Source organism: Equus quagga, chromosome 4 (assembly GCF_021613505.1).
Source record: "Equus quagga isolate Etosha38 chromosome 4, UCLA_HA_Equagga_1.0, whole genome shotgun sequence".
NCBI lineage: Eukaryota > Metazoa > Chordata > Mammalia > Perissodactyla > Equidae > Equus > Equus quagga.
Genome location: NC_060270.1, coordinates 102,956,476 through 103,100,654, shown reverse-complemented (window position 1 = coordinate 103,100,654; position 144,179 = coordinate 102,956,476). Strand labels below are relative to the sequence as shown.

General features: G+C 36.3%; 3 protein-coding genes across 7 annotated transcripts in view; 2 read left to right on the top strand and 1 right to left on the bottom strand.

Annotated features, from left to right (window-relative positions):
• Positions 1–36,788, top strand: part of KCNH7 (potassium voltage-gated channel subfamily H member 7) — a 465,565-nt gene extending 428,777 nt beyond the window's left edge. The window contains exons 10-16 of the mRNA XM_046659484.1: positions 7,755–8,007; positions 11,128–11,333; positions 13,175–13,274; positions 21,722–21,973; positions 26,757–26,925; positions 35,004–35,196; positions 36,522–36,788. Coding sequence (XP_046515440.1) covers positions 7,755–8,007; positions 11,128–11,333; positions 13,175–13,274; positions 21,722–21,973; positions 26,757–26,925; positions 35,004–35,196; positions 36,522–36,788 — 1,440 coding nt within the window. The remainder of the gene's footprint in view (positions 1–7,754; positions 8,008–11,127; positions 11,334–13,174; positions 13,275–21,721; positions 21,974–26,756; positions 26,926–35,003; positions 35,197–36,521) is intronic.
• An 11,297-nt stretch (positions 36,789–48,085) lies between these two features.
• On the bottom strand, positions 48,086–80,889 carry GCA (grancalcin). Of its 4 annotated transcripts, XM_046658992.1 has the most exons (10): positions 80,776–80,889; positions 80,372–80,453; positions 79,728–80,255; positions 57,370–57,543; positions 54,633–54,702; positions 53,710–53,753; positions 53,272–53,419; positions 50,607–50,720; positions 50,205–50,263; positions 48,086–49,323 (listed from the first exon to the last, which is right to left on the bottom strand). In XM_046658992.1, exons 4-10 carry the CDS (start codon positions 57,520–57,522, stop codon positions 49,297–49,299), a joined length of 615 nt encoding a protein of 204 aa, XP_046514948.1. In that variant the 5' UTR covers positions 57,523–57,543; positions 79,728–80,255; positions 80,372–80,453; positions 80,776–80,889; the 3' UTR covers positions 48,086–49,296. The 4 variants fall into 4 exon arrangements, with proteins under 4 accessions (XP_046514948.1, XP_046514947.1, XP_046514945.1 ...); XM_046658991.1 differs by having other exon boundaries at positions 79,728–80,453; XM_046658989.1 differs by lacking the exons at positions 79,728–80,255; positions 80,372–80,453; positions 80,776–80,889 and adding an exon at positions 62,101–62,249.
• Positions 80,845–132,914, top strand: IFIH1 (interferon induced with helicase C domain 1). 2 transcript variants are annotated; one of them, XM_046658987.1, is made up of 16 exons: positions 80,845–81,297; positions 87,721–87,889; positions 92,497–92,643; positions 104,910–105,014; positions 110,179–110,399; positions 117,941–118,151; positions 119,023–119,240; positions 120,399–120,515; positions 122,519–122,642; positions 123,180–123,446; positions 123,827–124,086; positions 126,459–126,608; positions 128,089–128,250; positions 131,437–131,627; positions 132,214–132,278; positions 132,409–132,914. In XM_046658987.1, exons 1-16 carry the CDS (start codon positions 80,845–80,847, stop codon positions 132,489–132,491), a joined length of 2,943 nt encoding a protein of 980 aa, XP_046514943.1. In that variant the 3' UTR covers positions 132,492–132,914. The 2 variants fall into 2 exon arrangements, with proteins under 2 accessions (XP_046514943.1, XP_046514942.1); XM_046658986.1 differs by having other exon boundaries at positions 132,214–132,307.
• Positions 132,915–144,179: the final 11,265 nt, after the last annotated feature.

The following is a 144,179-nucleotide window of genomic DNA, read 5'->3' as shown; positions in this document are numbered from 1 at the left end:
TCTCTTTCTTTACACATATTTTATTCTTTTATACGCAACATAATTGAATTATATAATTCCACTAACAAGTACAGCTGGTACAAATAGGTTTCAGAACATACACAACTGGTGTGTAACTCAACAGGTAGAAGTAGAAATGTGCGGGGATACAACAGTGTCTGGAATATTCAGAGTGTTGGAATAACAAGAATCAATACATATTACAGAGGGGAATCTGATAGGTTGAGAAAGAGAACTTCAACTATTTTGAGAGCTTCTGCTATTTTGCAAAAGGTTATGTAATTGCTGATACACCCATTGCTTTCTCTAGAAAACAACTGAATTGTTGTCTAGCAATAATCTTTCTGAGGAACATATACCCTAACTGGTACAAAATGAAAATGACATTTATGCTACATCTCCATTCTTTGTTACTTATTGATAAAATCCAATAAATAACAATTGGGAAGCATTTTGTATCTCACCATCTAAAATGCTATACATGAGAACTGTTTCTGAAACAAAACTAAATTCAAGTTCAAGATGATATATCAAGTGCAAGGTGGTACTTAAATCATTCTTTTCAACATCTGGTAGATTGCACGTTCCTTTTCCTTACTTTATGAGCAAGCTCGGGCCATCTACAATCAATCCACTTGGGAAGAAAAATTTGCAAAGTAACCAATAGAGTTCACTATAGTTGTATTCTGTTTATGTCGTCCCTCACTCTCTCTCTCTCAAGTAATAGGGATGTTGAGGGAAGGGTCCTGAAATTGCTTCTCAGGATGCAGATCCCTCCTGTTACCTTTAGAAATGCTAGTGTGTTCCAAGGTTTCCCCTTGAGACCTCATTTCAGAAACTCTAACTCACCTTCTTAAGTTAGGCTTTTGCTCAATTAGCAGAAGGACTCCAGAGTCAGGGTAACAAAGACGTGTATGTGAAAGCAGTAAATCCCCTGTGCCTACACATCATCTCCCACACTCCGACTCACCCTTGGCTCAGACTTAGTTTGGTTCAGGTTAACGTTGAAGTGTTCTTCTGAAAGCAAAGGAGCCCCTCACAGTTATGCTGTTAACCAGGGTCAGGAGCTGCCGGAGAGGGAAGGAGACGATGCAGGAGAGAGGACTATTTCATTTTTCAAGGAACCTTTACTTGTACCAAAACTGGTTCAGGATTTATGATGTTGTTTGCCATGTCTATGTGTGGCAAGTTTTTGTTCTGCTCATATATTTTTCTTAAATAGTGTAACCATATGATAAATGTTGAAAAGTTACATGCAGAAAATTAATTTTCCCAAGACTTATAAAACCCCTAGTCATGGATTCTACAATACTCTGTTTTGCTAACAATCTGGCCAGATATTACAGCCTTATGCAATAAAACAATTTCTTATTCTCATCAGCCACATGAAGGTAAAATAAAATAGATGACAAAGTAATTTAAGATTCAGACTATGGCTATATATATTTGTATGTTTAAAACTATTAAAAGAAACCAGCCGTCATGATCAGTGATTTAACAAGAAGTATTAAATGTATAATCACCAAGAAAACATGAAAAATATGTTTCCTATTCCTTAATGATAAATCATAACCATTGAAATAATATGATCTGAAATGACCTCAAGTTATAGAATCCACTAACGAAGGACATTAGCTTCTAGAGACAACAAATAGCAAGGTTCAGTATTTAAGATATCAAACGTAAGATACCAAATGCTGAATGCCCACATGGCAATGATTCTATCAGAATCAGAAAATGCTATAAAATATTCAGACTGTACTCTAGGGCAGAGACTTAAGATTTAATATATTACTTGCATAATCTATTTGATAATCATGCTTGAGTTTTAGTGTTTCATAGGGAGTGTTAATTTGTGTTTTGATTAATTCTAATTTGTCAAGATTTAAGTGTATTTAATGGCCCAGAGAATATCCCCAGAAAATTTCTTAATGTCAGTTATCACAGTTACCAAAGTTGTTCATATGATTAATTTACTATTTAGGAGAACCATTTGCCGCCCTCAGACTGTCTTTCTCAATGTGCCTTTCTCAGCCTGCCTCTAGGAATGTCTCCCTCTGCAGCTACACTGCATGAAACAAATCAGAAACCATACATTACAACATAGATCAGCTTTCCAGTACTATCTGGATAGGGGGTACCTAGTAGAGAATACATTTTGATTCTTTTCTAAAGCAAACACAAGGGTTTAAAACACTATGGAAGGAGTCTGGAGAGAGTCTTGGTAAAAACTCAGTTGTTGATGTTCTCCCAACAGAACCTGGAAAGTGTACCTACATAAGAGAGTGTTTTTCAATCCAGGCTAAGAAACAGCAAAATTGAATCCCGTGTCTTAAATTTGAAGAAGGAATAATAGAGTTTATTGTCAATATATTGTGAATATTTAACCTCATTTGGAAATCCTTATCTATCAGCAGCCAGGTAAAAGTTGAATAAGGAAATAACTTTCTCTCCTACAACCCTTGCCTTTCTTTAATCACTCAGAGATGGGGCCAGGAACATGGAGACCATCTCACAGGAACAAAGGAAGCCTTAAATTGCTGGTCGGAGAAGGGAATCATGGGTTTGGGACTGTAAGCCAACTGTCTTACTCACAAGACATATAGCTATTGTGAAAGGATAAAATTATACAGAAATTTGACCATAAAAAAACTATTCCCAGAGTAAAATTCAATATAAAGCTGGCCTTACCTTGAAGGATGACATAATAGTGTCACATCAAAACAGAGAAAAATCTTCGTTAGTTAAGATATTCCTCCGTTCAGACTCCACTGACGGAAGCCCAGGACACATTTCTCTAATTGTAATCTATCATTCACCTGGGCCAAACTTCTTTTTCATTTATGTCCCAATATATAAAATAGATGGTATAACTGTTTTATTAGCATAAGTATATAGGTTTAAATTTAAGGATTTACTTATTAAAAAGTTAATGAGACTAACGTCATTTTGATGAGCACACGTACATCAAATCACAAGTTGCAGGCCTACACTAACTCAGGTTCCATTCATTTCCAAAATTTATATTGATTGCTCAGTATAGAGAAAATCTGAATTCACATACTACCTAATTGCAAATATTAACAATATTGTAATATTTATTCCATTATGTGTGTGTAAGTTTGTATATTTGAGGGAAGTTTAACATAAAGTTGAATACTTCTGAATTAATGTCTGATCATGTTTGACAGATGCTTGTCATGGAATAGTTATTTCTATTTTTGTTCTCTCTTTGTGTGATTTCTTCGAAGAGTTTTACTTTGATTTAATAATGCTATCTTGTTTTGTAGTTGTTGGATTGATCTTGTTTGAATGTCCTTAAACTTTGGGTCCTCTAGCACTAAGCTATGGGGTTGATTTCTTTTAACATTCACAGAAAGCACTTCAGGCTCACTTAAAAGAACAAACGTCTCATTTGTCTGACATAATTTGACAGTCCCAGAGAGTTTTATCTACATAAATTCAAGTAAAAAGAAGTTAATACTACATTTATAAAATATTCAAGTGGTCTTACACCGTAATGAAGACACGGGATTTTTACCAGCCCTGAAAAACTTTTCTGGAACTTCAGGAAGTTTTAAAACTCTGTCCCATAACAGTCAATATTAGAAAAGTGAAATTAGAGCTATTTACTCACCTTAAATTAATTGTTACCTTGAGGGTTCATTTGAACAACCATTAGTCTTATAAACGTACATTGTAAATGTCCAATCTGGCATGGAAAGCAAAGTGTAGGATGTTCTGTTTAAACTATTTAAAAAGTTTTTTTTAATCTGGGCATTTAGAAAGGTTTTAGGGCCAGGTATTTTTTCAGAGCATGTTTATTCGTTGTTATGCTCCCATGCATAGCATAGCGCCTGATATATAGTAGATACTAAATAAAGATTTGCTAAAAGAATGACATTTTCCAAGCTACAGGCCATGAAACTGATTCTGGGTGATGCTCATTGGTCTTTGAAATCAGACTAACTCAATAAAACAATGGCTCCACATGCACAGTGAAAGGTGCTGTGTACCCTCAGAGCTTCAGAACTTGACAGACAAGAAGGTTGTGTAGAGTGCAGTGGAAATGATTATAACAATCATTAAACCAGCTTGTGTACTTGACATAGCTACTATTTGTAGCCAGGTCTGCTTGGTCCAGTAAAAAGCCAATATTTGAGTGCTAAATGAGGAAGCTCCCAGTCAGGTAGTTTACCAGAGGAACCAAACCTGATAAAAAAAAAAAAAAAGTGCCATGAGCAAGAAGCAAGAATGGCAACCCAGCTGGGACCATTTGAAAGTGATGCCTTGGATACATATCTACTTAAACCTACCCCTTTCTTCCCACTCTTTTCAATATTCTTCTACCTCTATTCCACTACAGCTCCTTCTCATTTAACTCCCCTCTTAAAGTCCCTTTACTTAGGCATAACCCAGATTCCAAAGATGCTAACTTATTTAGGACATCCAAACCTCTGGGCTAGTAAGAGATTCAATTACTGAATATTAACTTCTATTGAGTTTTACTTAGTCATCTATGTAACTGACTTAAGAAAATTAAGAAAGTCAATTAAGGACTAGCATCACAGGAGAATTCCTTAATCTAAACAAGTTCTTCATGCCAAGGTCTGTATATCTTCCTCATGTACAAACAAAAGCCTCTTCATGGAACTCTATGGTACCTCCAACTTGAGGTCATTCTTTCTAGTCATTGTCACTTCTATAACAGGATGAATGTCAGGAGGTGATAACACTTAACAAGAACACTTGAGAAGAGAAAGATGTTGAAAAACTTTCCCAAATGTCCTTTAAGGTTTTGTGAGTGGTTCTAAGAATACTGGAATTCCAAGAACATATTTGTAAATTGATTTAGTAACTGCCTACTTTCCCAAAGATTTTAAGATAACTCACAGTGAAAATCGAAGTGCAAGTAAGCCAAAACATTTAACACAAGTCAGAAACAGGAAATAAAAGTTAGAGAGAAAAGAGGGAAAAAAAATTTTTAAACTCTTTTGAGGCAATAGAACACAAAACTTAGCGGTGAATTTCCTATTCACCAAAGAGACCAAAGAGAAAAACGCAATGGGTATTTGTATCTCTCAATTTCTAGTTAAAGAGGACTTGATAGTTTTTCAGGAACAATAAATATGTATGACAAAAAAAAACAGAAAAAGTCAGAAGTAAACTATCTATTGAAATCTACAATGCATGGGATGATTTACATACATTATCACAATTAATTGTGGGAAGACCCTGTGAGGTAGATCTTATTTTTACAATAGAAGAAACTGAATCTCAAGAAAAGTTCATTGCCTTAACCAAAGTCACAACAAGTAAGTGATGGAACTGGGACTTCAGCTCATGCCTGTCCGATTCCATAGTTCTTATAACACACTCAGAGAAATGAATAGCCCCTGCCTCTATCTCATTTGCATCTTCCAACTTAAAGCACGCATACACATCCATGTGCACACACACACACACAAATGCACAATTTTTCCTTCTATAACCCAGGTATACTCAGAAAGTATAACTGATAAACTTAGGGAAATACCAGAAATAACAGCTACAAGCTCAATATTCTCATTCAAACTACCATAATGGTAGCAATATCTCCTCAATTTACGTAAATATAAACTGCCTTTTTGTACCTTATTACAGCCAAATCTTAAGAGAAAAATAGGTATATCTAATTTGTTGCTTGGTGTAATGCTCTTCACCTTTTTATCTGTACCAGGACATCTGAGAGTTATGCTGAGACTGCAACAGTGGGCTTCAGGGAGAAAAAGTAAACCATATGCAAAGAGGCCAGTAAACTGGGTTTTTTTCCTACTATAGCACCCCCACGTAAACTGGTCCCATTTCAGAAAACTGTCCAAACCTAGCTTACCTCCAGTCTAGCATCACCCGCCAAAGATTCCAAGGAGGTAGTTTAGACAAGTAGAAGGGACCGGCAACCTAGTGGGTTGGTTCCATGAGAGGAGCAGGGTTGTTGAGGATCCCAACAAAGAGTGGGAAAAGAGCCTCCAGCCCCCAAAGGCAAAATTGTGCAAAGACTAGGCAAGCTACCAATTTGGAGAGGGCTTTTTAGTCCAAGTAGGAAATCTGGCAGGAGTCCGGTCATGTAGACGAAGTGTGTGAGTTACCGTCAAGGGAAGAGGTTTCAGATGAGTGCCCAGGAACTCAAACAGAGGAAGGCTCATTTCTTTGAGGTCTGAGCCAGGTAGCACAGAAACTTCAGGATAAAAGTCTGAGTTCCTACAGCTGTGTAGAGTTGGGTGAGCAGTGTCTGACAAATGGCACACTGTTTATTGGTAACCTAGGACAAATTTCAACATTGTAAATGCTCTTCTCCGGCAAAGAAACACAGGTGGATAAAGTGACTTGCACAAGTGTCAGTCTGTGGCAAATTCATGACCAGAACTCATATTCTGTGAGTTTTCTTCTAAAACACCCTTGACCCGTTTCTGTGGGTGACTGTGCAATGAAGGAAATAAGATCAGAATTACGTATTTCAGTTCTCTCTTTGATCCTTCTGTATTATATCACAGTCAGTCTGACCAATTGCATCACACAGTGATCCTACAGAAACAGGATTCCTGTGGCTGCTTTAATACTTAAAATAGTAATAAATTGCAAGTTAATTCAAATATGATCTAACTTGAAGTTCTCTACCAACCACATACGTTTGGATTATCTACAAAAATAATTCATGATTACTTTTAGCTATATTAGACAGCAATAACAAGGTTGACCCAAAAAGGTAGGGAATCCTAAAATTACATTATTAGGCACTCTATAATGCCTCTTCCCTCAACCCCACAGCATATTTAAATGGATCTATTTTTACTGACAGAGGAAAATCAACATGAGAATTAAAATCTATATATGACACCCAAAATAGCTAAGACACGTACAGAGAAGCAAGAATTGAGTGTCTGATCCACTGTATACTGGGACTTTTATAAAATAACGTAATATTTTATTCAGTATAAATTGAGTAGCACTTGTCAGAAACTATTGTTTAATCTTTTTGCAAGTTTAAAATTAGTCACTGAATAAGTTGTCAAAACAATAGCGTTGGTAGAAGAATTATGTATGCATTGTAACTTCTGGCACCATTTCCATTTCTGAAAACTGAGCTACACTTTTAAAGTATGTTTGCTGTTTTCCTTCCCTTTCTCTATTTTCAGTACTTATAAAAATATTTAGTATTAATAATGTGCATATTAAACACAAGTATTCCAAGTAGCATTAACTAAGAGCACTCTCTGGTATATGACATTTACAAATACCATAGCTCTTTCAGGATCATTATTTTTACACAATTATAACTAAGATATATACCAGAGATAGCAATCCAAACTGACTTGAGATTCCTTAAAAAGGTTGTCTTTCTAGTTGTACTGCCTTTCATTAGTTATGTCTTATTAATTGTCACATTGCATTATATCTGTGCACAGTAGGATGCTACATAACATAATGCAGGGAATGAGAAGCAGTGTGAGACATTGTAGGCATTACATTTTAATGAAACAGCATTTGTGTTGAGTCTGAATGCCTGCAGTTAATTCAGAGAAAAGTATTTGAGTTAAAATTCTGACATGTTTAAGAAACCAAGTATTCATTGAGGTAGGCGAGGTAGAAGCATTGTAAGAACTCCTGTGTGACAATTACTACACCTGCGGTTCTGTGAGCAAGAAATAGACTTTATTTCCGGTGGAGGTACCCTGTGCCCTGCTAGTATGAAACTCTTTATGTTTTTTCTTCAGGTCCTAAAGGGTTTCCCAGAATGTTTACAAGCTGATATTTGTCTACATCTCAACCAGACTTTGCTGCAAAACTGCAAAGCTTTTCGGGGGGCAAGTAAAGGTTGCCTTCGAGCTTTGGCAATGAAGTTCAAGACCACCCACGCACCTCCAGGAGACACCCTGGTTCACTGTGGGGATGTCCTCACTGCACTTTATTTCTTATCCAGAGGCTCCATCGAAATCCTCAAAGACGACATTGTGGTAGCTATTCTGGGTGAGTGTTTTAGAATTGGATGGTGACATATTCAGTTACTAGCTGGTGCAATGCATAGTTTAAAATGATAGAAAAAAGGACTGACATATTTATTTATGGGTGCTATTTAATGCTGATAGGTAATTTTAACGCTTTATTTAAAATTCAATTCAAATCAAATTAACCTTGTAGAAAATATGTTTTCATAACTGTCTCACTTTTTCTCTGATGTGTAAATGCTTCCATGCCTCTCTTCAGTTCTTGGCTGCTACTTAAGCCTTTGAGACCAAATATATGAAAATAGTCAGCATTTTCTATTTCATGATAGAGTATCTTGGATTCATGCTTGATCCCTTAACACCTTAAATAAAATGTACACGTTGTAAGCTTACTTGCTAGCATGTGCCAGTGCCCTATCATGAACTGGGTTTATGTTTGATGAACTTCATCTATATGCCTGCCCTTTTTCTGTGTCCCATCAAACAGAATTATGTGTCCTACCTAGGTAATATAGAGCTATGAACTTAACATCCAGGGATAAAGCCCATGAGGGGATTAAAATTAATAGTAAATTAAACTTCTTTGGGTGCAAAAAAAGTCCATCTGTCCAAGCTATCTTGTTAAAAATAAATTTAGTTGGGCCACCCAGTGGTGTAGCAGTTAAGTTCGCAGGCGCCATTTCAGCAGCCAGGGGTTCACTGGTTCAGATCACAGGTGCAGACATACGCACCGCTTATCAAGCCATGCTGTGGCAGGCGTCCCACATATAAAGTAGAGGAAAATGGGAACGGATGTTAGCTCAGGGCCAGGCTTCCTCAGTGAAAAGAGGAGGATTGGCAGATGTTAGCTCAGGGCTAATCTTCCTCAAAATAAAAATAAATAAATTTAGTCAGTGTGAATTTGTAGGATTTCTTGGGGATATTAGGACAGTGGGGAGCAACAAGGGAGCAGAGAGACACGAGATCAGTTCTTCTCCTTTCCTACCACCTAGCCAGTAGGTTTAAGCCTCTGGCTCCTCATGGGAACACCCAGCCCCAATGTGTGTGAACATTGGCACTTCTTTTTTTTTCCTGTAGATTAAATCCAGGTCCATTTAAACAATGAGCATGTAATTCAATGCTTTCCTTTCACTCAACTCTTGATGTTAACATTCAAAAGGACAAGGACGTTGTCTGTTTTCTTGGCTGCTGTGTAGAGCCAGAGTATGGCATAGCACAGGACTCTATGTGAATGAAGATGTTTGAATGATTCCTATATATTTTGATGATTTTATTATAATCACAGTTTTAAAAAAAATTTCTAAAATTGATACTATGCACAATTTGGTTTACAATCCAATAAGCAGGCAGAGAATTGAAACATACTCTAAATCACTTAGCGACTACACAATAAAGTCGGATTTTCACCAGGTTTGGCTTGACAGTTTGCTCTGGTATGTTGCCAGGGAAGGAGCATGCTTCCTTGCATTCCCGATCTTCAAATCAGCCAGTCCTAGCTTCTACAGGAAGGTAACAAGCCTTCTTGATTTATGAAATAGTAATTTTAGAGTGTAGTTAAGCTGTACACACTGACTGGTTTACTCTTTGCTCATTTACAGTCATGCAAGCTAATTGAAATACAAAGTCCATGCTGAATTTAGTTCAGAGCTTTTCTTTGATAATATCTGTATGGAAGTATCAAAACGGTAAAGAATTATAAGAGATTCTCCTTTTCTGTTCTCATTTCCTTGTAAATCTGCACCTAAAATCCTCACAGATTATGATTATTCAATTTCTGAAAACTAAGTATTTATTTAAACCAAAGTAAATGCATTCTCCCCAATATCAGTTTTTCTTGGAAAGATATGGTATCTGATTTCTCTGCATTATTCACATTTAAAATAAGAACATTACAGCTTTTTTTTTTTTTTGACTAGTTAGAACTTTATTGTTGAAAAGTCTTTGATAGTTTCCATGGTCGGGTGCAAATGAACTTGTCACCAAAAACTAAATTAACAGATCCAGAGGGTTTTTTCTAAATCTGAAAAAACGCTTCAGGATATATGTAAGAAAGTACCATTTTATACTACCATTGACAATTTTTAAAAATTACATAATCAATAATCTATCAGTAGTTATTAAGCATATATTCCAAACATACTATTTTTAAGACTCTTGACATTCAGAGACAGAAAAATCTAACTGGTCATGACATGCAGGGAAAATATTGGGAGGAGATTAAATACATCAGATGTGTAAAGATTTTGACTGGAGTCAGAATGCATGGCATTTAATCATGGCTACACTTTGCCTCCTTTCACTTCACTCAACTAAGAAGGTGACCTTGACCTAATCAGTTTACCATTTTAATCCTCTTTCCATATTCATAAAATTTGGATAATAATTAGTAATTTCTTCATGAGATTACTTTAGGGATTAAATGAGTTAATGCACCTAAGCATTTGACCCAGTGCCTGGCACCTGCTTTGTCCTCAATAAGCATTTGTTATTGTTGCTGTCATGATCATCCTCATTGTTGAACAAGGCCTGGAAAAGCAGGTGGCCTGTGGCTAGGCAGAGGGCATGAGAAGGGCCCATCAGAGGGGAGACACTGAAATAACCCCAGATTTGGCAAAAAAGCAAGAAGGACACATTTTTATAATAAAGGTCATATTGTTAAAAAGCGTTACTATATATGTTGAGCAAATTGTAAGTGTTGAAAGTGCTCCACCATAACTCCATGCTGGGCGTCACCTCCAGAGACCATCCTGAGATAGAAAGTTCGTGAATCTGGCTCACTGCAGCTTGTCTCATATTCCTGGACTGACAAAATCAGACTATACCTACCATATGGCAAAACCCTTTTCTAGCAATGTGGGGCATAGTAGACTAAAGCCGTGTTTGTTGCATTCTAGATGCTTAGCCAAAGAATCAAAACAAGGAAATAATAAGGATTATACCAGGGCCAGTGAGCCAAGAGGCAAAATTCCACTCAGCAAATAAACGTGAGAATGTTTCTGCCCAGTGTCTATTGGCTGTGGAGTCTTACATTTGAAATCTTTGGGTTCAGGGATTGGTCACTTGTCCCCTTCTGCTTTTAAAAAGAACACATTAAGTTCAGATTCCTTTTACTTCCTTTTTTCTTTTTTCCTTTTTTTTTTAGGAAAAAATGATATATTTGGAGAAATGGTTCATCTTTATGCCAAACCTGGAAAGTCTAATGCAGATGTAAGAGCTCTCACATACTGTGACTTGCATAAGATCCAGAGAGAAGACTTGTTAGAGGTTTTGGATATGTATCCTGAGTTCTCCGATCACTTTCTCACAAACCTAGAGCTGACTTTCAACCTCAGGCATGAGAGTGCAAAGGTATATGTTAACTGATTGTTTATTTTTGTACTTCTGATATTTTGTTGTATTCTGGGATTACCCAAATACTTCTGAAAGATCAAGTGAAATATTGTAGAAAAACTTTACCAATTCTGAATATATGGAAGGAAGAGTTAATTTAATATTGGAATTTCTAAATTATAGGGAAGAAATTCAGTCTAATTACTTTCAAATATATTGAATAACTTTAAGTAGGTGAATTAAATTTGACCTTTTAGGAACTCTAACGTGACATACTTGATATAAAATAGCCTTGGTTTATATTGAGTGAGCCAATTATTTGTAAGAAATGGGTGATTCTAGACTATTGAAAATCCCCAAAAAGAGTTTATCTTATACAGAGGTTAAAACCTTCTCTCAGCTATTATTTACATCATACATTGGTTAGCAATGTCTTTTCAATAATAATAAAAAAGTTAAACTCATTCGTGTTTAGGTCCATATTTAACACAATTTCCAACTCACAGAAGGCTTATACCCGAGTCAAAATTAATTTTGCAGAATGAAAAACATATGTTCTAATAGAGATAATATTTTAAGTGATTCTACATACAATTTAACCTGGAATGAGTTTTGAGAGTGCAGCTCTTATATCTCCCATTCTCTTCTAGTATGAAAACGTGTCCCTATGACCTACCACTGTTTTAAGAACATAGAATATATGTTGCAGCCCACAATTTATCACTAGGTTATTCCTCCACCCCCTTCGCTTCGAGCCCTGTAACTCCAACTCAAATTCTAAAGACTCCTTTGTCAGAAATCAAATGTTGGACTTTTGACACTTGCCAGTGTATTTTAATGCTAGCTAATATACTCTCTGGAAAAAAGATCCTCAAGTCAATAGTTAGGTCAAAGGTGGTAAATTTAATTCTCCCTGGAGTTATAGTCATTCCCAGGTACTGAGAGACTTAAAGAGAAAGAGAAACTTTTAAGATGACCAGTGTACCATTTAATAACCTGAAGCACCAGCTCCAATAATAGCTTCTTTTCAAAACACTGAAATATTGAAAAATATTTAGGTGGTAAGAGGTTCAAGTTATCAAGAGCTTATGTTTTTCGTATAATGATTTAATTCAGTACTTTATCAAACCGCAGTTTAATGTCATAAGCTCCTTCTGATTTTGGCTGGAAAAACAACAGACATCTACCTCACATAACTTCTTCACATAAAAACTTTAGGCAGTAACCAAATAAACAGAACAAGAACTTCCACTTGTTTTATTTATTTGGGAGCTTCCATTTTTATTTGCAAGACTGATAATATTTTACAGAATGAAACAGAGGGGGAGGAAAGAGGAACTTGGAACAGAAATAATAAAGGGTTCAAAGCATAGTGTTTATTGAATTCAACCTTATACTTATCGTTGTGAAATTTAACCTTGCAACCATTGCCATGTAATTTAAACATCATGGCTAATTATAATTAGTTTACACCTTTTTCTGTAGTAATACAGATTCTGCAAAGTTCTTTAAATTATTATTATTTTTATTTTAACTTTACCGTGTTACACAAAATGCATTCTACATGTAGAAATATGTTGTCTCTAAATATTGACAACATCATCCCCAAGCAATTCTGATAAGCAACTTCTACAACTATGATTTCCCCATCAGACAGTGATTCTACTAGAATTATTTTATCAGTCTATTTTATAATTTAGAGACAACCATTAAACAAAGTATTGTAGCTATTTGCCTGAAATCTAATAATTAACTCTGAAAGTGTTTGAAACGATATGAAATAGTGGAGCGTTTACTGATAATATGTTATGTTCAAGTTGAATCTACTTCCATTCTATCTTCACGTTCCATTAACAAAGGCTGATCTCTTACTACGATCGCAGTCCATGAATGATTATGAAGGAGACAACTGTAAACTGCGAAGAAGGAAATTGTCATTTGACAGTGAAGGAGAAAAAGGTAAATCCATTCTATTTCTAAAGTTTAAATGTGGAACATGTGGCTATTTGCTGTTCCTACTTAAATGCTCATTATGCTTCTGATTTCAAGGGCAAACTTCATTCAGGTTTTATGAAGGCAAATCCTTTGTTTTTTTTCAGTAGCTAAGGTGGTTTTTGATTGATAGCTCTCAACAATGTCATTTAACAAAGCCGTTTGATATCTGCAAGGACATCACAGAGAGAGAAATAGAGTAAGTGGGTTTAAAAAAAAAAAAAAGGAAGCCAATTAATAACAGTTGAATAACTGCGCCTCAGAGTTCTGAGCAGAGTGTCCTGGAGGGAGGACCTTGTTACAGGCCGAGTGCTCAATCCTCTCACACGCATGTATGACAGGGTGGAAGGTGGTATTTGTTAGTCTTTTTCATGCTCAAACTCTCTGAGTTACTTGCCACTCCTTGTCCTCTCTAGGTTTTTTGTCCCCTCTGACTATTCTTTATGGTTTACTCATATGTTCAACAAATATTTATTTAACATTTCACATTTTTAGAGAGCTACTCAATTTCTGAGAACCAAACTGTGTAAAACAGCCCTTGCCCTCCCTAGGAAGGGAGATGTCACACCCTCTATCAGTTCGAATACAAATGGTGCTGTAACAAGAACAAGCACACCTCAGTGAGAACCCAAATGGGGGTGCATTTATTCGTGCCTGGGTAGATGGGAGAAGGCTCTCCTGAAGAAGCTCTGCCATTACCCCATGTTGATCCAGCAAACATTTTGGTCTTCACTTTATTTGGCCTCTCAGCAGAATCTGACACTGTGAACCAACTCCCCTCTTTTTCCTGAATATTCTTCTCTTGGCGTGTATGACACTGTAGTTTTCCTCTGTGCCTCCTACTCTCACCAATTCCCTGAAGATAATGTCAGGATCATTATCTTCTAAACCAGTTATTAGCTGTTGGAGTTTCTCAAGGTGAGGTCCTAGGTCCTCTTCTCTTCTTATTCTATTTCATACTCTTTCCCTGGGTGATCTCATTTATACCTATAGTTTAATTATATTCTCACATGGGAGATATATGTATTTACATCTTAATCCCAGACCATCAATGTCATGTATCCAACTGCCAATAAAACCATCTACTTGAAAGCTCAAAGGCAGCTCAAACTCAACATTTCCTAAATTGAACTCATGATGTTCCTCTGGAAGCCTGTCTTTCTGTCAGTTACCATGTCTCTAAATGGCACCACAATCCAATCAGTTGCACAAACCAGATATCCATCTAGGCGTCAACCTTCTCTTAACCTCTCCGTCAATTCTGGCAACAAGTCTTGTTATTGCTACCCCAATACATCTCCATTTAGTTTTCAAACTAGGTCCCTTTTGGTTCACTTCTTTTCGTCTTTATTGGCACAACTCTAGGCCAAACTACCATAATCTGTCACCTGGTATCCTGAAACAGCGTCCCAACTCCCCTTTCCACATCCAGCTTGCCCTCTCTCATCTATTCTCCACACTGGACTACTGGTGACTTTTTCTTGTAAATACAGTTGTGTTTATGTCATCCACATATTTAAAGCCCTCTAAAGACTTCCCATTCCCTAAATCCTTAACAGGGTGGGTCTATGCCTACCTCTTCAGTCTTGTCTCATACCACCCTTCCCTTAACCACCCAGCCTGGCCTTCCTCCATCAGCTCCTCTCTTTTGCAGCATTTATTTAAATTGTACCTCTATGTTTATTTGCAACATTATTTAATCAATGTTTTCTGCCTGTAAACCATAAGCTCCATGGAGGTGGGAAATATTTTGTCACCTGTAGCTTCACTGTTTGTTACATAGCAGGTATTCAACAAATATTTGTTGAAAGAATGAATGAATTCATTAAATAGAATTTGAGCATCTTCCTTTTGATGCTCTTCCTCCTTTTGCCTTCCTAACTCAAATTCTTTTCTTGGCCCTTTTCTCTTCTCCCTGAATTCTCTCCCTAAGGGAGATCATCTACTAGGTTCAACTTGCTCTACAGCTCAAGTGAACTAACCTGCCTTCTCTTCCATATAAATTGTTTCTCTGTTTTTGCTCATATCGTTCCCTTAAATGGAATTTACCTCCCTCTCGTGAAACACATACACATGCAACCACACCATACTGGTGACTTTTTCTAAAATTGGAACCATTACCGTCAAGCTATTCTTCCACAGACTTAATCTAAATCTCTTATCCTGAAGTTAATCTTTTCTTTCAATATTGCTGGAAATGAAGAACAGCTTGAGAATGTTGTCTATATAATAATGTTTCCCTTACAGTTGAAGATTTATTAAATCTCTTTTCAATCTTATTTAGTTTCCTCATTCTGAAGCTAAATAATCTTTTTTATCTTCTGATAAGTCTCTGAGAGAATGTCACAATTTATATTATGCTCATGCAACTAGACATTTCTATTGATTCTGAAAATTTTTCCTTTAATCACAGACTTAGTCTATGAGATCCATTTTATATAAAGTATAGATGGTAGGATTTGCCTGCTTGAAGCTTTTTGAAGTTTCCTGGTGTGACAGTGAGTAAGCATGATTTGGTCAATATAAAAACACAATTAACTCCAGTTATTCAGAGCCTGAGAGCCTATTGCAGTATTCAGGACTCCAAGGTGCTACATGTGAGTGTAAAATTTGCTGAAAGCGATTTAATCCCCGTCACTCCAATCTAATGCTCTCAAGGTGGCCATTCATTATATCCTTCTTGATATAGAATCAATATCTAAGAGAAAAACACACATATAAGTAAGTATAAAGAACAGAGAACTTTTGGGAGATAATTAATGCTAAATGATATGGGGACACATAAACTAAAAGCTGCCCATAAAATGCATTGATTATTTTAGAGTTAGTTTACTGCTCATGTGAAACAATACCTTGAAGGCGGACATCCAGGAGAACTAATGACTGTGAATTAATCACACAGGCATCAAGAACCAGAGGGAACAACATGTGGTTGGGCGTTGAAGACAGACAGGGGTGGAGTCCTGCATTGCCACTCACTCCCTACTCAGTGAGGCACTGGAACTCTCCAGGCTTCAGTCCTCAACTCCCCACCCCTCACCCCAACCTTCCAATCATGCCTGCCACATGGTGCTAAGGAGCTTACATTCAAAAAGACATATTAAAACAGAAAGTATATATATAGAACCTCTGGCAAGTTGACTTGAACAAAATAGAAGCTTAACATATTGGATCACTTCTCTCTTAAAATGAATTTGTTGATGCAAGAGCTTCACATTTCTTCTGAGGAAATAAACTCGCTTCCCAACAAGAGAAAGTTGTCAGTTCAGGTCCGAATTTGAGGACACCTTGTATTTTTTGAAGGTATCGTCAAATAGTTCTCTTTTCTTCCTAAAATTCTGGCATGGAGGTGCCCAGGTCCTTCTCAACTCACTAGGGTCATTGTAGGAGGAAATGCTACAGTTTCAGAGACAGAAGTAAAATGTTATTGTTACAGAAAGTGAAGAATAAAAATGAATCTTCAATGACCTATTTAGTGGCCACGAGGATTGATCAGATGATTGGACAGAATAGAAGGAAATGAGGCACAGTCATTTGGAACATGCTGAAAAAGTCTCTAAGTAGTCTTGAGAGTTGGATTGTTCTTACTTCAGAGTGTGCCATTATGATCCATTGGGTTATGGGAATAATACATTTTTTTAAATTTTATGTTGTGTGGATTTTATAATATACATATTAACGCAATAGCATGTATAATGGCACATGAGAGACACACACACACACGTATGTATTTTTTACTGATAGTGCTTCTGTGACCACATATTTGGAATATTCTGCTGAACCCTTTCTATGGACAGAAAATGCAGTATCAAAGTAACTACCAGTGGCTGATTTAAGGAGCCAATGACCTTTTGGCAGAGAATAAGCTAATGAGAACAGCAATATAAGAGGTCCCAAAAACAGGAAAAAAATTAAAATAGTGGTAAAGATGTGCCTGTGCCAACCAAAGGCATGGAAATCAAAGCAAAAAGATCTTCAGTATCCTCTTTCCACTGGACTTAGATTGTGCCATGAGTGTCATGAAAAATAGAAGCCCATTTTGATAGATATATCATACATCCCCAGAGTAGGGAAAGAAAGATTGAAATTTTCTCATTTCCCTACCCATATAATTTTTACTAAAATGGGCACTTCTATATTTTTTAGCTGGAAAAATCTAATATTCCAGAAAATAAGGGTGGAGGTGTCTTGAATTCATCACACCTTGCATTTCAAAGGATAACAATAAACTTTATTTCTTTGTAATATTAGTTCAGTGATTTCATGTTGTCATCCAAAAGTCAGTAAGTTTTGGGGCTGGCCCCGTGGCTGAGTGGTTAAGTTCGCGCGCTCCGCTGCAGGCGGCCCAGTGTTTCGTTGGTTCGAATCCTGGGCGCGGACATGGCACTGCTCATCAGACCACGCTGAGGCAGCGTCCCACATGCCACAACTAGAAGAACCCACAACGAAGAATACACAACTATGTACCGGGGGGCTTTGGGGAGAAAAAGGAAAAAATAAAATCTTTAAAAAAAAAAAAAAAAAAAGTCAGTAAGTTTTTAATGTGTTTCTTCAAAACAAAATAACTTCTATAAAAGTTATTGAAGTAAGGAACAAATATATACATTTTTAAACTTATTTTTATAGAAGAGGAGTGGACTAATTCTAATGTCATTAAATCAAGCTTTTAAATATATTTGTATTATACTTTGGCATCTCTTTGGACTATCTTCTCCAATAACGAATAATGGCTGATTCTTGTTATTCATTTTAGTCATCTATAAATGTATCTTTATTTTAATTTTTAAAATAGTTTACAACTTTTTATCTTGCATTTGTATGGAAAATAACACTAGTCGCCTTTCAACATTCTTTGAAGCTGGAGAGGAGCTAAGGTACTTGAAATCAAATGAAGAAATTTATTTTAAACCCCATTTTCTCATGAAAGGAATTGTTTTAATACATCTGGCTGGCAAATGCTCAGCTTATCTCAAAATTGTTATCAGTGGAAATCTAAAACTCAAATACTGAGAGAGTACATTAAATGCCTTTTTTTGACCAAAAGTTAGGTCTAGCTGTTGGGTCTGGCAAATAAAAATAGTAGTTAATCTGAGAGAAAGACTCCATGAAAGACGGAGGTAGCACAAGGGTGTGTTCCCAGATTGTTTGAAATGGAAGAATTTTATCGGATCATTCTTAAGATGGATGGGGTCAACCACTCCATCAGGACACTCTTATTCTGTGCGCTTCAGTTCATTCTGAACCCAGAGAGACACCCACAAGACAAATCACAAATGCTTTAGAATTGCGTCCTTTGAGAAAAGGGGAAGAGAAGAACTGTCAGCTTGCAGAAACAAAGGATGAAAAAAAATAAAGATTTTCAGTAATCTAAATCAGAAAACAAATTTGAGCCTTCAACAGGCAGAAGCTTTTCTTCGTAAAATGCTGGTAATGGGAGTGATTATACACTCTCACTTCTAGCAAAGGGGAAAATGTAAAACTCCCTCAGAATGCTATTTCTACATGGAATAAGAATAGCATTAAGGAAAAATAGTAACTAACACTATTTAATGTCTGTCCAATAATCCAGTTTAACTAGAAAAAGGAAGAAATGGAACAGGCCATCAAAATCTAGAGGTACCTGGAGGCTAGTTATTATGTATTTCTGCTTAGTTTCATGTATTCCGTCAGCCAACCTCCAGCTTAAGCCTGAGCAGTTTCCATTTTTAATCCACAAATAGACTGTCATTTCAACTTTCATTTTAAATGATAACGTATTCAGCTTTGATTTATCTAGTAAGGAACAGAGAAATGTTGTTGCAGTTGGACTGCACCAAAGAAATTGTTCACATGGTCTGGGATCCAGGAAGCAGCTGGCTGATCATCCAATGGCAATGAACACAGAAATAAATATGGAATAATTCCCCTTAAGAACTGGAAAACGTAGGGCTGGCCCAGTGGCACAGCTGTCAAGTTGGCACGTTCTGCTTCTCAGCGGCCCGGGGTTCACCAGTTCGGATCCTAGGTGTGGACATGGCACCACGTGGCAAAAGCCATGCTGTGGTAGGCGTCCCATGTATAAAGTAAAGGAAGATGGGCATAGATGTTAGTTCAGGGGCAGTCTTCCTCAGCAAAAAGACGAGGATTGGCAGTAGTTAGCTCAGGGCTAATCTTCCTCAAAAAAAAAGAAAAAAAAAAGAATTGGAAAATGCAAGCATATCGAACTTTTTCTTCTTCTTTCATGATCCTGCTTTTACCTGGACATTTTCCTAAATGATTTAGATACCACATATATGAAGTAATTTGCTCCATTTTACTAAAGAACTAAAAAATAATCCCTCTTTCACAACATTTTGTGAATACTTATCCTGAGTTGAAATCAGCAAGTTATCATTCAATTTAACAATATATGCTAATTGATTAATTTGTGCCTAAACATTCAAAATAAAGCCATAAGTTAGAAAACTAAGACCTAGGCCCAAGTAATAGGTGGGATGGAACATTTTACTGTGTGTAAGTATTTAAAAATATACAGAAAACTCCCAAGACCTCTCAAGCCAAAGACACAGCATGGCTGAATAATTTGTGATGTACATTCATTACAAATATACGTGTTAGCCTTATCCATAATTAGACTGGAGGCATATGAACTGTTTGTTAATTCCTTTTACATTTGCTTCTGCTGGAAAAGATTCCATGAAGGCATTTAAAAGGAAAGCATTTTCGGGAAGATGAGAAGCCTGAGCTGATTCACATCCCACTGGTGCTTGAACTGCCTAAAGGGTTACTTAGGAGCAGCAGACTGATGCAATTCACTAAGCAGCTATGAGGATAACTAAGAAAAGTGAAGCTTTCCTTCTTTTTAACATTTACTAGCATAAAATTGGAAACTATTATTTTTTGAGGAATGAAATGATATGTTCATAAAGTGGGGAATGTTGAATTTTCAGGACAGAAGTTAAAATCAAAGAAAATGGAGGAAGAGATGACAAGAATGAAGTTTAGAGACTTAAGGAGGGCTGTGTCAATGACACTGGAGAGAAAAGCTTTGTGTCGGAAGAGCTGATCTGAATATTTTCAGCCAATGAGATTAGTGGTTGAGTGGAGAAGAATACGTGATACTGAATAATCAAGGATGTCTACAATGCTTGAGGCTGGAAAGGTCTATGGTCTTCTCAGCAATGATGAGATCAATGAGCAAGTGTGAAATCTTAAAGAAAATAAATTAAGCAATCTGCTTTTGCTATGTTTAACTTTAATTGAGAGAACACAAACTAACTCCTTAATAACAATTTCACATGAAACTGATTCTTAAACTCTATCCATTTCTACCTTGGGCTACATTCTGGCTTCTCATATTTTAAATTATAATAGTTTAAAAAAATGAAGGAAAAAAATCTCTGTTTAATTTCCCTGCCATATGGGAATTTAAAAAAACAGTTGGAAGTTTCTCTGGAGTGGCCTTAAATCAGTTTATTTGGTCTTCTATAAATAACAAAGTAAGCACAACCAGGCAGAGAGTAGATGGGGACACTGTCTTAACCATTTCTCTAGAAAATGATATACCTTCTGGAGTATATTGGTTAGTTATTCACAGTAACCAGATGGAGAATTATACCGTCTCCCCAGGACACTAATGGAAGCAAGTTCTGAGATTTGTCTCTGAGTTTTTCCCACTGAAATATGTTCTAACATAACCTGCAGTGCTGAAATTATCCTGACATTTCAGTATAAGACAGCCAATATGCACTATTGGCTTTAATGTAATTAGGTAAACCTACCTTAATTACTGTATTTAGCTTTATATTCTTCGCAATATGCTGCACAACCAAACTGCTTAGAATCTCAAAGCCATTACATTCATTGAACTAAGGTTGAAATTCAGCCCGCCAGCCTTTACCACAAGGAGGCTTCCAGTTTCGACCTTCGCAATGTATGAATGGCTGCCGAAGATAAGAGGGCATGAGGTTAAAAACAAACAAGGTACAAAGGGTTGATATTTTAGAATTGGGACGCATTTTCCCTCCCTTTTCCATTTCCTTAAAGAGATAGTGCACTAGATTTTAAGAATACAAATGACTGTTGAGCATGTAGAAGGTTGTAAGTTATCCACAGTTTTTTCTTCTGAGATATAAAGATTATTACTATCACAGATAATCTTTTAATTTTGAAATGAATAATGTGTTTAATTAAAGATAATCTAATGTCCCTTGAATTAAGAAAAAAAGTCTCCTTAAGTAGCTACATTTTCAATAGGAAAAAAGAGAAAGAACAACTTTCCTGGTGGTTTTATAGAAAATTCCATGTTAAAGTTATTCAAAGAACATTACTATTAAGAAGATAGTTTATATCTTTTTAGGTAGGATAATATGCATAGAGTCTCACATTTGATTATTTTCTATAAAATAACTTTTCTTTAATAGATTTTGGCAAAGCAAATGGGGCAAATGATCTTGAAGACTCTGTAGATACCATAAGAAATTATCAGAGTTCCAGGAAACACTTGGAAGAGAAAAAAAGCAGATCTTCATCTTTCATCTCCTCCATTGATGACGAACAAAAGCCTCTCTTCTCAGGAATAGTAGATTCTCCTCCAGGAATAGGGAAAGCAGCGGGACTTGATTTTGAAGAAACAGTGCCCACCTCAGGAAGAATTCACATAGATAAAAGAAGTCACTCTTGTAAAGGTAATCAAGTTTCTCAGGAATCTGTTTGTCTCTCTTCAGTGCTAATCAAAAATGGTGACTTTTCACAAATAAGAGCTGTACTGACACATATTAATCTAATCTGTTGATACTTCATGAAATATTTGCAAAGAGTTGAAATCTCAGATCATCTACAATGTTTGTACAATTCTGGAATAGTGGTAATTATACCCAAACAATGATAGCAGAAGAGGGTTTTTGTGACCAGACTTAGTGTAATGCCACGTAGAGCATTGTGGGAATGTCTATTGTAGTGATTCCAACAGAGAGAGGGAATCAATGAGCATTTTAAGAGGGCTAACCGGTTGATTCTTATATGTATCTTCTGTACCCATTCCTCACCCCCAACACTGTTGTTTCGTAGCATGAAAGGCCAATACAATAATTGCCAAAAAGAATTTCATTTTACTGGGAATTGTCAGAAAATAAAGAGAAATGCCCCTAATAAAGTATGCTCTTGATCCAACTCATTTGAACACATTTGTTTAACATCTCTACCAAAAGGAATACCCAAATATGTGGGTTTTTTGCAGAAAATATTCATGAGATGGGTAATAATGCTTGATTAACGCATGCAGATTTGATGCTAAAGGATGAGAAACTCAAGAAAACTTGAGAACAATCACATAGAAGAACAGTTAACTTAGCATAACAGGAGCTAGATTTACAGCTCTAGTTAGAGTTACCTATTAAGTGGGTGCAAGAATAGGTGTGGGTCAGACTGCTTGGGTTCCAACCCCAAATCTGTCACTTGCTCCCTTTATGACTTTGGATAAGTGACTCCCCACGCCACCCCCAGATAAGACTCAGTGCACATCTTTAAAACAGGAATAATATTTTCTAACCAACTTGTCAATTGTGATTATTAAACAAGATAACATGCAGAAATTACTTTCTCTGAAATAAAATCCCAACTCAGTTTAGTATTTTCTCACAGGTTTTATTTGCCAACCCTTTAATCATCAACTATATCCCTGGAGATATAAAAATGTAGAGATAAAGAAGGTGTAGCAAAAAATCAAAAGAATGTAACAGAAAAGAAGGAAAAATAGGATGTTCTTGGCTTGGCAGGAGAGCAAAATTTTGGCATGCAGTAAATATTACCTATCATCATCACCATTATTCAAAGTGACTATATTTGACAACAAAAGTTTTATTGAATCTAGGATGCTTGGACTTTACATTTTTTTCAGAGTTTCTTTCTTTATCTTATCAAATCAGCTTTGGCCATGACCCCATGTTGAAGTAAGCTAAGAATATATGCAAATGTTCTCTGGACAATCTAAAATCTTGATGAAGTGAATGAAAATAGGACCTCATTTATCACAATGGAAGAATGGAATATTAGATGTGATTACCAAATGTCCCGTTTTAGTTATTTATGAAAACGGATTCTGGGAAGTGCTAAAAATAGAAAAAGGTTGTATCATGGAATTTCTGAAGAGCTTGCTGAACCATCTCTACTGTCTCCAAAAGTCAGCTGAGAGTAGGCCTGATTTTTTAAAAAGTACTTCTTGTTGTTTTCCTCTTGAGTTTTATGGTCGCAAGTGACAAGGCATTAAACATATATTTGGGGGATTTTATTCAACTTCATAATGACTCTTGCTGACAGTGAATTCTCATGCCCTGCATCTTATATTTTTCTTTGCCACTTTTTCCAATTATTTTTAACTAGCTATTCCAAATGCACAATTAAAAAATAGTATTTTAACAAATAATTTTAATATCTACAAATTTTAATTTTCCAAGATTTACAATGCAAACTCTATTTAAATATAGACAATTAACCAGAAAATGCATAGTTAAATATGCATGATTGAATAAACATAATCAATGTCATATAAAGTCAATCAGTGTGACACACGGTTAATCAATTTACTAATAGGACCAACCAATGGAGAATTCTAAAACTTCATTCACTGCAAATTTCATTCCCTAATGGTTTTTTAAGGTGAAGTACTGTGGAATGTTTGAGAATTTGAATAATATGTAGAGTGTAGCTGTAACTGGTGCAGTTTGAATTACTAAATCTTCACAAAATTTAGTTTTATCGTCAATAGGAAATTTCACTTACATTCCTGGCATTTGTCATGCCGACTCCAACAGAGGAGCACCTTTAGACAAAACTAAAAAGAAAAAAACAAATTGAATGGACTCTGATCCTACTTAAATTGAGGTCAAAAGTTGACTCTAGGAAAATTGTGTACCCAGAGCAAAGTGAAAGTTTCCTTTCTGTTCATCCATTTCCAGAAATGTGTCTTGCAACTATAGCAACATTTTCCAAGGCAACCAAGTGCAGATTCTTTCTGAGCTATATTTAGAAAGTGTCTACAAGGATGTTCATTTTGATTAAGACCACTAACCGTGATTTTCCCTTTGAACTCCTTTTTTTCATATTGCTGTTAACACAAGCTAATCACACATACCCAGATTTTAATAAAAGAGTAAATTATAATCAAGGAAGTCTTTATCTAATAGTTTACATTTTATTCATTTTTGCTAGGAGAAGATAACGTGCACTGAAGAAAAAGTATAATCCTACATAATTTATTACATGTGATTCACCATTGTTATTTAAAAATCAATTTATTATATATGATTTGAGAATGAGAGAGCTGCTAAGCATCGGCAGAAACTGTGTAAGCTTTCTTGGTACAAAACTTCTGAACATAATATGTAACTTCCCTCCTGTCAGTTCTTATTGTCTTCTTTAAAGATTCCTACCTTAATCAGCTAGCAGGAGCCTACAGGGGCAAGCGTTGGCCTCACCAAACCATTGATCTGTGCGTCTGAATGTTTGGTTGCCATTGCTGCTCCCAAATTGGAAACCTAGTGCAGTAAAACATTATATTATTGTTTTGCATTTTAAATAGAGTCACATATCTGTGAATAGTAAATCATACTTTTCAGTGAAAATCTGCTGATATATTACTTGAAACTCCAGCAATATCATTTTTCTATGTTTATTTTCATGTTGTTGTGTTTGGTAATACATCAAAAGAGATTATATACTGTCACTTAAAAAAAAAAAACAAAAAACAAAGCACTAGGATCCTATAGGCTAAGGAAGCACAAAGAACCCTTTGGAATTCATAGCAAGTTCTCTGAGACCTGTGAGCTATTTCCACAGAACAGGGAACCCTGACCTTGCATTTTTCTAATGCTCTCTTTGGATATGCTAATTTCTTTGTTACAACTTCACCCAATGGAGGCATAAATTGTAGGCACCTTATTAGAGAAATCTCAGTGTATTCAATGATAAAAGGATAGTGACAGAAAAACCATGAAGAAAGGATACAGAAATTTTGTCTGCTACTTGGAGAAAGAGGATGCTTTTAAGCTATCTGTACTTTAGGAGAAATCGTAGGAAAATGTAGGGACTTCAAGAAGTCCTACGAAGCTTGTTCCCTGCTTCTAGAATCATAGCTAATCCTCCTCAAATCGGTTACTTCCTATCCAACTTTTAAAAATAGCCCAGAATATAAATTCCTTGAGTTTACGTAACTTTTGTCAGTGTTTAATCATAGCTACGTGTCCAAAAAAAAAGCTTTTCTATCAAACCAAAATCACTTTCTGTAATTCAAATCTATTTCCATGTGAAAATGAAGACCAGTTTTAGGTAGTCTTTTCCTCCTCCTAGCCTTGCAGTGAGAAAAATATCTTGCTCCTTCTTTATCCCTGAAATAAACTCCAAACTTCACTAGTACTTTTTCATGGGTTTTGTTTTCCAACCTTCTATTCATTTCAAGCCCTTCTGTAGATACATAAAATGTAGAAGGTAAGAAAGCATAGTGAAAGCCATCAAAAGTATAGGACAAAAATGAGAGGAAAAGTAAGATATTATATTTTCCCTCAAATATTGATAACTAGCATATACAGATTGTAGGAGAAACAGTAAATTAAAAGAAGCTCAGAAAATGAATCTCTGGATAAAAAATTATTGAAACCTTGGTAGACTGAATTCCTCAGGTTGCAGGGCCTGTATCTTCTTGGTCTTTAATTCCTCCACATTTAGCAGAGTGCCTGGCACATAATGGACACTCAGAGCATTTGAAAAGTGGACTTGAACAGATAAGCAATATGTTTTAAAGTATAGAACTTAAAAATATTTTAAATAAAAGAGCCACAAGAAAAATATTGGAAATTAATGTGACTATATTAAAGGACAGTGCGAAGGGAGCTACCAGGAAATGAAGAACATGGAAGGGTGTCATGGGACTAGAGGACTTTTAGGGCCCTTCCCACTTTTAATGGCTCATAGTTCCTTGCCTCTACTTTGAGTTGGGTTGGCCTAAGGGAATGTACCTGAAGATCAGGACTTCTCCATGGCTCTCCTGGGGCGCACTTTGAATCATGAAGTATGCAAATTATCCTGGGGGAAAGAGCCCTAAAATCTTACATCAGAGGGGAAGCAGTACAAATGGTGCTGTTTCTTCCCAAATATAAAAGCATGAAATCACTGTTCTTTAATCAGAGTTTTGGGTTGACCATCCATGTCTCCTCTTAGCACGAACAGAAAGAAGGCAAAGTTGTATTCAAGACTCATAACCAGCGATATGTTTTTATTCACATGGAGATGAAGGGTCAGGGTGGGTGGGACTCAGCTTTCAATTGGTTGTGGCTCTTAGACAGGTCTGAGTCACTCTGGTTCTGTCTTCAGGTTGTACTTCCAAGATCCCTTCCTGCTTGTGTTGTGGATTTCTCTCTGTTACTCATGCAAATGGGAACCCAAGGAAGTTGACATCCATCTTGTTACTTCCCACAGATATCGCTGACATGGGAGGCTGGGAACGAGAAAACACCCAGACTCAGGCTGATGAGTCTAGTCCCTCAGCACTTCAGCGAGCTGCCTGGGGGATCTCTGAAACTGAAAGTGACCTCACCTATGGAGAAGTGGAGCAAAGACTAGATTTGCTTCAAGAACAACTTAACAGGTATAAGCAATGACGAGGCAAAAAGAGAACATAATCCAAGCCCTCAGTTGGGTCTAGCTTTACTCCTTGTAAGCAGCAAATTCTTCTTGCAATAGATCTCATAGTTTCCTCATACACTTAATTAAAATAAAACTAGAAGTTGACAGAATTATTAATCTGTGTTGCAAGGAGCATTTATTTAGAACACTTTATACTTCTGGCAGCATAAATCCCATATTTTTCTTTATTTGCCATAAAATTAGTATATTAATCACACCAGCTGCCTAGGAAAATTCCTTTTTTTTCCTCAAAATAATTCATGTTTAGCTTGTTGACTCCTCTTTTAATCCTTCTTTTGTACTTTTTCATTGTTCCTGGTAACCTAGCTACGTGTTAGGCATTTCTCTTTTAGGTATGGACAAAATTATTTAAACCTTTAGTTATTCAGTCAACTTGTCAAAAAAGTAATTTAACTGAAAACCCCACAGAGTTGAAGTCCAGGTTGTCTCCATTTTCCCTCCATCTTTGATCTATATCCTTTTGAGATGAGGAGTAAATTTTGTTTTTAGGGAGGATGGAACTCCTTAACCCAAATCTGCATGAATTCCTTAAAATTAAACTGGTCAATAAGACTCTGAAAAAAAACACGTGAATAGCTGCCTTAGTTATGTTTCCTGGGGGCGTTTACCTTGATTCAAAGGTAACTTCCAGGTATACCACCAGGCAAAGTACTCCACTGGTCACAGACGGAAAGCTATATGCATTGAACTAAAATGCTCAAATCACAGGATTTAAATCAATTTAAAACACACAATGAGAGATGAGGAGAGCTAAATGGGACAATTAACACATTTCTAATAAGTGTAAGCATGGGAAAGGAAGCACGCTACCTGAATCCTGATTTATCCAATGTTCATATAGGCTGCATCAGCCTTCTCTGCTAATGGTGTTGTTACCAGGACCAGAGTTGAGGTTTGCACAAAGGGGTCCCCAGACAGAAAATCCCCTGTGCCAATGACACACCCTTGCTCTACCACAAAGATGTAAGGCACCTGGCCACAGCTATGGCTCTGTAATTAGCCTGCTGAACAGCCATGTGTTTCATCGGCCTTTTTTAGGTAAAGCATACGGGGAGCCAGAATGAGTCTATACTGTATGTCACCAGTGGGTGACCAAATTTGGGGGTGACAATTGTCTGCCCAGAGGTGACATGAGAATAATTGGTTCTTTCCATTTCTTCCTACGTATAAGCTACCGTCTAATTTGTTACATCATATTTCTATTCTATCTTGGGTATGTCTTACAAGTTAGTAGCATGCTGTCTGTATTTAATACATCTTATGAATTCTGCCTGTGTCTAACAAGCTACTTGCTAACTGCTTATCTATACTTAACACATTCTATGAGTTTTGCCTATATCACGCAAGCCACTGGTTTACTTACTATCCGTTTAATATCTCTTATGTGTTTTATCCATGCTGTTTGTTATTTTTAATGTTTTTTTAAATATTTATGCCAGAATTGAACAGTTTCAAACAATACAATAAACACATTAAAATCTGTGTGCACACACATATACATAACCATGAAATTTAATTGAATTTAAAATGGCCTGGTGTTGAGATCCATATCTCATTCCAAGTGCCAAATTCAAGTCTTGTAAAATTGAAACATGCCCGAGAAATTTTAAACAGACCATCATTTACTTAGTGTCACTAATTCTTAATTAAATTATAGGAATGGGCTATGATTATTATTATTGGTCAGAGAAACATATTTAGTTACTAAATTAATACATTTGCTTTTTTTCTCTCCTTGCTATGTATACCAAGCCACATTGATCTTTTAGTCATAACATATATAAAGATGTATACTGTGCGACACATAAGAATTGATATGTGTGGTCTTTGAACTTGAATTTCTTCAATTCCTGTGACTGAGAGAAAATAAGTGCTCATTTCTTTACTGCCAGGACATAGAGTATGTGAGAGAATGAATGGATGAGTGACAGGGACAGTCGTGATTCCTTTAGCACAATTCTTGCACAGTACTCGCAATTGGTTAGCCTAGATTAAAATCATAACTCTACTACTTAACCATTTACAGGATGACTGGGTCAAGCCATTTAGATTCCAGGCTCAGTTTCTTTCTTTGACTCATACCTGCCTGCAGTGCTGTTGTAGAAACTAAGATAATATATGTGGAGGCTATATATGCTATACAAACAGAAAATGTTGTACTTGCAGTTAGGGAAAATTTGATTAACAATGAACCGCACTTCTATTATTGGTGTTTCTCTGAGTGTGCTGTAGTCCCCCCTTAGCCACGGGGCATACATTCCAGGACCCCCACTGGATGCCTGAAACAGCGGATAGTGCTGAACCCTGTATATATTATGTTTTTTCCTATACATACAAACCTAAGATAAAGGGTGATTTATAAATTAGGCACAGTAAGAGATTGATAACAATAACTAATAATAAAGTAGAACAATTATAACAATATATTGTAATTGAAGTTACCGTAGATCTTAGCAACCTCAGCATATGATTTCTTTCTACCCTTATTAAGTCAAGAATTTTCACCTTTTCACTTAAAGGAAGCACTTTATGGCTCCTCTTTGACATATCCAAATTGCCACATCGCCACTCTTGTGCTTTGGGGACATTATCAGGTAAAACAAGGGTTACTTGAATGGAAGCACTGCGATACCGCGACAGTCAATCTGATGACCGAGATGGCTACTAAGCGACTAATGGCGGGTAGCACATACAGTGTTGATACACCACACAAAGGGATGATTCACGTCCCAGGTGCGAGAAAAAAGGACAGTGGAAGATTTCATCGTGCTGCTTAGAACAGTGTGCAATTTAAAACTTATGAATTGTTTATTTCTGGAATTTTCCATTTAATATTTTCAGACCATGGTTAACCACAGGTAACTGAAACTGCGGAAAGCAAAACCGCAGATAATGGACGACTGCTGTATTTTCCTCTTCACGTGTATTTTTACATTTCCTGATTCGGACCTTTTTTTCAGGACTAAAATTGAGATGTGTAGGGTTCCCTCGTTGCCTTGTCATTGCTAGGAATCATTGCTGCTAGCATAAGTCAAAGATTATTGAAAACATTTGTTTTCAATATTTCCCAGGGCTGAAAGCATAAACTTTTAAGGGCATGTATATCTAGGACTCATTTGGTTTGCAACTGCCAATTAGTAACAATAATGATTATTTTATTATATTAGTTTTTTTAAAATTATTACTTTATGAAACTCTTTCACAGCCAAATTGCAATTAAATCTCTTTTGGCAAGTTCCTAGCACCTGCATGTCCTTTGACACACTTTTTTTCTTTTAACTAACTTCTTTCTATTTGTCTCTGATTATTTTCACAAACATTTTATTGCCTAACTCAGCTTAGCCTCTTTTGGATTTAAAATCCAAAATATTACATCTTTGCCATACTGCCGTCTCCAACAACCTCTCCCCTCCGCTTTACTCTAGAAGCAAAAGTATAGAAAACAAGTTTGGAGAGGGCGGCTCAGTTCAGACTTCGACTTCGCGGAATGAGAATCCTGGGACACTTTCTACAATCGAGTCTACCCTGTTTAGCTTCAGTATTCTGTTCTAGTATAGAACTGTGAATTTCTACCCCATCTGTCTCATCCAAATACACATATTAAACCCACAATGCAATAAAAACAAATATAAATGGTGGATCTGGAGTCATCCTTGCTGTTGCTGCTTTTCTGCTTTAATGGCCAATAAAACTATATGTAGGGTTAAAGGTTTACCTAAGAAATGTTCTTATATGTTTATATATTATGCCTACAGATATACATGTTTAGGGAAATAGTTAACTCTTGATCCTAAAGCAGTGCTTCTCAAACTTTAATGTGCATTCGTATCACCTGGGGATCTTGTTAAAATGTAGATTTTAAGTCGGTAGGTCTGGAGTCTGGCAGAGATTCCATATTCTAACAAGCTCCCAGCTTTGACCACTCTTTGAGTAGGGAGGCCCTAGAGAAGCTAAAAGCTTTTTGAAATGATTCCATCCCTTGCGGAACAATTATTCTGTGTGTCTTCACTATGGCACTGCGCACTTGCTTTGCCTCAGTGTTACAGCAATGTATGCACTTCCTTCATTTTTCCTTCCTAGGTGGTCTGCTCCTGTTAGCATCTGAGACCAGAGTCCATATTTATTCATCACCATGTTCTCTCCTCACTTTCCTACCTAACACAGTGCCTGGTACATTGTGGGTCTTTGAATAGGTAAATGAAAACATTCATTTTACACAGTTGTATAGCTGTGCTGATGTAAGAGAAGAAAAATAATTTTCCTTCTACCCTTCTGAGTTCTCGGCTGAGACGCCTGTCATAAAGGACAGATTAACAAGAGAAAAACAAACAGAAGTTTGTTAACATCTATGCATCATGTATATATGGGAGATATATAGGGAAAAATGAGTAACTCCCAAGGCGGCTTAGAATTCAGGATTAAATACCATCTTAATAGGGAAAGGGGAGGGGGATGGAGGCCTCTCAGAGGAGAATTAATGATTTTTAGGAAAGATGAATGGACCTTTAGAAGACTAGATAGGAAATATGATAATTTGTGACAAAGTTTGCCTGAGTGTGGAGTCAACTTCTAGCCTCCTCTCCTGTGACAAGAGTCAATCCTCCCTGCTTGACGAAGCTCTCGGGGAGAGGATTTATGACAAGTGAGTTCCTTTTGGAGGATCTGCCTTTAGGCAGATAAGGGGTGTTCACAGAAAGCCTCTCCCTGCATTTGCTGTTTTTCAAGCACCTACAGCTCAAAATTATCAATGTGGTGAAGTGGCATATTTTGGGGTGGCATATTCTGGTAACTTTCACTGACAAAAAAAAGTTATAAAACTGGGTTATTTATTCTTTTCTGTTTTAAAGACCACATTGGACTTTAAAACAATTATCTGTAATTCCTCTTGAGTAAAGTAGATTATTTAGTCTCAGTAGAAGAGTCCATTCCAGTTAAGCCAATAGACCGTAGTCATAAAACATGAAAATATAATCTATGCATAGTAAAAATAGTCTTCACTGGAGCTTCCATTTGTCGAATGTCTTAGTATGTTCAGGCTGCTATAACAAAAATACCATAGACTGGGTGGCTTATAAACAACAGATATTTCTTTCTCAGAGTCCTGGAGGCTGGAAAGTCCAAGACCAAGGCACCAGCAGATTTGGTATCTAGTGAGAGCCCACTTCCTGGTTCATAGGTGGCTGTCTCACTGTGTCCCCACATGGTGGAAGAAGGAAGGAAGCTCTCTGGAGTCTCTTTTATAAGGCCACTAATCCCATTCATGAAGGCTGTACCCTTATGACCTAATCCCCTCCAAAATGCTCCACTTCTTAATCCCATCACATTGGGAGTTAGGGCTTCAATATATGAATTTAGGGGAGGGGGACGTAAACATTTAATCCATTGCATTGAACTACCCAAGATATCAGATAACCAGTTAATAAAACAAAACTAAGTATTCAAAATCACTGCAGGAAGGGAGACTGCAATCTTAAGATACCAAGTGGTATCTAAGGAGGGGGAGTAAGAAGTAGGATATTTATAGCATTTTGAAGTCTGGGCCTTTCAAGGTAGGAAGGTGATTGGAATTTGGCAAAGCTCATGATACAATAGTTCAAGATTGATGGACATAATGAGGTGAGAATCTTGAAACAAGTCCGCATAAATAAAATTTGTTCGATAAGCAAGTTATTTGTTCAGATGAGTAGACAGCTGTCTCCAATGAGTTCATCTGTAGAAATTTCCTGAAGGAGTAAAGTTATTTAGACTTATTTTTCTCTGGCAAAGTTTTCCTGGAACAAACAACTAAGCCACGTTGACAGAGGTAGTCTACAGTCTTATCTAAGCCATGTTGACACAAACAGTCTCACTTCTCGCCCTGCACCTGTTACTTCATCAGCACATTTGAAGGTGAAGTGAGTTCCACTCATGGCAGCATGTTACAATCGCTGAAGCCCCACCTTCCAATAGACTTTTTTCTCATAGACACTATTCAAATAGATAGAATCCGTGATATAGAGATCCTGTTCGCTGGAGATCACTGCTGTTTGACAAAGGTTTTATAGGACTCAAACATTATCATGATTTTTGACTCTATTGAGTCTTGAATCCCAATTGTTGATGAAGTTTTTATTCCACTCCCCAACCCCAAATCCTTTTATTTTTATTTAGTCATTTATTTATTTCCTGAGGAAGATTAGCCCTGAGCTAACATCTGCTGCCAATCTTCCTCTATTTTGCTGAGGAAGATTGGCCCTGAGCTAACATCTGTGCCCATTTTCCTCTATTTTATATGTGGGACACCTGCCACAGCATGACTTGATAAGCAGTGCATAGGTCTATGCCCAGGATCTGAACTGGCGAGCCCTGGGCTGCCGAAGTGGAGTGTGTGAACTTAACCACTGTGCCATTGGATGGGCCCCCAAATCCTTTTACATTCAATGTAATAAACAAGTGTAAGCCACTCACTAAATATTAAATGCTGTTAATGATAGGACATGTTTGTACAGAAATACTTATGATGAAGTCTGAACATAGAATTTTCTTTCGGGGCTCAGAGGAGAGAAAAATTAATTTTGAATGGGTCAAATAAGGGAAGATTTTTGGGTACAAATAAAATTTGAGCTAGACCTTGAAGAATGAAAGGAAAAATTGATGCACAACCATAAAATAACAAATCTGCTCAGTTTAGTTGGCACCATAAAAAATGAGATCAGACCTACAGGCAACAAGTAGATAAATAAACTAGTTGATAACTCAATTCTTCTCTTTTCAGTGTGTGGTTCTGACGTTTGCAAGGAACAATCATGTGTAATTTATAGCTATTGGTTTAGAAGACACTAAGCTATATGTCTATATATATCAAATATAGAAAACCTCTAAGAAGAATGTGTCATGATTCTCAGAAGGGAGATTTGTAGTATCAATATTAAGAACTAAACATTAAAAAATGATCTTTTTCCATGTTTTTCATGTTTATTTTTGTTCTCCCTCAAATCAAAGGTTAAATTCTCTCCACTTTGAATTCCATAAATATAGCACGTATGTAACTGGGCAAAATTAGTTCTATGATTTTAATATTTTTGGTAAGATTTACCTTGCTTTGCATTTTTCATTCAGAGACAAAATAGTGCAAATAAATAAAGAGTTAAAAGGAGAGTTTTCTAAAGAGGCATATGGTCCAAATTTTTTTGTTCTTATGCCCACAAAATTTTCTGTTTTTTAATGATGTTAACACATGCAAGGGAGGGGAGTCAGACCTATTGTATTTTGCTATTTTCCCTTGAATTTTAATTTAAAATGAGAATGAAATTAACAGGCCAGTTGGCTACTTGTGAGCTTTGGGGAAAAAATAATCCGACTGGTATTTTGCAGGCTAGATGGGTCACAGAAGCAAGCGAACTTTAACGTTTGGTCTGTTTCCTAAATACCAAAGGCCCTGAACAGGAGATGGGAACAAAATTTAACATTTAACAGTACTTAACATTAAAGAATACAATGATTACTATACACTACTTGATGTGAATAGGAGACAGGCAAGGCAAAATGAAGGTAATATGAACTAGAAACATATAAGAAATTATCCAGTTGTTGCAACTATGAAAGAAATGTGCTACCAAATCTATTTTTTAAAGAGTAAATAAAATGTTTACAAGAAACTGAGCAAAGCCTGATTAAAAAGCAAAGACAATTATTGATTAAAAGTAGATTCTCAGTGCGTTTTACATTTTGAAATCAATAAAGCTTAACTGCAAAAATTTAATACAATGTGCATTGTAAAAACATAGAGTAATCCATTCAGCTGTTTCTCTGTCAAGATCTTATTGAATGAGCAGGAGAGCAATGGTCTTTGTCAGAACATTAATGAGACATCGAAAATGAGCAACAGCCAGGGGAGAATCTCCATGCTCCCTCTCCTGTCCTTCTTGTTTAAAGCAGGGCCGTGATTCTGTTTGTGGGTGGTGCTGAAATTTTCTCATGTGCTTTGCAATCCTGGAATATACTTAGGACTGTCTCCCCCCATTTCTCTCTGTCCTGCAGACTTGAATCCCAAATGACTGCTGACATCCAGACCATCTTACAGTTGCTGCAGAAACAAACCACTGTGGTCCCCCCAGCCTACAGTATGGTAACTGCAGGAGCAGAGTATCAGAGACCCATCATCCACCTGATGAAAACCAGTCATCCGTTAGCATCCATCAAGACTGACCGGAGTTTCAGTCCTTCTTCACAAGTGAGTATAGATAGTGTACAACCAAGAGGGTTTCTCAAAGTGTGGTTCCAGGGACCACCTGAATCAGAACCACCAGGTGTGCTGGGGAAAGTACAGATTCTCATCCCCATCTCTGTTTCTACTCAATTAGAATTTCTGGGAATAGGCCCAGTAATCTGCATTTTAAACAAACCCCCTGATTCTTATGCTCATTTAATGTTTGAGAACAATGGACCTGGAAGAATGACCTTAAAACACTAGCATTTTTTTTTTAAGAAAAAGTTTTTTTCAAGAATCAATCTACTTAAGTTTATATATAGTAGAGCTTTGAATGCTAAGAGCCCTGGGTCCAGAAAGTGCTTCAGAGAAAGGTCTGTAATTTGCTCAAGCGATAAGAGGCTGGGCAGGGTCAGAAAGGAAGGGGAGGAGAAATAGTAGCTGGCCAGAGAAGACCTGAGATTCAAGTGCAGTCAGGCTAGTAATCTCATCTGTGCCCCACCCATCACCAGAGATCTATAAACTTTCCTCACCTTGAGGTTGGTAAGAGGAGGAATGTTGAGGTGTCCTTTATCCTGCCTCTGAAGCCCTCTAAGAGGGCCCTTCTGAATTACGTTAATACTAAAAGTCTAGTTCCTTTGGAATCCCACTTTGGAAATCAATCTTAATTACTTAAACACTATGGCCAAATTGGCCCTACGAATGATGATTTAAATTAGGATTTACAGAACAATCTTGTAAAACTTTTTTAGAAGTTTGGAAATTTAGTGCAAAATGTTCTGGGAAATGAAACTACATCAATAACAGGAGGTAATGTGCAGAAGGAAAATAATGTGATCTTTCCAAAATACGAAAGTAGAAATTTATTTATCTCTAACTAGTTTTGAATGGCTGGGAAATATGCAAAACCATGTACTTTGTTCTGTTTTCAGTGGATTTAGATAACATTTTCTGACCAGGGATGGGTGATTTTCCTTCCTTTTTTGTTTTCTCTCCTCCTTATACTCCTTATTTACTAAAAGACCCACGTTTCGGATCCCAGTTTTGTCTTGAATTGAACTAAAATTCATCTGGAAAACTCAATGTGAAAAAAATGTGTAAAAAAAGAAGAATCTGATCTGGCTTCAGAGTAAAATTAAAGTTCTTAGAATGGTTGTTAAGGATTATCTAAACTGATACCTGACCTCTGAAGTCTTGACTCATCTTTGGGAGGGAAAGTTTGGTTAATACCACCCATCAAATTCGAATTTATGGGGAAAGAAAACACATTTAGGCTTCCTGAGTGTAATTTTAGAACTGTGTCCAAATGAATTACAAAAATGAGTTTTCTTTTCTTTTCTTTCTATCAGTGTCCTGAATTTCTAGACCTTGAAAAATCTAAACTTAAACCCAAAGAATCCCTCTCGAGTGGGGTGCATCTGAACACAGCTTCGGAAGACAACTTGACTTCACTTGTAAAACAAGACAGTGATCTCTCTTTAGAGCGTCACCCAAGGCAAAGAAAAACTTACCTTCCTCCAATTAGGCATCCTTCTTTGACAGATTCATCCCTAAGCACTGTAGGAGTCTTGGGTCTTCATAGGCATGTTTCTGATCCTGGTCTTCCAGGGAAATAATCATTTTGTACTATTTACTCCACATACAATGTAAGTGCTTTTAATGGCTGTTTTCCTTTTTGTATTTAAATCCTCTCTACTTGACTCAGGGGCTCACAAGGTACCATTATATGCAAAAGTACTGTATATTTTCCTAAATTGAAGCTTGTAAGGTAAAATTGAGCAGTTAGGATGTAAATATACAGATGAACTCTTTTGTTCCAAATGTTAAAACTGCCAGCATCTCAAGGCACCTTATTTTTTATTTTTATTTTTTAAATCATGTGCATGTTAGGAAACTCCAATTTCTCTTGCATGGAGACTCCTATTTACGGCTTTTACTAAACCAGTACTTTGTTATGAAAATGCCTTCCAAGCAAATAAGAAACCAAGGGATAAAATTGTTCATGGATGCAACTCAGACGATCCTCAACTCATGGAAATTCAAGGGGGAGAAAGAGAACTTAGTCACTTTTGAGAACAGATACCCTTCTGTATGGAGATGTTTATAGTTAATTACACTCATTCCACGTCACTGGAAAAAAAAAGTTTTAGAGTTATAAATCTCTGACAGTATAGGAAGTCATCTCCAAATACATGAATGTAGGCCAGCAGTAATGAGGACAAAAAGGCCTTTCTATTTAAAATTCTGTCTCTAACTGCATTCGCAAACTACCTAAAATATTTTCCACTGGCACATTTCCTTGAATGCTTAGAAACAAGTTTCTCTAACTTTTCTTTTTTGAGGGGGCAGGAGGGAGTCTCCTTGAGAGCTGTTACAGTGTGAGTGATAAATTGACAACCACAGCTTTCTGATTCATATTTTAGGGCAATCCTGAATTTGATCAAAAGAGTGGACGCACATAGTTTTCTTTTCAAAAAATGTACAATTTTAATGGATATGCATGGCAAAACTGGCTTCCATTAAGTATATGCTGTTCTATGGCTTTCTGATTCCAGCTGTGGAAAAACGATGTGCATTTACCTGCCTATAAAGGAAATGCACACATTCCAGTAAAATTTCAGTTTTGTTTGGTTATCAAACATGTTTGCTAATTGAAGATTAAATGGAAATCTTTTATATATGGATTGGGCTGAATATATATTGACCCCAAAATATTGGAACATATAATATCTTCAACTGTTAGATTGAGGGGGGCGGTGTATGTGCCTCATAAAATCAGGGTGTTGAAAAAATTGCAAGTTAATTTAAGATTCTGATTAGTCAATTTCTAGCTAAGTTTTATTTTTCATTTGAGTAGTTTTAAGCTTATTACAGACTGATCCATTATATCCTTTCCTTCTGAAAAAAATTTTGAAAATTTTTGAAAGTTTCTTCGTCCTTTACTAATTCTTACACTCACACATATTTTTAAAGAAACATTATATCTGTGCATAATATTAAATGGATTAATTTCTCTCTCTCCAGGACAGAAATATAATCTATTGACTTACCTTTACCCTTGACATTAATATATTAGTTTCAAATACAAGCAATTTATAAAAACTCCTGCACTATTTAAAATATGATTAAAGTGACCTTAAGTTGCTCCTTAAATATTTTTAAATGGTCACATAAATTGATAAAGTGTGGGAGGCAAGCTGTAGGCATAAGCATGTTCTTATCCCTGCTTAATTTTTGAAAAACCAAAACATAAGCGACCAAGTACATATGGCAAAAGACCAGTAATTCAGTAAAAGTATAATCATTTTAACCAGTGTCCCAAACCATTTGGTTTTATGCAGATACAAATTTAGGGACTAACTGAGGCTTTCTGTTCCTCATTTATGGGTGCCTAGCAGGGGAGAGAGAAATGGCTAACCTTGATTCAGAGGACGATTTAGAGATTTTATATACATATTTTAAGCACATTTTTGCAGCTGCAAAAAATTTCCTAAGGATTGCCAACCTAAGTTTCAGGGAAATTCAGGATGAATTCACCAGAGTCTGTTCATCTGTAGGGAGAGAGGATTTTGCAGGTGAGAACTTTAGATCTGATTGATTAGTGAAGGCTTCAGCTGCAACATTTGGTATGAAATGTATAAAATTCAGCCTTCTACAAAAGCTTCAATACTTTTTGATAAAAATTGAGCATGAAGGAATGGGAAGATGGGGAATGGTGGGCAAGCACCCAGCTTGTTTAAATTCTAGTTTAACACAAATCTTTTTTCTTCTTAATTCCTTGACATAAAATAATTGCTTGATATCAAGTTCAGAGAGCTGGACAGGGTTAGGAGGGTCTCTTCCTGAGGATGTTAGCTTATAAACAGCCTGAGCAGGGGCTGACCCTGTGGCCGAGTGGTTAAGTTTGTGAGCTCCGCTGCAGGCGGCCCAGTGTTTCGTTGGTTTGAATCCTGGCCGCAGACATGGCACTGCTCATCAAACCACGCTGAGGCAGCATCCCACATGCCACAACTAGAAGGACCCACAAGGAAGAATATACAACTATGTACTGGGGGGCTTTGGGGAGAAAAAGGAAAAAAATAAACTCAAAAAAAAAACAGCCTGAGCAATATTAAGATGCAGTTAGGCATAAACGTCAGAAGACTCAATGGTTAAAATGACTTAAAGATGACCAAAGCAATTATCTTAATTTACAAAATTTATCTCTTATCCCAGCCAAAGATCTAATACCTAAAATCACTGTCACTTTCCCCATGGGCTGTAGCAAAAACAGTCTGTCCCTTCCATCGAAGAGCCTGCTGAGAGCCAGGTTTAACTGCGGCAGCCAGTAACAGCAGTATAGCAGCTGTCTCCTAGGTAATTAGAAGCACTAACATAACACCTTTTGCCTCTCACCTAAAAATAATGTTACCTGGTCCCCAGGCCTAAATAAAATGCCACCTAAAGTCTACAGTTTATTTGGATTAGATGTTTTCCTGCTGTTATTAACTGCTGGGCAGAGAGCTGAAAGTTAAGACTTATCATTTTACCCTAGAGGGGAGTTTCATACTCTAATTAGTTGATGAAAAAACCAGGAATAAAAAACGTTGAAGCAGGTGCCGGCCTGGTGGTGCAGCAGTTAAGTTCCCACGTTCTGCTTTGGTAGCCTGGGGTTCAGACCCCAGCTGCAGACATGGCACCGCTTGGCACACCACACTGTGGTAGGCGTCCCACGTATAAAGTAGAGGAAGATGGGCACGGATGTTAGCTCAGGGCCAGTCTTCCTCACCAAAAAGACGAGGATTGGCAGTTAGCTCAGGGCTAATCTTCCTCCAAAAAAAAAGAAAATGTTGAAGCAATGTTCTTGCGGGGTCTTTAAATTAATAGTCACTCATTCAACAAACATGAGAAGGCCAGAGAAAATTTGGGACAGCATAGTTTCTTAAGTCCATTATAATGGGTTGGTCATCAGAGTCGAACTTTCCAACGCTTCTAGTCAGGAGATACGGAAACAAAGTCAGCACATGAGCGGCATTTGATGTCAGGTTTAACATGTATGTCTAAGGGTTGCTTACAAAGTCCTCTTGGAGGTTGATCTTTAGCAATGGCTCCAAAAGGCCTAAAAGAGCAATGACCTTATCCAAATGTTATTTAAAATCCCATTGTATACTATCAAAGGATAAAATGTATCACCTGATCGGCATATCTAAAATAATAATTAACAACAGTCTCTTTCTTCCGAATGCTTTTCATGGTTAAAAAAAGGAATTCGGTAGATCTAATTATTAAAAGTGAACTGCACCACTCACAATTTATAAAATAGTGGAGTCTTTAAATTGCTTATCCATAGGTAAAACCAAAACTAGATCAATATATTTAAGTAGTTTTCTTACTGTAAATGAAATTTTTTATAATTACAAAAAAATTCAAATGTTATTGGGTTTCTAACCATATTTTTGCCGTAAAACAAACCTGTCTATCATGTGAGTTCAGAAGCCCTTGGAAGACAAGAAGATGATGTCCTCAAGTGTAATCCTAGAATTAGCAGCTCTAACACCACCTGGGAGCTTGTTAGAAATGCACAATCTTGGGCCTAACCCAGACCTAATGAATCAGAAACTCTAGGTGGGGGTGCCCAGCAACCATCTTTTAACAAGCCCGCCACCAGAAGATCCTGTTGCACACAAAAACTCTGAGAATAACCAACGTAGATCATGGGCACTGCAGTCAGACCAACCTGGGTCTCAGGATGAGTTCTCTCATTAAGAGCTGTGTGACCCTGAACAAGTTAATTAACCTCCCTGAATCTATAAAAATGGGAAAGCGGTACCTGCCTCGAAGCTTGTAAGGGAATGAGATAACATATAGCAAAGTGCCTGGCACATAGTAGGTGCTCAAAAAATGCTAGATTCTTTGGTTCTCATCCAGGAACATGACATTAAAAACAAGCAGGACAACAACTTTCTACAATTTAGCTTTTGCATAATGTGCTTTGTCTCCAACTAAACAGCTGTTACCAAGACTAAAGTTTTTGATTCAGAAAAATGCGAGTGTAGCTATTGTTTTCTCTCTATTTTGCACTATTAGGTTTATAGCTTTAAAGTGATACTATTTACAATAATCTTAGTGAGAGTCTGAATCTCATTGTTACAAACATATCTTCTCTGAATCGACTTAAATGCCAAGTATGCAAAGCTGATCTGTCGAATTCAGTACTACTAGAATGTATACCGTAAAGGCTGGCTCACCGTGGAGGCCCCTCTCTACATCCATGATGTAGTTCCCAAACACGATATAGTTTCAAACATATTTGAAAATACATTTTCAAAATACAATTTTGAAATAAAATAGACTTTCTACTACTTCAGCAAATAGAATTTTACAGTTGTAGTGGTTCTTTCCAGGCACTGAGGCTCACTCCCTCACGCAGAGATACCTTAAACAGATCTTAAGCTAAGAGCTAAACTGCCTAAGCTCTGGTGTGGAACGGTGGAAATGGCAAGAGACTCAATGTGGTAAACCCGAATTCAAATCCTACCTTCTCCACTTACTCTCAAGGCAAACTCTCAGTGAGCTCCATTATCCAAAACTATAAAAAATGAAGGTAACATCTTAAATATCTTGAAAGAGTGTTGAGAAGCCTCTGAAATATCTATGTGGAAGTACTTTGTAAACCATAAAGCACCAGAAAACTGTAAGATCATCATGTGACTTGTGCATCCTCACCAGAGGTGGGAGTATTACGGTGGAAGTGCGGAAGCCCTACCTACGTCTTCGAAAAACCTTCTGTTCTTCTTTTCCCTACCCAACACTGACCCCATTTACACTCTGTGACAAAAATCTGTGAAGTGATTCTCACACAACTCTCAAAGATCCATTTGCTTAGAGTAGAAGGCCAGTGTTAGGGAAGCTTCTTCTGCTATAGCATTCCAATATTTGTCAAATATTGTCTTTGTCCAACATCCATAAAATTACACATCTGCATCGCAATTGTTTTCTAGGTATGTAACACCTTCTCCCAGCCCCCTCACTTCTCAAGGTTCTCAAAGCTGTTTTCTTGTGGTTCTACTTAGCATGAAGTGATGTTAACCTTTGAAAAACTAAAAGGGTCATGTTTTAAAATGCTTTATAAAGTATATTGTGATGGATCAGTGACCAAGCTTAGAATAATTCATTACATGCTCTTGTGGTATAAATATACTTTGCTTTAAGAATATGCGATACAGAAAAAATTCACAGGAAGACATGAATTATTAATAGCTGACAGCATGAAAAGACATTATCACAAGGCTTATTTATATAAACTATTAAGTGGAGGTTGAAAGAGATGATAACAAGAAGTTATTTAAAATTAACGTTATTACTATGAACAGAAGAATAAAACATCTATAGAAATGCAATGCTAAGAACTCAGAACCATATAATCAATTGACCAATTTCATTGTTCTACCAATCATAATCAAACTTTTAAATGAGAATAGCAAAAAAATATTACAGAAATGCTCCCAATATTTTTACAAGAAGTGGCAATACTAACACGGTTATTTTTGAAAAGCTTAGATGAATTCCTAAACTGCAATCATGACATCTGTGACTTCCATTAGTTAATTTGTTTTTTTGAGAGACACAAAATAAGTTAGTACACTTGTGGTTTTAAAGCACTATACATTTAACCTATATTCTTTATACTTCCTCTGTGTGTATTTTATTGTTTTTAACTTGAAAATAATCACAACTATTAGCATTTAAACTGTATTTTTTGCATACCGACATCATAGTGTTTGAGCATATAAGAATATTCCACACCATTCCATCATCCTTATTTAGGAGTAAAATTCAAGGATCATTAATCTTATAATTAACTCCTCCACATAGTCTCATCAAAATGCCCCTATAATTACAATAGCATTGAAATTATATGGCACCCTTTTTCCAAATATTAGAGAAATATAGAAATATTGAGAAATCCCTAGTTTTTATCTCCTAGTCACTTACTGATTTTAACTAAAGAACATTACCTCTTTTTAGCTGGAATCTGCATTCTGTAATTTTGATTGGAAAATGTATATGAATGTTTGCCAGTTAAAGAATAATACATTTCGAAAAATAATGTGTGTAACTACTTGAAAATGTTAGTCATCTGATATAAAGAAGCTCACTCACACTGGTTAAGTAGTAAGTACCTTGGAATGCTTTAAAAGTAATGAAACAATCTACCAAAACACATACTTTTTCCTAGTCTTTAGGCACATAATGTAGCATGAAATCATGATGCTTTTAAAATACTCTGTGCAGAGATATTTATTTTTTAGCAAATATTTTCTTCAAAAATTGGTATGCGGTATTGACAGTGTAATCTACTTGCACAACTAGTTTTGCAATAACCTACGAATAACTGTAAATAAGGAAAATGTAAATTTCATGTAAAAATGGTTGCAAATTTTTGGTAGCTACAAGTGTACAAGTTGTATTGAAAATATAGTATATATACATAATTTAAGAATGAAGCATATAATTTCTGATCTATTTATACATGAAAATTCAAGAATTTGTAAAAGAAATTATTTTGGGGAAAAAGAAAGTAAATCTCATTAGCTAGTTAGGATACTTTTATTAGAGAAGCTAATTATTTCCAACATTTTACTAGGTACAGAACTAGATACAGGCATGGTGGTGCTGATGTATTTCATGAAATCACACAATTGTCACAGTGCTACTGCAGTTTTACTCAGTTCCATTGGGACGATAGCAAGCTGGACTGAGTGGGAAAAAGCATTAAATCTAAAATTAAAGAAACATAAAAACATTTCACTTTTTATTATTGCCTGTCAAGAACACAATAGTAATTAATTAAAATATTTATTGTTTGATTACTTAAAATTTCTGATGGCTAAACAGGTTTTAACTTACACATCAAACAAATTTTTTATAATGTATGCTTGATTCATTTTTTCCCATCAAGAATGAAAATATCTGGATAACATTATTTTCATTTCACTAAGTTTCATACATTCTTAATTTCTCCCCTAGAATCACTCATTTATTATTTAAGAAAAAAAAATCAAACTATCTTCAAAGACAACTTTTAAATAAAAATTTGTTGGTTGTAATGTGGCACGTTCTAAGGTAGGGACCGCTTAGTCTGTTTGGTGGTTTAGATTCTCCAGCATTCATTTTTAACGGTTTAAAGGTTTAAAAAACCAAGAGAATATTTCCCTTTTGATAAATGAAAAATCAAATCAAATACAAATTAGCAGAAAGCACTGTATTGATAGCTGTAAGTGAGGCAATGAGAAAATGAGAATCAAAGTGTGAAAAAGGTAAATATTTAAAAACTTAAAAGTCTCTTGCCCTAAGACAAATTTGGGGGTAATGCATTTAGATAGCTTTGGAAAATTAAATATGCATCCAAATGTTCAGTTAATCCTAAAATCATTTCAAATGGCCTAGAATTTTCAAAAGACTATGGATCTTTAGTATTTTTCTAGAGCATTCAAACTGGCGCGGTTCAGGTTATCCTTTGAAATTTCAGTGATCATAGCAAGAAAAAATGTGATTAAATACAGTGAACCAAACTGCAAATGACTGTATGCATGTAACTTGAAAGGACATATTTATATTTTATGCTGAGGGGAAAGGGCCGGGGCCCTCCTCCACCACCTCCCCCCATACACACATATCAGAAGAATGTACTAATTCCTGGCATACTTGCCTCTGAATATAGTTATTAAATGAAGACCTAGCCCAATTCTTCTCAATCTCTGTAAGCTTCCCAAATTGCCACCATCTCTGATGCTGCAGAAGGGGCATACCTGAAAACATAAGTAACACACAGGCAAGGACCCTACTCATTTCCCGACTGTACAGCACAGCACAGTAACATAGAAGTGCTGCCAGAGGCCACTCGCTATATATTCAGACGTACAGAAGCACACTTGAGTTTTGAATGCTCGCAAAATAAAACACAAAGCTGCATATTACCAAGCTGCTTGGGTAAAAGGAATGTTAAATAATATAAGGATCTTTTCTTTATATGCCAGTAAAATATGTTTTTTAAAACAAGTAGAAAAAGACATGGCAAGAAACAATTAAAAGCACAAATTTCCCAGCATTCAAATGAGCTGACAGTGAGTCAGACAGAAATTTTTCATAAGTTTCCCCGTGTTTTGCTAGGAAGTAGTTTTGTGTTCAGTATTCTAAAGCATAGGAAATTTTTAATTTAATAAATGGACATATGTAATGTTATGACCTTATTCTAGACTACAAACTATCTGAACAGTATTCACTTAAATTCCTGTCAGCATTCATCACGTTAAAAACAGAAGTTCTAAATTTTTATTTTTTCTTGGTATCATCTAATATTACTATGAAGTCTAGCTATGCTCTTAGATGATACCTTAGCATTGTCTATTTATGTCAAAATGCTTAAGATTCACTACATAAATTTCATTGAATTAAGACCAAAAAAGTTGTGATCTTTTGATATTCAAAGTAATAGAAGACTCATGGTTGCATTTTAAAATGTAAGAGAAAAGAAAAAGATGCTAACCTGAAAGAAGTCTTGGATTTTACTCACTAGATTTACCATATTTTTGCAAATTTATTCCTATTAATTTCCCAGAAAACTGCTATAAAGAAATAGAAAACATATCATCTATAAGTTTGTCAAACATAAAGGACAAAGAAAAGCATATTTTTGACAAATAGTATTTATTTTGTTTGTCCAGTTTAGTAATGCCATAAAATTACAAGCGAACTTGATTTGTATATTTAACTTAAATAATTACAAATTATTTTTTTTAATTCAACAGCCTTTAAATTACATTAATAAATTCTACTTTCTTCCAGGTAAATGTCTTTTCTGGAAATAAACATATCACTTGACCTTTTTTATTATTTTTTGTTTCTGCATGCATGCTTAAATAGATAAAATGAGCACAGTCCTTGAAATTACATTTAAAGTGGACCAAATTAAGATTCTAATAGTATTGATTTCCCCTTAATGTAATTTACAATGTGTAAACTGCCACTCGAAATGGAGCTGCAATAGCTGGCATTTAATCATTTGGCAGTGTTTTAGGCAGAGATGAATTATTGCACTGTTATTTGAACTGAAGCATCTCATAATATATATGTAACAGATTTTGTATGATACAAAACTTCACAGCAAGCTATTTGAATGTTTATTAAAAAAATCTCAAAATGACATGGAAACGTTTACTGTATAAATAAAAGCACTTAGACATTGAAGTGTACATTATTCAATAATTTACATCATCATAAGAAAACTGGGTGTGAGTTAACCAGTACAAGCTACCATACTCCGTTCATATTCCAGTCATGTCCATCATAAAACGATTTAATTTGTACTTTAGTAATGGATGCTTGTTACATCAATTATCTTAAAAGCATCAAAAAAGTGAATTGCATTTCAGTACAAAAATCCCAGTAAAATATTGCGTATGCCTAAGGTGTTTATAAGATTATTTATTTAATGTAAAGTGCAAAAGAATCGTCTGACAATTAAGTTGGATTGGCACAGAACATTAGTTTTGCTAGGGAAAGGGGTTCTGTAGTCAAAAAAGTTCATAAAAAACTCGGTCAAGTAAAATTAAATAGGATTTTATGTACCTTAGGCTTTATCCAGCTCCCTGAGGAGCATGGGAATTTCCCAGATATGTTTGGACATGCAAACTCCTTTTTCACAGATCTCCTATGACCAAAAGTCACAGGAACATCTTTGGAAAAGGATGAGTTAGAGAATTGTGCAAAGAGTTCTAATACAAAGTGTTATTTGGCAGAAACTTATACGAATAATACCATATGCCATTTTTCAAGTTTTACCTCAACCACAAGTCTCTTAGTAAGAAAAATTATAACTGACCTCAGAATAATACAGTAGCTGGACTGGCTTTAAGCTGGAGGTTGACTCCAGGCTGCTGTGTCACATTATCACCATTATTCAACGTAAACGATACACAGTGTGTTTACATTAGCTTTTGCCTACCCAGTGCTTTTCCAGCACTTCTAATCAGAATTCTGTATTTTTTATGGCTCAGTTAACATCCTCTCACATTATCAAATATATGTTCCTGAAAAGAAATTAACAGCCAGAGGACAAAATTATATGAATTATTTATTCACATATTTTTATAAAAGTGACCAAATGAATTTGACGGCTAATTATATAAAATCATCAATGTCAAAATGACTATACATTACTTCCTTTCCAGGATTTTTTAAAGTGAAGCTTGATTTAAAATTCCATAAGTTTATAAAAAGTTTTCTTCAAGATACTGCTGTTGGGGCCCAGGACAGGAGGCCTCAAAATACTCCACAATGGCGTATTATTTTGAATTCAAGTCGCTCGAGAAGCAACCAGTACAGGAAGAGCACTGGGACCCTCCCTTGTCTCTCTGAAAGCAGGAAATCAATCTCCCAGGTGAAAGGCACTCTCCCTACATCCTTATCGCCAGAGCTGGGGGATACAGGGCTCAGAGGCCTGCAGAAACAAACCTTGTTAATTCACTGTCTGCAGCCTAAACTCTGTTTAACTTCCTCACTAATCACATACCTCAAACCTAAGTTTCTTTATCCTGTCAATTCCTCACAAATTTATTGGTTTTTGTGTAAAAGATATACACACTGCCTGCTTCGTTCACTCGCCGAGCATCATTTTCATAACTCTCCCGTGCGCACGTAATTAAACGGGGTTTTTCTCCTGTTAATCTGGTCCTGTGTAAATTTTACTATGAGTCTAGCCGTAAGAACACAAGAAGGGTAGAAGGGGGAACTTCCCTTTCCAGGACAGTGCCATTCATTCTTTAAGAAATGCAGAGTTTTATAAAAATTATAGATTAATTTGGTCATCAGCCATACTAAAATTATGTCAATTTGTATTCACCTTTAAGCTAGAAGATATTCAGTTACAGTATAAGAAAAATATGTGGTTTATTAAATCATCATTAAGAAAAACTTAGGGTGTCTCCCAAGAAAGGGGCTGGATTAATTATAACAGCTTATAACTAGGGATTTTAAATGCTAAGGATCTGGTGACTCCACTTTGCAATTTCCATAGCAATATCACTCAGAAATGTCACCATGGTGCCTACCGTGTGCAGTACCCCACATTACACAGATGTGCTCAAAAGAATTTTAAAAGACTTACTGGTTTACTAATGCCAAAACCACCAGCTAATGTCAAGAAAGTCACATTTGTAATTTCTGAAAATTTAAACAGAGTGGTAGATTATCTACTTTTTTTTAACTTTGTAAACAGTTGGCATTATGTATACACAACAATGCAGCTTAACAGAACAAATTTAAATGTTGACTTTTCATTAAAAATTTGTCATTTCCAGAAAAATCTAGATTTAGAGAAAGATGCCATTTCAGGTTTTCTATGTCTTCACTAACAAAATAAAGTGCAGAGAGAAAAGTTGTTTATTAAGAACCTTTTTTCCATAGGAGACAACAAAACATATTGAAGAAAAATATAAAATGCAAAAAAGAAAAGATATTGCCTCCTATAGTCTTATTTCATTATTGATTATTTTATGGTCCACCTAAGGCAATTTAAAATAAAATTTTAGGAACTACAATTTTCTTCAACACAAAGACCCATGAAGATTCTGTTATCTGATTATGTGATCAAAGAACAAACCCTATTATGAATATGGCACAAAATCCAGGATTCTCCTTCTAGTTCACCCTGAAACACCAACAACTACAAACAAAATTTCAATGTATAATTTGTAACTTTCAGATAAGTATAAATTAGTTTTATCTAGGCTTTGATCATTTGGCTTCTTATATAATCTATCTCGTAAGTACATTCCTCTAGGTGTATATTATCAAAAATTAAGGCTAAGAGATATTTATATAAATTAATCATACCAATATTTTATGACATTATGCAGATAGCTGTAGAGTGATAACTTTTCCAAAAGCAATAATATCCCAAATACAAAAACATCTCTTTTATTGCTCTGAACTGTGTGCTAAAGCAAAAACACATAGAAAGGGAAAAGATTTAACAAGTAGGAATATGGAAAAGCTCCAAAAGTGTTAATTCAAAGTGATCCAGTTTGTCTCTTCCAAGCAGAAAAATTCACAGTATTTCTTCACCTTTCAAATTCTAAATATTCAAATTGCCATAGTGCCCTGCAAAAACTAATACATAAGCAAAATCATCAGCTTGTAACAATAAAATGTTAATTTTTTTTAAAAAAAAGATTGGCCCTGAGCTAACAACTGTTGCCAATCTTTTTTTTTTTCTCCTCCCCAAAGCCCCTCAGTACATAGTTGTATATTCTAGTTGTGAGCACCTCTGGGTGTGCTATGTGGGGCACCGCCTCAGCATGGCCTGACGAGTGGTGCCCCAGGCCACAGAAGCAGAGCGTGCAAACTTAACCACTCGGCCACGGGGCTGGCCCCTGGTTTTTGTTTTTGATTAATTCTATTCCATAAAAGCATTTTCACAAGAGAAAATACTTTGAGTTTCCAAGGCTTATAATTCAAACCACTATATACTAGTAATGTTGACCCTATAACTTACACATAAGAAAAACATAACCAAACCAAACAAAAACCCTGAAACATTGAAGCACATGTGAAATATAAGTTTCCTATAGCTTCAGTTAAAAAAAACCCAACTGGAATCACGTTAAAACAACCTTTGAAATGAGAAATGAACAGCTTCATAATCTATCACAGAAAAATTTCCTATCTCTATTAGAAAAAAGATCACCACGAGTAAACTACTCCTGATAAAAATAATGGTAGCTTTGCCTTTAAAAATTATTTGGAAGATAAACTGCCAAAAGCCTGTTATAAAATTTAAAAGCATTTTTATGTTTAATATAAACTCACATTGGTACTTGTACCAATATTGATTCTTATATTTACATTCAGTTGAAAAATACAGAAAAAGAACATGGTCTATAAAATATATTATTCCCAGTATTGATACCAGGGATCACTTAAATTTCTGATAACTATGAACACATCTAGAACACGGCATAAATATCTAAAGTGTTATTCAGGATACTTACATCATCATATATGAAATTCACAACCCCTTGTTGCAAGTGGTCTCTTCTCCTAAAGAAATCTTTAAACAAAAAAATTACTTTTTTATTATAATTTAAAATCTATAGTTTCAAATACTTGGTGTCCCCAGGAACTAAAAGGATGAATAATTTCATACTCAATTCAATTTTAAGTGATTTTATATCCAAGGCAACTGAAACATGAAGAAAACTTTCCAAAACAGAGCTACAACAATTTTTCAGTATTTATATTCCTAAATTTTTAAAGCCTTAAAACTCTGACTAGATTTAATAGTGAATAAAGGAGAGAAACACATGATATCATAAACTTACTGGAGAAAACGACAGATACTACTCAAGAAAAACAGCTACTTAATACTGTACCCATTTTTAAATGGTCAATACCTGTCAATGCTCGAAGCTTCACACAGCAAGCAATATAATCATCAAAGAAGATTCTGCCATTCTTGCTATAACGTCTAACAATAGCAGTTAATGTTTGAGGACTCAATCTATAACCTAAAAAAAGGGATTGATAAAATTAAAATTTCTAAAACCAAATGCCGTAAGACCACCAGAACAAACATTGCATGCTTCTTAATAGTCATAAAATAACTTTCAAGATACATTCCATAAAAATATATATTAGAAACAAAACGTTCATAATGAAATGGATCAGACAGAGGCTTCATTACTAACAGTTAAGTGGTAAATAAATATCACAATTCTATCTTTGTGATAAAGTCGAAGCTAAGGAAAAGAAAATAATTATCTTTCTGTGTCTTTAAAATATATTTTGATTTTGAAATAATGTCTAGGGTATTTCATAGTTTTAAGTGCTTCAATATTTCAATTCTGAAAGTTTATTTATTTTTTACTCTTCAGGTGCTTTATTTATTTTTAGTTTTTTATTGAGGTATAATTGACATCTAACATTATGAGTTTCACAGCATAATGATTAGAAAATTTATATTGATCCAAATGATCCACTGGCAAAATGATCACTGTCAAATGATCACCATAATAAGTCAACACCCATCACCATACAGTTACAAAAATATTTTTTCTTGTGATGGGAACTTTTAAAATCTACTCTCTTAGCAACTTAGAAATATGCAATACAGTATTATTAACTATAATCACCATGCCGTATGTTATATCCCCATGACTTACTTATTTTATATGGGAAATTTGTATCTTTTGAACACCTGTACGCAATAATTCTGTAATTTTACAGTTCTTTAAAGAATATCAAAACAAAGATTACCAGTGATCTTTGCTATCATTCAAATACTATAATTCCCACTGAATATATTACTTATATGTATCTTTTGTGGCCAAAGAAAATCTGAGGATCAACATGGTTATTCAGAAGGAGAAGAAATATGAAAATGTTATTCCTTTCTGTCCCACAACCCCTATTCTGTTTCTTCACAGACTTTCATCTTAACCACAGACTTTTCACTATCTTTTCGGTTCTTTGTTGTTTAGACCTGTGACTCCAAAAGTTTTTGACTACATACTCTTATCAGTAAAATGTTTTGGATCATTCACTCCCATTACAGGCATATTAATTTAATTTTAAATTCTATACATGCATTGCTGTCTGATTATTTACATTTTAAAAATATATAAAACTGAAATTTAAAAAATAAAAATAATTAGAAATATAAATTAATATATTCTACTTTCTGCACCGCTATAGATGGTCCTGTGAATTTAATGACACATGTACACTTTACTGTGAAGAATGCTGGCCCAGAAGTATTGTCTGCATATATTACCAGATTAGTAGATCTACACAAAAGACACTAATTCATTCAAAGGGGAAAGCAATAAAAATAAACACAATAGGAAAATTCTATGTGTAGCTATAATAAAATGTAATCCAGGAAACTAGGTGAAAGGAAAGGCATAAATTAATAGAAGTAAAACATGCAAACTAATATAATTATATACAATGCATTTTGAACTTCCCATTAGAGGGGTATGATCTGGATGTGGTACTGATAAAATTCTTAAGATTTCCCATAGCATTCTAAGCAAAATAATATGAATAATTTTAAACATATCTGAAGATCTTAAATTTGAATAATCCAGAATACCTCTTTGTTACCCTCGACTGCCTATGTGAACTCTTTGGTGGCTTTCCATTTTGCAAAAGGTTATATTAATTTTCCAACGTTATGCTCAATTAAAGACCAAGTTTAAACCACTGGGTATTAAGGCTCTTTATACGGCCAGGATTGTCCCTAAAATCACCATCTGTTAAATTAAAATATCTACTTATAAAACAAATCACTGGTTGTCACTTCTTTAAATTAGAATTTGAGATAATTTGCATTGGGTTCAGATTTTAACTTCAAAAAGTTAATTTTCTTACAAATGTATTTTGTTTAGAAATGAGTATAAATTAAAATGACAAGGGTAAACACAATTAAAAGGACTACTTACAACTGCATTAACTCTAAGCAAATTAAATACCACTGCATATTAGCACTTTTTGAAAGAAAGTAGACTGAGAATCTTAGCTTACCAGAGATTTGATTAAAAAGTTACATTCTTTTAACATATTCTAAAATGCAGACTTCCCATTTTGGGATATTTTTATCTCTACTGTGTGTTCTATACTACACAAGAAAAAGAAGAAAAACAAAAAACATGGTTTTTACTGCTGAAAAGCTAGACTACAATATGGAGACCTGTAATTGACTGAGATAAGCCTTTGTTGTCAAATTAAAGATCTTACCAAGTCAGCAAAGAACACAATGTAAATGCTAAGTGAGTACTAACAATTAGAGGAATAAATTTAATATACTCAACAGAGAAAATTCAGAAATTATTTTATCAACCAGAATGCATGAATGACCATCTTTTGAAAAAGTCATAGATAAATGGTTTTGTTAAAGGTCTAAAGTCAAAATTTATCTACAACCCTGAAATCAAACTAGGTAACTGCGGATCAAATAATCTCTCTCTTTATTACCTAGCAAATTGCAACAATTAAGATTCATCTGATCTAAGAACAAAGACGACCTGGACAGATTCTAAAGAATGTTAATATTCTTACCCATGGCAGCAATAGCTTGATTCAATTCATGATGCTCTACTGTGCCACTCTGATCTTGATCAATAGTTATGAAGTTTTGCTTCCAGGCATTAAGAGCTGCCCAAAGTTCTTTGAATTCATTAAATCCCATCTTTCCTGTGTAATCTCTCTGATAGTTTTATTAAGAAAAATAAATTCTGATACCAAAGAGAATTCATCTGACCCCAAACTCCAACGTACTGACTAAAAAATTGTTAGGATGCTTTCGTAAGAGTTAGTCAAATTTAGCATATGAATAGATTTCTGTGTAAAAAAAGGAAAAGCATGAATTTAAACAGGATCTTACAAAGTATTTTTAAACTCTCTGGCTTACTATGGTCATTTATAACCAACAATTGCCTTAATATTCAGAAGCAATTATTCTATATTCTAGTATTTTCTATTTTTATTCAAGGATACATCCAACATGGCAATCATAATTCTGCAGGTTTCCAAACTGAAGGCTATAAAACATATTTATTATTCCAATTGGTGTCTTGCCCAATTTTATTTATGTAAAATTATGATAATTTCTATTTTCGAAATATTTAAAAATTGCCAAAAACACACAATTACTCCATCAACAAACTTTGATGAAATGTTAGGCATCCATAGTAAAAAAGAAAAAGCTAAAGTAAAAATTACTACCCTCAAACTATTCACATCTAGCACGGGGATTTAGGTAATTAAATAAGCAATTATAAAATAAGTGAAAATTATTGTCATGGGGAAAACAGCTCTGGTCTTCCTAACATAAATGACAAGTTGGGTTTAAGTAGAAGTTTGGCATATACTGTGATTACAAAACTTGAAAGAGTTAGAGATTTAGTTCAAGCTTGGGATTTATGTGAAGCAGTGGCATAGGATGACATCAGAAAGGCAGATGAAGACCAGATCATGAAAGTCTTGAATGCCACCCTAACTGAAGTCACTGAAGGATTTTCAGGAGCAGAGGGGCAATTCTAAAATGTCCATTTCAGAGCATTAGTTTACAACGAACAAACTATAGAAGGATGAGACTGGATATAGATAAATCATCTGGTAGTGTATGGCAATCGACCAAGCAAGAAAAAAATGAGCTTCTGGACAGAAGCAACTGTTTTTCCTTGGGGGAAGGGAAAAGAAAGGAAGAAGAAATAAATATGAGTGGTTAACATTGGAGAGATAGAAATGGACAATGAATAGTTATTTTCATTACAAGCTTTGGAGAATTATGTGACTTTTTCAACTACGCGTATATATATTTGTGATAAAAATTTTTTTTTAAATATTTTAAGTACAGGGACAAAAAAGTCTGAAAATTAATTCCTATTCCAATTTTAATGGGGTGGGGGAGATCTCACGAGAATAAGTTCCACTGATTCCAGACTGTGTCAAACATTTCTGGAGTTCTTCAGCATCCACTTCACCATCCTGTTAAAAAATAATTATAGACTGATTTACCACGCAGTTATATAAATATGCATTCTTCAAAACATTATTCTATTATCAACTATATAATTACAGAAATATTAACAGCAAAGAACAGCATACAACATGAACAATTTTTTCACAAATTACATTCTACTAATTTTTTAAGCATTTCAAATATAATTTATTTTCTCTGCTTCTGAAAAATAGCATAATCACTCTGTCCTATAATAGCTCAAAATAATATCTTGTGAGAATCATTGTACTTCTACTTAAAATAGTTAGAAAAATGCTTCAAATGTGTTCTGAAAAGTCTCAAAAACTTTCCCCTTGTGCCCCTTTTGGGGCAGATTATTTCTACAGGATAGTGAAACTTTAAGTGGAAGGACAAATATTTTTTTGACCACCACCATTACCCCCAGCAAAATTTTAGAGTCCTCCTACATTTCGTTGCTATTCTTCTGATTACTGACCAAACATTCTTATTTGAACTTATGGAAAATAAAAGTTTTTAATGCAAACAAGAAATCACAAGAGAAGCAAAACAGGTTGAATATTCTCATTATGATTCAGTACCTCATTCTATTTTCTAAAAAAATACAGAGTAATTTACCTGGAAGTATCACATACATTGTCACAAATGCAAAACAAGAGCTCTGAGAAAGGATCAAGGAGGCAAATTTAAAATATGTACTTTGTGAGGCTGGCCCAGTGGTGTAGTGGTTAAGTTCGTGCACTCTGCTTTGGTGGCCTGGGGTTCACAGGTTCAGATCCTAGGGAGACCTACACACCACTCATCGAGCCATGCTGTGGCAGTGTCCCACGTACAAAATAGAGGAAGACTGGCACAGATGTCAGCTCAGGGCGAATATCCCTCAAGCAAAAAGAGGAAGACTGGCAACAGTTGTTGGCCCAGGGTCAATCTTCCTCACTTGCCCCCCAAAAAAGGTACTTTGTAAGAGACCTAAGAAACAAAAAAAAACTTTTACAAACTACTTCTAAGAAGTATTATAAACACTCATGGTCTATGGATCTTTAGCAAGGAACTCCTTATAACAAAAATTCCAGCAGTTCTAACACAGGAATTAAAAAATACTGAGAAGCATTCTTCTTAATGGACCATCCATGTAGTATTTCCTACACAAAGTAGCTTAGTGCCCTTTTCTCTGTCATGCATATTTTTGGAAATTTGCTTACAAAATTTTAAATTCTGTAGTTAGAAAATCATACTTTAAAAAAATTAGCCATATTTTTAGATTGGGAGCTAGGTTAGAAATTTCTCCTCCAATGATAAAGACTTTAGAAGGAATTTTTATTTAATCAACAATTACCTACTTCCCTATTATATCAAATCATTATTATATTTCAAGACTAAAAATTATACACTTCTAACATGACCTAAGAAGAAATTTTCAGGTAAAAAACACAAAAAAAACCCCAATGAATGAAGTTCACAGCTGCCACTGTCAATAGTATCTCAGTGAAATGAAGACAGAAATGCCTGGTCGTTGTCAATTATCAGAAAGTAAATTTTAAAAGGCAATCCTTTACAAATAATTAAAACAGAAGAATAGAAACAAAGGTAGAAAATGATTTTTCTGTTTTTTAACTTAAAAAACATCTTCTACCTTCTAGTACACCAAAGATAACATGGTTACAAATTATTTTTTCCTTTAACTTTTCTCAAGTAGGAAAATGGTGTTCTATCTGAGGACAAAATTAATGAGAATTACTAAGGCTCATCAATTTTTTCTCATTTATCAAAATAATGCATTGTGAAAACAACAAGCTCAAACTTAAAACTTTCTAGAAAAGAGAAATTTGAATTTACTAAAAATCTAGCCCAACCCAATTAAAGGAGGGGAAATTAATTCAATGTGGTCTGGTGATAATTTCTGTTCAAGTATGAGCTTCCTCTGTAACACTTCACACAGAAGTCTGCTTAGTGCACAGAGGACCTTTCTCTAAATTCTATATTGCCAGAGACACAGAAGAAGGAACCTTGAAGAGTATATAGGTTCTTTTGTATAGGAAGAACAAAGTTTATAGAGAAAGCAAAGTTGAAAAGTATGTTAAGAAAATATCCTCTATTTCTAGTAAAGCATATGAGATCTAGTAAACACTTAAGTGAATGAATAATGCAGGAAAAATGTTATCACAGTTCTACAAAATTCTAACTATTCAATAGATTTTTCTTGACCAGTATAAAAGAAGATATGGACTGTGACCAGGGCTTCAGTCTGAATGTCTGTCTCTGCTCATTAGTCCGGACCTCCATTCTGGCCTGTCTTCTTTACCTTTTCCTGATCTGCTTTACCATCAAGACTCTCCCAGAACCACTCACAACTTACAAGTCTCCTTTCTGATACTCTGGCCCAGCTTCTGTAAGGAGATTTACAGGCAGATCTGTGTTCAAATCCTCTCTGGCTTAGTCTCCATGCATCACCCTGTTTCCTCTTTTAGTTTGTGTCAAGCATTATACCAACAGACTTTTAAAAATGAAATAACTATGACTACCCTCATCTCTGATCTCAGGAAGAAAAGCAGTCTAGTTTAAAACACAAATTTCATATACATTTAAAATGATATATTAAGGAAAAGAGTTCACATTTCTTTTAAATAGCAATCATTTTGTAAACTGGTCTTTGTGCAATCCACTTAGCATCTCACCTGTCCAGCAACAGCAGTGAAGTAAGTCCACATGGGGTCTCCCGCTGAGGAATAACTGTCTGAATATGCTGGGTACCCAGAATATCCACCAGGGAGCACGTTTGGCCCTGTTCCTGGCACTGGCTGTCCCATTTGCATCTGCATTCCTGGCATCTGACCACTAAAATTTCCAAACTATAAGAGTGAAAAAGGAGAAAGTTATTAATACAAATATTACCTATCTTCCACTAAAGTTACTTTAAAAGAAAATATCTATGAGAAGGCCTTTGAGAAGCAAGAATAGTGTTACTGAAAGCTTCCAGATTCACTATCACAAAAGCTGTTAGCTACAAAATGGTAGACATCCTCCATTAGGACATAATTCAGTCCATTAACATGTTATCCAGCATTAAAAGAACTTTAAAGAAAAAAGAAGTCTCTGGCCTCTCAGAACTTAGTCTAACAGATGAACATGAGGCACAATTTTAAAAAGTGTTTACCATCATCATCACTGAAATAAACCAAAAGTAAAAAATAGAAGAAAATTTCACCTATAGTAAAACCAAGTAGAAGTAAATCTCAAGACACATACTTTGAAGAATACATGGTAAACACAATGCAATTGTGACCTAATCATGGGAAGCCGCATAGGGCTGAAACACTCTCGCCACCAGAAAATATTCTTAAAAAAGCAAGACCCCAATGAACAGATCAATAAAGTGATAATTCCAACAACAGTCCTCTTAAAAACTATTAAGAATAACAAACACAAGAATACCAACAAAAACACAAAGCTACTATTTATTGAGAGCTTTTCATATCCCAGGTACTGTTCTGAGTACTTTCCATCTATGATATAATTTGATTTTCCAACAACTCTATGAGGTAAAAGTATTATGGCCTTTTAGCAGCTGAGGACCTGAAGCTTCAAGAAGTTTCCTGAATTGGTTAAGGTCAAATAACGAGTAAAAAGCAAATGATGATTCAAATACAGACAGTCTGACCCCAGAGGCTACATATTGTTTGTTCCTCCTAGAGCTCTGGTTTCTCTCTTCTTTTCACTTTTGGTATACATTTTTAATACCTTAGAAAGGCATTTTACTCAGTATTTTTATGAGTCAGGAAGAGGAAAAAGTATCAAGAATGTTAGAAAGTTCATTATTCCAATCTGAACAAAAATCATCCTGACCTGCATCCTTGAAGGATGAGCAGAAATTGCCAGAAGGCAAAAAGAGAAAAGAATTCAAAGTATTAGGGAGGGTAGGAGGAAAGGCAGGAGCCTTTGGAGCAGGTAAGGGCAAAAGTATGGAGGAATACTGGAGCACCAGGAAATGGGCTCAAGGGGGTGGTCAAAACCTTTGTTTAGAGGACAAATCTAAACCCAGATTAGCAAAACCCCCAACGCAGCTTTTGCTCTGAGAGCATGTAGCAATAACAAAGAGCTAGACTTTGGTTCCAAGGCCTCAAGGCCACAGAGAGTAATCAAGGCCACAGGCAGATCCGAGAATTTAAGGCTTATTGAAGATTCTTGCCACCTTACCTTCACATAAGAAAACAAACTGAAAAACTTTTTATATAAGCATATTAGTGAAAAGCTAATATTGAAGTAGTATCAAATGACAGGGTATGGACGCTCTACTGTGGCACCGCCATTTGTGCCTTGAGGGTTCAACACACTTGTTTTAACCAAAGTCAGGCAAGCTGTATTATACGAAGAATCTGTTCTTAGGAATAACCTTCTTTCTAGCTTTTCTTCCTGACTTCCAGCATTAACCTCCCCCAAATCCAAAAATGTGAGAGCCTAGTAGTGGTCAGATTAAAGATGGTTGCAGATTCTTTGCCACTTCTCCCATGCAAAGGCAAAGACTATTTCTCCACTCCCTCGAATCTGGGCTGGGCCTGCTTTAGCTTCATCAGGAGGAATATGGTAGAAATTGCACCATGTCCATTCCAGGCTTAAGACTTTAAGAGGACTGGCAGCTTCTGTTTCTCTCTCTTAGAACACAGCCAGCATGAAGAAGCCCAAGACTCATGTAGAAGGGCCGATGTGAAGGGGAACTGGGGCCTCTGGCCAACAAGGTTAACCTCTAAAAATAGTTTCTATAAATTCATATTTCAGATTGTCTTCTTGATAGTTTAAAATGAGTTAAAACTCATCATTACATCATCATTTTTATTACCTAATAATGTGACTAAAGAAAAGCTTGGACTTAAAAGTATCAATGATGTCATTTTCATGCTATTTTGCACATTTTTGAATCTTTATTATTATCTTTGATCTCTAGTTTCTTCCCAGAAATTTTCAAACTACTTGTCCATTTTGTGATGGTTAGTTAAAACTAGATCATATAATCTGTAACCCCAGAGAACTCTGAACACATAAACTGTAATAAGTCACCACAGGCCGACAGGAGACAGTGAGAGGCCAACGGATAGAACTCCACCTCCTCCCTCAGGATACCACCACCAACACCTACATGAGGGTTCTTCAAACATTTTGCTTCCCTATCCCTAAAAAATTTTCTTAAATTATATACCTTTCCTCATAGTTTATGTTGACATATAAAGTTTTTATCTTAAGTTTGAATAGTTATAAAAAAATGCAATTCCCAACATAATTACAAATCTCAAGATTTACAAATAAAATTTTGCATCACTCTTTGGAAAGTATCCTCTGTTATCTACACACTATAATGATCTGATACCTGCTCCCACCCATTTTAAAAAAGGCATGAAAAGGCTTTTCTGCAACATTTAGAAATTTTACATTTTTCCTTTTACTCTTTGAATTCATTTTTTATTCTATTACTTCCATGAATATCTAATCCGTGTTTTATGCTTAAAATGTATTTTCATGTTTGAAAATACTGATCCCTGTCATACTTACCTAAAATAAAACTATTTATATAAGTTGAAATTTTAAATTTTGCTTTATTTCCTGTGGCCATAATGAGAAACAGAGAAAAAAAAATCTCTTGAGACTGAGTTATAACTTGTATTAGTACACAATAAGTAAAAAATATATATATTACAATTTTGATAAACAATTGTTAAAGAAGACAAAATTTATCAGAAATGCATTTTCTAATGAGATGAATCATGCACTTAATTAGATAAAAGTATACTATCAAAACAAATAGGTCTAGCAGTTAACATATTTTATATTTTGTTAAAAGAATATAGGAAACATTAATAAGAGGCAGATTGACTATAAGTAATATGATTTATAAAAGTTTTAAGTATCTCATTAATATACTCTGAGTAAAGAAATCATATGTTTTATTTGTAAATTTTATCCAATGCATCTCTAAATATTTCCATTACATTTAAAAGAATCAGTCTCACTAATCTACATGCTTCAGCTATTCGAGGGTACTTTTCCTTCCAGCTACTAATGATGAGTGTGAGAACAGCTGAAAGAGCTGCTATGTTTAAGCAAATGGAAAAGGGCATTTAAATGTTCAAAACACATACAGGTCTTGTCTTTACTTTGCAGAGTAGGGCTCTCCATCAAATACATGCACTCTTTAACAAAAGCAGGGGTAAGGTAGTACCAAATTCTTCGAATGAAAACTTACTACTCTCACCACCCCCTCTGCCATCTTTATGACTTCAGAACACACAATAGTTATAAAAATACTACGTATCTAACAGCAAGCTTCACCCTAATGAAAATATGTAGAAGACATGGAAATTTTAAAACCCCCATGGGTTATGCCACCTTGACTAATCTCTGAATGGGGATTTATCCTTATTACTTCCCCATTAAGTTTAAGGACTGATGAGGGGTAGAAATTGTAAAGTGCAAGACCCCAGGGGGAACTCTGGCAAGTTTTCAAGCAAACAATTTTAGGACCAGGAGCGAGTATGTGAGGAAGTTGAGGGTTGGAAACTCATTCTCTTAAAAAAAAAATTCCCAAGTATTCCCAGGGGTCTGAGTAACTCTTTGAAGACCACTGCCAAATGACAGTGTTAAGTTCTATATTATATATTAGTAAAGCTCAATTTCTCTTTCTAGATATAAATAAATAGAAATAAAAATAGAAAATACGTTATTTTTTACCCATACCCCCAGTGGATCAGCCCGCACGCTCATTTTGTGAACAAAACGTGCTCGCCTCACTTTGGAGATCATGACATAAGTACTGAAGGTGTGGGCTCTTTTCTAAGAAGAAAAAGCAAGCCATCAGGATACTAGTGACAACTTTCAACTCTCAAAGATGATGAAGATAAACAGTTATGTAAGAAAGAGTAACCCTCCCCACCCCATCACCCCAAAACTCTACAAGAACAGATTGCCCTTGGTAGAACAACAAGGATTAGAAGACATTTAGCATATCTTAACTTATTCATAAGTAACTGAAAGGACAAAAAACAAGAAGTGGTCAGAAAATTCCGAAAGAGGACGTCTCGCAAAACTGAGGGGGGAGGAGGTGGACCGCAAAAGATTACTGGAACAAGAAGAGTATGTGGTTCTCCATTCCAGGAAAGAAATGTTTAAAAACACACCACATCCTTGGCTGGCCACGGACGCGCCGAAGGGGCCCTCAGGGACCGGAATACCTGCGGCTCCCCGCTGGGCCCGGCCCGGCCCGGCCCGTGCACTAGCACCGAGTGGAGCGCCGGCGCCGCCGGGTACCAGAGGCCAGCGAAGGAAGCAGGGACCGAGGGCAGACTGGCACGTTGGCACCGCCTAGCAAGGGCGCCACACCCCGAGGGGGCGGAGGCCGCGGCGAAGCGGCCTGGACTCACCCCTCCTCCGTATCCCGGGTAGGCCATGACGAGCCGCGCGAGCGTTCCCCGTGCCCCTTCGAGGCCGCGTCTGCCCTGCGGAAGAAGGGCGCCGGAGCAGGTGCTTTTGCAGGTGAGGCTGAAAGCACGCTTACCACACTGTTCGCTTCCCCGAGACCGCCCCCTCCTGGAGCTCAGCCCCGCCCTACTCGGTTCCGATTGGCTGAGTCTCACTCTTCACCGCCCACACTGCTGTAGGCCACCCCTTCCCGGAGCATAGTCCCACCCATCTGGTCTCTGATTGGCTTTACGTGCCCATCCCCTTCTTCCTCGGCTCCTATTGGCTCGGTCAGGTCTCGCGCTCTCTCTTCACAACCGCGAAAAAGCCTTTGCCGCGGTAACTTCCAGCCCCTTTGGAAAGGCTCTCCGCTGTAAAGTTTCTTTGCTCTGTTTAGAAACCTGACACTGCCTGGTCCGTGACTTCTTTTAACCTACTCCTCTGCTCTTCTGAGCTGAACTTCCAAATACACATGTATAAATTTGAAAGTTGCAGAGTTAGTCACTTTTATTTTTGCATGGCGTTGATGTCACATCATCAAAACTTTGAAACCTTGACCTCTGCCCCCAGGGGACTTTCTAAGCCAAATAAAACCCACTAGACGCTAAATTTTACCAAAAGGTTATTTGCAATTTGTTTGATAGATAAATGGTGTCTAGAGTAGCCAGATTTAGCAAATAAAAGTACAGGATGTCCAGTTAAATGTCATTTTAAATAAACAATGATTTTTTTAAAAATATAAGAATGTCTCAAATATAGCAGTAGACACGGATTTACTAAAAAATTATTGTCTATTTATACACTAATAATATCCAGGAAGTCCTGTATATTATCTGGCAACCCTGCCAATGATTCAACCTTTGGGCAAACTCTTAAATTGTGCCTCCTGATTATATCTACTGAGAGGAACAGGTCGGTTTTATCACTGGATGAAAAGTTAAATGCTCAATTATTTTGATTTATTAAGTAATAGTAATTGAGTAAGTAGTTCTGCTTTTCTCTAGAACTCAAATGAATTTTGTAACTTCAGCTTTAAAAAGACAGGACACAAACACACACACAAACCAAAGGATAAGAGCTTAAAGAGACCAGGATCATATTATTTTGAGTTGTCGCTGAAGAATAAGACAACCATTAAAATGTTTCTTACAAATAAAGATGTGGGGGAAAGTGTTTACCTATTTGCAGAGGAAATCAACCTTGCAAAGCTGAATAACTACTGCTCAGCTACATTACAGAGGAGGAACATGTTGAACTTTGTGAAACCTAATTTTATCAGGCAGAGGCGGAGAGAAAGGAAGATTGCTAATGTACAAGCCACTCTTGAGAAAGTTATGCATTAGTTCCTCTAACGTGATAAGAAATACTTCAGCCAATAAGGTTAAATTATTGGCATAAATGAATAGATGAATGGAGACAGTAAAGCCTACTTGATAAGAGAAAGGAGTGTCTGACTCATTAAAGCACCAAGGGATAAAGCAGTACAAAGCAAAACAAATTGTTGCAAAGTTTTATTCTAATTGACTAACTACATATTCAAAGAAATGCTCAGAGAGGATTGAGAGTTTTACATTTACAGTACTAGGCTAAACCTCTGGTCAGAATTTTTGTGCTTCTATTCATAATAGCCTTACTGATGCATTGCATTTGTGTATATTGGGAATCAAGTCTCCATGGGTCTTTTGCATTTCTACACAGATAGTTTCAAAGATAGAGATAGTATTTCCCTCAAGGGCAGGGAGAATATTTGTTGCAGGATAACAAAAATAATCTCTCCCTCCAGGGCAAAGTTTGGGTAGGTTTGCTAGCAGGACTTTCATAAGCTCAGAGTTCCTCCTTCTGATACAAACCTACTGCTTTTACAGCACCTGCCTAGAGGCTCCATTTCCCTCTGTGGGACTTCAGAACAAGAGGAATCTATGAGAGCCTGAAGCTCATGCTACCTGTTGTGTCTTGAATAATAAAGTCCTTTGTCTCTGATGGATGAATCTCCTGCCTTCTATGAAACTGTGGCAGGCTACTTAACAGCATGCAAGTAGGATAAAATACCAGATCCTTCACAGTTCTTAGCAATGTATCTCTTTCTGAGAGAAAGAGCCACCCAGGGAAGTTCGTATTGAAGGGCAGCAGAATATGCCACCCCAAAATTTGTCACTTTGGCATGAAGATTATTTTGAACTTCAGGTAACTGAGAAACAGAAACAAGAAAACCTCTCTGCTCCCTCTCTAGTTGCCTAAAAGCAAGACTATATCTACAAAAGTGTCCCTGTTCTTCTCTCTGCCAGGAAGGACAAAGATTAATACTCTGAGACAACTGTAGACTCTTATTAATGGAGAAGGCAGGGACTTAAATCTGTCTAACAAACCTTTCAGTTATTTACCCTGTTTTCCAGGTAACCTCCCCAAAGCTAGTCTACCCCACACCTTTCTTTCTTTTTTTTCTCTTTAGCTGAACATGGTATTTAAGCTGGAGTTCAAAGCCACCTCTGAGAGTTGCTCATTTTTCCCTGGATATCTCCCCCATATACACGACAACACATGTTAACAAACTTCTGGGTTTTTTCCTGTTGTTAATCTGTCTTTTATTATAGGGATCTCAGCCAAGAACTCAGAAGGGTAAAGGGAAATTGTTTTACCTCCTGTACACTACTATAAGAGATACAGAAAAAACTTTCAATACCACAGTCTGCAGCATTTCTCTCTCTCTAAACCTTGTATTTCAAATTATAAATTTTCTAGTATAGGAAATTAAAAACTCAAATGAGCCTATGAAGAGGGTTTTTTTTAGTAATAGTAATGAAAATGTGCCTCCATAATTCAGTTAGTATTGCATGAACAATATCATTTTATGAAAATGTAATACATAAAAAAATTTTTAATTATACATTTTTCTTTTCAGAAAATACTCCATAATTCCATAAAAATAGCTATTTATACGGTGAATTCTATGTAACAGGTACCGTATGTTGTGAGGTGTTATTCCTCAAAACAACTTTGTCTGGTATGTGCTATTATTATCTCCATTTTACAAATGCAAAAAGTAGGGAGTTAGATGTCACTTATCCATAGTTGCATAGTTAGTAGCCAAGTTGAGATTAGAGTCCAGGCAGTTTGGCTGCAGAATGTGGTCTCTTAAACAATGCATTTTCCCTTCCTTCCCCACCCCCAACCACAGTCAAATATATTTCAAAATATAATAAAAATTATTTACACTATAAGAGGAGAAAGTTTAAGAAGTAGAAAAATGGCACACCAATTACTAGAGGAACAGACAAGAAAATGCATGATTTTGACTAAGATTAGCCAATCTAATTACTTTCCTTACACAGGACACATGCTTTCTGGTGACCATAAAGCTTTCATGATTATGTCCACTTATGGTATTTCTTCTGAATCTTGGAGGCCTTTGGTCTTATCATAAATTTAGATATTCAATTGACCAGTACATTTTCCTAAACACCGAATTGATTATGCTTCCCTTTCCTGTCTGTAGACCTCATTTTCTCTTTCCCTCTATATGAATGGAGGTGGGGGTGGGGAGACAGGAACACGAGAGACAAGAGTAAAAATCTTACTGCTCCTCAGCAAACTTCAGTTCCAGAGCCAGAGCCTCTCGCTCTCATAGAAATCACTTATATACTATATATCACTAAGAAATCTCACTGACAAAGGGTAATTCATTTATTCAACAAATATTTATTGAGCACCTATAATGTAGGACTAGTTTAGATGGAAAAAATACACCAAGGGGGGAGGGATGTCCTTGTCTTTCTGGAGCTTACATTCTAGCAGAGAGAAAAGACAACAAGTAAAGATAATAAAACATATAGTATGTTAGAAGATGATAAATGCTATGGAACAAAATGAAAACGGAAGCAGGGGGAGGGAGGTGACAGAGTAGGTTGCAGTACTAAATGGGAGGCTCAAAGTAGCCTCGTTAAGTAGGTGAGATTTGAGCAAAGACTTAAAGGACGTGAACAAGTTGGATATGTAGTTATCTGTAGGAAGACTATTCCAGGTAGAACTCGAGCTATGGTCCTAAGGCAGAAGGCTGCTGACCTGTTTAAAGAACAGCAAAGAGGAATGAGTCTGGTGTGGACTGAGCAAGCGGGAAAGTCGTAAGAGTGGTTACAGAGCAGGGCCATTGGGGCAGATTATGTGGGCCTTTACAGGCCATTATAAGGACTTTCTGTTATACTCTTGATGAGATAAGGAGCCACTGAAGGGTGTGGAGCCATAGTGGGACATGATATGACTTAATTTTTAAAGGATCACTCTTTCAGCTGTGTTGATGATAGACTGAAGGAGGTTAGCGTAGAAGCAAGGAGATCTGTGAGCAGTCTGTTGGTACTTTAGAGATGCTGGTGACTTCCCAGGGTGTAGCAGTTGAGATGGTGAGCAGTGGTGAGATTATTTTCTATTTTTAAGGTATAACCCTCAGGATTCACTGATGTTTTGGATTTGCCCATTAATGACATGATGACAAAGATTTTCTCCTTGACCAAACTCAAGCCGGGTTCTTCTGAGACCTCCTCTGGACTAGGCCTTAATCCTGGCCTATAAAGACTTGAACAAACACTAACATAGTTTCTGACAGCTCAAGACTGCATCCCTAGGATGACCCTAGCCCTCCTTAAAGTGCCTACCTGAGAAAACTCAAGGCTGCCAAAGAATTTACTGTTTGTCCCAACCGACACCTGAAGGTAGGCCCCTGTCCCCCAGTCTCTGTGGCATGTAGGAGCCTAACTTCACTTAGCACCAGTTAGCAAACCCAGATGGGTTTCACATGGACTAGTATCAACACATCTTCCTGTTTTTTGTAATTTTTCACTTCCCTGACTCCACAGAGCCCCACTTGCTCCTTCCCTATTCCCTTATTCTCCCTTTAAAAAGCCCAGTCACCTCTGTACAAATCAAAGTTGAATTCAGTTCACAGCGGACTCTTTTCCCTGTTATTAATAGTATATCAATTAAAATCATCCTTACCACTTTAACTAGAGTCCAGCTTTGTTTATCTTTGCCAGTGGTGGAGACTGGAGGAAGAGCTGTTTGAAATGAGCAAATCAGAAATCAATATTGGGCATGTAAGATCTGAGAAGCCTATGAGTCTCAAATGTTAAGTAGGTTGTTGATCCAAGAGGCTGGCTGGAGTGAACAGCTTAGCTAGCCAGGGTGCCTACCAACCACTCAGCATCTGCATCTTAATGAACCTTGATTCTCCCCTTGGGACATATGCAGCAACTGTTGAGAAGTAGTGAAGAACTTAGTGGGAGGTGGGAGGTGCTCGTCCAATATAGCCCTAAAATGAAAATTAATTGCTCATGCTGGTGATGACAGTGAGAGGGGCCCCAGAAATTAGTGCCTCTTTGACATCATTGTCCATAACAATTAATGAATAATAGAAATAGCTTTATGACCTAGTGGATTAAAGTTGTGGCTTATTATATAAGCAAATGATTCTGGCAACATTTAAATCCATGTAGCTTGAGAAACTACATAAACAGTGTCCGAGTCAGCTCATGCTGCCATAACAAAATACCATAGACTGGATGGCTTACACAACAGGAATTTATTCCTCACAGTTTGGGAGACTGAAAGTACAAGATTAAGACGCCAGCAGGGTCCAGGGTCAGTGTCTGGTGAGAACTCCCTCCTTGGGTTACAGATGGCTGCCTTCTTGCTGTGTCCACACATGGCCTTTCCTCCGGAAGTGTGGGCAGACAGAGGAAGCAAGTTCTCTGATGTCTCTTCTTAGAAGGGCACTAATCCCATCATGTGGGTCATACCTTCATAACCTCATCTAAACCTAATTTCTATCCAATGACCCCATCTCTAAATACCATCGCACTAGAGATTAGGGCTTTAACAAATGAATTTTAGGGGGACACAGTTCAGTCTACAGCACACAAAGTCTGAAAGGTGAGAAAAAAGGGACACTTAGTCATAATGTCTACTGTTGTGTTGTCACCTTGGATCCACCCTAGTATTTATTTATCTATTTCATACTGAAATGTACTCACATAGATTTCATGCCATAGTTTTAATTGATATACATGCAATAATTAAAATATTTTATCCAGAATTATTCATTGTGTTTTTAATATGGAACAGTGAAGGTTCTATATTTGTTATTTGCATAAAGCATAAAAAATATGACAGTATAAAATGAAGCCATCCAGTAGTAATTTCATTATAAGTTCAAAACTGTTTCTTTCAGCAACTGCCTAAGGGTTACTGCCCACTAGTGAGGACAGAGAGAAATAATAAGCTTCCTAAATGAGACAAAAATAAATATTATTTACCATTTATTACTGAGACTAGCCACATGACAAATTGACCTTATTCAGCTAAGCTTTCAACAACACAGTTTTCTGTTTCTAAGTCTGGTAATATTAAGTACTCTTTTGGCAGAAGCACAAACTCTAAAGCAATTTAATAAACAGTAATGCATATATGAAAAGTGTCAACAGGACTCTTCAGAGTGGTGACAAATGATATAGTTTCTGAATATATACATCTTCACTTGAATTTTGAAGCCTTATTAAGTAATTTGGATTCAATGCAAACTTCTTTAGAAATGCATGTATATAATGTTGACTACAATGTGTCCACAACTAATGCTCAGTAAAAGCAACAACACTATGATTAATGGCCTCAATAAAGTAATCTGTTACTCAGGCAATGTTGGAAAAATACCTATCTTAAATCTTAAATGCAGGTTTCATGCTTGTGAATATCAATTAGACTCCATATTGATAACATGGGATCATACACTCACAAAACTGACTTTCTGGAAAGATATAAAGGAAATAGTGTTGATTGAATACTTTTTTTGTTGGTGTTTATTCCTTTGCTAAGTAACTTGATTATGTATAATGTAAGTTAAGTTAAAGTGATCATGTTACAAAAAACTAAAAATGCTTTAATCAAAAACATAAAAGTGACCTAATTCTTAAATAGATTATAGACTGGCTAAAAGTGAGATCATCCCATCTCCAAGCTAATCCTTAGGTATTTTGTGTATGCGTGAAGAAGATACACAACACCCCACTCCCTAATTAATGTCAAACTAAAAAAATACAATTTATTTGTTTATATAGTACATGATGCTTTTTACAGCTATTTTGAAGATTATCACATTTGATCTTCACAACAATCTTGTGAAATAAGTATCATGAATTGCATTTAAGAGGAAACTAAGATAGTAATAAATTGCATTGTGGATGTAGACACAGATCAAAACAATTACAAAATATTTTTAAAATAAAACATGACCTGATTAATTTTCATGTTTGGAAAATGACAACCCACAGTGCTCCTATAGTTTTGAACAAATGAATGAATGAAGTTCCATGCTTAAAGTTTTTTAGGTTGCTTAAAATCTAAGAATTAAGCTATAAAGCACTTTATTGCTTGAGTTATCCCAAATTAGAAATTGAAATAAAGTAAAAAGAAAAAAATTTGGTATTCTCCTTGTAAGATTCCTGAGGGTAGGAATTATGACATATATTAACACAGATGAGGAACCATGATCAGTGATGGTGCCAGGAGTAACCCAGGTGGGTGTAACAAGCCCAGTTAACGCACCATCCAAGATCTGCTCAACTTTGCCTACCTTGGATATTTGCCTTGCTTTCCGGCCTTTAGCCATAAAACTCAATTGCTGTCATAACCACCAAAAAAGCAGATGGCACACTCAAACACAGTAACTGAAGGATTGTAATAAAGTCACTATTTACAAAGGTGTTGACATAGTTAAGAGACACCATTAAGCGATGGTATAGCATCTCAGTGCAAGCGACAGTGAGGATCCGTTACCACTTTAAGGCTGAGGAGCAAGGCGAGGAAGCCATTATTAAAACCCAGAGAAAGTAGCTGTATGGAGAGGGCCATTTGATATATGACCTTTAGTAAGAGGATGCATGATGAACTGGATGGAAAGGAGCTGAGGGAACCAATACTACAATCGCATTCTCTTCCCTGCCTCTGATCTCCTGCCATGGCTTCCATTGACTGATCCCAATCAGAAGCCAGAGGAAAAGGGAGTTCATGGATGCAGTCCCTAAAGGTCAGCCTCCCAGGAAACAGTTCAGTGTAGAGGAGGGTGGAGCACGATCTTCAGAGGCAAGTGGAAAATATCAGACAGTGAAGAAAAAGAAATTCCACAACTTATACTTATGATCCTGCCAAAATTTAACTCTTCAATTAGAGACTCAACCTATGTAATTTTTCTGTAAGACAAAAATCCAGATAAATTATATAAAGTAAATATTTATAGAATAATTATATTGAATGGTGAATCTCTCTTTAATTAAATACAAATACTTGATCAAGCAACTAGGATATGTACAAGAGAGAGAGAGAATGAGCGGGAACTTAGGTTTTAGTTCAGCCACCATGATTCCAGTATGGACTTGAGCCACCCCTTACAAGAGGCACTATGGCAACCAGCCCAGGAGAAGGGAGCGAGGGAGAAAGGAGGATGCAAACTGGCAACAGAATCTTTAGGCCACAGTTTGCTCATTAATTGTCAAGATAGTAGTTAGTGATATCAGAAAACAAAATTAAATGAAGAGAAAGTACGAAAAAGGGGTGGGTGGGGACAGAGAGAGTAAATATCTAGGTATATGCATAAAAAAGATCAAATGTTTATTTAAATTAAAATTCCTGTATAAAATGTCTTTCTGTACATTATTTTAAATAAATGTGCACATAAAGCAAAAACTGTTTAGAAGGAAACAGAACTGATTTCTATTGGAAAAGTATGCACCTAAAATATAGCTTTTTCAGTAAAAATTTGAAAAATTAAATGATTATGATCTCAACCTTGCAGTATTAACTAAGCAAAACATATATCTTCAAGCTTATTACCCTATAATATAGTTTTACAACAAGGAAAAAACAGCAAATATTTAGATCAATTTTATTTATATTTAGATCAATATTTCCTCCTGATATTTGGGAAACATTCATATAGAAAACTATCTATCAGCTAACGATATTTTGCAGATAATAAATTAATACCAATATCAGAGTTAGAATAATTTCTCTTTATTAACTCTACTGATTTCATTCATTCACATATACTCTCTGATTTCAAAAGAATATATTAATTGGTATATTAACTACATTTTCTTATTTTCTGCATTCTTGATGCTCTGGCATCTGGGGCCTTGCTGACTGGGGAGAGACTGCCCCTCCCAGGACTAGCCAGTTCTTAGAGATAGCAAATGACTCCTCAGGAGGTGTGCCGTTCATAGGCAAACTGGCCAATCCAGAGCTCAGACTGAACTAGCTCCTCTCTCTGGCCCTTACACTCCAAGGGGCAGTATTCCTCTACACTAATCTCCCCAGGGTGGACACGAGGCAACTAGGGACAGCCCCTATGCCCCAGAGCCTGCTGAAATTATTCCAACTCTAACCCTGCCAAATCTAACCCTGCTGACCCTACCTTGCCTTGCCTTTCCCATGGAAACCAAAATGAAGGCTCCTGTCTATGCTTTCCTCTTGCTCCTTCTGCCCCCTCACTGATCCCGGTGCTTTCCTGTGTGGCTCTGCATGGTGTCCTGGGCCCCCTCCTCTTGCAAACTGTAACAAACTGTTTTTTTCAATGGTAATCTTCTCCTGATCTGTTGTCCTCTTCATACCATAATAATAATAAAACCTACGTTTTAAAGCAATTGGTTCTAATCATTATTGTCTATGATAACTCTTGAAGGAACTGTGCAATAAATATTTTAGAGTTGACAATTGACTTCATGTTGATCTGCTGACAGTGTGACATTGGGTAATGTAATGCAACTTCTGGGAATCTCCGTTCCTCTTTGGGGATATTTCCTACCAGAAGATCAATTAGTTCTCTATATGTTGTTCTCTGCTTTTATAAAACAAAATACTTTAAGTTTATACTAAATTATAGTCACGGTTTTATCTTCCCATTAGGAAATACGGATTACCTCCCTTTTCTGTTACCTGTCAAAAAATCTGTAATTGTACATGGCTACAATTTTACTTCCGTGATACCAGCCAAGTCAGTTCTGATGTAGTTAAGATTTGACAGTGAAAACCCCACAAGGTGGCAGCAGAGGCAACACCATCATCAGCAAGGAGCAGTACAGACAAGCCTAAGGAGGAAGCAAGGGAAGACTTCCCCACTTCATAGCTTTCTGAGAACGGCCTGGGCACAGCTGAATGTCTAGGAGCTGGCCTGGGCTGCTTTGTGTCTGCGGCTCCTCAGAGACACTGTGTCATTGAGGTTTCAGGGAACAGAATGAGCCACAGGCAGTGCTTGGCCCCACCTGAGAACCTGGGTCAGCTTTCAGAATTCATTTTGTGAGGAAGCTCAGGTTTTCTCCATAGTTCATTGTGGTGTTCCATAACTATTAAATGTTAATATTATTCTTAATTCCTAATTAACAACACGAAGCACATTTATGCGTACATATGCAGTCTATTCCTGAAAAACATAACATTTTTGAAATGCTTAAAATCAGATATCACTCTTAGTCCATGCTTGCAACCTTATTTATACTCATCTATCTGTTAAAATCATAACTCCTTCATTTTGAAGCATTTTTAAGTAGATCATTTGTAGCAGTTATTTGGACCACTCTACAATTTTTTAAAAATCTCCCACATAATACAGTATGTGCCTATTGAGGTTTTTACTGCATCGGAGGGAGAAAGAATCAATGAAATGAAACCATCTATGCTAAATAAGTTTTAAAGTTTTGCACCAGTCCTAAGGGTTGGGAAGGAGTATGCAAACTCTCCTAGAGCTGCTAAATCTATACACCCTCGACACAAATATGCATACGGGCCTGCAAATGCAATATGCATATACACACATTCTAATTAGGAATCCAGAGGAGGAAAAAATTAATTCTTTTAGGAATAATCAGGAAATATCTTAATAAAAATATTATAAAATTTAAATTAAATTTAATTTTAGTTATAAATTTAATTACAAATTTAAATTCTAAAATTTACTTTAATTTTACTTTATAAAATGTGGTATAATTTGCAGCCTCAATAAATTGGTATATCATCATTTCATTCATTTGCTGATTTTCCTCATGTATTCTTTCATTTATAACAATAGCAGCATAATAGAACTGAAGTCCCTTTTTCTCCCTCAACAATATGGTGTATTTGTTCCAGAACTCACCCAACTTTTCTAATATTTGGTTCTATAAGAAATTGACCAGATTAGCTGGTCAGCCTGAACTCATATTGCTCCTAGTTGGGCATATATAAATATGAGAGAGTCTAAGAAAGCTCTGATACAATATTTTTATTTTTGTAAGAACTATACATGATGTTCTGACCTCCCAGCACAGAGGTTTTCAAATACTTTTCCAAAAATATGGAACTTCAAAATGTAAAGCCAATAAAAGTCAATCCACTTTGGAGTGGGCGGGGGGGAGCCAGAGCCTCACCCATTGAGCCTCTCTCCATCAGTCTCTAAGGTACCACTAAGCTTCTTCATACTACAGATTGAATATTAGTCACCTAGTGTATGATAAACTTGCAATAAAAGTGGCTATGCAATGGAGCTTATTTTTGTGTGGAACTTGAGTTTCCTGATAATATTCCCAACTTCCCTCTTCATGGTTGACAAAAAGTATAAGAAACTACAGTTAATTAATATAAGTAAGAGTTTTTTTGGTTTTTGGTTTTTGGGGTTTTTTTTTTGAGGAAGATTAGCCCCGAGCTAACTGCTGCCAATCCTCCTCTTTTTGCCGAAGAGGACTGGCTCTGAGCTAACATCCATGCCCATCTTCCTCTACTCTATACGTGGGACACCTACCACAGCATGGCTTGCCAAGCAGTGCCATGTCCGCACCCGGGATCCAAACTGGCAAACCCCAGGCCACCGAAGCAGAACATGCGCACTTAGCTGGTGTGCCACCAGGCCGGCCCCAGTAAGAGTTTTTTAATGATATAGGGGTACCTCCGTCTGTCTCTCATTCTCTTTGCTAAACCAAGAGGTTGGAAAACTACCATCTAGGTAACAGCTAGGCATGCGATAAACAAAAATTCTTCCAGTCACTCAGATTCAGATTTCCTGTACTTGTTATTTTCTCTCTAGTTTACAGACATTAGGTGACCTTTTAGTTGAATTTATACATTATCCAATTTTACCAAATATAAGCTAGAGATTTACATTCTGAAGTGTCCAAGGTGCTATTGCCGTGAAGACATTTATTCTCTATCACGCATAATAGGTTTTATTTGTTCTGAGCAAATACCTGACAATGCCCACGTCAACGTATTTGGCAGAAGAATGTTCCAAGCTATAACATCGCTCTTAATAAATTGCTGAAAATACATGTTCATTAATATCACAGTTTTAGCTAAACTGAATTAGTACAAATGATTCAGCAATATGTCTACAAAGCACGATCCAGTTTTCCAAATTCTCCTGGTTAGACAAGGAAACTATTCACCTACTTGCCAAAATATTTATTTGTTACCCAAAAATCATTAGCTTTCGTGCTTTCAGGGTCATTGGTGAACATGTGCAGAGCAGCGAAAAATTTGAGTTGCCCGATGGGCATGTTCCTAGCTGAGATCAAACAAGGCGATGCTCTGCCTTCTGGTCAGCTCTCATACTGTAAACAAATGTCCTTTTCATGATATATTTAGTGCCTTACTATTAGAAATCAGAATTTTTTAATGTATCATTTTGTTTTAGGGGAGGTGGGCACAACCCAGTTCCAGCCAATGAGATATATAAGAAATTCTGCTGGGGAACTCCCGGAATATTTTTTCTTCACTGTTAGAAGGAGGCAAATGGGAGAAACTCTATGCTCCATCCCCATACAACCTGCGTTTAACTGAAGTTGGAAGAAGAACTGATGTTTGGAGCTGTTGTAGCCATTTTGCAACCACGAGAATAAAACCAAGACAATTACAGGACACATCCCAGAGTTCTGACCTCAGTGAATCACTGACTCTTTTTGTTATGTGAGAAAAATCAATCCCTCTTGCTGGGTCAAATTTATTCAGGCATTCTTTACCTTGCAGCTGAAAGCATGGCTACTGAGATGGCCCTTCCCATCCTGCAGAGCACAGCAAGTCTGGCACAGTTCCTAAGGTGTTTGAGGTTTCCTATAGGGCTTACACTCTCATCATTTCCCTTGGATGGAATTCTCAATCCATACTCCTTGTCTCAATTTCTAGACTCTCTTTCTTTCTGTGCAGCTCTGCTCCACCACATGGGGCCACTGCCTCTCCTTTATTAACCAAATCACCACTGCTAACTGCCTGTTATATTGGCAGACTTTTAGGAAAGATCTGGGACTAAGAAGGGTCAGTACAGCAAGTGCAACACAGGAATGAAATTGTTATTCAGTACTAGGCATTGCTGCCCAAATATCCTGCCCATCCCTGCCATAGGGGATCTCTCACAGGCTCTTTCTCCCGTTGGCATGTCAACGTGATCTCCCTGTGGAGATCTCTTCCTGGGAGATCTCTTCCTCACAGTTGAGACCATCTCAGCTCACTCTCTGTTGAACAAATGTTGGATGTGTATATGCATGTGCACATGCATGCATACACACCTATATTTACACAATAAAATACTGGTAGGAAATACACTTAAAATATTAAAAACGCCTATCTCTGGATGATGAGATTAAAAGTAATTCATATAGTCTTCTTCAATATTATGTGATTTCCCCAGAAATTTCTGCAGTGAACATAAACTATTTTTTAAATGAATTTTATTAAAATATTCAATTCAAGAAAAAATCTGGTGGACATCATGTCTGGCAATAGGATACGAAATATATCCTTGTCCATGTGTTAACTTAGTATACTGAGATTTGTCACAAAGCAATAATAATATTAGTAACCTGAAATGTTCCACTTCAAGATCCCAGTGCTGGATTGTCCTTTTTTCCTCAGAGTTCTCTCTCTTTTCACCTATGCATCTTTCTCCTCCATTCTTGTTAATCCTGCTCTTCACCTGAATTCATTACACCCTCTAGCCCTTGGGAGGCTCTCTAGAACCGTGGTCTCCAAGGACTTTGTTCTTGATCACTATCAGTAAAAATATTTGAACATAGACCCCAATAAATGTATATGTATTTACTTAAAAAATCTTTAAATGTACAACTGTAATAATACATCATAAAATACAAACAAAAATTCAATAGTAAGGGGTCAGATGAAGATAAAATAAGATTGGTAAATGTAATTCATATACTCTAGTGCATTAATAATAAAAAATATTTTGTAATTGACAATACTTTATTATTCTTTAAAAATCTTAATGTAACCATTTATGATTTAAGATTGGTTCGATTTATCTCAATATTTGATTTCAAGAACTCACTTGACAGTACTCCTACTTCAAAACTTTGTCAGTTATAATAGAAGAGAGGTTAAATACAAATATTTCACTAACTGTCTGGGGCAGGTATTAAACCACTGGAACAGCCACCCCTCAGTCAGAATGGACAGAGGCTGAGACATCTAACCCCCAAATGCCCACCATGACCTCAAGGCAAAGACAATGGCACTCTAATTACATTGGCCTGTAGTCTGCTGTTAAGCATGTATTCTAAAATAAAGTAAAAGAAGCATAGCCAATCTATATCTTTGAGGTAAAGCTGCTGTTTTAACCAAAATATGTGTAAATGTGCAAGTAACTGTTTTTGAAAGAACCTAAGCTATAGAGGAAGCATTTGGAAAAAATGGATGTTTAAAAAATTTTTCACTGACATCTGATTTTTTTTTGTCAAAACTGTTTATTATGTAGAAAAGCTTTTACATGTGCACACTTAAAATCAGAACTTCACCATTGAATTGGTGGAAGTAATTAAGAAACAAGTATCATGATCTAATAAACTTAGCCAGAATTTCTTTTTCTATTTTGGAACTACTCATGTTTTTGAAATATAAAGCCAGGACAGTATCCTTTTAGCAAACTTTTCCTGCTAAATCAGCCCATCAGCGTTCGTTTCTTGCAAAAAGCTGTCTAAAAGCTCAGTTACGTGGCTAGTTATTACATTGTGTTTATGTACATAACTAATTTATTTCCTCTATAAATTGTGCCTTCTTTGACAACTAGCACCATCTCTTACTCATTGCCTGTAAGAATGCTGGCAGTCACTTACTGGGCACATACAACACTGCAGCCCTGGGGCGAAATGCTTTACAGTACATCCTTTGAACAACCCTATGACATGGTAGTGGTATCATTCCATTTTACAACTGAGAAATTGGACATCCTAAGCTCAGAGTCTCTCTGCTTAATCATAACTCTACACTGCTAGGTCAAAGGTATCTAACTGTAAATGCCATGGAGGAAACTCTTTATTGAAACAATTTGTTAAATAAATGAAGAAACAATAACAATTCTAGAAGGATTTCCTCATTTAACTAAATCTATTGTCATTTTCTTTGGAAAAGACATTACTGCCATGTGTGACCATTAAATTGTAGTTCTAGTTTGTCAAAGAAGTGACAGTTGTGATTTGTACTACTTCTTAATTGTAGAAAACTCAAATGAAAAGTTGGATAATAGCAGGAATCTGTTATCTAGTATGTTCTTGAATTACTATTTAAAGAATAAAATGCTAAAGGGTGACTTTTAAAAATGATGAAGACTGAAATTTTCCTTTTAGGTTTATAAAGACAAGGCAGGTCTAGAGAGAAGGAAAAGCTATAGATCAGCATGATTTCCTACCTCAAAGGAGAAAGGAAACAGAAACTTACATTTAGAAAATAATGAGGAGGATGAAAATTGAAAGTGATGAGAAGAAACTTGACAGAAGAAAACATTACTCAAACAAAAAGCAGACAATAAACTAAATCACAATGCAAAAATATAGGTGAAGAAAAAGGATAAATTTTGAGAGGCTGTGGGTTGGATTTTTTTTCCTCAACCTCCTTCCTCCAGAAGGGGTCCTACCAAGATTATGGCAGATTCCTAAAAAAGAGGTTCCTTTCCATTTTCCCTCAGATGCTCCCACTCATGCTCAGTCCTCGTCACTCAATCCTCGTCCAGCAAAGTGACTCTTACTTGAGAGTAAATATGAATTGTTATGAATGGATATTATGTGATGCTAATGATGAGGGCGAGGAGAGGGCATCTATATGGAAAATCAACCAGGGAAACTATAATGTGCACTATTATCTACATCTCACCATAGTCCTCAGAACACTTATCCTCACCCAGCACATTGCATATTTTCTAGTTATTATTCATTATCCATCTTCCCACTCCCATTGGCTTGTGAGCTCCATAAAAGTAGGAACTTTGTTTAGTTTTATTAACTGCACCGAGAGTAGCGCTGGTCATATATAGATACTTAATAAGTAAGTTTTTAAATGATTGGATGAATGAATGATATAATCTAAATACCACACATTTAAACTTCTGCTTTGGACCCTCTCTCACCAGGACAGCAATTTCATGGTGTTAAGAAGATGAGATCATTTTCCCATATTTAACTAGCAATCCCTCCTTATTCCCCAATGTTTGAAACTAAAGGATAGAAGAATGGGTACCAGGGCACAGAATGTTTTTGATTTGTTTGTTTTTGTTTGTTTTTGCTTTACCATACTGAATGAAACCTGCCAGCACCTAAGCGGGTGAGGGGGAGGTTTTTGTTAAAAGACATCTCATAGACACAATAACTAAAAGTAATAATTTGAATACTTTTGTAGAAACATCTAGTGTGATTATCTTCTACCTGGGTGCAAAGGAAACTCCCCAAAGAAAGTAAAGATATAGCAGTGTTTATGAAGAGACAGAAAAAAATAGCACAAATTTGGCCCACCTGCAAGGTAAAGGTTCCATTTCATTTCAACAACTTTCACTGTGTGTGTGACATTCGGCCACTTGCTAGAGTCAAGGCAAATAAAACTCCCCTTCAGGGGCAAAATCAGCAAGGGTCTACTATTTGTGGAGTATTGTACTGGGTACTGTGTAAATATGTCCTTTATTCAAGTAGTTTACAATCCTTTAGGGAAGAAAAAGGCTTAGCTACATAATATAATTAGAGAATAAAATAAGACAACATGTATAAAGTACTCAGTTGGATATTTTGTATGCCCCCCCGAAAATACTCACAAAGACTCTAGATTTCTCTTATCCAGTCCCCAGCACAGCCAGGCTTCTCTGGCCTATTTAAACTTCATTGAATGTGCTTTGCTAACCAATTACTTTTTCTATATATCTTTTTGACAGCCTAAATGACCGCTCCATCCTCCCTATAATTCTGCGCCGTGAGGTTCTCATTACGAAACTTATACACTACCACCCACAGCCACCCAGGGCTACAGAACGCCTTAGCGAGTAGCAACCTGAAGGACTCACATTTATGTGGTTTCTGTACTGAAATGCAGCTGCCATTTTTCAGTGTGGGTGTCTTTTTTTCCCTCATGACATAGACAAATGTTGATGTTTACTACAAGTTGGTACATTAGTTGCTAATTAAGTTCTTAGCTGCTTCAGCCAAAACTTGCTGTATTGAATCCAAGAAAAGAATGGCAGTCATATCAAAAATAAGTTGTTGGGGATTTTGTTTTGTTTTATTGAAGGAAGGTTGTATACTAAAAAATACAGGGAACTTACATGCTGAGAGAGAGAAAACCTTCAGTCTTGGCTTCCTCCTAAGCTGAGTTGGTGATTAAAGTCCTCTGCGTCTGTCACCAGGCGCTGGTCAAAGACAAATAAATACCACAATCTACGCACGAGGGAATGAAGTTCACTGTTTATCATTATTCGCTGTTTTTCATACCCAGCCACAAATTCCCAGAGGAAAGAGTTCTTGGGGACCCACAAGAAGTCAGATTTATTCTAGAAAGGGTGCAGAGGTCACTTCATCCTGGGGTTCTGGGGTTTCACATCTCTAGAAAGGTGTCTTCTTAGTTTCACTCTCCACCTGCCCCTGCGGTCTTACTACTCTGGCGGGCCGGAAGCTGCCCGCATTCACCAGGCAAGGGTGCATCCTCCCTGTTGGCAGCAGCGTCCGTGGCAGTTTCTCTTCACGCCCGGCCTGGGAAGTCCCGAGTCACGAGCTTTCACGCCCTTCACATTTTAGCTGACAAGGGGTGTTTCAAGGCGGCTGTGGGAAAGAAATCTGAATTTTGAGGCAGGATCCTGCAAGGGAGACAAAATCCCCGTTGTCGTTGTTGGAACGTCGCTGTCCGACTCAGGGGGAGAGCATTCGCTTCCGTTTTCCTTTTCCCCCAAGTGCCCTTGAGCAAAGGACTCACCGTGCCAGACCCGAGCAAAGGGTGGCTCCTCCCCGACCAAACACACACTCCCTGCCCGGCGGGCGGTGACGTTTGGAAAGTCCTAGAGAATCGAAACAGAAACAAAAGTCGCGCTAACTTATAAGACAGGCCTGGAAGAGAGCTGGACTCAAAGCTCCCATCCGAGCGTGCAGAGCGTGCCCTGGTCCCCTGCCCCGGCGAGCCCCGCAGAGAGCCCGAGGGGCCGCGCCCGCCCCGTGCACAGGTCCCCGCCGCGTCCCCGGCCCGCCGGCACTCCTGCCCGCCTGCCCGCCGGCCCACCTGCCCGCCGGCCCAGGTGCGCCCGCGCCTCCGCGCGCCGCTGTCAGGCCCCTAGCTGCAGACCCTGGCCCTCCAAGGCCGCGGACAGAGGCACCGCGTCTCACCTGTTGAGTAGAGAACAGCCACCTGTCCGTCTACTTGGGAGAATCCTCTCCCTTCTCTGAGAACGAAAGATGGCGAATGGCTATTCCACAGACAAGTGTTTCCGCTATCTCATCTCGTGCTTCAGGGCCAGGGTGAAAAAGTACATCCAGGTGGAGCCGGTACTAGACTACCTGACCTTTCTGCCTCCAGAGGTGAAGGAGCAGGTTCAGACGACGGCCGCCACCACTGGGAACATGCAAGCAGTTGAACTGCTCCTGAGCACCTTGGAGAAGGGCGTCTGGCCCCCTGGCTGGGCTAGGGAATTTGTGGAGGCCCTGCAGCGAGCAGGCAGCCCATTAGCCGCCCGCTACATGAACCCTGAGCTCACCGACTTGCCCTCTCCATCCTTTGAGAGTGCTCATGATGAGTGTCTCCAACTGCTGAACCTCCTTCAGCCCACTTTGGTGGACAGGCTTCTGGTGAGAGATGTCTTGGACAAATGCGTGGCGGAGGATCTATTGACGCTTGAAGACAGAAATCGGGTAGGTGTCAGTTCAGATCCAGCTAAGCTTTTAGACAAATTTTGCAACTCTGGGTTGCTCCTTCATTAGCTCCATTCCAGATGTTCTTTGATGTCTTTGGGTGAATTTGGTTTCCTCCTTCCTTGAGAAGAGAATCTCTAGGCACTTATAATTTTTTAATTAATTTAAACACAGAAAGGCTGTTTTTCTAATCTTTTCTCTGAATAAGCTAAAGAGAAATTAATTCTAGAATAGTAATATCTACTGACAGGTAACATTTACTAAACACTTACTATGTGAGGTTAGTATCATTTGCAGAATGTGTTATCACAGTTCATACTGGCAATAATTCACTGAGGTTTTTAATGCTACTCTGTTTTACAGATGAGGAAACTGAGGCAGGATAATAACTTGCCCAAGGTCTCCCAAGAAGACAGTGGCAGAGCCGGAGATTTAGGTTCTGATGGTGTGGAATTTTATGTCTTATATAACATAGTTCTGTAGAACAGGAATTAGCAAACCATAACCCATGGGTTAAATCTGGCCTGCTACTGGTTTTTGCAGGCCCAAAAGCTAAGAATGGTTTTTAGATTTTTGAATTTTCAGGATTCATAAAGAAAGTTTCATTGGAACACAGCCATGCTCATTCATTTACATACTATGATGGCTTTTGTGCTCCAAGGGCAGTTGGACAGAGACTATATAGCCGGCAGAGCCTAAAATATTTATTATCTGGCCTTTGGAGAAAAAATTTGCCAATCTCTGGCCTATATTATACATTATGCCATTTAATTTTGGTCCAAATGGGGAAATTACATATAACATGAACACACACACACTTTTTTTTCCCTTTAATCAAAATTTCAACATTCTCTGGGAATCAAAAGTTAGAGATAATTCGTTAAAAAAATATGTCACCTGTTGCAGGTTTTCATATAGTGAAAGAATAGTGGATTTTTTTTTAGGTGGCATTTTGACAGGGTAAATTTTACAGGTGACTTTACACTTTAATGTAATGTTTATTGTTCGTTGTTTTTCTCTGAGTGAGCATGTACTGTGAAGTATAGAAATGCTGACCTATTTGAATCTGACTTATTCAAGATTATGAGTCAAAAGTCTTAATTTGAAAGGCGTATAGGCAAATAAACCTATGACTAAAAGTCAAAGGTTTTGTCTAACGTGCTATGATTTTGAAATTTTCTGTTTTTCTCTCATTCCTTTTGATTCATCAATTGTTTGTATCCTCATTACAAAGTTCTGGGCATTGGTCTCACACTAGTCTATGATGTGACTTCGTCTTTAGTGACTAAAGTTAATGCTCCTTTGCATACTTGACAGCCATAGGGCCTGTCCCAAGACCCAAGCATGCATCTAATTTTGATGGCTGGTTTTCCCAACAAGTAAATTACTTTACACTGTTGTCTGTAACGTTTATGTAGTTTTGTGTATTGAGAACCAGCTAGAACGCATTATAGTAGTCCAGCTGGATATGACAAATGTGTACATCACTGTGGCAGAATCTTAATTTGGAAGACAGTATGCAGCCTTCAAGCCAGCTGGAGATGGAAGATGGCATTTCCAGCCACAGTAGCTGTTAGGAAGTCCAGAAGCAACAGAGTCCAGTAACACCACAAAGCTGTTTATGTTTGGTGGGTATGATGTCCCGATTGCCAGCGAAACAGCACTTCTCCTTATTTACTCTAAATACTTCTGCCTATCAGCATCACTTTTGTCTTGCCTGGATTGAATTCCCGCCAGCTAGATTTTATCCAAGTTCTTGATTCTGGCAAGCTTGGAGGCAGCTAGCAGTAATGCAAGGGATTTGACACAAAGATATAGAGTAAAGGGACATTTGTGTACTGGTAGCAGTTAAGGCCAAAACAACCCAAACTTGGATTCCTATTTCAAAAGAGGCTCTGAAAGATGGAGGAGCTATGTATTTGAGGCTCTCTAAGGAGGAAGAATGGCTTTGTGAGATTCTGGAATAATTTTGTACCTATAAATTTACATGTATTATCAGTCTCAAATAAGCTATGGAGGGCAGTGAGAAGGAAGCACTAGGTTTAGAAGAATCTATATTAATATGGGGGTCATCAGTGAGTGGTTATCTTATGACAGCAAAGTATAGTGGGAAAAGCATGGGAATTTGGCATGGGAAGACCCGAATTTGAGATCCATCTTTGTTTCTTACTGGGTTTGTTACTTTGGACCTAGTTATTTAAGTTTCCTGACCCATGAAAATGGACATAATGATAATTTCTCCTCGCATTCATAGTATTTTAGTGAACGTGAATGAGAAATCATGTTTATGAAAAAGCTTTATAAATAATAAAGAGCTATTTTGATATGATGATGATGATGACTTTTATCGGCATTTATTTCATTACATTTCCTTATGAATTTAAAGTTTCAGGGATTTTGATAAATCTCCCATGTTGAAATTGAGATCTGCTTCTTGAAGTCTCTGGATTAAACTGTGATTTGATGGAAAAATTGTGTCTTTCATCTTTAAGCTCCCAGAACCTAGCCAGGAGTAGGTATAGAGTTGGTGCTTAATAAGGATTGATTGATTGAATTTATTTCTAAAAAGTTGTCTGGAACAAAAGATAAGAACACATGATATAATGAATTGCCTTGCCAGGCTTTTGGAAATGTGTGAATGATGGACATAAGTTCTCGAAATTTGTTTTTTTTGCAGCATAAAGTAGCATTTCACTAAGAAATCAAGACTTCTAAAAAATATTTTATTTTAATTCTTTTCTTGTTTTCAGGTAAGCATTTTCTACTTGGTCTGTTATTTTAGTTTAGGATTTCCACATCCACGACCTAGTCCTGCACCCTCATACATCAGAGCTTCCGAAAATGATCCTAGATTTAGTTTTGTGTCCAAGAATTACCCCAAAAAACTGATTTAATTGATTGAGTATTCATTCACTTGGTTTAAATTTATGAAGTGACATCTTTTGCTAGACACCATGCTAGTGGTGAGAAGATTGGAAAATAATGTAGTTATTATCTGTACTTTCATGGAGCTTATGTTGTAGTGTTAATCAGTGTTCATTAGTCTAACAAATAGTTAAAGAACGTCTAGTGTATGCAAGGCACTGTTGTAAATACTGGAGACTCAGCAGTAAGTACAAGAATTGCTTTATAGATCATTTTAATAGAATGATCCCTAACAGTAACGGAGTGCCCCTGTACTGACCTGCCTCTATTTTAGGATGCTTAGTGATATCTTGGCACATCCATTGACTTAGACAGCCATGAACTCTGGAAAAGAAGCGATCATATAAACATTTTCATAGTGTCTTAATATTGATCTGAACAGCTGAAGAGAGGTGCATGTTTCAGCCCTGGTCAGTTCAAAGCATACACCTTTCATTTACATAGGAGAACCAGACATACTATGACCAGCACAGCTAGAAACTGAGCCCAGTTCCCCCTACGTGAAGTTGTGTACCTGAGTCAGTCTCCCTCAGCTCATTGTATTGTCAGGTAAATTAAGATGGATAAGAACTCTATTAGCAGGAGGAAGCACTAATAAGAAATTAGTTATGTCAATATGACGATACGTATTCGCTGGTAAGACAACTTTTGTGGGGAACTAGTTCTTTGAAGTTCTTCGTTTTTAACACATGAGTTTTACTTCTTGATTTACTGGTACTGAGCACTGAGCTCAGCTGTGTTAAAAAATCATCATTATATTTGAATAGCTATCTAAGGTTGTAATGGGGAGAGAAAACATTTTTTATCAAACTTTACAATTGTGTTGTTAAGCCAGTGCTTAATGGAAAGATGATTGGTTTCTCCACTGATTTCTGTTGAAAAGAAAAAACATAGATCAAAGTATTTAGAATATGAAAGCATTAAATTATATCCCCCACAAATTCATATTTATTTTATATTCCATAAATTAGTTAACAATGTACCCATAGACATTTATAACTTCATATTCAGAGAAAACATTCAGTGGGGGAAGAACATGAGTAACAATCATTATATGGCCTGCTGCAGTCTCAAGTCTAAATATTCACTTCAGAAGAATTTCAGTAATTGGATTTATATGTTGGGATCTAATATCTTTCCTATATTTTAGGAGAACGGATTAAGTAAAAAAAAAATGTGTGGTTGCTTCAAAGGGAATTGATGTACTTTTCAGCCCCCATTTTGAATTTTGAATATCTTAAAGAAATTTCTTAAAAATTCAATCTTGATAAAGCTGCTAAAATTGCGCAAATGTTATACATAGTTTCACAATCAAATAATAAAAATACTTGTAGGAAATAACGGCATAAGATTCCTCAAATGCCTGAACTCAATAAGGACAAAGCAAGTTGACAAATGTAATTCTATAGTAAAAATCAACTTAACTGATTAATAGTTGAGGAAAATTTAGTGGATATAATTATGTTTAGGTTTTTAACAAAAGTATTCATTACAGTGCCTCACTGGTTCTTTTTTTTAGAGAAATTCTTTCGATTACTTTTGTCAGATGCATTTAAAGCTGATTAAAGGATGGGGTAATTAAAAAAGAGAATAGTTGAGTTAAAAGAAGGTGCTCAAACCAGTCTTATTTAACATCTTTAGCAATTATTGCTTAAATTAGCACAACTATTGCTTAAATTAGCAGATAATAATAAAGATGTCACAAACACCAGAGAAGACAAAGAATTTCCATTAGATTAATGAAGTTAGAGAAAAGGTAGGAAATGAGCAAGAATCTGCTTAGAAAATGCTGTGGGGGAGATGGATTGAAATCATCTAAATTTTATTAAGTTAAGTAAGCATTTTAATCATTTTTTGCCAGAAAATGAATTTAAAATTGGAGACAATTATTAGCTATAATGATAGCTCAGGAAGGCAGTATTCAACCTCTGAAGCCAAATGCCTGGGATCAAATCCTACCTCTGCCATTTACTAGCTATGTTGATTTAGGGAGGTAACTGGACTTCTCTGTGCCTTAGATTTCTTATCTGTAAAATGGGTTAATATTGGTACCTTCTTGAGGGTTTCTGGATTAATATATGCAAAGCCTTTATAATAACATTATTAACTATTAGCTAATAAGACTAACATATGCATTAGGTAGAAATCATGCTATAGACTCTTGTACTACGTAAGTGTCCACTAGTGAAATGTTTGTAAAGGTGGATGCTTTTGCTAACATCTAATAATAGCTAACACTGGATTTGTGCCAGACGTTGTTCCAAAAATGCAAACAAATTTCTGACATTGAAAGGTTATGGCATATATTTATAGGACTAGAAAATAGACAAATTTTGTAGGAAACCATTAATCTCGGTACACAATCCAAATTATACATGTAGAAGATGGGCAAATGTTGAGAAGGAACTTTGAGAATGTGTGAGTCAATATTTCTTGTCTAAGCTGCTGATTAGAATCGTGAGGTGCTGTTTAAAAAATTTTTCTGGTTTCCCAAAATAGACAAACCAGCATCTTTGGGGGTAGATCCTAGATATCAGTATTTTCTAAAGCTCCCCCAGATGCATCTAATATGCAGCTAGGATAGAGAAACCCTGAAATTTATTTTCAATTGTCTTATTTTACACATGTAGGAAATGAAGCCCAGAGAGATGACGTGGCTTGCCTGATGGCACAGCAAGCTGATGATGTCCTGTCTAATTTCTTTCTGGTCTAAATGTGGCTTGTGTTAGTCTGTTCTCCAAATGTTTGGTGCTGTATTAAGAGCTGGGGAGATGCACTGTGATAATGATTACCCAAATGATCCACATTTAAAAAGACTTATTAGATTAATCTAAAAGAGAAATTAAATAAAGGCTAAAGATTGTAATGACTGGATATAGAAATAATTCTACCACATACTTTCAAAAAGGAGTATTGAAATAAATTTGTCTCGTGATAGTAAGTAAACACAAATTTAAGAAAAATTTATTATAGCGATAATTAGTGCAAATATTAAATAGGCAAGAGTATAAATCGTGATAGTAATTACTTATTCCATAATGGTAATAGTGAAGAAAGAGGCATTGAATAAGAAATGTTTGATTTTCCTTTGATCCCATTTGTAGACTCCATGGGTTGAAAGGAAAAAGCAAGCAAGCCCTAGATATACAGAAAGAGATTGATGTAAATAGACATAACATGACTAGAGATTAAAGACACTTTCTTTGCACCCCTTATGCAGAATGGCAGAGATAAAACATTTATTTCCTACGTGTCAGGTTTGAATATCTCAATAGCTTAAAAAAAATGCATATTTAAAAGGCATTTAGCTAGAGATTTTTTTCCCCCCTGGAATCCAGAATTGCTACAAGTGGCATTGCTGTATTTTCTTTAGTATTTGAAAACGAGCCTTTATTTACATTTATGCTTAATTGCTCAATTTTTCTAAAGGCTAGTTCCTATTTAAATTTATTCAGAAGATGTTTGATCTTCTTTAATTCTACTTTTCTCTTAAAACAGATTGCTGCTGCCGAAAATAATGGAAATGAATCAGGTGTAAGAGAGCTACTGAAAAGGATTGTACAGAAAGAAAACTGGTTTTCTACATTTCTGGCTGTTCTGAGTCAAACGGGAAATGACGCACTTGTCCAAGAGCTAACAGGCACCAATTGTTCCGAAAGCACTGCAGGTATTTCTAATTCTGCTAAGGAGGAGTTTGTACATTTTGCCTAGTGATTGAGAGTTTGATAAAGGCTGTAAACACAGTGCCAACTATGAGGATATTTAGAATCAAAATTTCAAAACTGGAAGTGATTTGAGAGATCGTCTACTTTATTCCCTTTACAAATGAGGAAACCACTGCATGGGAAAAGCTTAACTTCCCCCAAATCGCAAAACTCAGCAAACTGGGCTAGAATATGGGAAGCTGACTCCTAGTCCAACACTCTTTCCACTACCGACCTTAGTCTGGAAACAAAGTAATTGCTTAAAATTTTTATCAAGATAATTTTCACATTGAAACACAAATAAATTGAAAGAAAATATTTTAATGGTTATTACAACTCTGTTGCACGGTCTTCTGGATATTTTTTATACATTTTTAAGTAATTTATTGAAAATTTGGTGAAAGGTCTGTAATTGTCAACGTTTCTCAACACTTTTTCCTGTGAGTTTTTAAAATTATTCAATTATAATAAAAGTTACGTTCTGCAGCCTTTTCACATATATAATTTGTAAATCTAATATAAACTACCATCTTATTTTTCTTTTCAGAGTATATATCCTATGTTTTAAAAAATATCATATGTAAGACAAATCGAAAGGTAATTGGTAATGAATTATTTAAATGATTATAATCATTTCAAGCTTATGTTACTTCTTCTATTCATTCATTCAGTCAGTCAGTCAGATATTCAATTAACATATAATGAGGCCAATGATACACCAGACACTGTTCTAGGTGCTGGGGATATGGAGTCAAATGAGACGTCCAAAGTCCCTATTCCCATATACCACATTTTCTAATGGAATAAGATACACGTGAAACAATTTTCTAAGTTACATATGCAAATTAAAAACAGTTACTAAATTATTACAGTAAACAACATATTATGTTTTTATGCTATACTCTTTATGAAATAGCTTAATTTTGCCCAGAAGTTAGAAATACACATACACAGATAGATATGTGGAGAGAGAGAGAGCGAGAGAGAGAGTCAAGTATTTCTACTATGAGGTATTAAAAAGCCCTAAAGAATTATAAATTGGCCTTCATGGACCTGTGTGTGGATGAACCATGAGGCGTGAGTGTAATCAAGATGTTTGGGCAAGGTCTGTTTACGTCACCCCAAAATAAATGCTGTGCAGTGTCATATGTTCAAGACCCCCACAAGTGAAAAGCTCAAGAAGCCTTGCAGCTCTCCCTCCTCTGTGGAATTATTTAAGGATTTGGGGATGCTTACTCGGCCAAAGGTGGTCAATCCAGCTTTTTTAAAGATGTTATTTTTATCCCTTTTCTCCCCAAAGCCCCCCGGTACATAGTTGTATAGTCTTAGTAGTGGGTCCTCCTAGTTGTGGCATGTGGATTGCCACATCAGCATGGCTTGATGAGCAGTGTCATGTCCGTGCCCAGGATTTGAACCAACGAAACACTGGGCTGCCTGCAGCGGAGCATGGGAACTCAACCGCTCGGCCACAGGGCCGGCCCCCTCAATCCAGCTTTTAAAAGCCAGGCAGTAATTCCATGATCTGTCCACCAGCAGATTCCAGGGTTGCTGCTGTCATTGCTTCTGTTTCCACAGCAAAGTGTAACTGTATAAAAAGTCCTTCTCAGTCAGAAGCATCTTTATTTTGCTTGGATTCTCTAGAGGGGGCTCAGTGATACCACTTGCTCGCAACATCAAGATTATGGTTTTTTGCATTTCTACATTATGGCCCGGCCATTGTTTCCATATCATAACTCTAACGCCCATTGGCTAAGTCTGAAGTGACTTCCAGCTGAAGTTACATGATATGATGGGGCCAAATTTCACACACCACGAGGATGAGCTGGACCCCAGTCCAGAACACCCCCCTCATGATGAGTTCCTGTTCAAGAACTCATGGGACTGTTTCCATCCATGGCGAATATTCTAGGACTTGAACTTCAAAGGGAAAGGCCTACAGTCTAGATTATTTTGTTCCCTGAGAAATTTTGACTTCAGTGTATCAAGGGATATTGGAATGGGCAGCCTTTCAGATCACAAAAGACCTTGTCATATCTATCCCCCAAATTGGAGGATACCTAGTCATTTTATAGTTGTGTACAGTGGCATACGCATTTAGGAAAGAGTCTAGAAGATCTGCTCCAAACTGTCTTCTAGATTCTCCTGACAACATGCCTGGCCATATTTCTTTCTAAGGTATTGTGAAGTCCCACTTTGCAAGGTGCCTTGTGAAAAGTTTAATATGATTTTTCAAATTATAATTCTTTAAACAATAGCAATCCAAGTAGAGTATATATAGTGATTCCCATGTCATACCTATGTTATCACACACCTCATCACAAACATCTAGTATTCACATGCCTTCTTCTTTCCTTTCCTCTTTGTAAGTCATAACTTTGTAGTATGTTTAGGTCTTTGTGTGTGTGTTTCAGAATGGCTTGGGGACTAGTTTATCCAAACTCTCCCAGCCCCTGCACGTATACTGGCTGGCCAAGGCTAAGCACTTTATAGAAGGGAGAAAGGCCTCTGAAAAGAAAAAAAGTGGCATCAGTTATCCATCACCCGTTTTTCCTTCCCTGGTCCCATGGCAGGGTCCTCTCACATTGGGGCTTCTCCCTCATTTGACTAAAGTGGGTGATGATGGTTGTTGACCCCAATATGTGGGCTTTTATGAGGGCAGAGTGGAAAGGGGTCTCTTAGCTTCTTCTGAAGGTTGGATGGCAAATACCAGTCCCTGTCTGGGGCTCAGCATTCTTATACTCTCTCACCACCCCTCCCAGCAGTCAGGTTGCTCCTGACCTACTCATTCCAGATAAGTCTGGTTTACTTCTCATTTCCTCAGAAAATCCAGTCAGGGGAGTCAGGGGGTTAAATATTGTTTGCTGAACTGTGCATCTTTTAATGGGAATCTAAGCATTTTTCTGGCAGGCCTGGATGACCAGAACAAAGTTAGCCGTGGTTATTCTTGTGGTCAGGAGCTGCTATGGCCTGAATGGTGTCCCCCCGACAAATTCATACATTAAAGCCCTAACCCCCAATGTGACTATATCTGGAGGTAATGTCTTTACGAGGTAATTCAGGTTAAATGAAAGGTCAGAAGGATGGTCCCTAATCGGATAGCAGTGTGGCCTTATAGGACCAGGGAGAGAGATCTCTGTCTCTGTCTCTCTCTCTCCATCATGTGAAGACACAGCACGAAGGTGGCCCTTCTGCAAGCTAAGGAGCATGCTCTCTCCAGACACCAACCTGCCGGCATACTGATCATGGACTTCCAATCTCCAGAACTGTGAGGAGATAAATTTCTGTGGCATAAGCCGTTCAGTCTATGATATTTTGTTATGGTGACTGGAGCAGACTATACAGAAGCCTAGGCTCCAGATCCTGATTCTTAGTGAATCCTGGCTCCTTCACTTCCCTGGATGTGTGACTTTGGCCGAGTGCTTGCCCTCCCGGTGCCAGTGCCTCAGTTTATTCTTCTGTGAAATGAGGATAGTAATATTACTTATCACTTAGGGCTATTTTAAGGATTAAATGATTTAACATATTAAAGTACTTATATGGCAATCACAAAATAAGTTGACTATTATGATTATAAGCCTGACAAATAACTTAACATGTGGTTGCAAATATTGTCAAGTTGTTTTGTCCAAAGAGAAAGTCCAAAATCACAATAGTTTTCTTCAGGAAATTCTCCAAACTAAGGACACATTTTTCTCCTTTTTCCTTAAGATAGGCTAGTCCCAAATGATACTTTACAAAATTTTCTTTATGGCATCAGTGTTCTCTGACAGATTGTAACTTCGGAAGGACAGAAACTCTTGTTTTTCCTTGTAACTCACTTAGGCCCTTAAGAAAACACTCAGTACATAGTGGTTGAAGGAGGAAAGGTGGGAAGGGAGAAATGGAGGGAAGGAGAAAGGACAAATACAGAATATTTCCTTGAATTGTAAAAAATCTCCAGAAATTCAGAATACATGAATTTCGGCTGACATTAAAGCATATGTACATCTTGTATAGAACACACAGCGAGGAAACAAAATGGCAAGAACACAAGCTAAAGAAAACCACCGCCAATTTGCATGTTCATTAATTCAGCCTTAAATGTGACTTTGTATCACTGAATAAGTGGCTTCCCTCCTAAAGGTGATGGTCAGATGGGAAATCATCACACTTTTCTTATGATTAGCATAATACTTATTATGTTGTCTTTTTAGATAAAATTTAATCATTACAAAAGAATTACTCATTGTGTCCATATTAAAAGTAAAAATACTGTGTCAGAACAAAAAACACGTTCCAGGCTTTTTAAAATGTCAAAGTATTGAAATATATTCAGGCAAATCTCTACTAGCGACCTCCACTTGATTTTCAAAATAACAATAACATCAATTTATATCTTAGAAAAGCTTGCATTGCAATACAGTTTACATTCTGTTTAGAATTTCTAAGTATATTCAGTATATTTAAGTATATTCAGGTAAATCTCTATTGGGAACACCCTTTTTGTTTTCAAAATAACAGTAATGATTCTGTATACTGTATAAAAACTTGCATTGCACTATTGTTTACATTATAATACTTTTTTTCTTAGAAACTGAGAATTTATCACAAGAAGATGGTCCCGAAGTTAAAGAGCCACTGCTTCTAGCCACAGATCAGCCGAGTCCAGAGAAGGATGTCTGGGACGTGGAGAATAATGCATTGGAATCATCTTATGCAGATTCTTCTGTAGTTTCAGGTACTTGGAACATGTACATACTTTACGTATGCTAACTGCCACTTCCAGAAAAATCACTTGGTGCATTGATGATATCAGGATCTGTTCAACAGAGAGAGAAAATTTGGGCTTTGGGGTTTTGTGAGCATTTTTATTAAAATAAATTTTCTAGAGGAGATTAAATTAAAATAATTTCTCTCTGTGGCTAAAAGTGTTTTCAAAAGTAATGCAATATTAATATGTTCTGAATATGAACACATTTGTTTCTAATTTTACTTTATAAGCTAGCCATGGTCCTTGTAATGTGATAAATATCATAAGCATGCCCTATATTTCATAGTACTTTGAAATACATTAATTAGTTCGACTCACCCAAAGCTCTGATAATTAAATAAGACCACTACCTTTCCCCCTATATTACACACTGGGATGTCTCAGAGAGGTTCAGCTGATTGCAGAGACTAAAACCAAAGCTATAGAAAGGACGGTGAACAGATGCGAAACTGGGTTTGGCTTGAACTGCAGTAACTAATTGGTGTGAGAGATAGATAACATGTCCACCTTTTTGGTGTGAAACAGCCCTGGAAGAATCAAACTAATTTAATTATGCTTCCCTCCCTAATTTGTTCATAGTAGGAGAATCCTTCTCTCTTCCCCTCTCTCCCCAGAAGGGCTACATTCTATTTTCTCAGGAGATACTTCAAGTCTGTGGTGTGTGGATATGTTGTGGAAGTAGCTCTCTGGGGAAAAGAAAAAAGCCCTGATTTGTAGCATTTGCCAATCTCCATGGAGTAACTACTCCCACTAAGGCTGATTTCAAGCCTCCAACATAATGTCACTGAACACACAGCTGGGAAGAGAGGTGCACACCATTACATAGCATTGCCACCATATAGACACCACAGGCATAAATAGCCTCAACATCAAAGATGATTATAGTAAAATGATGAGGAAATGATGAGTTTTAAATATTCATTACCTTTGTTTTAATATAATTTATTTAATTGTAAGTTTATGTAATTTAATCGTTTTAAATGGCTATGCTTAACAGCTGGCTCACAAAATTCCTGAAAATGTGACAATTGGCCCTTGTGAGCCAGTATAAGCTGACTCCAGCACACCACTGCAAAATTTACCACTTTCTACTCACAAAAATAATATGACTGCATTGCAGGAAATTTGGAAAACACAGAAACACACAAAGAAAAAGTCACCCGTACTCCCCCAGCTTTGACATATTACTCTTAACAAGTGGGTATGTATCCTTCAGGTCTTTTTACATACCTGGATGTTTATAGATAATGGCATTTCTCCTGTGTTCATTAGATATTCTTCTACAGCACGATTTTTAAAGACTGAATAATAGTTTCATCCGTTGGATGCATTATAATTGATTAACTAATTGTTGAACATTTAGAATGTTTCCAAATTTCTACACCTTAAATATTGCCACAGTAACTCCTTGTATTTATGACTCAGTTTAATTCTTAAAAACGTGTTACATAATTGGAATTTCTGGATCAAATGATTCGTACGATTTTAAGACATTTAATAATTGATGCCAAATTTCACTCCAGCAACTTTTACCAATTCCATGTCCTCCAACAGTGTAGGAGAGCGCCTATTACCCTGAAGTCTCTTCTACAAGAGCGGGTAATAATATGTTCAGAGTTTTCCAATTGGGTATTTTGTTGCTTCAATTTGAATTTTTTTTATCTCTAATGAAAAACATTTTTATAAGTTCCTTCCTTTTTGTTGTTGTTTTTGTTAATTACCTATGTATTTTTCCAATAAGGTATTTATATTCTTCTCTGTGGTTTATATGAACTACCTAAATATTTAGGATAACAATCCTTTGTCATAAATAGTACCAATATTTTTTCTAATTTGCCTGCTATTTAGCCTTGTTTATGGTGTTTGTTTTTTAAATGCAGTTCTTCTGAAACTTTAATGTGCGTATGAGTGAACTGGAGGAGGGGGCTTGTTGAAATGCTGTTTCTGATTCAGCAGGTTCTGTGTGGGGCCCGGGAGTCTGGCTTTCTCGCAAGCTCCTGGGCGATGCAGCTGCTCCTGGTCCTGGACCACACTTTAAGTAGCAAGGTTTAATGTACAGAGTAGCAAAGCTTTTCAACCTGAATTCTAGAGGGTTATTTTTTTCAATTTGAGCAGCTGTGCTTTCCTTCAGAAATCATGATTCTATAGGAATGCCAAAATCCACTATCTGATTGGGGTTCTCACTTTTTAATAAACTTCCCTGGTGGGCTACCTGACATCTCTGTGGGTTGCTTGGTATTTTCGAAATCCACACTAGAAAGAACTGAAGACAGGATGGAGGCTGGGAGATGATCCTGCATCTCAGATGAGGGTTTTTCATCAAAAGTAGCCAGACAAATGCATCTTGTCAGCCTGTGGTTTATCTATCTATGGAGGATTCTGAGTCTCGAAGTGGACAAAATTAAAGGCAAAACTTTTTAAAATTTCTATTTTTTTACTATTTGATATAAAACTTAAAGCTGCATCTTGTGGGGAAAAAAAAATCTGGATCTTAATAATGGCCTTAGAGGACAGAAAGGATTTTTTTTCCCTCCTAGATTCCTTCCCTTTCTCTCTTTCTCCCTCCCTCTTTTCCTTTCTCTTCTTTCCTTAAACAAATATTTATCAAACTCCTATTATATGCCAGGCATGTAGTGTTCAGTGCTCAGCACCATAAATAGGGGGGAATGTAACAGAAATGGTTTCTGCTCCCTGGCACTTTCAACTGATGAGCGTGTCAACCAAACACTTGTCACTAAATAGCTGCACAGCAAGTCCTGTGTAATAGTCGTATAATAAGTACTGTGAAAGACGAGTAAGGACTATTGAAATATGTAATAGTCTGAGGACATGTGAGAGTACAGTGAGCCGTACAGTAATCTGAGGACTCCATCCAATTCACAGACTTTAACAGTCTTCTAGTCTGTAAGATCTTTGTGATATCTGGACTTCTCATGTGGATTTGGAAACAGGTTAGTTCAATCCATTCTGGCCTTTTCCAGAGCAGTAACAAAGGGTAACTTATTTCTGAAAATGTAGTGCCTTTGCTTTAGGGGTTAGACACTGCTGCTGATAGATGCTGTGGATCATTCCAGTGTCTGTTTCATTTTCTTGTTGCTCTTCGGAACTAAGAATTACTGACATAAATAACTTGTAAAGTACCATTAGCCCAAAGAAGTTATTGGAGTTCTTTTGATTGAAATTTTTGTTGCAAAATTTACTGTAGAAGGATTTGGCTTATACAGGCATTCTTTGACAGAATTAACAATCAATATAAATGTGAAAGTATTCCATAGTCTATAATATGCATTTGCATAATTTTGTTTTGTGTATCTTGTTGATATTGATAATGTATAACCTTTATTTTGAATTCCTATATATATATATATATATATAATGTATAACCTTTATTTTGAATTCCAATATATCGGGTTAAGATTTTAAATACAGTTAACCAAAGTGGCATTGAAAGACACTTGTTACTTAAGCTGCACACATTCTGTGAATATGATATGCAGGAAGAAATGTGACTCAAATTATTTCTAATTTTAAATTGAGTTCTCTAATTTTTATTTCCAAATCAATTTCTAAAGTGTTGTTTTTTAGTGCATAGTAGTCTTGGTGCATACAATGTTAATTATTTATAGTTTTAATGCAAAGATTCTTTATAGATTGTTTTTCAGCCCATTTTACTTCTTAACACACCTGATGGGTGAGACACACCAGCATTAACAATGGTGGCCCGCCCTGAAACCAATTTTAATCATCTCTCCTTCATCCATCCTAGGGGTGATATATCAGAGTTTCCCAGTGGATAGTTCTGGAGAATGATTTCTTCATGTCTCCACACTGGAAGCTACTATTTCTTCCTTTCTCCTTCCAACTGCTTCCTATTAAAAAAGTGATTAATAATTAAGATATACCAAAAATGTTATTTATTTTACCTGTTTCTGAATTAACACAATAATTTCTAAAGCGTATTTCAGTAGTTCTCAGACTATTGGTAGAATTTTAATGCTGGATATTATAGTTCTGCTGTCTGAAGTCACTGATCAATTTATAACAAGAAAATATTGGAAAACTTTGGTGTTTCACTAGGACACGCTTCCCTAGAAAACATCAGAGGAACACCAAGCCCACATTCATTTTCTTTCATTAAAAATATTTTCCTTATAGCAAATACATAATTATCTGGATTATTTTAATTCTCTAAGTTTAAGTAAAATTGGTTGTACAATCATTTTTAGTTGTCTGGCTGCTGTTGCTTTGTCACAAGTGAGTAGTTATTTTACATCGAAATTTTTATTATACTATAGGAATTAATGCTCTATAAGAAAATAAAAGTAAAATAAATGAGATTAAAAATGAAGAAAATTTATTGTATTTGGAATAAACTGACTTCAGTGCAGAGTTCTACAGAAAATTCCCCAAACTTCCTCATTCTATGTTGAATCTCCCTGTTGTGAAACTAGAAAATGCAAATACCTCAGATTGGCCAGCAGAGGGCGCTTTTACATTTATAAAGAAAATGAAATTTCACTGTTCCAGCGTGGAGATATAATGTAACAGTGTAGAGTGTACCATGTGTGAATATACAGTGCGCATGACTGTGAATGCGTGTGTATATTTTGATTTATATATTCGTTCACGTGAAGATTTTAAAATTCCACCCCAGCTAATGAGCTTACCAACCTGCTTGTTTTCAGACTTTAATACCTTCTTTTTCATATTCCCCCATATGTTCCACTCCTTAGGTTTATCCGGTGACATTATGCTTTGGAATATATTGTGGATATATTTTGCATAGATCATGTTCTGTAGGCGGGGTTTAAAAATTGACCTTTATAAAACAGCCTCCTTCTCCCTGGCCCAATCTGTTATAGCACTTTTTTGTTGTTGTTTTGTTTTGCCTTTTTATAGACCAAAGTCCAATCTTAGATTTGGTCTATACTAATTTCTGTAAAAATGCCACAAAATTTATCCTTGCACTTGAGGACCAAAATAATGTTCCACAGCACTAACCTCTAGAAATTTAGAGATTTTTAGAATCTCTAGAAATAAATATCATATAGCACTTGAGACCTTAGTGGGAAAGATAATTGATACAGCAGTGTACAATCAGCCTTACTATTACAGGATTGGTTTGAATTAAGATAGCTCTCTTTCACTTCTGTATTTTCTAAATTTAGGTACGTTAATTATTGGGAACTAGAAATACTACTGAGGCAATCCAAAAGGCAAATATTAATTTGAGCTGAGAAAGAGACAGAGAGATGCTACTGCTGCTGCTGCTATTGGTGTTTGTTAAAGGACAACATAGGTTTGTATTTTATTTGAAACCTACCAGGAGCCATCTAGGTCAGTTATATGACTTACAATCACACAATAGTTCTGGAAGGGTTAGTGTTCATATCTCAGGAATGAGGACATAGGTATTTTGGTGGAAAGAAATCTCCCTAGTGTGCAGCTAATATATGCTGGATTTATTTTCATGACATTCTTTTATATCTACAAACCTAAAGCTTTTTTAGCAGGATTTTAACAAAGGTGATGCTTCTAATTTTAATTTGATTATTAGACCTTACCTGCTCTATTTTGGCTGTGAATGAGGACCAGAAGGCAGAGAGTGAGTAGTCAGATTGTCTTACTGCATTGAGAGAACCAGGTACTGAGGTATTTTCCTGACTCTCAAAGAGATTATAATTATAATCCAGTTCAAGAAAACACGTTACATACTCTCAAAGAGAAAAAGTAATCTACCTACAGCAAAAGAGAAAGTATTAAAGAATGAGGAGAGAAAACTTGTGAAAGAAAGAAGACTTAGAGACAGCTCACAGAGGAAAAGTATGAGATGTTTTGTCTGAGCCTGGAAGGGCCTGTGTTGGATTGGTAAACAGAAGTGGCAGGCAGCATTTCCGGTTGCATGAACATCATGAACAAAAGCGCAGGTATGAGAAAATTCGAAAGAATTTAGGGTGGGGAATGTGGATAATTGGGAAGGCTATGCATATGTTGGGGGAAGGGATGTATGGGTAATCTCTGTACCTTCAGTGCAATTTTGCTGTGAACCTAAAACTACCCTAAAACTAAAGTCTATAAAAATCAATCCAGTTGTAATAAACACAGCAAAATTCTATCAGAGGTGTGTTTAGAGGAACAGTTTGATTAGAGGGGAACATTGTGGAGGAAGGTGGTGGGAGAAAAGATTTCTAAGATCAATGAGAGTTAATGGGTTTTCTAACTATGAGTTTTACAAATGCTTGTCCTAAGGCAAAAAAAAAAAAAAAATGCTCTTAAATGTTTATCGTTCCTTATTTGGACAATTATGAACTACTAACACAATGCATGTGTGATCATCTCAGATGGTGTTTGTGGGAAAGTCCTTAATTAGAGAAATGTATCCAGTGGGATGCTGGAACAAGAGCCAAATGTGCACATCTCTGCCCGACTCCACTCAGTGACATCATGCTGGCCACTTGAAATCAACCACGGTGGGAATATTTACACCATGAAAGATGACAAACACTTTTAAATTGTGGCTTTTTCTCCCCAAAGAGCCGACTGTTGAACATTTACCAGGATACCCTTAAATGTCTTGCTCCCAATACTTTCCTCAGGTCTTAACTTGAATAGCTCTTCCTGAAGTGTACCTACCAAAGAGGCTTCCAATTCTTCTTCTTCTATCTTGTCATCCCCACACCTTGTTATTGCCAACACCTACTTCCCATGTGGTCATCTGGCGTATCACCCATAAGGAGGTGATATGCCACTCGAGGACTCTTTGCCTCTGTTACTGGCTGGCAATGAATGAATGGGTCATTCTAGTGAGTATGGGTTATCCCCACAATGCTGGACTTTAATAACTATCTTTCTACTTGAGACTCAAGTCCAAAGGCTAAAGGGCATAGATGTTACAATTGAAGCCAACATCATGGCACACAATTCAAATTTAATTCTGGCTGCAACATTTCAGCAGTATGAATTCTATAAACAGGAGCAGAGGAGCTCCATGGATAGCCATGTGGGCCTGTGGCTCTAGGAGAGTTTTTTCTCTTTGGGGAACTCATTTCCTAGAAGCTTGGATCCAGGAGAGAATATGCAAGGTGGGTGGAGGTGGCTTGTCTCCATTCTGCGGGAACACATGTTCCCTGGCACAGAGAGCAAAATCTGACAGACCAAAATGTGAGCGTGTGTGTGTGCATGCGCATGCACAAATCCATATACATAAAGCTGAAAATAAAAGTCATCTATTTCCTCTCAAAAAAGATTATTTCAAAAGAAAGGGAAATTTGTATTATTAGTAGTAAGAAAGTAAGCACACTTAAGAAGCCTATGCACTCTTTGTGTGTGTGCCTACACGTGCACAAGCATTTGAAGTTTTAGGGGTCGTCTTTGACATTCCAGGCTGTGGGGATTATGCAGCTAGAGGGAAGATGGGCATAGCTAAAGAGGTGAAGTTAAAATGCATCACAAGATCAGAGCTAGCATAAACATAAAATTAGCGTGACAAGTGACGTTGCACTACTTGCAGACCCTGTAAGCACTGTGTCTCAGGAGAAGGGAATCTGTTGCTGCCCTTCCTCTTTCTCAATATGCACAGAGGCCCTGGCCCCTTGCACTGCTTCCTGCCATAAAGCAAAACCAATTTCCAGCAAAGAGAACGTATGACAGCCTGAGGCAAGGCATATGAAAGGAGAAATATTCTGTGGATGAGAAATGCATCTAGGCTGAAAATACTAGAGACAATACCCAGCAGAAACAGAAGTCAGAACCAATTCCTATCTTACCTAATGAAGCTTAGCTCTTAGGGTGCATAAACAATGTACTTGTCAACTAATTGTTATAATAACATTTTCCAGCAGAGGGCACACTTTACATTGAAATAGATCTAGAAAGGTGTCAACAGAGAGGTTTTCATTTGAATTTTTTTTAACTTCAATATTTTTGGTTTCTAAATGGTTTAAAAATATTTTAAAGTATTTAAGGTTCCAGAAGATGTTAAATATGAAACTCCTCAGATTCCAGTTAATATTTCTGTCTTATTAGTAAAGTATTCAACATGTGATTGCAAAATGAGGCAGTTTTTTTCCATGGCTTATGGACTGGTCTTAGATACTTACTATCACTGTAAGCAAAGCTGTTCTTTTTCGGTGTTATTTACAAAATTATTACAGAAAATCCTATCTTTTAACTGGATGAGTATCATTTTCCTTCATTCCAACAGAGTTTGATATGAATAACTGCTTTTCTTCAACAGCTAGATATTTCCAGCATTTTCTAATCTGTTTCACAGCTAGCTTTGATATTTTCCCTAGAGGAAATAACACCTATATAAAAGTTAACTAAACTTATTATATAACGTAACTCCAATATTCAAAGCCTCTTTAAGCAGCAACTTCACACGAATTTGAGGTTTCACTTCAAGATTCATTTCCTTGATCTAAGAGAATCATTCTTACAATAAATGAGAAAGTAGAAACTACAACCTATATTAAAAAATTTTTTAAAGGTTAAGTCAATTGTTAGCAGTGGCTGAACTCAGATCTGGAGACCGATCTGTTTGACTCCGTAGCACGTGTTCTTTTCACGGCAACCCCCTGCCTCCAGTCGACTATGTTCTATCTGATCTATTTTAAAATCATAGACACATGACTTTATTCACTTAGGACATAAGTCCAGGTTGACATACTGTGAAAAGCACAAAGAATGAAACAAGGTAATCCTGGATAATCAATTGCAGGAATTCTCGGCTTATAAACTCAATAAGCCGGTTTAATTTGGGCATCATATAAGCACTTTCCTGATCTGGCGTTTTGGTGTGTGTGTAACGTGACTTTTTTAAGTGAATGCAGGAAGAAAATCTCACGGAAGACATTATCAATGTATGGGAGATAGAATATATTTTCTTATGTTATTAAAATTATTTCCTTTACTATTTCTGTTTCTATGAAATCAAAAAATATATATATTAAATGTGTAAGGATTTGCTGCCTAGGAAACAAAATTATTTTTGTATTGAGAAACTGGAAAATTATATATCCTTAAAATGACAAAGAAATAGTCCTCTATATGTTCACTTTCCTTTTCCTAATGATCTCTAGCAGAATTATTGCAATTAATTTTGTCCAAGGGTAGAAGTGTTCCTCTTTTGTGTGCACAAAACAAGTTTGAATATAAGTGTGTGTGTTTAAATGTAAAGTAAACTAAAGTCTATTGATGAAATCAGAAATGTTAGCAAAATAAAACAATCTCTCATTTTTTTTTCTTGGAAAGATAAGCTGTTTCAAGATTTATAGAAAATTTGACATTACAGTGAAAATGTCTATACGCTTAAAAAAAACCTTTCATTTCACTTAACACTATGGATACAGGATTGTTTGCTTGTTTACAAAGCTTCACGCAGGTCAGTAGCCATTCGTGCTATTGGGTACAAAGCACTGGGATACTGAACTTGAATTCAGAAAATGGGGATGCCCAGCTCTGGCCCATTCTAGCTGTGTGATATGGATAAACCATTTAACCTCTCTGAGCCTTGGTTTCTCACCTATAAAGTTAAGATAATAATGGGTATCTACTACATAGGATGTTAAGAGCTTAAAATATAATTTGCATTATATCTGTGAAAGCACTGAGCTCAGTGTCTTTCTGACACATTGCAAATTTATTTGTTGGATCAAAATAATCCTGATAATAAACAATTAATAATGCCCTGTTTTGTGTAGCAACTTTCTTTAATATTCATAACTATTAGTGCACATTACGTTAAATAGCTGCCCCAAACCTTATGTATGTTAGAACAAAGCTTGGGGAAAATCTTGACTTTATATATACATGAAGTAGATTTGAGATTATGGTTCAACTACTGGTGATTAGAAAATAAAGTGAAAATCAAATGTAATCTCCATTTTTATTACACTTGTGGGAAACTTAAAGATACAATGTTAGATTTTAGATAATATTTGTTAGTATTCTTCAGTATTTTTGGTATTGTCTTCAGTTCTCAATTCCACATTTAAAACAACAAATGAAAAGCATGTCAAAATTTACTTTTTTGTCTTCAAAAATCTTGGTCTATATTTCTAGGTAGAATTATCCTTGCGATGACATTTTCCCCATCTCATTTTACACCTTGCCTTTTCCTTACAAATCATATTCTCTTTTCATCAGTACATCTGCCCAAAGCGCTCTTCTACTTGACAGCTCTATCCCACACTCGCCGCTGAGCTTCCAACAAGGCTTACCTCTGGGAATTGCAAAGTGCCATATTTAAAATCTCTCAGTGAGATATGCAGGTTTTCCCGTGTGATCATAAGGGATTCCTCAAATCTGAGTTTTAGAGCTAATCTACGACAACTGATAAGCACAGTGTTTTCACATTAGTGTATTTATGTTGTGCTAATATACTTAAACAGAATGTGTGTCCATTGAGAATTTGTCTACAAATTTCTTATCAGCTTTCTTTTAACTTTTAAGAAAGCTATTTTACATATTTGATTGGCATTGGCTGTAATTCCTTTATATTTCCCAAGCTAAATAGGCTTACCCACGTTGGAAGGGAAATGTCGTGTCACAGGTGCTCAGTGGAATACTAGCCAGCCATAAAAAGGAACAAACTACTGATATAAACAACAACTTGGGTGTATCTCAAATAGGTTATGCTAAGTCAAAGAAGCCAAAAATACAGCCTACATGTTGCATGAATCCATTTATGCGACATTCTGGAAAAGACAAAACTATAGAGACAAAACCAAATCATTGAATGCCAGGGGAAAGCAGGAGGGAATTGACTAAAAGGGGCTTGAGGGGACTTTTGAAGTGATAGAAAAATCTTGATTTTGATGGTGGTTATAAAACTGTATACATTTGTCAAACTCATCAAACTATATCTCTAAAAAGAATGATTTTTATAGTATGTAAATTATACCTCAATATGCCTGACTTAAAAAGTGTAGCTGGTTAAAGAAAGAGAAGATATCTGTAGTTTTAAAGAGTTTTATATTGTCTCTTTTCAGGGAAGTTTCATTGATAACTTACTGTGTGTCTGTTTTTCACCCATTTCTCTTTCCAGCCCTAAATGTGTGACACTCAGACTAATTTTAAAAAGATAAAGGCTACTTTAATATTCTTTATTTAGTGCATTTGGCAGCTTTAGCAAGAAATAATAGTTATCTAACAAGTATAAATATTATTAATTATAAGAAGAAGATTATTAAGTGAAACTCTTGCTCTAGTAATACACCAACTACTTGAATTTTATTTTGTTTTCCAATTACCAGCAATTAAGCTAAAGTGCTAAGAGCTTACTGTACCTCATATTACTTAATGGTTATCAAATGCTATGAGGTAAATTATACTAGTCCCATTTTAAATAAGAGGAATTTAGGCACAGAGCAGCATCAATGGCAAATTTCACGAGTCCTTCCGATTCCAACACTGACATTTGTAGCCATCTTTCATTTATTTTTATCAGTTTAGGAGTTGTTCTTATCCTTGAGGATGGGATTTCATTAGTCCTTGGAAAAAAACCGTAAGGAGGGAAGTCTTCCCTTTAGGGAAAGAAGGTTTTCAAAAGAAATTGATACTGGGTACTGAAAACACAAAATCGGGATCCACAAGAGAAGATGTGACCTTGCTACTCATGTTAACTGTACCTCTTTGATGGAAGCTTAGTTTAATCATAGAGAGGGAAAAAATTGATTTCCAACCTCACGTAAGCTTCTAGTACAATTGCAATGCCAGGCTTTAATGACTTTTTTTTGAGCAAATTCTTTTTGATTTTAAGTTATTTTTATCACTGAACTGCTGTTTTCGTAACTAATCAGTAAATCCATATACTTTGTTTTTACCTTGTTAATTCCCTACCATTTTATGTGAAAATAACTCACTGCTTTATATATTATTCTCTTTGTTTAAATGACATTTTCAAGCCTAGGTCTTCTTTTTTTGGACAAAGTTTACATGTAGGGGGACGACAAAAGTCATACATCCTTGCAAATTTGCATTAGCTGTCATGTTGGACGTATGCTACTTTAAGTAGGTATGTGTATTTGATTCACTCCCCGGCAGCTGCTCATCCATAGTGGAGTTTTTAAATGCAGCTTGCCAGAAACTCTTACCTTTTATTCATAATTGTCTGGGTGTGCCTTCCCCACTTGCATTGAACTGTATGTACTGTGTGCTGTAGAGGTGTGCAGTTAAAATACGTTTATTCTCAGAAATATTTTAAAAATATTTTAAAATGTTTTCCTTTGCAGAATCAGACACAAGTTTGGCAGAAGGAAGTGTCAGCTGCTTAGATGAAAGTCTTGGACATAACAGCAACATGGGCAGTGATTCAGGCACCATGGGAAGTGATTCAGGTACTGCCTAACTGTTGTGTAAACCTTAAAAAGTGTGAAATAAGACACCATATAGTGGAAAGCATGGGGGCTGTTCATACCCTCCCTAATGTATTTATGCAATTAAAGCAATTCTTTTCTACAGTTGAAGTAGTTCTGGAACTTTGCCATTCACTTTCTTTAAAAGTACAACTTACAAAAGTCTTAGAATCGAGCTCTCTAATTTTGATCCAGTACATATCTTTCTGGTCTGACACATGCCATATTCCATAGAATCATGTCGTCTATTTTATTGATGAGATCTGTTTCAATTAATTTGACTGCTTTTAAATTCTGTATCCAGTTTGGTACATTTATTCCCAAACCCTAATTTTTTATTTATTTTTAAAATACATTTTAAATAAAAAATTAATACTATCAATGAGTATGACTCTAGATAACTGCAGATAACAAAAGTCCTTTTTAAAATGAAGAACTAGAAATTACACATCTAGTTAAGAGTCCCCATTTGTATAAATATCTCTTGCATTGGAGTAGAGTTTGCAAAATATTTCCATCACTAAAGGAGAACTTTACTAGGTGCTTCCAAATTGTTCTCCATGTTAGGTGAATATTCCACCAGCAATAAACAAGAGTGTCTCTTCCCAATCCCCACATTTTGGCAGTACTTCCTGTTATCAGATTTCCTAACTTTTGTCAGTCTGATTGATTTCAAATCTCTTCTTTCTATGTTTTGAATGTGCATTTCCATTATTATTACTGAGCTAAAATGTTAACACCTTTTAAGAATGGGTAATCGGTCCTGGTCCTTGGATGTCTGTTATACACCTGTCTATATTTGTCTGTACGTTTGAAATATTTCATAATGAAAATTAACGGGTTATAAACAAAAAAAATGCTCTGCAACACGGCCAGCCAAGAAGGAGTAAAAAACTGTCCAATTAAGAAACAAATTACTTTATTCTTTATTTGTTCTGTGATTGAGTTGTAGAAAACACTTAAAAAATATTGTATACTTCAGGTTATCCTGGATTGTCAGAAGAATTATAGAAATTTAGATCTACAACAGACCTAAAGGGGTAAAATAGTTTACATAAAGATGATCATCTGCCCTAAACGCTTTCCAAATTGGAATGTACCACCTCTTTCATTTAAATGTCCTTTTTTCACAATAACACTCCTGAATCCCGTAGAACAAGTTGGTCTGAGGAAACTCAATTCACCAAATGTCAGTCATAACGTTAACTTTAATTAAAAAGGGTTAATTCATTTTCTGTTCAATTTAGTCAGTGTTTATTAAGTTCTTACCATGTGTTTGTTTCTGTTATTGTATTTGTTTTTTCTATGCTTGTTATACAGTCATTAAATTTAATAATTCACATTTTTATTAAATGCTATTGATGCTGGAACTCAAAATGTGCCCTAGCTAATATTTAACATTTTTATGGGCTGCCTTAAGCTTCTGGACCTCATCCTAATTTTTGTTTGTCTAAGTAAAGGCGTTTCAACAATATTCACTCATTCAATAAATATTTAATGCACATCCTCTACGTGCAGGGCATTTTGTCTATTTGGAACTGTTAGCAAATGTAACTATTTACTGATTTTCAGTCCTCAATGTGGCGTGAAAGACGTGATAAATCTAAATGCAACCTACTTTTAAAAAGCAAATACATTTTCAAAGGCAAATACATTTGAAGACAAACACATTTTCAAAGTGCACCCATTGACGTTCTAGATGGGGTCAGTGCTTAGGAACAAAGAATTACTTTGCATAGTGGGTAGTAAAATTCTTAAATTATAAAATTCTTAAATTCCTTTCCCTCAGGTACATGATATAGGATGAAATAAAAATCAATTCAAGAAAAGGTTTAGCTAAATTGTGAATTGTTAAACATGTATTGAATCACCGAAAAGCGTTACAATGCTTGGGATTGTGTTTTAACCTTTGAGGTTGACATCAAAGGCCCCTTATTCCATTTGTCCTTTGTCCATCTTCAAAGGTCACATAGTGAGCCATAAAAATCATGGGCATGACCCAATACCATAACATTATGTTCCTCTGTGGAAGCATAGCGCCTTTGTAAAATATAATTAGTGGTACTTTCAAAGTTTAAATATTCTATTTATACTTTGGAAGGCTTTTTTGTTTTTCTGTTTCTTATTTTCAGAGAGATATACTGCTTCTCACAAAGTGGCAATATTTTTGGCAATACACATTGACCTGATATGTAGAAAGTGTTTTCTTACTATTTTGAAGTAATACCTATTAATATTTGTCCAGCTGGAGTGGTGTATTTTTTCATGATTACATATAGGTAAAGGAATACTTTGTCGATTTCAAACACATGCAGTGACAGACCTTTTCTCTCCAAGAATAACTCAGCTGTCAAAATCAATGTGAGAATGAAATTTGCCACATGGTGTAGTTCCAATAGAATGTTATTATTTAAGCCCTATTTGATTTCAGTTTTTGACCATTTATATGATACAGTGTAAATTTAAGGTTTCAATCAATATTTGTTGTAGAGGAAGAGCACAATGTTATTCAAAACCTGCGCATATTTTAAACATTGTTTTCATTATTGCATTTAATTGATTTTGCTTTTCAAAGAGAGCCAAAAAGAAACAAACAACAAATAAACAAAACCCAAACATTTTTTTTCACAAAGGAAATTGGCTCCTGGCTCATTGACACCAGCCCAGTTCTCTCCTTCTGGTGACAGAGAAGAGAAAATTTTCTTTTCATTGCTTATGTGGATAAATTCTTCCATCCCTATGTCAGAGGATGTGATAAGGCAAGAATCAGGCTGAATATTTAGCACTCACCCAGCTCTTTTTCTTTGGATGCTATTCTCACAATGAATCCAACTTCAATTTTTTCCACATTCACTCCGTGCTTCTCTTATAAACTTGGGGCTACCCATTACGTTTCCTAGACTTGACAAGAAAATATGGAAGATAATTTAGCTGTCCATCTAATAGCCACATATTTTTAGTAGCAGCAGTATAAGAGTCCCTAGACTCTGGAGTCCTTGAGGACAAGGACGTATTCTTGGGAGTGTATGGCATATAGGCACCCAATAAATAGTTACTGCAGAATGAATTAGTGGTACATGACTAATTAAGTGACAGTAAAACATCATGACTTCAGTTATAGAATTAAATTTTGAACACAATAGCCGTTTCAACATTCTAACTCTTCTTAAATAAATATCTAATATGCATGAGTGATATTGATGTTTTACTCGTTTGACTTAATTTTAGATTCCTGGCAAAGAGACTTAGAAAATTGGTCTAAGCTTTTCTTTTAAATTTTTGTTACCCAAGGATATAGGAGTAAGCATGAAAAGCAAAAGAAGCAAATGATTATTTTTGACAGTACATGCCACTGTTATGAGGAAACCAGAACTTTATTATTGTTTTTTAAATCTATGAGAAATGTACCTTGAGTGAAATTAAAATGAATTTGCTAATAACTTTTAACAAACTTGCTAGATCAAATAGCAATTTAGCAAAAGTAAATTCCTGAATCTTGGTGTTAAACACAATTTAAAATACATTTCTTTTGCAAATATTGTGGCTCTTTTGAAAAAATTAGGTGACAAAATCTTCCATATATAGGTGGAATATTAGGATTTTGATAGTCTGTAAAAACCAGTTAAGAGATAAGTAATGATATTCTTAAATAAACTTGAACCTTACATAAATAAAATAGAAGATGAGTTATTATAATTGCTGTAGAGTTCAAAACAAGCATGGAAAGAAAACTTGTAAACGTATATTTTTAAGTGCTGGCAAGCTTCAATGAATTTTTCCTGAAAATCTTATTAAATGAATCAGCAGCTGATCTAATGATAACTTACATGTATTGCATCTCTCTTTACTCATCCATATGGAAGGCAAATTTCCTGCCAGGTTAGTAGATGATTTTTACTGAGTGGGTATTTGGTGTGAATTTTCCTACCTGTTCAGATAGTACTATCACAACAAGTTAAAACCCAATTAAGTAGAGTCATCCAGTTGCTAAAATGGAACCATCAGCAACTTTTTTGAAGTTAATGGCATTATGTTAGTTTAGTTTTATTGCAATCATTGATAAGGGAAAGAACACTTACTTCATGTGTAGAGAAATACTGATAAGTGCTGTCATTTCATTTTTTCTTATGATTACGTAAAGCATACAATGGGCTTTTAAATTGTTACAATATTTATTTTACTGCATTCCACATGATAAGTTATAAAAGTAATGTATGTTAGTACTTACTTTGTCAGTATTTCAAATTTAGAAATTTATGTTAATTGGAAATATTTTTAATACATTGTGCTTTGAGTTTCAGGAAAATAAGAATATGTGGAGGCATACATATAAGGAAGTGATAAAAATCACAATTCAAAACTAAATTGCAAAATTAGTCACAATTCAGTTTAAACCAACAAAACTGTTTTTCATCTTTCAATGAAAACCTACTAGTTAAAGGCTGGCATGGGAGAAGTTTTTCCCCTCTCCCTAAATGTTGCTTCTGTTTAATCTGTTTTCCTCAAATGGCAAAAGTGGGATTTTTGGGGTCATTTTTCTATGTTTAAGATAGACAGAGAGACAGACAGACAGGTATGCTTTTTGGTATTTGGTTGTCAGATAAAGTTTTTCAATTGAAGGAAAGTAGCATCAGCTATAATATCTTTGCAATAAAATGTAAGGGGGAATATGGAACAAGAAGGACTAATGATTCTTGCTTTCACAGTTCCTCTTGATTTGTAGGTGGAAGGGCTGAGAGAAAGAGGTAGGGCATAATGGCTCAACAAAGAAATGCAGTGTCTGATGTGTTCAGAACCATTGACTGCAAATCCTGCATCACAGCCATTTCTGTGATTTCCCCTTGGCTTTGCCCACTCTGTGAAGACTCCCCCATGTTGCCCCCTCCCAGTCTTCTACCCTGTTAATTCACTCCTTCTGCACCCTTACGCCCCAGGCCACTTCCATGATAGACCAACTGGGCTGTATCCTGCAAATGCAAACAGAGAGCTGACACACTTTGGGTGCAGAAAATAGAAAATGGATTGGTTTGGACCATACATGAAAAGTAATTTAAACCACAAGAGGCTTATGTAGAGTTTCAGGCTTTCTAGTCTCAGTTACATTGTTGTCCATTCCCTTACTTTTCTTCCTTTTAACTTCCTTCAGATGAAGAGAATGTGGCAGAAAGAGCATCCCCTGAGCCAGAACTGCATCTCAGGCCTTACCAAATGGAAGTTGCCCAACCAGCCTTGGAGGGGAAGAACGTCATTATATGCCTCCCCACAGGGAGCGGGAAAACCAGGGTGGCTGTGTACGTTACCAAGGATCACTTGGACAAGAAGAAAGAAACATCCGAACCTGGAAAAGTTATAGTCCTTGTCAATAAGGTATTCAAAAGGCGCATCATATAATGCTATTTTCATTTTAGCATTCTGAAGCTTTTGTATAATGACATTTGGAGCAATGGATCACACAGATTTAGTTTAATTAGAAGTAATGTCAAAATAAGTAATTTATTTTATTTTAAATCTTTGCTTTTCCAGTTATATGTAATATCTAAGTTATTAGCCTTTAAAGCAAATTTTTCCATAAAACCAAAACATTAAATCAAACAACTCTAACTTAGGTATAAAGAGTATATTTACCCAGGTATTCTTTAAGGTTAACTGCTGCTAATTTAAGTTATCATTGCATGTAAACATAAATGATTTCAAAATATCACTGGAATCTAGGATCAAATATTGTCAGAGTATCTTTAACCATTGACCTGTAGTCAAAGGTGGCAAATATTCTTTATCTAGAATATATATAGTTTGATTTGAAGATAAAGAGAAAATTAAGTGAATATTTGACTGATCTATATCTAGTTAAATAGAAAAATAGATAGCTAACTTTCAAGATTACATATATCAGTATATATAATATATATATCGTAAAGATATATGTATCAGTTACATTAAAAGCAACTATGTTTTTTCTTTACTAATTCATATCTTGGGGTATTTGAAGGCCAATCTACATAAACAGGTATAAATCTCCTTCTCTGTAAAACAAAATCTCGTTATTTGAACTTTATTAAGATAAATGAGAGTTTATTAATTTATAAATTTCTGAATTCAGGGTGTTAATCTTTACCATTTTATGGAGTAAAATTGAATATACTTTTCCATGACCAGAAACAGTCTTTTTTCCTTTACCTATGGTAACTAGATTCTCCTCTATTCCGTCACAGAAAATATAGTAATAGATTACACAACTCTCCTATATTTTTTGGGTTTCTATTATGCTAAAAGATTTAGTTGCAACTTGCTTTTCAGTACTAAAGAAATGTACTCAGAATTCATGATCTGAATGACTTCCATCATGTAGTCATTTAGTATGTATCTAGTGAGTCTGAAGACCTCTCCTTTAGACTTGTATGCCCACTATTACTTCTCTTGTGATAATGGTGATACCATCAGAATTTATTTGCCCATAGCCTTTCACATATTCCCTTTATTAAGGACATTATCTTTTGTAATAAAACAGTTATAGCTTTGATTAATATTTCTACCTACCAGTAATTTGACTTTGGACAAATTACTAACATCTCTCACTTTAGTTTCCTCATCTGCAAAATGAACAAAATAATACTATCCAATACAGTTGTTCTGAAGTTTAAACTAGATAATCTATTTAATCTAGGAATGACTCAGTAAATATTAGGTTTTTCTCCCACTCCTTTCTCCTCGCCTTCACAACTAATGAAATGGAATTCTTTCACCAGTGAATAGGGTCTTAAATGTCAGGTCCAGAAAAAGAACAAAATTAACTGAATTCAAAACTACCTAAGCAGACATTCTTGATACCATTTGAATATTCTGGTATATCCTCAAACTCAGCCTCATCATCTACTCACCCAGAAGGCTCTCCGCTGTTTCTCTCTCTCTCTTTATCACTCCTCCAAAGCAAGTAGCCTCAAAACCTAGGAGTTATTTTTTATTCATCTGCTTCCTTTACTTCCCTATCAGGTCACAGCATCATAGTATATTACAGTTGAAAGAAGCCCTTAAGATCCAGCTTTCCTCCACTGCGGAGTGGTTCTGTCACCTCTGCTAAGTAACTTCTAATATCAAGGAGGTCTCCCTTCTAACAAGACAGCTCGATCCATTCTTTGAACAACTGACACTGTTAGAAAGCCCTTCACGTATTTTCCAAAATCTGTTTCTCTGGAAACCACACTCATTGGTTAGAGTTCTTTCCTCTGTGATGGTACAGAATAAGTCTTAATTCTCTTGCTTTATGATAGCCCTTCACACAGAGAAGGCAGCATCATGTGGCACCTAAGATATTTTTCTTCTTGTCCTATGGGATAAATATTCCGAGTTCCTTTAACTCTTCTTCATATAACGTGGTTTCCAGACTTTCCATCATCCTGAGTACTCCTACATTTCCAGACATTTATCCAGAACCCTCTTAAAACACAGTGTCCAGAGTTGGACAAGATACTACAGATATAGTCTTATCAGTGCAGTGTAGGAGAAAGGAGATGTGACGCTTAGCCTATGACTGGGTTTGCCTTTGTCACCAGTGTTGGTAGTTGGCACCCACAGACTCACGTGGAGCTTGCCATGAGCTAAAAAGCTTCAGGTTCTTTTCATTTGAAAATCTGTTAAACTAGAACTTTCTTGAGTGATTTTTGTGGAGTTAAATTTTGAGCGTAAATATAAATACTTATGTTTCTTTCTTCATGTTGATTGATCATTTCAGGTCTCATGTTTTTATGAGTCTAATGCATCTTCCTTTCTATGATAACTCCTTCTCCTCTTGATGCTATATTCTAGTCACAAATCTTTCATCCCATTGCATCTAGATGAATCTATTAGTCCACATTTATAGCCATGTTTAAATGTTAAATTATCCTCATTAATTATTCATATTCTTTGCATTATTGCATAGACATTTCAAGACATGACTCTAATTCCTGACCTGCTTTCCTGTTATTTTCCCCTAAGAATTACTAGAAATCCCTCCACTAGTTCTTCATCTATGTCATATTTGTTTACTTTATTATCCCATTTCTTTGAATGTTAAGGTAATTTCAGCTTTCATTCTTTTTGATTGAGTTAAGAATCTCTGGCTCCGTAAGTCTACACAACCTGCATTCTGTGTTTAGCCCCATAACAAGGTATTATAACCTTTGATCTAGAAAAGAGAAATCCTATTCCCTAACACCATTTACTTTCATCTCCCTTCCTCCATCGTTTCCAAAGTTATTGCCTTCAAATGCAAGGAGAAATGAAAACACCACCTGTGTTCCCAGACTTTCTATTTCCTATCTAGGGCTTCAACATCACGAGAGATGAATCCCAGGTTCCTTCAGATGCTGTAATGCAGCCCCATATGATTCAGCAGAAGTGGGTACAGTTGGGTTTGATTAGTCTTGGCAGGCACTCTGTCACATCTCAGGAAAAGATTCCAAGAGGACCACACACCTCCCAATTAGCCATGTCACACTTGCATCTGGCTTTCTCTGTGTCCTTCACTAGGGAGTCAGCACCACCCAGAGTGAGTATCAGGGTTTCCTACACTTGCTACCTCCTGTGACAACTTCTTTTCATTCTGTAGATCAGAAGTGCTGCTTCTTTGGAAGATCTTGACTCACCCTTTATGGGCAGAACCTCAGGTTGCTATGTCACTCCACGGTATAGAGATTCTTAAATCATTCAGCAACCTGAGGGTATTTAAAGACAAATCCAATGCAGATCCTGTCCTCAAGGATCTTCAGTCTAGGAAATGAAAGATGTGTATTAATAATATAATAATTAATATTGTATTACATTTTACAGTATACTATTAATTCTTTTTATTGGATCCCATTAAATCCACACAGCTACTCCATGAGGTAACCGTAACTATCCCCTTTTTACCCATCAGAAAACTGAGACTCTGGCCTGTCAGGGATCATCTAGCCGATAAGCAGCAGAGCTGAGGCTTGAACCCTTTTCCTCTGAAGTTAACTGATTGTCTCTTGTTCCCAGACTCTACTGCTAGAAAAAAAGGACAGGTGAAGTAGCAGGGAAGTTTTCTGAGTACTGGCAGTATGTTAACCTCTATTTCACTTAATTTTCACAACAGCTCTGTCATAAATTAACATTATCCCCATTTTATTAATGTGGAAATTGAGATGATTGGGATCATTAAGTAACTTGTCCAAAGTCACACAATAAGCAAGTGGTTGGAGTAGTTGTTTTCAGAGCTGACTTTCCTCTGGATCGTACCCTCTCTTTCCACTAAATTTAATTTCTTTTCTCTTTCTCAAAATCTTTCTTCCTGAGTTCTTTCTCAGATTATTTCCTGTATCTTTTTTATTATTATTCAATTTGTTTAAACTAAAACAAACAGAAAACGGTTCACTCATTTCTCCCACCTCCCACCCCCCAGCTCTGGCAACCTCCAATTTCTTCTCTGTTATCTATGACTTAGTTTTTTAAAATTTAAAAAAAGTTAGATTTCACATATAAAAGAGATCACACAGTATTTGTCTTTCTCTGTCTGACTTATTTCACTTAGCATAATGCCCTTGAGGCCCATCCATGTTGTCACAAATGGCAAGATTTCATTCTTTTTTATAGCTGAATAATATTCTATTGTTAGAATATTATTTCTGACAATTCTTTATCCATTCCTCTATTGATGGACACTTAGGTTGTTTCCATATTCTTAGTTATTGTAAATAATACTGCAGTGAACATGGGAGTGCATGTATCTTTTTGAATCGGTGTTTTTGTTTTGTTTGAATACATACCCACAAGTGGAATTGCTAGATCATATGGTAGATCTATTTTTAATTTCTCAAGGAACTGCCTTACTGTTTTCCATGTGGCTATACCAGTTTACATTCCCACCAACAGTGCACAAGTGTTCTCTTTTCTCCACATCCTCACCAACACTTGTTATTTATAGTCTTTTTGATAATAGCTATTCTAACAGATGTGAGGTGATATCTCATTGTGGTTTTGATTTGAATTTCCCTGATGACAAATGATATAGAACACCTTTTCATGTACCTGTTGGCTACCTGTATGTCTTCTTTAGAAAAATATCTACTCAGATCTTCTTCCCGTTTTTTAATCAGACTGCTTGTTTTTTTGTTATTGAGGTGTATGAGTTCTTTATATATTTTGGATATTAGCCCCTTATCAGATATATGATTTGCAAATATTTTCTTCCATTCAGTGGATTTTTTCATTTTCTTGATGGTTTTCTTGCTGTGCAGAAGCTTTTTAGTTTGATATAGCCCTACTTGTTTGTTTTTGCTTTTGTTGCTTGTGCTTTTGGTGTCAGATTCAAAAAATCGTTGCCAAGACCTTTGTCAAAGAGCTTACTACCTATGTTTTCTCCTGTGAGTTTTATGATGTAAGATCTTACATTCAAGTCTTCAATCCATTTTGAGTTAGCTTTTTTGTATGTTGTAAGATAGTGGCCCAGTTTCATTCTTTTTCATGTGGCTGTCCAGTTTTCCCCAAATGATTTATTAAAGAGACTATCCTCTCCTCATTGTATATTCTTAGCTCTTTTGTCATAAATTAATTGAATATATATGCATGGGTTTAATTCTGGGCTGTCTATTGTGTTCCATTGATCTTTGTGTCTGTTTTTATACCAATACCATACTCTTTTAACTTCTATAGCTTTGTAATATAGTTTGAAATCAGGAATCTTGACGCCTCCAGCTTTGTTCCTCTTTCTCAAGATGGCTTTGGTTATTTCGGGTCTTTTATGGTCCCATACAAATTTTAGGATTTTTGTTCTATTTCTGTGAAAAATGCCTATGTAAGTGGAATGAAAAGAACAATTCTAGACAAATGAATCAGAAACCACTTTGTGGCAGAGAGACAAGAGCTGTGGTTCTCAAATTGTAAAGACTTAACTTCACATGGGAAGCTTCATAACAGTGCACGTTTCAAGGCTTTGTCCCCAGAGAATGTGCCCAGATTCGGTAGTTCTTGAGTGAGGCGAAGGAGTATGCGTTTTCCAAATCTCTCAAGTGATCTCATGGCAGGTAGACTGGAGACTTCACTTTGGAAAAAAAGAGCACTAACAAAGTTTCTCTCCTTATTTTTTCCACCCTGTGTTATTTTCTTTCACTTACCAAACTTGGTTATTCATTTTAACTCCACTTTGCTTCCTTGGACTTCTTGAATTCCATTTTACAACCCCCCTGCCCCACCCCCCATTCATTCTTAGATGACTTCACTATTTCTGCTAAATAATAAAACAAAGCAATGTTCTTCATACACCGTTCTCCTCATTCACAGGGATCAGTCAACCTTCATTTTACACATAAGTGGGGCTCACCTCAAGTAAACTGATGAATAACACATGCCCTGCAGACCAGTGGAAAGGTAACCACTGATCACATTATCAGGGAATTACATTATGAGGAATATAATGCATATTCTTTGATACTTGCTCTTGAAACTCTTCCTGCCAACTCTCTGTTTGCCAACACTGTACACCCCTGGGCTTTCATTGCATGAATTCTTCTAGGATATGACCTTCAAGATGGCCTGCTTATTCCTTTCCCCTAATCAGGAGGTATTGTGAATAACTGGTAGCGTGTAGCATTGAGATGTCAAGTCAGCCAACTTCAGCAGACACTATGACATACAGAGACTCAGCTACAAAGGACTCTTTTTCTTTCGTTTATTTTTGCTACCATGTGACAAAACCGTTTTAAAGAGGTTCAGCTATTACTGAAACTGGTAATTTCTAAGCTTAAATTGGGGCAAATGGCAAGAGTACAGGGTAATGCAATCATTGGGCACTATGAAAGCAAGACTGAAGAAGTTAATAGTACCCCTCAGACAGAGGACCAGGTGCAGGATTGACTTTCTCAAGGTTGTAGTCAGAAAGAGTGAGGCCATCTTCCAGTTGCTTGCCTGCAAAGATGAGCATTTGCTGGCTAAGGAGGATGCCTTTTTCATCCTGGATCTTGGCCTTCACATTCTCCATGGTATCACTGGGTTCCACCTCTAGGGTGATGATCTTTCAGGTCAGAGTCCTCACAAAGATTTGCATTTTGAACTGTTGGCGAATGTGAAGATACTAAGAATTGCCCATCAGGTCAAGGCACCTCAACACCAACACACTGTCACTTGACAGTGCTAGTTGCCTCTGAAAGCCTTTCCACTGCTTTTGCCAAACCGGTTAGCTGTTTTGTTCTTTCTCAGCCACCAAAGCTATTCCAGTAGTCCACTCCTTCACCTCACAGCCATTCTCCTAAGCAGTCCCCTGCTTCCTCACTTTTGGTTCTCTGCTCCCTCCCCTTCTTTAGGCATGTTGCCTCTAGCTCTATCCCAAAACAAACAACAAGCATAAATCAACTCTGCAACACAGTTCACAAGGGTCCTATGAACTGTTATACAAAATTTCAAATACTCTATTTGATGTTCACAGCCATTTATAGCCCAGCCCTGCTCTACAAATTCAAAATTTATTTCTTATCCAGCCTTGGTTTCAATTTATCTCTTTGCAGTTTACAAGATTAAAAATCCTTCTAAACCCTTCTCTTGAGCAGTCAGTTGTTTTTTCCTCTTTGCCGTCACTTTGTATGTTTCTATGAGAGAATTACTACGTTGCGTTATAATAATTTGTTTTGTTTTGTTCAGTCTTGGTCTATGTGCTCAGGTAGACTGAGTTCCTGAAAGTTGTTGACCATATCTTAAACATCTTTGTGTCCCAGACACGATGTCTACACCTAATAGGCATTCAATAAACGCTTATTGACAGATGAATGAATGGAATGATGGATAGACTGTTATGCCTTATTAACTGATAATGTAGATACCTCTGATAATGCTTGACACATAGTAGACCTTTGATCAATATTCCTTTTGCTTTGACCATGCTCTCTTTCTTTTTTTTAATTTTGCTGTTTTTAAAGGTACCGTTAGTTGAACAACTCTTCCGCAAAGAGTTCAATCCGTTTTTGAAGAAATGGTATCGTATTACTAGATTAAGTGGTGATACTCAATTGAAAATATCATTTCCAGAAGTTGTCAAATCCCATGATGTTATTATCAGTACAGCTCAAATCCTTGAAAACTCTCTTTTAAACTCAGAAAAAGGAGAAGATGCTGGTGTCGTGTTGTCAGGTTGGTTGAAGTGTTTATATTTGCAAAAAGAAGAATTAGTAATAATATTAATAATTGTTAAGAGGCTGTATTAGTTAAGTAATTTTTAAAATGTCAATAAAAAAAGATTAGCTTTGGTTTAGATTGTCTTTCATTGCTTCAATTTTCATTTAAATCCTTCTACTTCCTTGGAGAAAGAAACAGACAAAAAATTTAATAAGTTTTTAATTAGATCACTTTATTTTGTGTAAGAATAGCATTATTAAATCAAGCACTCACTGGGCTTTGCATTTACTTCTTATTTGTAGGTACTGACAAGTTCTTTTTATATGCTAATGGATCCTGTTAGATCTGCCTTCTTCTCCATAGACTAAAAATACAGTCCTTTCTATTTGGTGGGGGGTGGGAAGAGAAGGAAGGAGAGAGTAAGGGAAAGAAGTATAAATAATAATAATAATTAAATGCAATGATAAAACAAAGCAAAATTATCCCTCTGTAAATAGTGTGGTTTTCATTTGATATAATAAAAATTAAAGTTTACTAACTTAAATATTTTATTGAAGAACAAAAGTATAATCCTGAGAGTTTTGGCAATAAGCCAGGGTTTGAATTCCATCCCATAACACTTTTTAGATCTATAAACTTTCCGAAACTCATCTATTAAATGGAGATAATATCTAACAGGGATAGTTTTGTGATTGATATACATGAATTTCTGTATGTACAGGTGACTAACATCGTTACATTTCCCTCTTAAAAAGTGGAAGAGTGCTGTGCCAGTATTCTGCCCAAGAAAGAACCTCCCCATAGAGCTTAACTGACTAGGTTAAAGGTGCTTTTTTTACTGACCTTGCTGATATGGACAAATGAGCCATCTGAATTTTCTTTTAAGACTTTTCCCTCATCATCATTGATGAATGCCATCACACCAACAAAGAAGCAGTCTATAATAACATCATGAGGCGTTATTTGAAACAGAAGTTGAAAAACAATCGACTCAAGAAAGAAAACAAACCAGTGATTCCCCTACCTCAAATACTGGGACTAACAGCTTCACCTGGTGTTGGAGGAGCCACCAAGCAAGCCAAAGCTGAAGAACACATTTTAAAAGTAAGTCATTAACCTTATGTATAACCAAAACAACCAAAGCTAAAACAAATGCCAGTGCTATTTGGGCTTTTTCAGTAAGATTGGGTCCAATTGCCATGGAGTACATGAAAGGATATTCAGAGATCATCAGTGAAATGAAATCTCTTTGCTTTAGTTAAAATAATATACTCAATCTTCTACGGAACAGTAATATGCCTTAATAAATAACTGTGCCACAGAACAATATCACGAAATTTATAGAGAACAAATATAATTAATGAAAAATGGGACAAATGAAATATCTTCTTTAAAAATATTTACCCCTATTGTTAAACTTGATCTATGTGACATGGAAATATGTGTAAACTATGAAAGTTTCTAATTTTTGTACTTACTCCATGAGTTTCAAAATTGCATCTGTGCGTCTTTTTTGTTCCGTGTGATTCTCATATGCTGGGTAATTCAAATTAAATGGGAAAATGGAGATATGAGGATCTTTACTTAAAGATGTATTACTTGTCAACTGCCCCCAAATGATAACACCACATAAAGTACTGTTGTTGGTCCCTAGTGTTAAATGAATTCAGAGTAACCCAAGAAGTGTGTTGGCACCAAGGCAATTGCATTCATATTTTAAGGCCCTTTCTTTAAGTCAAATTCAGTAAAAATCATGCAGAGTAGACAAAGATTTTGGTTCCAAGATACAATTTATTACTGGGATTAAGGACTAACTCCACTCTAGATCCAGGCACGTGAACTTCAGCTGCTCCTAGCTTTGCATTGTCCTCCTTATGTGTAGGAGAGGGTGGCAATCTGATCCAGGGATGTCAGGTGACCCTTAAAATGCCTCATGTAATATGGTCATCTCAACCATTCTCTGCTGATCTCTGCAATTTGCTGTACTCTTTCCATGTCAGCTTTTCCAGCTGGAAAATGGAATTTAGGAAATGAAAATAAATACATTTCTTTTCTGGAAGTATCCACCAATTTTATTTAGAAGCTCCTTTTTACTCTATCAGGATAAATGTTATTGGTTACTCAGATCCACAGTAAAGCAATACTAAAATGTTATATTTAGCAAGTCCCGGTACTTATTTCTTACATGAAAAAGAATTCTACATTGAATCAATTGAAAGGGAAAAGTAATTATTTGAAAATTGAGAATTGTCTCTTTTCCAGATATGTGCCAATCTTGATGCCTCTATCATTAAAACTGTGAAAGAAAATATTGATCAACTCAAAGATCAAATAAAGGAGCCATGCAAAAAGTTTGCTATCGCAGATGACACGAGAGACGTATGTGCTTAAAATTTTATATTTAGTTGATTGGTGATACCATACTCAACTGAAAGATGCAAAGATTGTTTTATACCGACCATCTAAACAATATTATTTTAAATTTTTAGCAAAGAAGTTACAGTTTTATTTTTTTTAATTGATATTAGGCAGCAGAGCACTACTGTGAATTCTCTCTTTCATCCTGCTTTTAGTCTTCTGGTTTATATGAAGAGTAGCTCAGTAATTGGTTGACTGCATAGGAGCCTTGGAGGGTAAGGGTGGGGAGTGTTGTACAGCTAAGCTAGGGGTGTTACCATAGATTGTTTTATCCTTCTTTTACTTTCTTGGTGAATTCCAGGATTGATTTTCTGACATTCCACAGAGCCATTTTGTTGTTACCAGATTACAGTTGTCAATGATAATGGGAATCCTACCTGATTTGCATATTTACTTTCTTAGGAAATTACTGACATGGTAAAGACATGAAATATTTACTTTAATGGTGCTTTTGCAAGGAATATTTTTTCCTCCTAAGGTGTGCATTTCTTTTTGGTGAGGAAGATTGGCCCTGAGCTGACATCCATTGCCAATCTTCCTCTTTTTTTTTCTCTCTCCAAAGCCCCAGTACATAGTTGTATATCCTAGTTGTAAGCCATTCTGGTTCTTCTATGTGGGATGCCGCCACAGCATGGCTTGATGAGTGGATGAGCAGTGTGTAGGTCCACGAGCAGTGTGTAAGTCCACGCCCAGGATCTGAACCGACGAACCTCAGGTCACCAAAGCAGAGAGAGCGAACTCAACCACTCGGCTGTGGGGCTGGCCCCTGCAAGGAATATGTTAACTACAGTCTATAAAAACTGCAACTGAGAGTTACTTTGAACATTATTACCAGTACATTATGTTGATACTTTTGTTCATAAAATTTTAAGAGCATGATAAATTTTAGCTGTATGTACTTGATAATAAGTGTGATCATTGAAAATCTACCTCAAAAAGATGCTAGGATTAAATGATATTAAATATGTGTAATGAGTAATAGTTGTGTTTGAAATGTGGTAGGCACTAAACCAATGTTAGTGGCCAACTTCCATAGATCTTTCCTGAAATTTTGAAAAAAGTAATGTCCATTTCAGCTGAACTAGCACGTTTGAATATGCTTTATTTTCCTTCACTTTGTGTTACTTGTTCAGGTTTACTTGACAAGTTTAAATGCATGTTTCTGCTGATACTCATTAAAAAAACCAAACACAACAGTCTCAGATATCTTTTAAAAAGAATCTGCCATCCTACTTTTTAACTTATTTAACTTTTGGTATGCTTTTAATAAGTATAACACATATACAGAAGAGTACAAATTTGTAAGTATACAGATTGCTGAATTTTCATAAACTGAACACGCCTATGTAACCAAAATCCACATCAACAGACAGAACATTTCCAGCACTCCAGAGCCCCTCCTTCCCCCTTCCAGTGACCATCCCCCAAAGACAGACACTATCCTGACTTCTAACATCGAAGCTGGGTTTTGACTGATTTTGAACTTTGGATGAATGAAATCATGTAGTATGCACTCTTCTGTTTCTGACTTTTTTCAAAACTCTAACGCTTAACTTTTATTTTGGTAGAAATCATACTGAAACCATTCTTCAAAGAGGAATATTTCTTAGATTATATTGCAAGCTTTCTAAATAATTGTGGCATTACTTTAATATTTTTTTTAAAAGTGACTATTAACATTCCAGGTTTATATCATTCATTAATTTTACTTTTGTAAAATTTTTAAATTGGAAATTTCAGAAGGGGTTCACAGTGTTTGTGTGAATGTGGTTTGAGAGTAGAGGTATAAAAGAAATTAATAAAAAAATAAATGTACAAAGAGATGATCAGAGATTAACTGGCTACTTTGTCTAGACAAAGATTCTAAGTCAAATTTTTTATAACGTGGAAATTATTTTCACAAAGATAATGTGATTCCGTTAACAATATAAACATGTGAGAATAAGTGTATAATTTATTTTTAGGATCCATTTAAAGACAAACTTGTGGAAATAATGACAAGGATTCAAACTTTTTGCCAAATGAATCCAATGCCAGATTTTGGAACTCAACCCTATGAACAATGGGCCATTAAAATGGAAAAAAAAGGTAACTTGAGTTTTGACCTAACAGTTTATTCCATGTTTGTGCCAAGATTTCAGATGACTATATCACATATTGCCAAGCAAACTGAAAGTCAATTTAACATCAAATGGGATTGCTCTTTTCTGAGTAGGAAAAGGATAAATGTTCTAATTCCTTTTCTAAGGAAAGAAGCATCAGTTCATCCATTTTCTCTCTATTTCCAGTATTTCACTTATTGTGTATTTAAAATATTAAGATAAATATTAACAGTTCTATCACCAATCACAGACTCAACTAATATGTTTTTCATGCCATTCCTCTGAGTCAGCATGGATCAGGTATGTGTTCTTGCTGATGCAGAACTCAAGCAGCAAATCTAGGAGTCAGAAAACTTGCCCCCTTTTAGAGCCCATGAAACATTTTGCGTGTTAACTTGCCCATCTCAAAAACAAGATAAAGCCTGTTCTGGGGTCAGTATCATAAACATGTTCAAGTCCACAGCATAATTTTAGGGAGTGTGTTTGATCGTTATCTCACTATACATAATATATTCTTTCATAGCTGCAAAAGAAGGAAATCGCAAAGACCGTGTTTGTGCAGAACATTTGAGAAAGTACAATGAAGCCCTACAAATTAATGACACAATCCGAATGATTGATGCATATAACCACCTTGAAACTTTCTATAATGATGAGAAAGAAAAGAAGTTTGCAGTCCTAGAAGATGATAGTGATGAGAGTGGTGACAATGGTGATGAAGATGAGGTTGATGAAAAGAAACATTTGGAACTGGAAGAGACAGATAGTTTTCTCATGACTTTATTTTTTGGTAAGAATCTATGTAACATTTACTGAATGGTCTCATCCATTTATCTCTTTGACATAAACCTGCTACTTCTCAAAAGCTCTTCAAAAGGCCCTCTTAATCATTCATTTTGAAAGAAGAAATGCCACTCATATTGGGGGCATTTCTAATTGATATGATCAGATTAGCCATGAGTTGCATGATCACAATCAATCAGTTGGTCATCTGGTTTTATTGTCAAGATGACAGCAATAAATTTATTTATTAAACTAGTCTGTTAACTAGGTATAACACAAGACTAACTGTAGTTGAGCCACATCCTAGTCCACCGTTATATAAAATCTTCCAGTGTGATTATTATTCACATGAGTATTTTACTAATTTAAGCTAATTATTTCTTAAAGACAACAAAAAAAAGTTGAAAAAGTTGGCTGAAAACCCAGAATGTGAAAATGAAAAGCTGACCAAATTAAGAAACACCATAATGGAACATTATACAAGGACTGAGGAATCGGCACGAGGAATAATTTTCACAAAAACACGACAGAGTGCGTATGCCCTCTCCCAGTGGATTACTGAAAATGAAAAGTTCGCAGAAGTAGGAGTCAAAGCCCATCATCTGATTGGAGCTGGACACAGCAGTGAGTTCAAGCCAATGACACAGGTATAAACATCCTTCTGGATTTCTTTTCTTATGCGGTTATTGCTCTTCCCAAATTAGTTGCAGTCTTTTGTTCATCAATTCTCTCACCACCCAACAAATAATTTTACATAATGAAACACTTGTTCTTGAAATAAAATGTGAGTTTTATAGCAATCTAATCTGTGGTATTTGACAGGCTATGCGTTGTCCTAGTAGTCATTTTTTTCACATACTTGGAGGAGCTTTCCATATTGAGTTTCCTTTGTGAAAATGATTGAAATTTAAACTTAGTGACAAAATGGAAAATGGCTACAATATAATATCAAGTGGAAAAATCATATCTCCACAAAAATGTGTGCATAATAATTAGAACTAAGTAAATTTGTTTGCATAGGATGAGATCTGTGAGGGAACTTGGAAAAATTAAGACATTTGATGTGTTAGAGATTTGAGACTATAAAAGAGATTTTCTTTTCCTTTTTAAGAATTTTGTTTTGTTTTGTTTTCATTTCATTATACTACTTATCATGTGCACAGTCAAAAACACTTGGGAGAGAAAAAAGGCGCTTGGAGACATTACAAGCATGGATGAAACAATGATGGCTTGTTAAAGTAAACTGTTCTTCTGAAGTCCCATTGATCCTGAGTCTTGCTGGACAAAGGGACACTTCAATTCTGTTATGGTCATCATCTCTCCATCCAATGGAGCAAATTAAATTTGTTTTAATGTTGGCTGAAAAGAAATAGTTCTTGAAATTGTCCACTATAACTCTCGATATATTCTCTACGTGTACTCATGTTAAAGTTGCCTCTAAGATTTATGCCAGAAAATGCATTGTTTTCCTTGGCTGAGGAGTTTACTTCCTCCTTTGTGATGAGCGCTAGTTTACTTAACATGTTTCCTTTTTTGCCCTAGTTTCCGGGAAGCTCATGTGCAAAACTGAAGTTCAATCTCGCAGCCTCTCTGTTAATCCTTACAAGAAATAACATCTGTACTCTTTCGTTTTTGGTCTTGTTTTTAAGTTTCTATTACATTAGCTTTAGTGGTATGACTTTGATTTTATGTGGCCTCAGCTCCTCTTTGAAAAGAGGCGAGGTCAAATGGAAAATGTGTTTTCAAGCTACTTTTTGCTCCTTATCCGTTTCAGACTTGGGGCTTGCATGGCAAAATATAGAACCCCCCCCCCCCCACCTTTCTTACTCCCCACATCCTCACTTTGTAAACTGAGTTGTACTTACTCATTGGGAAAAGAATTAGACATCTACTTGATGTGATTTGAGAGTCTGACACTGTGTCTGAAATTCTCTTTATTAAAGTTACTCCTTTGAATTAAGGCACAGACGTCTGCTAAAATCCATTACATGTAAGTTTTTGTCAGTGGATGTGAGTGCAACAGGGAGAAATTCTCAGAGAAGACTGTAGAGGGGGCCTTCTGCAAGATTGTCCAGCATTTAGGAGTCAAATAAAGACACGTCTGAGAAGAAAGGGAAGGAGATAGGAGAACACACTGTCATTTGGACATGTTTATTTTTGTTTAATATATGGGGGCAAAAGGTAGTCTGAATGTGCACCAAAGGCCAACTGTACCAACAGCTTTGGTGAGAGTGGCTATGAAAATAAAACTACACTTGCCATATCAGGTTAGGTTTATGATCACCCATTCCTCCTATGCCAGGGCTAGAGTGCATATTTAAATTTCTTACCTATATTAACTTTAAAAATTCAGATTTTTAAAATTTAAATATAGTTGATTTAATAACTTATTCTCATTTTTATTTATATCATGCCTTTGAATAGATAACATATTTACCTCTTTCAAAATTAGTAAGGTACAGGGCACACCGCTGTCCTCCAGTCTTCTAGCATCCTTCCCTGGAAGCAGCCAGTGTTTTCAGTTGCTCACATGTCCTTTCAGGAAGGTTCCATACGTTTCTTGCTTGAATGACTCTGTTGACTCAAAACTCAACAATCTTTAAAAATGTCACTGCATCTTATTCTCTGAATGTTAAAGATTCTGAAATTAATGTAGTGAAAAGCAAAACCCATTTTAGTTTCTCATCACCTTATCCTCTTCTCAACTAAAAGCTTCTCCTCCTTTTTTCCTCCCAAGTCACCCATCAATTTATTTCCTTGGCATAAATGATGGTCTTCCCACCTCCAGACTGGAGGATGGAAATATTTTTGTTATTGTGTGGTAATCCCAGATTGGAAGTCAAATGTTGTCTCACCATCATGTCTTTGTTCAATGCCAAAAACAGATGGCAGCAAATCCGTGTATGAGCTAATCCTTTGATTTACACTGACCAGTTGTAATTTATTATTTCTTCTCCTAATTAGAAGATTTTCATGTGTTTAGCATCACAAAATTTAATTTATTAAAATGTTTCTACAGAATGAACAAAAAGAAGTCATTAGTAAATTTCGCACAGGAAAAATAAATCTGCTTATCGCTACCACAGTGGCAGAAGAAGGTCTGGATATTAAAGAATGTAATATCGTTATCCGTTACGGTCTCGTCACTAACGAAATAGCCATGGTCCAGGTACATTCAAATACCTCTAAGAGGTTAATTCTTTATTTTGTGTTCTTATTTTAATTGTTTTCTTTTAGTAAAACAGCGCTCACAGTTTTAAAAATATATGTTTTCCAACTAAAAGAGAAAGTATTTTGCAAGGTATACAAATATAAAATCATTATGTTGCACACCTGAAACTTATATGATGTCATATGTCACTGAAACTTATATGATGTCATATGTCAGTTATAATTCAATAAAAATCAAAAGGGAAATCTTGAAGAGCTGCATGCTGCTGCCTTTTATATTGTTTAATTCATATGACAACCAGATACCTGTTGTATTTTTAAGCAAAAATTCTTCTTTGATTGTTATTTATGTGTCCTAAGATTTTTAGGAACATGACACTGGCCCCATCCACAAGAATCAAAATTAGCCCCCTTATTCCTAGGATTTCTGTGAGCCCGCAGAACCAGGAATCTGAAGTACAGTGTCCCACAAATGTCTGACAAAGTGACATACCAAACCTTAGAAAGACTGCTGTTTCTGCCCTTATTCTTCCCACTTTTCTGTATATTTGAAATTTTTCATAATAAAATGTTGGAGGGAGCAGGCGTATACATGCAAAAAGAGAAAAAAATAGCACAGTGTCTCAGTTTTCATTCAATTTCACTTTATCTCTTATCCACACTATGTTAACAATAGATTGTTACCTTTTGTTGAGTAGGTACAGGAGTTGTGCTGATTAATAGAAATAATAGTCTTCCTATGAAATGAACTAAAGGCTTTTTCTTCAATACTTTAAATTTCATCCTCAAATAGAAGGCAAGTCCTAGAAGACTAAGATAACCAGATAGTCACCAAATTAGGAAGTAATTGTATTTCAGGAGTTGATTTGTTAGTCAGCGGTTTATTACTCAGAATGCATTTTTCATGAGGATAATATAATAGGTAATAGTTAGGTTCCTGGACCAGACCGCAAAATCTTCTGTTACTCAAAACATGATTAAATATCACTGTATAAAGAAGACTATAGAAACTTATCACCATGTTGAGCATGTTTTCACGGGAAAACGTGCTCAGAATCCAATGTAGGATGCCAGGAACAGAGCTGCACACTCCACAGCCCTGGTGTCAAGGTCAGAGATGCCCCTTCCTCTCATTCATCCCTCCTACCAGGCGAGGGGAGGGGGGCTGCCCAGTCCAAGTCGCTGATTATTGTTCTTAGGGTTTGAGAGAGAGGTCCTGGGGAACAAAAAGGCTAGACAGGATGGTGTTGCATTATTGAAGCTTTTGAGGGCTTGTGTGGGGATCTAACCATCATCACTCTAGAACATTTCTTCTTCATGAAAGTGCATTTTGAGTTTCAAATAGCCAACTTGCAAAGAATGTATAATAACTAACTTTACTGAAAATAGAGAGATCGTTTGAAGGCTAGGATGCTGAGCAATGAATATCATTCCAGGACAAAAATGTGAGAGTTCACTTGATTTCTCTTTGTTCTCAGGCCCGTGGTCGAGCCAGAGCTGATGAAAGCACCTATGTCCTGGTTGCCCACAGCGGATCAGGAGTTGTTGAACGTGAGACAGTTAATGCTTTCCGAGAGAAAATGATGTATAAAGCTATAGACCATGTTCAAAATATGAAACCAGAAGAGTATGCTCATAAGGTATTGTTTTTGGCCCTCTCTAAATTTAGTTTTCACTTTAAAATGTCTGCATGTGGTTGCCATTAATATCTTTGTGGTTAAGTCTTGAGACAGAAATTGTGCTGAATTATAAGTTCCAGTCTGATGAGCTGTGCTTAGTCCAGATTCACATACAAAGCATCAAGATCCACGGTAGGCAGAAATTGTCAGGAAGCCATTCCAGTGGGACCAACCATAAACTTTGGTAATATAAAATTAGGCTGCCCTCAATCCAGAAAGACTAGTGCAACTCCCTCATTTAACCCAACCTGGTTATTTTGGTTTGGTCCAATCTGTTTGTACAAGTACAATTTTTTCATTCCAGAAATATTTACAAAATGCCTACTGTGTGCCAGGTAATGTTCTAGAAACAAAGAACATGGTGGCAGAAATAGACCCCTGGCATATGAAGCTTATATTCTAGTGTGTACATGGTGAGATTTGAGGAAGAGACACAATAAACAGAAATAAAGCAAGAAATACATTATGTAGAGATAAGTGCTGGGGATTAGACTACAATGACATGAAATGAGTCACTGCATGGGTACTTTAGATTGGGTGGTTGCGAAGGGTCTCTTAGAGTGAGTGACACTGAGGCTAACTCTGAATAATAAGAAAATACATAATATGTCCTCGAGCTGCATCTCAACTTACTAACATAGAGTCATTTGAGTTGTGAGAGAAATACAGTGAGGGAAGTGTATTTCTACAATATTTCAGGAAATCCCCCATACCACTGAATTCAAGACTGTAACTACTATAATAGCAAACAATCCATTTAGAAGAAAATTCACACCCTTGCATATGGGTGTGAATGTTAGTTTCTTAACATTGGATTTGGCTCTACCCTAAATAGAGTTTCACGAAAGGGATGCTTTCAAATTGGTGTGCATTGCTATAACCAACTCCAAGGTTTCCTGGCCAGGTTTCTACACAAATTTATATTTTAAAACCCCTTTAAATATAAGGCAAACCAAACATTTTATAGTGTCAAATCAAACATTTGTGGCCATGTAATACCACTGGAAAGTTATTGCCTTACATTTAATGTCCTAAATGAATGAATCACATGGAAGTTTTCAAAGGTTGATGTTTCAAAACCAGTCGTTTTGGGTAAACTCTAGAATAACCTTTGGAGTTTATGAGTCTAATTTTTCCAGACAATCTTTAGAACAAGATACCATCCCTTTGGGGATCCCACAATGGACTACCTTTGTAGGTCTCCTTTGGCTAAGAGACCTACCCTCGTAAAACTACTACAGGTAGACAAACTCAGAGTAGGGACAACAATAATGTGTGGTATGTGCCACCACTACTCTGTTCCAAGCCCTCATCAGACATTGCTACCAGGTCACAGCGCTCATTTTGTCTGATCTGAGAATCCTTCTCAACACAATGTTCAGAAGAACTGCTAAGAAATGGTGAGAGTTGACACAGAGAGTGAGGTCTATTTTCTATGTCATATACAGGGTTTATACATAACTAAAAGCTTCTAAAATCAAATCAGACTTGTAGGAGCAAGTTGAAGATTGTTAAAATTTTCCCTGGCATTGCCCCAACAAGTTTTGCCACATTAGTTACATTTCATTTGGACTTTGATTGATTATAGCTGTGCCTTCCATATTTTTATTATGATTTCTTTTCTTTTTTTGTTCCTCCAGTTAGTTTAGATTCTTTACTATTTTAGAGCTATTCTTTTAGTTTTTGGTGTCCTAGTCACATATCCATACACTGACCTTGATTTATTTTTATTTTTTCTGTCGCACTCACAGGTGTTTCTTAATTGCCCACGTGTATGTGATCCTATGCCAAATCATCTTTTAATCAGCTCATAGAACCATAAATATCTTTCAAGAACAACCTAAATAAACTTTAAGGGAAGAGACTACTTCAATTTATTATGTTGTTGTAATTTAAATAGGAAATTATTCTTGGTACTTGTCTGATTAAACTGTGATATGGCCCACAGATTTGCTTGCCAGATTTTGTTCTTTTCTGTGCTAAATATGGTTGCCTCCAGTCAAGGCCTAAAGTATAGAGGCAAGAGCCAAAGAGATGGGCCACTCAGCTTTGTTCTTCTGCACCGATAATTTACTTTTACTGAAAACTTCCCTTCAGTCTTAAGGAAAACAATGGCTTCCTCTATAATTTAATATAAATTTGTCATTGATGAGAGGTTCAGTTTGGAGGTAAATTATTTAAGAATCAGGTTTTTCTACTGTGATGTTATGTAGGTGTGAGAACGGGCCAGTCCCTCTCTCAAGTTTTATATCTCTCATAAACCACATTGTTTCTGTTATGAAATAAGCTGGGCCACTAGCCACAGAACCTGGAATATAGTGGCTTAAGGGCTTATTCTCTCACATAAAGCATGTGGGCAATCTAGATCCACTTGATAGCTCAGTGATGTCATGAAGAAGCCAGGATTCTTCCCTCTCTCTCTCTTCTCTGCCCTTTTAGTATTTGGCTTCCATTCTCAAGGACAAAGATAGCTTTTAAAATTTCACCTGCCACATGCTCATTCTAGGCAGTAAGGAGGAAGAAGGTGGAAAAGGCAAAAAGTGCACATGCCAGCTATCTGATACTTAAGCAGACTTTCTGGAAATCTCACTCAACATCTCCTTAAGTCTCAATGGCCACTGGCTTGGAAATGTTTCCCCTGGATGGGAAACTAGTAGTTTCTGCCACAAATGGGTAAAGCAGAGATTGACTAAGATAGCGGAATGTCTAGAAATTAACAACACATGAGGAAAGATGAAAGAAACTGGGGGGCTTGTCACATATAAGAGAAAACTATAGGTAAAGTAATAACAATGTTTGGTTCTTTAGAGATTCCTTGGGGAAGAAAGTTTAGACTTATTTTATGAGACAGAATTAAAACTAATGGGGGGGTTAGAGGGAGAGATTTTTTGGTTGAATATTGCAAAAAACTTTCTAACAATACAACTTTTGTAAAATGGAATGGGCAGTTTTTCTGAACACTTGAGGCTCCTACATTTCCATGATTACAGGAGATTATCTACTAAATTCTTTGAGGGGCCATCACCTCATTATTTTATTTCTAGACCATGGACCAAGTGTCTGTTTTCAGAACTAAGATCTCTGAATTCCAGGAGACTTACTTCAGTGAAACTATGAAAAAAAATTGAATATTTTTTCTCAATGCAGATTTGGGAATTACAGATGCAAAGTATAATGGAAAAGAAAATGAAAACCAAGAGGAGTATCGCAAAGCATTACAAGGATAACCCATCATTAATAAATTTCCTATGCAAAAACTGCAGTATGCTGGCTTGCACTGGAGAAGATATCTACGTAATTGAGAACATGCACCATGTCAATATGACACCAGAATTCAAGTAAGTCCGGGAAGACTCAATTTTAAGTTTCTTTATAAGGGGTGAGGCAGGTTGTATCGTAAATGTTCTTCCAAAGTAGTACAAATGAGATTCATTATTTTTCAGAACCTCCCCTCTTTTAGTCCCTAAATATTGTCCCTATTTCAAACAATTTTTCAAATATGCTGTGTTATATTACTGTAATCACTCCAGTTTTAAGATTAGAGTTTGCATGGTAATGTATTTTTCTCGCCTTTTACTTGTGCACTGGGGCAAGGAGGGAGAGGTGTAAGACCCAAAGTCATTTTGATCCAAGGCACATCAAATTACTCATATTTCTTCTCAACTTTTTAAGCAATTAAGTCTGGTTAAAATAATCCAGAGACTTGGAAGAAGCCACAAAAGGCAACATACGCCTTCAGAGGTGTATGTAGAAATGGGGCATTTGCCTGATGATCTGGGGAGACAGGAAGAAGAGAAAGAATGCAGTATGGGATAATGCCAGCATGGGGTCCAAAAACTTCAGGCCCAACAACACATACCCATAGCCTTCATATTGGTCCTTTGTGAATTCTCGGGGATGTTTCTTACTCCTTGATAATTTTAGGGAACTCTACATTGTGAGAGAAAACAAAGCACTGAAAAAGAAGTTTGCAGACTATCAAACAAATGGTGAGATTATCTGCCAAAATTGTGGCCAAGTGAGTAAACGACTATGGGCTTAATTTTACTTTGTGCCAAAACGAATTCTTAATCGCATGCGTATTTAATTTTTCTTTTCACTTTCTCTTTTGTTTTCCAGGCTTGGGGAACGATGATGGTGCACAAAGGCTTGGATTTGCCTTGTCTCAAAATAAAGAATTTTGTAGTGGTTTTCAAAAGTAATTCACCAAAGAAACAATACAAAAAGTGGGTAGAATTACCTATCACATTTCCCAGTCTTGACTATTCAGAATATTGTGTGTTTAGTGATGAGGATTGACATTTGGTTCAAGATTCCTTCAAAATATTACCAACTGAACATTAATATGATTTTGATTAATGTTTTTATTATACTACAGAACTGCCGTGAGAATTAATAAAGTCATTTCTTTACTCTGTGTTTAACTATAAAGAGGAAGACAGTATATTATGCTTTCAATTATCTGTTTTGGTTGTGGGCGGGGGTAAAGGAAATCTAGCAATAATACTCGTTACTGTGGAGCACTATAGTACTGTGGGAAGAATACTGGAGTATAAATGAGGATCCAGGGTACCAATTTCAGTCCTGTCACTAATTTTCAGAATAAAGTTAAGCAAGTCCATTCATCTTTCTGAACCAGTCTCCTTATTGGTTAAATGGTTTTAGTGTTATTTACTTTTGTTTTTATTAGTTTTCTATTTCTGCATAAAAAGTAGCCACAAACTTAGTGGCTTAAAACAACACCTATTTATTATTGCACATGTTCTGTAGGTCAGAAGTCCAGGCAGGGTCCTCTGCTCAGGGTCTCAGAAGGTGACATCAAGGTGTCAGCCTGATGATGTTCTCATCTGGACGCACTGGGGGAAGAGTCACTTCCGAGCTCTTTCAAGTTGTTGGCAGAATTTGCTTCCTTACAGCTGTATGACTGGGATTCCTGTCTTGCTAGCTGCTCGCTGGGGATCACTCTGAGCCCCCGTTGGGGCCTGCCCTCACCATGTGGGCTGCTTACGGGCCCTTACAGCACCACTATTTGCTTCTTCAAAGCATGCAGGAGAGTTTCTGTCTCAAGTCTGCTAAGATGAAGTCTTAACTGTAATCACAGCAGTGACTATCCCATCATATTCGTAGGTGCTGCCCACACTCAAGGTCAGGGGATTTTTCAGGGCATACACAGTGATGGGCAGAAATCCCGGGGGCTACCTTAGAATTCTGCCTCCCACACCACTTGCCCAGTTTTTGTGATTAAGTGATATATGTATACATATGAAAGCACACTTAAAAATTTGAAGCAAAATTAAAAGGAAACATAGCTTCGAATCTTTTTTTGATAAGACCTAAGCCAAGAGGAATATTAACCAATCAGAGCTCTTGGGAGTGCAAGAGGACAAAGAAGATTGTGGTTTTCTTCTTCTTTTTTATTTTGTTTGAGGAAGATTAGCCCTGAGCTAACATCTGCCGCCAATCCTCTTCTTTTTGCTGAGGAAGACTGGCCTTGAGCTGACATCTGTGCCCATCTTCCACTACTTTATATGTGGGACACCTGCCACAGGATGGCTCGATGAGCGGTGTGTAGGTCCACACCCAGGATCTGAACTGGCGAATCCCGGGCTCCCAAAGCAGAACATGCGAACTTAACCGCTGTGCCACCAGGCTGCCCTATGGTTTTCTTAAAATACTTTTAAAACTCCAGCTGACTCCATTTAAAGTATTGCTATCTTCTAGAACATTTTGGAAACTATGCAAGAAACTAAATGCATAAAATAGCTAAATGTACTACTGTAACATATGCAGACTGTTTTTGAGGTGTCAACAAATATCAGGTTTTTTCATCGATGTTTTCCAGTAATTTTTTTCAATAAAGTGTTATTTCTACTTCAAAGTTTTAAAATATGTGTTTCAAATAGTATAAAACTTAATATGTGATGGTACCTGAAAACTCAAACTATGGTGCATGTATTTCATTTCAAAACAATTGTCATAATTGTAGCACTTCGATTTATTGTTACCGAACAGTTAATACTTGTAACATTTTAGGGTCATGTACAACATATGCTCCTGACACAGAGACATCAGTCTGGAGTTAGGATGCTTGAGTTTCAGTCCCCACAAAACTGCAATTAGTTGAGTGACTGAGCAACCTCCTCTCACAGGGCCTGTGTTTCCTCTCCTGGAAAATGAGAGACTAGATTAAGTGACACCAAAGGTCCCTTACAGCTCTAGCATTCTCATAGTCCATGCTTCTGGCTCCCTGTCTGCTTTCATTTTAAGACCTCGTTTAATGACTTGTGGTAATACCAGCTGTGTGCTAATTATCTGCTAAATACATTCCACATTTGAAGGGAGCTCATAATTGCTTAAGGGCATTGCAGGGGTCTCACAGAACAGGTACAATGGCCAGAGTCGTGTCTCAAGGCAGGTTTGAAGGGTCTGAAAGTATCAGGAAATCTTAAAATACAAGCATTTCCAAGTCAACAGACCACTGGACAACCTGTGGATAAGAAATGTAAAGGTTTTATACCAGAAATCAGAGATCCTTTCAGGCCATATGAAATTAAAATACAGTAATTTACAGTTTATACAAATATCTTGAATGTAAGGCATTGAGGCAACATAAAAATAGATAAGGAATGGTTTTCCAAAGGATGATTAGTGCTTGTCGCAAGAGATTGTTGAAATTGAAAAATACTGTAAGAGAGGGGAATATTTTTCTTTCTGCAATTCAGTAGTCCCTACATTGGAGTGTTATGCCTTAGGGAAAAGAAAGTTGTTTTCAATTCAGTTGAACACAAAGCCAAAGAGAATATGAATTATCCATTATTAAGTTGGGTTATTGTCATCGTTGCTTTGAAGATGTGAGAGACTCGAGCACACTTGCAAGCTGACGTGCAAGAACGGCAGAGAGTGGGACAATGTTAGCAGTGCTCAACCCCTGAGGAAACTGTTCATTGGCTACTCTGATATTTTCTACCAAATGTTCTTATTACAGTCTTTCCTGGTCACCCTGATCCTGTCTCAAATGTGTGCCTTTGCGCACGGTTAGAAACCCTTCTTTGCCACGTCTTCAGCAAACATCCTTTAAGTTCTTCAAAGACAAAAACAAATGTCACTTCCCAGCATCTAGCACAGTTCATGTTTTCAGAGTAGAACGGAGAGAACACACAGCGAAAGTAACATTTACTCATCCTGAGCGTAATAAAGTGCCCGTTTTAAAAATCTGGTAAACAATTACATGAGTCATAGCAATAAAGAAAAGACAGGAAAATTACTTTATTTCCTTCTAAGAGTTATGAAGTTAATTTGAAATGACAACAAGCTTCTGTCTTCTTTGGCTTATGAATGTCTCCTTAATTAGTCAAACTAGATATACAATTTTATCCTTATTTTTATGGAGAGAGCATGGAGTGAGGCAAACTTGGGTTTGGATCCTCATTAGCTTTGTGACTTGGGCAAGTCACTCAATCTCTGCGACTCTAGGGAATTAATACCAACCTTGAGGGACTGCAAGAGCGTGTGTATATTGTATGGAACATATCTAACAATCGGCATAGTACGAATTAACGGATAGAGTATAGTAGCAGGGGTAGTTATAGTAGTGACAGCTATAGCTATAGCATAATGATAGTAAGTTTTAGGCCTATGTTTAATAATAAGTAGGATACAAGTAGGATTGGAGCCCCATACATCCAATATTTAGCCTAGAGTGCTTATTTCAAGAAGGGAGTAGTAGCTGTAATGAAACATGATTTCTATGAGCATGTTACTCAGTGTAGCTGGGGGAAGATTTAGTGTCCAGGTATTTTATAAATGCAACAGAAAGATAAGTATCAATATCAATATCAATGTCAACATTTATTTATTAAGTGGTTATAGGACTTTACGTCGATTATGTCAAATAAAATTTTAATTAGATTCTGTCTTCATCTTCAAGAATCTACTATAATATTGTTGTGACCTGATCAGCAATTGCATAAAAAAGAGGGAGAGCGAGGTTGGGTGGTAGCATGTCAACAGTAATTTTTGTCCAGCGTAAATGACGGTTGTCTTTTATTTCTTTCTACATCCCTAAACTTTTTTCTTAGGTCATAGATTATAAAACATGAAATATATATGGAATGCATTGCAGATAGTCTTGATAATTTTTAGATATTTTCCACACAGAGTATAACCAAGTCCCTCTTTCTGTGAAATTAATCATCTCTAAGCATCCCTAAGCGTCTCATTTGAAGACGAAATGTGAACGCTGGTGAGCCCTATCAGTTCATAGTTTTTAAATCCAAATTAAAGGCCAGATCCTAGGGGGCCATGGGAAGAGGAACAGACTGTTTATGGGAAGTAATATTTAGCCATGCTGTTGTTACAATACATTTGTGCCACGATTTTAAGTTAAATATATTTGATGAAGTTCATTAATTTTTTACATACTAATTTTTAAAATGGGCATTATATTAACACATGAAAAACATTTTAAATTTTAATTCAGTTACATATAGAAAATAAGAGTGAGCCAAAGATGAGCATTTTTCCAATTTAAATATCTCCTTCAAACCCTGTCTTTTGTTGTTTTTATAAGCTTATGTGTTTTATTACATACATATAGGATGAATGGACTGCTGGGTGGTTAGTTCTTTCACTGTGAATCCCTTAACAGGACATGGAAAGGATTATAATTCATCAAGCTGTAAGGATTTGTATAATACTACATTGACCAGAAAAACTGATTTAGTGTTACCTTGGACAGGGTTGCTCACCTGAGATTAGTATCAATTTAGTACCACATCAAGGTTTCAACTACTAAACTTACTTTTTTCCTTAGCCTTCGACCCAGGTTTATATATTCATGACTTGACTTTGTACATTTCATGCTAAATAACTTGTTGAGTTCAAATACATTGCAACTTAATATAATTTTCAAAAATTTATCTCATTTAACAAATGAATCCCAAATCTTTCTCTAAAACATTGATTTATCTTCTGTTTAATTAGACTGAACAGTTTTTTCATTGCAAGCCACTAACCTCATGGGGAAAGACCAATTAAGTTTCCATAAATTTTGTAATAAACAACTTAGTCCAGCGTTTTATTTTTATCATTCATTTATTTTGAGATAAAATGTAAAACTCAAATAACTGCAAGAAACAAACAAAAAGTTTAAGTGCATGTAAAATGTTATGTTCTATGCAGGAGTGGCAAAAGAAGAGAAAATGAAGATTAAAAGGGAATAAATAGAAACAAAATGAGATAGAAGCAAAGAGGATAAAAAATACTCACACTAAAACACATAGACAAAGAAATGAGAAGGGAAGAAGGAAAAATAAATTTAACTGAAGGATATACATACATCTAATAAATGACCAATTATTTCTTTATTCATCAAGTATCTTTAAGTTCTACTATTTGTAAGGTACTATATTTTAGGCACAGAGAATAGTGAGTAAAATAAGGATCTTGTCCACAAGATCTTTTACCCAATAGTGAGGATAGTTTACTCAATAGTGAGTAAAATAAGGATCTTGTTTTTAGGATTTGCCTATACAGATTAGCCATATTCATAAATATCAATAGTATATGGAAGATAGTGATCAATGCTGTAAGAGAGGGGAAGGTGAGATTACTGCCAACAGGGATGGAAGATAGAAGATTGCATTGGATTGTGGAGGTTCCAGGAGATTTCTCAAAGCCCTTTTTGGGGTTATCCGATTTTGGGGCTAGAGGTGTTGAGGATGGATAGTGTGGAGATAAGAAAAAGGGAGAACATATGACAACCCATAAAAGAGAATTTTATTATTAAATATTATTATGATAACCTCCCATTAGAAAAGGAAAAGTCATTCTAACTATGTTTAGAATAAAATGTTTTTTGGTTTAAAGTGTATAATCAGTTTAAGCTAATTTTGTAGATAACATAACATTGATTTAAAAAATATTACTAAACTTTATTTACCTAAGAAATTATAAAGTAGTTAAAGTAGTATTAATAAGATTCAATGCCTCTGTAAGGTCTGAGAGGGAAATAAACTAATGAAAGAAGATGCCAGCTTCTGATGTAACAATCATGGGGAAAGGTCAGGACTTCTCTGAATGGAGCTGGAGGTGGGAGGAAGACTGTGAGATACCTGATCACATCCATCCTGTTCAAAAGGTGTCTTGAGACCCAATCCTATTTTTCGTGCATTTTCGCAGACAAAGGCCTCAGCAACTGGTCCAACAGTCATCTGCTGGCCCAGATAAGGTCATTACTTCACAACCATCCTGAGGAAAAGAATGCCCAGACAATCATAGTTTTCTTTGGAACCAGAGTAGCAGATGGGCAGATGGGTAGTTGGTGCCGTGTACATCATTGTTCACAACAACATCCAACGATTAAGACAGTTAAGAACATCTTTTTAAAAATGTGCTTTATAATGAGTGCTCAATTTGAACTCTGTGGTTGAGTTAAGGAAAACTGACCTATACCAAGAGACCCTGGTAGATATTCTTCAACAAAAACTGAATTTGGGGAGGTGAGGAAACGTATGTAACAAGCATAGATGATCTTTAAATGGGCATTGTAAAAAAGAGAAGGAAAGAGATGAGAGGAAAATTTTGATAGGGGATCAATCCAAAGTTCCAAGCCTGTTTACAGGATGAGAAGTAAGAGTCAGGAAAGAGGGAGAGAGATTCAAGACTCAAGGGGGAGAGAGGAGGGCAGAAGTGTTGAAGTAAAATGCATGGGAAGAAGGAAGAGGAGGAAACCAAGAGCACAGGAAAAGGTTAAGTTTGGATAGAAGGATAGCTATTGCTGCCACTGCTTCTGAAGCAGGAGAGAAGTAAATATGAATGCAAGACAGTTTAGGTGAAGGTACAAAAGCAGGAGGCTGATAGAATTCATTCTCCTGGCGTCAATTACCAGGCTGTCTGCTGAGATTGGCTTTGGACTTGAGAATGGACATAGGGACATAAGGAAAGTAGTACAGATTTTTAAACTTGTGGCAATGAATGCAAAATGGCTAATTAAAAACTAGTAAGAGGACTGCCATGCAGTACTAAGACTGGCTGAATTGGAAATGATAAATGTAGAGCCAATGATTTAATAAATATTTATGTGCAGGATATTAGACTAAGTTCTGTTTTATTTATTCTTTGGTATGTAATGTAAAAGGGAAAAAAAACTGAATGTTTAAAAATTTGATGGACTCAAAAGCTTTGAAAATGCTGTGGTCAGTGTAACCCAAATAAAGTATGTGGCTTCTCTCAGCATAAGGTTGTATTTAGAAGAAACTCAACATCAACATCCAAATTAACTAAAAAGTAATCTAAATATTTATTTCTGGCATGCAAAATAAAAAAGTCCAAAGGAAATTGGACGTTAGACAAATATTTTCAACTCTTTCTAACTTTGTGTTTCCCAAAGAATGAGTGAGAAATACTTTACCACCCTTTTTCTCTCTTCGAAACTCCTCAAAACGATTTCCCTAAAATCATCCTGCATTGCTTTTTGTCTCCCTGACTTCTCCCAATCTCTTTCTTTTAAACTGTAAATCGATAAAATTTTACTGTGTTTATTTGTGTCTCTCTGTTCACTATCCTCACCTTGATGGATGCCTGAGCCACAAATGCTTTTTCTACCTTAGAAGTGGGCATTAGAGAGGAAATTTTTGTGAATATTCATATTAATATTTTAAGTCCCTGGAATATCAGAAAATAACAGTACCGCTTATCAAGGTATTGCCTCTCATCTCCAAACTTAACCTTTTTAATCTGCTTCCTAAAAAAGGTATCTGGGCCCTTTAAATGTTTTTACCTTGCCAGCTCGCATGCACTAACCTTTGCCTGTAGAGGGTGCTAGAGAGACAGGGCAGAAGGAAAGGGTATTGCTTCCTGGTTCTGGCGTGCTTGCTCGGTAAGCTTCTGCAGGATGGGTGGCTTCTCCAGCGCCAGGCTCTTGCAGTATATGGCGGCCAGCAGTACTCAGTGGCCAGCAACTGCACCTCCTCAGGCAGTTTTGTGTAGAGGGCCTCCAGCAAGACACCTCCCCATGAACAGCTTTCTCTGGTACCCAGAGGGCACATTTCCAGCAAGCTCCAAAAGACAGATTTCCAGCAAGTTCCGGTGGCACCATGGCAACTTCTTTGCTTTCAGTGACCTATGATTGCCCTCTCAGATAAGATCTGGATCTCAGTCTTGGGTACTCTATCTCAGCCACAAGAGAACTGGCTGCTTCAGATATCTATTTCCATATTCTTTAGAGTTCTTTTTACTTCTTATTAGCTAATCCTTTGTTACTCCAATCCCGTTATAGTTAATAGTTATTTATGTTAAACTTTACCTGTTCAAATTACTATACGGTTTCTCCCACCAGATTCTACTCAGGCTCATACAATAATATCTAAAGAAATATGAGAATTAGTACATTAGAAGTTATAATTTTCAAATATCCAATTACTCTGGTGTATAGCATTGTATTTCACATAGAAAATGACTCAAATGCATCTGACCAATTCTCTAACAAATAATTTAGAAACAGGAAAAAATGTTTTTTATAACTAGATAATTCATTTTTGAAATCCAAACAGCCAGTTTTATAATAACAATAACTGAACTAAGAATTCCTACCTTACGTAAAAGCCCATATTACTAAACTTCTACACGTAGGCCACCACTTCCACTGCTCTTGTGTGTTCAAAACGTGTGGCTTAGCGTGGAAAAAAAGTAAATAAAACTATAGAGGATGTTAAACTTTCAAAACATGATTAATGGAAAGAGAACCAACATTTATTGAATATACTTTATGTGCTGGGCACTATCCTTAGTGCTGTGCACCAAATTATTTTATTTAAGGATGCTTTATTTTTACAGCAAGACATTTAATGTTACCTTCAGGATCCCAAAGCAAACAAGGCCCTATTCTCTTACAAAGAATCACTACATTCTGGTTCTGAGCACAGAAATCCCATATAGAGTGCTGACTTAGCCAACATAGCCAATTCTTAAAAATAAGGCATTTGTCTTTTATGTAATCTGCTTGTTGTAAATGCAATAAAAGTATTTAGAATCTTATGACCTAAGTTCTAAGGTTCTTATTTTTAAAAATGTGGCTATAAAAGAAGGAAGAATGATTCTTTTAAAAGAAACCACCAGAACCTATGTTTGTAAATAAGAATTCCCCCCTTTAGAAAGCTGTATCCAATTCCAGTTATGCTGTACTTGTTCACAAGGTCGTGGGATCTCTTCAATTGTAAGACCCTCAGAACATACTAGGATTAATAGATAGGTAGGTAGGTAGATAGATAGATAGATAGATAGATAGATAGATAGATGATAGATAATGTAGATATATACCTTTACTTCAGAATGAGAGCTTACATTTGATCCCAGATATTAATAACAGCGCATCACCATTTCATTCACTAGGCTTGGCTCTAGATGACTTTTGGCTATTTCAAAAATGACATTTAAAAAAAGTGAATATTTGCCAGAATATTGAAAAAAAATGTATATTGTACCTTCCAGGCCATTTTACAAGATATAATTCAAAAAAGTTTTCAGCGACAAGAGCAATATTAGACTAAGTGTAATTTCTGCTATATTTCTGGAAAAATCAGGTACTAACGTGAATTTACAATTGCTATACGAACATGTCACTTCTTGTGTGCATCACAAACTGACATCAGATTGTTATTATTATTACTGTTCCAATAAAGCCTGTTTCTATTGGATTGAATTTCTTACAGCTTTCCCCTGTGCATAATACTTCTGCCAATCCAAAGCCACGAGTGTTCCAGAGTAGTCTCACTGCCTCCAAGAAGCCAACTTTAACTCCTATGTTAATCTTCTCACCTTTGTTTGGACTTCCTTCACAGATGATGTATTTAATCTGTAGCACACTAGTAAACATGTTTTACACGTTACTTTAAACTTGTTTTCTATCATTTTGTATATTTTTGTTTATATCTCCAATGGATCTATTCATTTCACCTATTCAAGTTTCATCTATTTCACCTATCCATTCTCCAATGAATGTATTCATCGTCTTTCATTAATCTATTATACAGGAAGCAAATATGGCATGAGAGAGAATAAAAGGTTAGGAAAGGACTCTGAGTAGAGGTGAAACTTAAGGAGGTGACCTGGAAAACAAGACAACCATCTTAAAGAATGGAGGGAAGGGACTTTCCAGACAAAAGCAACAACAAAGGCAAAGTCCCAAATGAGGAGGGCTTGGTCTATTCAAGGAACTGAGAAAAGGCCAGTGGGCTAGTGTGGTTGAATGTGATGAGTCAGGAGAATGACCTAAGATGAGGTTGGAAAGTAGGGCAGGGCCAGGACATACAGGGCCTTGTTGGCAATGATCTAAAGTTGGATTTCAGTCTAAGGGTAATCAGAAGTCATTAGAGATTTTCATCAGGGGAGTGACGGGAATTGATTTACTCTCCAGCTCTCTGAAAAAGTAGTTGGAAGAGACAAAATAAAAGCAGAAAGATCAGTTAGATAGCACCAGACAAGTTGACTGTCGTGAATTAGGGTGATGGAAATGGAATGTACCAGAAAGGGGCATATTGGTGGGAGATTCTGGATGTGCTGGATATGGAGAAATCAAAGAAAAGGAGGAATTAAGGATGAGTCTTATAAAAGGACTGACTTGTCTTTTGTATCTCAGTGAATATAATATACTCAGTTAAGTCACTTTGAGTGCTTAGTAGGGAAGCCAACTGAAAACATCAGAATATATGACCCATCAATCACGCTCCTTGGTCTTTACCCAAAGGAGTTGAAAATTTAGGCCCACACAAAAACCTGCACACAGATATTTATAACAACTTTATGCATAATGGCCAAAACTTGGAAACAACCAAGATGTCCTTTAGTGGGTGAATGGATTAATAAACTGTGGTATATCCAGAAAATGGAATATTATTCAGAGCTAGAAAGAAATGAGCTGTGAAGCCATGAAAAGACATGAAAGAATCTTAAAAGCATTTCACTAAGTAAAAGAAGCCAATCTGAAAAGTCTACACACTGTATGGTTCCAACTATCTGACATTCTGGAAAAAGCAAAACTATGGAGACAGTAAAAAGACCAGTGGTTGCCAAGGATTGGACTATGGAAGGGGGAGAGATGAACAGGCAGGGCATAGGAATTTTAGGGCAGTGAAAATGCTGTATGATACTGTAATGATGGATCTGTGTCATTATGCTTTTGTTCAAACCCACACCAAGAGTGAATCCTAAGGTAAAGTGGAATTTGGGTGATTGTGATGTGTCAATGTACATTAATTGTAAATGTTCAATGTTCATCAATTGTAAAAAACATACCACTGGTGGGGGATGTTGTTGATAATGGGGGAGGGTGTGCAAGTCTAGGGGCAGTAGGTGTATGAGAAATCTCTGTACCTTCCTCTTAATTTTGCTGTGAACCTAAAACTGTTCTAAAAAGTTAGAAACTTTTTGAAAAATCCCAGACAATACTGACATTAAACAAACAAACAAAGCACATCAACAGGATGAGAGCAATTATCTCCCAAACAAGGCAGGGGATGGAACAACATCCTCTGGTGGACGGAGAAGGATTTCAGCCACACTAGTCATGCTCTGTGTGACTACAGCAGATCGCTTCATCTCGCAAGTCTCAGTTTTTTTTTTCTGTGAAGCAGGACAGCAACGTTGTTAAGAGTTTGGGCTCTGGAATCAGACTGCCTGAGTTTTAATTCTGGCTCTTTCACTTACTCTCTGAGTCCTCTTGGACAAGTTGTTTAACTTACCTTCACTTTGTTTCCTAACCTCTAAAATGTGAATAATAAGAATACCTTCCTCTTTTGTTTATAGTGCTGGTTAAATGAGATAATATGGATAATGCACTTAAAACAAAGCTTAGTGTGTAGTAAACACTCAATAAATATTTATTGCTAGCTGCT

Coding starts and splice junctions, on each gene's coding strand:
- GCA (XM_046658989.1), bottom strand. CDS start 62,127: ATGGCCTACCCGGGATACGGAGGAGGG. Junction 57,544..62,100: donor ACCCGGGATACGGAGGAGGG/GTGAGTCCAGGC, acceptor TCACTCTTATAG/TTTGGAAATTTTAGTGGTCA. Junction 50,721..53,271: donor TCAAGCTATTGCTGCCATGG/GTAAGAATATTA, acceptor CCCTTTTTTTAG/GTTATAGATTGAGTCCTCAA.
- IFIH1 (XM_046658986.1), top strand. CDS start 80,845: ATGGCGAATGGCTATTCCACAGACAAGTGTTTCCGCTATCTCATCTCG. Junction 118,152..119,022: donor TGCTGGTGTCGTGTTGTCAG/GTTGGTTGAAGT, acceptor TTTTCTTTTAAG/ACTTTTCCCTCATCATCATT. Junction 122,643..123,179: donor CATTAAAATGGAAAAAAAAG/GTAACTTGAGTT, acceptor ATTCTTTCATAG/CTGCAAAAGAAGGAAATCGC.